Source organism: Paramormyrops kingsleyae, chromosome 23, assembly GCF_048594095.1.
Source record: "Paramormyrops kingsleyae isolate MSU_618 chromosome 23, PKINGS_0.4, whole genome shotgun sequence".
Classification (NCBI taxonomy): domain Eukaryota; kingdom Metazoa; phylum Chordata; class Actinopteri; order Osteoglossiformes; family Mormyridae; genus Paramormyrops; species Paramormyrops kingsleyae.
The window spans coordinates 5,165,291-5,284,164 of NC_132819.1; the positions used below are offsets into that span (position 1 = coordinate 5,165,291).

Sequence of the window (118,874 nt, forward strand, 5' to 3'; positions counted from 1 at the left end):
AGTTTGGCTTCTCAAGTGCATGTTTGTTATTGTCACAGTTGAGTTCATCTGTCTTGTTTTTGGTCATCTTATTCATTTTTACCATCCAACCGGGTTTTAAATAAGAATTACTATTAATGAATGCCCAGTGCTGTTTGTTCTGAGAAATTGTACAACAGTGCAGCCGTGTTTGTAACACCATCATGCAAGCACAGGTAAAATGTAGTCTTAAGAAATTGGTGCAGGCATGTCTGCTATGCTGGTGACATACTTTATGAGGCGATACCCTAAAATCCAGCAAAGTTTAACGGAAATATAAACTTTCTGTAGATGAAACACGATAGTATCTTTCTACAGGAAACCTGTATGCACTTTGAAGCAGGTTTTTCCCTGGTGCAAACATTGCAAAGAAACTCTTGCAAATCTTTGCCTTCATTGTTTGCCAAAGACATGGAAAGACTGTGAATTGGTCATGAAAAGGAAAATGAAAGAATGGTAGATTGGCTTTTATATCCAAAACAATAGAGGCACTTAACGTGAAACAGGCTGTGGGCTTAAGTTTCTGTTTCATTCTGAGGTGCTGTTTAATGCAGTAAACATCAAGGACTTTATAATAGTGGATAATTTCGTACTAGCACGCAAACACACGATTGCATCACTGGCTGCCTTGTCAAAGGACCATAACGTAGTTCTGTTAACACTGACACCTTTCTTGGAGAAACATTGGCAGTCACATGGATTTAAAAGCCCAGGGGGCTATTACACATTGCAGGATTCCCTGTCAGATTTAAGGTAGTCTGGGCTAAATGGACTTTACCTTCATTCCCTTGCATTTAGCTCTGACTGCAGAAATCCGTCAAGTTATTCGTCTCAGTAAGAAATCCTGCTTCATGGAACACCACCCCCCAGGTTTAATGTAGCCTGAGTTTGTGTTTCCTCTCCACCATTGTCTTCTGACTTTGTTCCACTGAGATTTTTCAACACCGCTGAAAGTTCAAGGCTGTAAAAGAACATCTGTGATGCTGCATTTTTGTTAAGGTGCCATGGGGAGAACATCATATAAAATTTCCTATTAGTGATGGCTTTGATCATGTTTTCAGAGCAACCTTGGGGGAAAAGTTTTAAAACTCCACCGGGATCTTTGTCCAGGTATAACCGTCATGGCGCACACCTGCATATAGGACCCTTCCTATCACTTTCTGTTTAAGTGATGTTTCTGGGGGTTTACCATGGAGTTCCGGTGACTGTAATGGGGGGGGGGGGATTCCAACCCAAAGGTATCCTGAAAAGTTCATGCACTTTAATGCCCTAATGCAGGGGAACCCTGGACAGTCTACGTTTTTGCTCCCTCCCTGCTCCCAGCCAATCAGGAACACCGAATACCTGGTACAGGTGCTCTGGGAGCTGAGAGGAAGCAAAAACGTGGACTGGGTTGGGAAACACTGCCCTAATGCATCCTACCCTAGCAAAACTTAGATTAATATGGATAACAATGTAAATTCTGGGCACTGAAAGATGTCTGTGTTTGTGGGGAGATTGTCACTTTTTTATTTTATATTATTTGTTATATATTTATATTCTATTGTCAAGTTTCATTTTGTTCCTGCAAAGACAGTAAACACGGTACATAACTGTTTGTACATAAAAACACACGTATTTAAAGGACAGCCAGTAGGATTTTTCCTGGAATTTCAATCAATCCATTAACCACTATTCCACCTAGTGGCAGCCACAGTTATCGGTCAAATTATGCCTTTGAGACTCTGCTGGTCAGACAGAGGTTGCAGAGTATCATAATCCCTCCCATCCTTGCTGTTCAAATCACTCATAGACAGGCCTGTGAGAAATTAACTTACTTTGAACTCATTTTTTGCTTAATAAATATCGCAATATTTATCACAAAAATTCACATCGCGATATCTTAAACTTACCAATACCCCAATAAGCCCTAGCACGAATGGCTGCAAACATGTTTTTTTTTTAAACAGCGCGAACAGCTAGATCAGTGGCAAAAACAGCAGGCTAGCAACCAGCTAAACGCAACTTGTCCGACACTAAAATCCCCCCAGCTGGAAACAAACAGCAAAACATTTGTGCAGGAGGAAGTGCAATGCTACCAAGCGGACCAGTTGTTGCAGTCTTCGTCGGCCCCACGCGTAGTTACATTTCTGGGGTGGTGTGTGTCAGGCTTCAGCATAAGCTACGGTGTAGGGTGCATGGCTATGCCGTACCTACGGCGATGATTCAATGCAGAACTATATATCAGCCTTAAAGCATCAGGGTTTCCATGCAGTTACAGAAGCTATTGGTATAACCGGCTTCAGCTTCACCCTACTGCACATAACTGCACTTTGAATGCACTAGTCTCCTCGAGAGCATAGCAGAAGTTCCTCTGATGAAGTTTCAAACCAGGATTTACGGGGAACACCCTGGAAATGAAAAATCCTGGCCAAAGTGTGACTGGACAGCAGGAGTTCAAGGAATGCCGGACTGCTTGTTCTTCGAAAACACTCAGTCAAGCGTGCAACTAGGTTCCTGTCAACTGGCCCTGAAGTTTTAAGACCGCAAAAAGACTCTTCTCTTTGCATCTGCAAACACAATCCTCACCCTCTTCCTCTTCAGCATGTTCTGCGTCATAGATGAGAGCAGAAATTCTTATATGCGCAACCTTGGCCGCCCCAAACTACTGTCAGCTGTTATGCAACCTGCAGTTTTTTTCTGCCTTCCTCTCTTATCATTTGTGTTTTTTAAACGTTTGTGCGATCTCACAAATTGTAGAGATCTTTAAAAGGCACAGTAGAGGTCTTGAGAGGATTAATTGTCTGAAAATGTTCAACTTTTGGTACACTGCTTTCAAAAAAGTTCAATTTCTGTTCAAAATCGGTACACTGCTTCCAAAAAACAAGCATAAAATAAATAACCAAAATTCTGAATGCTCGACTTGTTGTCCAATGCACTTCTGGTTTCGAACTGGAAGGGGTTATGGAGAATTACAGGACCGCAGAGTTTCCATGGCGCACACAAAGACAGCACGGGAAATGCCTCCAAAATAAAGTGATTCTTTGTGCAGTATAGCTTCCTCATGGGGTTTATTTAGTTCCCTGACAAACAAAACGGGGAGTTTCTTCCATATCAATACTTCTTTTGTTGTTCTTTGGTGAACTGAAAAAGATATGAATAGCTTGTCCGGTTTTCCCATTAATAAAATGGGTCCTGGTCTGGCATGAAAATGTCTTAAATGCTGCCATTTAAATCCTGTGTTATCAGAAGTCAGATGTCAGTGTGTTTCTCAGTGGTTATAATGCAGAATGGCCCTTTGCCACTATAAGAGTGTAACATGACACTACAGCAAGGATGTAGATTTGGGTGTGGATGGTAGGGACATGTCCCTAACAGTACTATGGGGGTATTGTGTGTGTATACGGGGTGGGGGGGGGTCAGGGCTGATTTGGTCCTTATTAATCTTGAAACCAAACCTATGATAAATTCCCCTCAATATTCATTAATGTATTAACTTTGGTCATTTTCACTATTCCCTCCAAGGCTTCTGCTCCATCCATTTTCTGAAGCGGCTTCTCCTATTCAGGGTTGCAGGGGATCCGGAACCTATGGGCACAAAGCAGGGAACAACCCTGGATGGGGAACCAACCCACTGCATGACACACTCACACCAGTCACTCACACCTATGGGCAATTCAGTAATTCCAGTCAGCCTCAGCATGTTTTTGGACCGTGGGGGGAACCCCCACGACAACATGGGGAGAACATGCAAACTCCCCACACATGGAATCCTGGTGGAGATGCAAACGCAGGTCCCAAAGGTGTCAGGTGACAATGCTAACTACTGCACAGCCCCGCTTTTTGTTCCTTTTGGTATTTATACTTGATGTGCTCAGAAAATATTCTACAATATGGCGGACATTGCATTATAACACTTACATAGCCAGTGGGTCCAGTGGGTGCGGGTCCGTATGAGCAGAACAACAGACACAGTCACCGTCCTTATGCTCAAGACACGGAAAACAGATGCTGTCACGGAATCACGTGTGTCTGAAATGCTGAAGCAAGACGTGTTTTCAACAGCAACCCCAGGTTAAGACATCATGGCCTTCCTGATCATATGGTCATTTCGCAATCGAACATTTGAGCCTTAACAAAATATTCAGGCCAAAATGGATAAAATACTTTTCTGTAAAACCACCCAGCAATTGAAATGAATTATTGTTATACAGTGTGAGAAAAAAAATAACATTTAATACCTTTTAGGGTACAATTGTCATTGGGCCTGTACTCTCAAAGGTCTGTGAGTTGTAGGTAAATGCACCTTTTAAGGTACAGAAATAGACTCTGATCATTGACACTTTGTTGATTTCCATGGGGGAATTGTTTTTACACCTCCCTCAACTTGCTCTTTGTGGAGTAAGTTGTCCACGAAGGGCAGCCACCCATAGTGGTGCCCAGGGAGTTAGGGATTAAGGGTCTTCCTCAAGGACCCACAGACATGCTGAAGCTGGGTTCAAACTGGCGACCTCGTGATTACAGGCACACAGGCTTAGCCCACTGAGCCACATGCTGCCCAAAAATGAACATTTTTGTAGCATCGGGGGTACAGAAATCCTTACCTGAGCAGTACCCTTTTTTCTGACAATGTATAGGGACCAAAAGAGCGGGTTGTTTGTGCTAATCACCAAAAAGTTGCCTCTAGTCAAATGACCAACTTATACAGACAGCAGTACCAGATAAAATATATCACTCATTCTGTGACTCAGAGCAGAAGCCTTCCAGAGACAAGGCCTTGCCCTTTATCAGCCTGCCACTTGCTGTGCTGATGGCATCAGCTGAGAGAATGACTAGGGTGTCACAATGCTGCAATATGTCACTGTGAGAATCCACGCGAGACTCTTGTGAAACAGCTGATGAGTTCAAAACAAGGCAGAACAAACAGATGATTCATTTCCATGGTTACATAACTATTAACTGGAAAACAACAAAATTTAAAATAAATTGAAACCTTATTGATCCTTCTGGGGGAAATTCTCATTACATGCACTGCCCCCTCTCTGGCCAGTCTTGAATTTGCTACTCAGATATGGGTGGGGAATTAAAGGGACCCTGTAACAAGTTTCTTGGTTAAAATATACTAGAATGAAAAGATTCAAATACGGACGACAATTTTGTAAATATTGCAATATGATAAATATGCAATTAACAAAAAAAGGCCAATCTATCAGGTCTTTTTTGAATGACAAAGAAAAAGGAATCTATTTATGGGTGGAAACCCAGAAGGATTCAGTGCTGCAAAAATATTGACTTCAGACATTATGTCATGTGAATTTTTTTTACCATTATGAGAGGCCTGGCACAGTCTTCAAACGTGCTTTAAACACAGTGTCTAAATCCAGGTCTGCAGTTACGGGAGTTACCCGTAACATTACCACATAAGTAGATATTAGCCTGCAGGATTTAGTTCAGACAGAGTCTGGACAGAAGTATATGTTTAATTCAAAGGAGGCTGGTTCATGGAGGTAGAAGGGTTAGGACCTCCCGCTGCTTTTGAGATTAAATGATGAAATAAGTAACTTTGAAGTGACTCATTACTACAGTTTTTTTTTGTCATTTAAAAACATATTTTTGCTCTTCTTTGGATGCATCCACTATTGTCAATTTTGTACAATGTATTGTCTTCTTACCTCCTCAATTGTTTTAGCTACCAGCCAGCAGCAGCTTATTTCAAGTTCTGGTTTCATTGGTGATGTCATTTTCTAAAAGCAAGGCGCACAATGATATCATCCTTAGGTGTAACTCCACTTTTGCAAACGTGCATGTCCTGCTAGTGTTTAGTCGGGGATGGGTACAGGCCTGTGTGAGCCTGTACTGGATAAACTGCTGGAAGATAGATGACTAAAATGGTTAAACCTTGACCTTGACATGCCCTTACAAAAAGAGCTTGACTGATTGAAGAACCTGGGCTTTGTTGAATATGCATGGCGAACATCTTGTGATGGCAACTTGCATATGCAGTGCTGGTTGAAACCTATATGTTGCCCTGAGCAGGAGTCATTGCTGGCGCCCCCCCCCACCCCACCGCGGCTGACTTTCTAAGTCAGCGTTCCCTCAGAAGATCGTGCCATAGGCGGCCGCATATTTTGCCTGATGCGATGGATGACACTGTGCATGTGCAGGGCCCTCGGCCCTCACTCAACCGATATCGGGGGCCCCAAGTTTACTGCAAATGTGGTCAAGGAAGTAGGTCTGTTGACCTACAGAATATCGTGCAAGAGTCTTGGGTCGGAATGTTGGTATTACTGACAAAAATCAAAAAGATATGGTTTGGATAATTTGCCTTTCAATACTGTAACTGCTAACTTGTTCAGACCTGAACACAAGGTATGTGGCAGTTACACCCACCTCCTATCTCAGGATGTGTTTGCGTGTTTTTTTTTATTGCTAAAAATGTAGCCTCCTCGCTACCTGCGCAGAATACAACATAACCTCAAGCCATTTGGACACTGGAAACATTAATGTTTTGCTTTCGTTCTTGAACATTGCTAGAAGCCTTTAAGATATTTAAGGATGTTTAAGAATGTCTGTCATTCTCTGAAAAAGTCACAAGCAAACACAGTTTGGCTTTTTAGCTGTACTTGTGTACTTCCTCCACTGACACTGCGAGAACACAAAGAATGCACAGCAGTTAATTCCATAGAACGAAACGAGTCAACCTGCATGTGTGGTTCTGTCTGTGATAGACGTGTTGGGGCAAAGGAGAGATTGCGAATTTCAGCCCACATCTGCGTTCACAATGGAAAAAATGATAATGTAACGCTGATATCTAGCTAACTCACATCATTGTAAATACTGTTGCATCTGGCAGACCGTGAAATCACATTGGGGTAAGAGAACATTGACAACACCCTTTTACTAATGCTTTAAAAAAAACTAACGCAAGCACCGTATAACCACCTAGCCACATGTAACCCGAAAACACAGCGAGGTTAGACTGTAAAGTATACACACAGTGGGTAATTTATACAACAACTAATGACAAAAGAGGGTGGGACACGGTTCACATATGATACAGGCAACAATAAGGAACACAACAAGTATTTACAACATTCCCAGCATGCACAGCGCAATTACTGGGCGCTGCTATGTTGAGCCATCTGTACATCTGCTACACTGTAATGCGAGAATTGTTTGTATCTTGTTGACAATGACATGTGCCTCACTGAGATCAATCCAGTTGAGCCCATTTACAGTAAAACAATAAACCGGTTCACTGACAGCTGTGTCAAGATTTCTGCTTGTGGTGCAAAGGAAGTCTCATTGCGTTGTTTTAGGTTAATTTTGTAAAATAGTTTCTGACAAAATGTGCTTCTTCACACTCCTGAAATAATGGATTTTTGGAGATACATGTTTCTCAATATGCAGCAACAATTTAAGAGTAAAATCCCCGGGAATAAGGCTTTGCCTTTGCCTTCCTGTAGTGTGATTATTTCTGTTATGATCAATAGCACCATGAAAACAAGCTAACAGGTTCCAAACTGGCACATCCAACTAAACGGTCAGAAGTTCTATCCCAGCTCCTATTGTCATAACTTTCATCTTAGTGAGAAGGAACTTAAAGGTTAGCTGTCATGTCATTCGTTAAGGGACTAAGTGAGGTAATATCATGGTAGTGATCAGGCATGTGCAGGGGGGGTGAGACTGGGGCTGCCTGAAAGTCCCCCCTCCTTTGGATTTTCATGAAAAATCTCTTGACTGTGAAAATGTATCGAAAGCCCTACTCCCCAGTCCCTGATCGTAAAAATTTACCGAGTGCACGGTTGGCCACGCCCCCCCCCCCCCATTGCAGCACCCGCTCTTCCAAATGTCTACGCACGTCACTGGTGATGATTGGCATGCCGCTGAACCGCGACGTGTCATGATTCACAGTTTCTGTCACACCTGAGCACGCCCGGATACCTACACAGCCCAACAGGAGGAGTCATCTCAATGGTCACTGAATTTATCCACCCAAGTGTCTGCTTGCATCCATTCTCAGTCCAATCCAGACTAAAACGATTAAAATTCCCATATGATGTATTTCGTCATTTTAGAAAACCAAAAGTGCCAAAAGTATTTATTACTAATGAATTTGGTAACACTTTACACAAGGCCACGTTTTAAGTTATTTATAAACCCCTCTCATAATGTATTATAATGCATGTATAAAGCACTATATATAAACTCCATAGATCAGATGGGTCTTGTGTGGATGTTTGAACTGTCTGCTTGTTCAATCGCAATTAGCTGTACTGAAAAACTTTCGTGATTAGAATGAAACTTTGCGCTACCAGAAAAACGGAACATAGGGACATTTCACAGAAGCCGGGGAACGTGTCGTAAAGTGGCTGTTTTTTGGTCAGCTTGCACTCTCGCAACCGACCCCGTTGCACGTCTCAGTTATCGTTTCTAGGCACGCAGGGCCAGGTGTTTCTCAAACAGCTAGCTAGTTTCACGTCAGCTTCATTTTTTTGGGAAGCGATTCTTCCTTTGATTCGAAAGGCTAACGGTTAGCCTTTGAGCTGTGGGTTTGTCTTCAACTGCGTCTTGGATGATGGTCAGTGTTTTTTTTTATTTTTTGAAAAGAAGTTTTTGTGCGAAAAAAGCAGAAGGCTTTGTGGGGAACATCCAGGGTGAAGGCGCATCGCCAAACACAAGATCAGACTGCAGACCAATGTCAAAATGACCCATATAGAGAAATGCTGAAAGCTTCAGGTAACATTTCAGTCACCGTCTGACAGGTAAATCCAAGCCCAAGTAACAACACGTCCAACTATTGCTCAAAAGAATTAAAAGCTCGATTTGAGTGAAAACCTCACAGTGCTATGTGTCTAGCCATAAGGTATTCCAGATAACTCCTAGGGATGATGGCTGCCATTCAGATAAGGCAAGCAGACATCAACAATCCGCATATCACAGATACCTTTATGGAATCTCAGCTGAGTAAGAACAAAGTACCGATGTATCTTGATTTTCTTCATCAGTGTCAGGGACTGAGCATGATGTCTCATTGTGTAGACTCATATAATTCTACAGTAAATTGCTTCAGTCTTACTTCCATTGTTTGCATAGAATAGAATGTCTTCATTGTTGTTGTACAAACTCCAAGCCCCTCAGTAACCTAGCACTGGATAAGTGGTTAGAAGACAGATTCAAGCCAAAAATGGGCTTGAAAATTATTTTAGATAAAGTAATTTCAACAAAACACAAACTCCAATCTTATATATTAGGTAAGGCAACATGTAGGCTAAAGATCCTGACAATGACTTAAAAAATTTGGGGGGAATCAGTCATAAGGTCCGGATCAAATTGTATTTTGTCCCAAACACAAAAATATAGGACAAATAACATCTAGTATTGGTTCAAAATGGGACACGATATTTTGTTTTTCAATTTGGGACAATCCTGTAAAATTTGAGATGGGTGGCAGCTCTTGGATAGGGATGCAAAATCATGACTGAAGCAAGATGAGTGTGAGGGAACACATGACGAAACTATTGCTTTTCAACAACATCTCTGGGGGGGGGGGGGGGGGGGGGGACCGCTCTCAGCTACCTGCTCTATTTTCGAAGTGGTGGGTTTGTGTGGGTTTATGGTGTGACGTGTCATAGCTGTGAAAACCCAAGATGGGGCCATGTAGGAATGCGTGGGTGTCCTTTGTGATATGATGTGACGAAAGGGGACATTCGCAGGTTCTGCAGGAAGAGGATTTCACTCTTCATAACCTGGAAATTGCCTATGTGAAGATAGAGAGCGAAATCGGGCATTGTTTCAGCCGGCTGTGGAAATGTTGGAGATGTGCTCCATTTGGTGCAAGCTGATAAGGGAAAGAGGAAGTGAAGGCAGACGACACAGTGATGACATTAGACTTCGGAAATACGTTTTGGGGAAGAGTATAAGTAGGTCATTTATGACAGTAACCTCAGCTGGTGGGCTTTCAGCGGTGGATCCTAATCGCCTGGGTGCGGAACAAAGGGAAATTTGCTGAGGGGTTCATTAATTTCCAAAAATAGTATTTAATATACAGCTAATTCTAACAATGTAACACTGATAACATATAATATAATGTAACACTGATAATATATAAAATAGTATTTAATATATCTATTTTCAGATTTTTATGGCTCCTAATAAACGTATCCTTATGAAATCACTGGCATGCCTCTCAGTTGTTTTACTGGTCCATGAAATTTTGTATGGATGCAAATTAGCACTGCTGGTTTTTTACAGAATGGACTTTTATATTGGTAGCACAATGCTCGACTTGATGAGCTACCAAAGAGCAGCCTATTACAGTCAACTGATCCACATTGTGGGGGTTAGGGGTACAGCATGGTCGTTAAAACACCTGAGCTAAACACATGATCTGGGGCTCGTGTGGATTCACTTGGGGCTTCGGTCCCCGACGCTCCAACCCCGTGACGCGGCTGCTGCAGATGATGAGTCGGGTGGCACGTGCTCTGGTGCCGGAGAGGCCTTGTGGTCTCAGGAGGCTTGGAGCTTGGAAACAGGAAGCTCTGGGATGCATTTAGTCGGGCACTGATATGCACCACTATGGAAATTTGCAAATAGGCCTCTCTTGTTCCGTTCCGGAAGACGGAGACAGAGATGTTTCGACGGCTGGTGGCAGCTGCTCACATCTGATTAGCTTTAGCTGGATGCTCCTGCAGCCACATGCAGACATTATTCCTTCCTTCTGCAATTTATCAGACTCTCAGACAAGGACACGGATGCCTCACAGCACCGCAAATGGGTGCACAGTACAAATATTTGATGTCTGCCAGCATAAATACGGCCGGTTAGCTCATTAGCATCATTGGTCTTGGCGCTTATTAACTCACACAAGACATATTGCAATAATACATTTCCAATATTTTCCAAGCAAGACATATTTGCTCACTGAATTCAGGTTTAATATAATGTGGAGGTCACACAGATGTGGCCAACTGCAGCAAAACAAACAAATGTTTGGAGGTGCAAAACAAACTGCTTTGCGTATGTAAATGTGTATAATATGAACATTGTTCTTTCTTAATCTGCTATGGCAGCTAATTCAAAAATAAGGATCTGCCAGAATTAGTTCTGTTTTACACCGGGTTTGCAGTTTTGCCATCACCTGCCACTTCCGTGGAAAGGTAATCCTGGACAGAATCACGCAATACATGTGGCAAGTGCACTGAACTGCAGCCACATCAATGGGAGCTGCAGAATGTTAGCACAAGACATCCGGGATATGGGTATAAACTGGGCAAACATGGTAAAGAAAGGGAAACATCCGCTAAGGTTTTGTTTGGTGACAAGCACCATCGCAAAGCAGATATGCGGAAGCCATGTGGAACAGGTTCGTGATCGTAAGCCACACACACACACACACACACACACACACACGTCGGATATACCTATCCTTATGGGGCCCACTCATTCCCATCTATGGGAAAGATGCTAACGCTAATTATGACAACCTTAACTCCCACCCTGCTCTAACCATAACCATAATTAACCAAGCAAAATACAAGAGTTTTTGTATTTTTAGTTTTTTCATAGTAGTCAACGATTTTTATAAAATAGAGTTTTCCCTTATGGGGACCAGGAAACTGGTCCCTATAAGGGAAAAAAATGGATATTTATTATGTTATTTTATTAGGTATACCCACTCACACACACACACACACACAGGCAGTAAAGAGAGAGTAAACAGGAGCAGGCCCCAGAGCAAATCACATGTTTCCTTCACAATAAAGATGAAACATGACTGAGGATATTTAATATTGAAACAATAGTCAGAACATCGTGTCTCTAGCCTGTCACCATGACATGTTCGCCACACCCTGATTGGAGGGAGGTGTCTATGACATCATATCCTGCAGAGGAATACTGGTTGGGGATAGTATTTATTTCTGTCATGTGTGAATGCTGTTTGCTATGATCCATGAGGTATGAATGGTCTATCACCAGGACAGTTATAATTGGCCGGACAGCCTGAACTAGGGAGGACAATGCTGCTGGAACAGCTGGCAGCTCTCTGATTATGTAACTCATTTCAGACATGTTCAGAATGTCTTTATTTTGGTCTCAAGTCGAAAATTCTTACTCTTAACTCAGTTGAGTCAGGATTGACTACCTTGATTTCCTCAGACCTGAAACACGTTTGTTCATTGTTAAGCAGGCTACTCAATCCTCTGAGCTGGACGCCAAAGCTAGGGTGGGGCTCAGTTAAATAATTGTCACCCCGTGAGGCTATAGGATGAGGCATGTGACCTGACAGGCTGCAGTGAGACTTCTCAGTATAGCTCCCAAGTGACCCACGGGATTCGTTTCACACTCATTTCCTCATTAATCGCCGGCCTTTCGGTTCCGGCTTCGTGTGAATGAATGGGATACCGGACACAGATCTTGTTTCTGGTCTAGATTTGGGCCCAGGATTCTCCATCTGAGTGAGAATGAGGGACACGGGGTGCGTCAGCAGCGTTTAATAATTAAAGGTATTGGATATCCTTCATACAATAGTCAGTTACGGTAAACGGGCAGGATCTTTAAAAATGAAAAATATGCCACGGGCTGATTTTTTAGCTGCGTACCTAATAAATATAATTAAACAATAAATATAATTGTTTTTTCTCCCTTAGTGTAAATGCTTAAATGATAGAGCACAGTTACGGGATTTTAAGATGATATTTTGGTCATGCGCTAAATAACATACGTAGCAAGTCATTTCTTGTTGTTCCATTTTATCCAGAGTTACTAATGATTTTTAAGCAGTGACATAACTGTACGCTTTACAGGAGTTCAGCTTTCAGTTATTGAGCGTGTGTTTTGTTTTGGTGAAATTCTGCATATATCTCATTTAAATTGTGCTCCTGATGAACATTTTGGTATTAGGAAAATAAAGGAGTTTATATGATTGTCTTCTGTAAAAATTGTGCTATTGTGCTTCTGTCTATATTTACAGAGCTTTTGCGTATGAGCTTCCATGTTTTACAAAAAAAGTCTGTACAGCAAATTCAGTTAGAAGCTAAAAAATGTTTTTCATCCAGGGGGTTAAGGGATTGAATAGCAGTTTCCATGCAGATTACTTCATGGAATAGGAGCAGATTGCTAAAACTGTCCAAGCGCTGGCCTGCACAGCTGCCTTCGCAACCGTCCAGCCTTACATGCACACGGCCCTGTCCCTCATCCCCCAGGGGACCTCAGCCTGTGCTATCGGTGCTTTTTATGTGAAGAAAGTGGTATGATTCACCAAAGCTGCTTGAGGGACGCACAATATGATCACAGGTACAGCCCCCCAGTCGCCGACTTTGATGGTTGGCTGGGAATGTGTGGAAAATGGATGCAAAGGAAAAGAAGCAGCTGCATACCAGGCTTTTAAAAACGGGTCACAGGTCACAGATGTGTGCGTGTGAAGCTGAGTCTCGTGCCAGTATAGAATGTATACTTAGTGGCCATTTTATTGCATGCTCCTAGCAAGTATCATGTAGGACCCATTTGGTTTGAGGGTAGTTCTGTGTTTAGAGAAGCCTCTCTGCACGCACTGATGTGCTGAGCTGTTATTTTTGCGCTGGGCCTTCCTGTAAGCTCGAATGACTTCCTCTCATTAATAATGTATTTTCAGCCACAGAAATTCCATTGATTGGGCGCTCATTATTCATTGCACCATTGGCCTGTAAACTCCAGACTCTGCAGTCTGTGAAAATGTCAGGAGGTTGGCTGCTTGTGAGGTGCTTGAACCTCATGATCATCATGTTGCACCGCGTCCAAAAGGCATCTTAGGCGTCCCAATGCTTATCCACACAGTAACTGAAGCTCCTGAATGTGTCTGCGTGTAGAATGTATTTAGTTACAGCCACATGATTCCCTGTTTGGTGAAACAGGCTGTTTGCATTAGCGAGCACGTGTATCTAACAAACCGGCCATTGAGGTTATGTGTACACATCAAGTGCACTGTTCTCCAGTACATTCTCACATTCTCTCATTTCAGTACAATATGTGAAGATTTATTTTTTTTGGTGTCTGAGGAAGAAACACTGTGCCACAGGAATGCAAAAAGTTACATTAGGTCACTCACAGACATTCCTCTGTAGTTGCAAGATTCAGTTTGACCTGCAGCTCTGATCGGAGCCTCTGTTTTTCCAGTTAACATTTTGAGGAAAAAATCTGCGTATATGAGAAGCTTTGCATGCTCCTAAGAGACAATCTGTGGCGGTAAATTCTGCTTTCAGTTTGAAATGACAGAATCGTCAGATCCCAGGACTGTCAGCTAGTTTAAAAAAGCAAAGTAACATTAAATGACAAAAACTAAGAACAAATATTGTTTTTTTATGTCCTTTATTCTTTCCACATTTATTTGAACAAGACCAGCAATGAAAATGGCGTTCCTTTTGCATTGCTGCAAAACACGGACGCACAGGATCACAGAAGGTTGCCGCTCATTGGTCAGACTCATCGAGCTTCCTCAGCAACAGCCGCCCCTGGAGCTTTAAAAAGCAACAAAACAGAAACTTTCCCAGAAGTCAGCTGACACAAAGTTTTAAAGAGGGAGGGGCTGGTTTCTGCATGGGGCTTTGAGTCAATGAATGTTTTATTGTGTGTTTAAAACTACAGTCAATGAAATATGCAGGTCTTCGTTTGAGCAAATAATATCAATGAATGGGTCTGTCGTATCCATTTTTACCATATTTTTTTAATACTGGATTTAAGAATCACTTATTATAAAAACTACAATAATATTCATTATAATAACTTTTACAATAAAGCAAGCAAACTAATAAAATGCAAGCATATGCTATCCTGTTATTAATGTCACTATGTACATACATATGTACAATACTGCAATAAATGCATGATAATTTCTTGTCATATCGGCGCAAATGCACATAAAATACGTACGCATTCACTTTGTTACAACAATCGATAGCCGGGCGTATCGCTTTTAAAGGTGAATGTGTACTTGTGTACCAGTCATATAACATTCTGCATGCAGCCCTTGTTTCTGTGCTGTTGTGTGTTTGCATTTGCTGTTGAAAAAAAAAACAAAGGTAACAATACATGTGCGTAAATAATATATAGACGAGAAGTAAATTTAGCTGCTTAGTGCCTTTGGCACTTAGAATCAATGCAGTTGCCTGCAGCCAGAGTGTAATTTTAACTAATATGCTACGTCTTTTTAAACAACTAAGGTAGCAAAACAGAGCAGTTAGCCTTCGCATGTACTGTAGTTTATATAGCGCGCGTGTATAATTGCTAAATAACATCACCGTGCTACAATTAGCTGCCGCCATAGCAGGGCGCCATCTGCGGCTGTTTTCCCGTCAGCTTAAGCTATCCTGTCGTAATTCACCCCGTGCTGCCAGGCTGGAAATAAAAGGCCGCCAGTACCCCGTGGTGTCACATAGTTTGAAATGTGCCTCGGAAACATTGCGTGGGAAACCAGATACTGTTGGGCAGCCTTCAGAAGGCTGGGAGGAACTCTTTGATACCTATTTATCTATTATTCAGATTGGAAGGGCCCCTTGGTCTGTCAGGAGATCTCGTCTTAACGTGCAGTGGTTGAAAGACAAAAGAAACACCCCAACGACGTGATGTATTTTCTACATCTTGATGTGGTCATGAGATCTCAGTGACCGTTGGTTTTTAATCACTTGGTCCTTCGCCTGAGTTCATTTAGCATGAGCGGGAAATGAGACCCGATTCAGTGCAAGTGTCATCATGCTATCGGATATATATCGTCATTATGTTTCAATGGCGCCCTTCAAACAAACGCACGCAGGAGTGCTGAGCTGCTGGGAATGGAGTGATGGCTGCTGGGAATGGACTGATGGAGCAAAGCAGATTAACAGAATGACAGCGGAGATCAGAGGAAACACAGAACATTAACTACATCGTTAGTTACATGTGGGCAAATCAATTGAAGTCAGTTGCACTTTGAAATGTCTGCTTGTTCAAAGGGACTGATTATACATTATTTAATAAGCAAACACTGCTGCTCTTACTGCATAATTCCTCTACTAGCCTGATGCCTCTATGTTCCCGGAATGTCCTTCTGATACATTTCTGGCTCTTGAATAATCTTATTACATTCTTGCCTTGTTGTGTTGTTGTTGTGTTGTTCCCGCTCCAATACTCAGCCTAGCCACACTTATGCCTGGTTGACTCCTTGACCGCATGTACACTCACCTAAAGGATTATTAGGAACACCATACTAATACGGTGTTTGACCCCCTTTCGCCTTCAGAACTGCCTTAATTCTACGTGGCATTGCTTCAACAAGGTGCTGAAAGCATTCTTTAGAAATGTTGGCCCATATTGATAGGATAGCATCTTGCAGTTGATGGAGATTTGTGGGATGCACATCCAGGGCACGAAGCTCCCGTTCCACCACATCCCAAAGATGCTCTATTGGGTTGAGATCTGGTGACTGTGGGGGCCATTTTAGTACAGTGAACTCATTGTCATGTTCATGAAACCAATTTGAAATGATTGCTTTGTGACATGGTGCATTATCCTGCTGGAAGTAGCCATCAGAGGATGGGTACATGGTGGTCATAAAGGGATGGACATGGTCAGAAACAATGCTCAGGTAGTCCGTGGCATTTAAACGATGCCCAGTTGGCACTAAGGGGCCTAAAGTGTGCCAAGAAAACATCCCCCACACCATTACACCACCACCAGCAGCCTGCACAGTGGTAACAAGGCATGATGGATCCATGTTCTCATTCTGTTTATGCCAAATTCTGACTCTACCATTTGAATGTCTCAACAGAAATCGAGACTCATCAGACCAGGCAACATTTTTCCAGTCTTCAACTGTCCAATTTTGGTGAGCTTGTGCAAATTGTAGCCTCTTTTTCCTATTTGTAGTGGAGATGAGTGGTACCCGGTGGGGTCTTCTGCTGTTGTAGCCCATCCGCCTCAAGGTTGTGCATGTTGTGGCTTCACAAATGCTTTGCTGCATACCTCGGTTGTAACGAGTGGTTATTTCAGTCAAAGTTGCTCTTCTATCAGCTTGAATCAGTCGGCCTATTCTCCTCTGACCTCTAGCATCAACAAGGCATTTTCGCCCACAGGACTGCTGCATACTGGATGTTTTTCCCTTTGCACACCATTCTTTGTAAACCCTAGAAATGGTTGTGCATGAAAATCCCAGTAACTGAGCAGATTGTGAAATACTCAGACCGGCCCGTCTGACACCAACAACCATGCCACGCTCAAAATTGCTTAAATCACCTTTCTTTCCCATTCTGACATTCAGTTTGGAGTTCAGGAGATTGTCTTGACCAGGACCACACCCCTAAATGCATCGAAGCAACTGCCATGTGATTGGTTGATTAGATAATCGCATTAATGAGAAATTGAACAGGTGTTCCTAATAATCCTTTAGGTGAGTGTATATTTACAATAGACTATTTGCCTGACTTGTATGTCACTTTGGACAAAAGCTGAATATGTAAAATGAATAAGGAACCATATTAAGAAAACACATCACATGACTTAAAATGCGACGAGGCATAGAGACAAAGTTTATTGTATTTATGTGGGAAATACTTTTCCCCTTCTGAAGCTGCAGGCAAGATGAACTTCATTAACCTTCAGCCTTGTTTGGGGGTTTCTGTCAAAAATGAAATTTGAATGGTTTCATTTATCAACCGGTCCAACTAGCAGCCTTGAGACAAAACGGTCATATAACAGCATGTTATGCCGATTCTTTTGTCTTTTGAAGGCTCTGAGGAAGGTGACCCCCAAATCTCTGCCCACATATTTCCCATAATGCTTTATCAGCCCCTACCCCCCATTTTTCCCCTGTAAGAGTAGTTCACAGTATACCTGGGATAACGCAATGGGGAATGTGACTAAGAATACATTCAGAGCAGCCATATCACTGTACTCCTGCTGCACCCGCCTAGGTTTTCCCATGACTCACAGTGTGGGGGCGGGGGGGGGTCCTTCAGACCAACCTGATTGAAAGAACAGCCATGAAGCTTTATGATATGGTCTGTTATGTTTCCCGTGATCTGCATGACAGAAAAGTGTCCGGGTATAACCTATAAATGTCTAATGAATTTTTCTTTCCATTATTGATTTACTGTCATTTAATCTTATCATTTCAGCCCTTAGGGTGGTAAAACCTTCGAATAGATCAGATACAACATTAGTTTTCCCACCTGAGAAGGTCACCCTGGCAAATTATACAGCTAGGACTGTTTGCATATAAAATATCGGTCCTTTACCCTGTTATTAGATTGGATTAGACTTCCTGTTTGGCATTAGATACTAGTTATTTTGAAGGTAGAGCTTCTAACAGGGACTGGAGCCTCGAGTCCTGTTTCCCAATCCGGTCCTCGGGGACCCACAGTCGGTCTGTGTTTTTGCTACTGCTGAGCTCCCTGCCAGACAGTCCACATTTTTCCTCCCTCAGGAAGCTGGCAGGGAGCAAAAACGTGGACTGTCTGTGGATCCCTGAGGACCAGATTGGGAAACATTGCTCTAGTTTATGAAATAGTGTTGCTTAATTTCCCTTTATTTAAACTGAAATATTCCTATCTTTCGATTAGGCATACCTTTGGAAAGCATCAGCCTGTTTGTGATTAATGGCAGTATTGTTTAGCCTGTGACTGAATAGGCTGAGTCAGGAAGTGACTGGATCACGCTGTTCAGATTGTCCACACACATCTTTTTCATTGATGAAGTTGGTCATTTGAACTTGATGTGACACATTGCTGACGCCTCAGCCTCCATTGTCCCTGCTTCCACAGATCAGAACAATGCCTTGTCTGGGGAGGTCTATGTACTCACGAGCATGTGACCATGGAGAGTGGCTCACGGCAGGCCTGGGCTTGCTCTAAGGAATGTGCACTGCCACCTGTGTTTGTTTATTCTGCAAAAACTGTCAGGGGAAGTCCCCCCCCCCCCATACCTCCCACACCTCCCACGTTCATCTAAATTCCCGTCAGGATCAATAATATCTTTCTATCTATCTATGCACCAGCAACAACAAAGGATGCAGGTTGGCCTGCTACTTGCCTGATCAAATTCGGACAGCTGAAGGGTCACTGTCCCGTAACACCACTTTCTAGAATAATGATACTTCATTGATCCCTATGGGGAAATTCTATTTTCCCCTCCCCCATATCCTGGCTCTCCATGAAACACCGTAGGTAAGAGCAAGCACAGCAGATGGCAGCCACCTGTAGCAGCACTCAAGGAGCTGGGGGTTAAGGGCCTTGCTCAAGGGCCTTGCTGAACTCGAACCAGCAACCTTCTGCTGAGGGGCACAGGGGTGCAGCACACATGCTATATGGAACTGACAGAATGTGACCAAAGTTGCATCCAAGTTAAATGCTTGACACTAGACAAAATCTGAAGGCTTGTAGCCAGAAATTAACTTCATGGGGGGGGGAAGCAAATTTTGATGGGTATTCACACTCATAATTTTACTACCGGGCTACATCCCTGCCCTACCTACAGTGAAAAGAAATTTCTGAATCTATTGCTTATTAGGAAATTTACCGTCTAACATGGAGTAAGTGACAGATTAATATAATATTCTGAGGAACATATAATATTCATTTATTAGATGAGGATATCCACAGCAAGAGCTGGCGGATACATTAACCTCGTTGCTGATACAGGCACCCAGGTGGTGTATCTCCTGGAATTAGTGTGGGCAGAATAATTACTGGAGGTGGAGAGCGACTTACAGCTAAAAGGGTTTGTGTGTTTGGAATAAAGCTGAAGAACCTTCTGGACTACAGTTTGGGTCACAAGCCTAAATTTTGTTGTGGAATTCAGGGTTAAACACCAACTTGATGTTAACCATTGCAGGAAAATGGTTAAATTAAAGTACAACAGAGGTGTTTACAGGTTAGCATAATCATTCTAGGGGCTCTGTTTTACCATATATCACCCTGTACTTTCTAGTTATGTTGGTGCGGTGGTAAAGCCTCTTCAGCTGGTCCTGTATTGACGGGGTAGTGAGTCAACACTAACAATGGCAACATTTATTATCTTTTTCATTTCTTCTGTTTAAAACGACATTTCGCTAAGCAATTTTCACCTTTTTGGTGGAAAATTTCTGCTCGGATTTGAGAGTGCTTATTGTGCAGAATAATACGTCAATATTCAAACTCAATACCAAGTCAGTGTTTTCAGAACTTGCGGTATATCAGCTGAGCAAAACCCACAAGAAAAACAGTCATCTGTAAAATGAAAATAGCTTGATTGCTTTTATTGTTTCAAGGACAATGAACCATGCAATAAAATATTTGTATGTCCACCATGAAAATGCTGTTGTATAACAGAAAGGCATTCTATTCTATTCTATTCTATTCTATTCTATTCTATTCTAGTTTACCAAAATGCAGAGGTAAAGTTCAGTTTTATCTGCATTGTTATACATAGTTAAAACTACAATACTGCATGTAAAGCAATAATTTATCAGCAGGATAACCTACAACCAAGGTGTGTATTTCATAAAGTTTGGCAAGGTCTGGAGTGCGTGGGTGGGGGAGTAGTGTTATCATATTGGATCATACAAAACTCGTTGCTCTCATTGTTGCCTTTCTGATTTTTTGATAAAAGGACATGTGCTGCCTATCATGCCATATCCCTGTAATTTGAGTTGATTGTGCTAAGGGCTTGAGAGAGTCCCTTTCTGGCTGACGCCATATTTTTTTTCAGCCAACCAGTTGAGTTCTCTGTGACTGTGACTCTTTATACCCATCTGCTTGGTTGAAACAAAATCTTGGTCTGGACTTTGACTCCCTGAACCTGAACTACTCACCTAGCTGTAACTGATGTAACTTGGATCCTTAGTCTTAACATGCTCCTCTTTTTATTAAACAGTTTTTTAAAAGTAAGTTCCTGGTTCTCTGATTAATGTTGTTTGTGAGATTACATATATGAGAAAATAAAAAACAGAGGCACAGTTACATTTATCCATAATCTTTACATATAGTTGAATGCAATTTTTCTTCTGGGGAAAAAACAAGCTGTTCACCTGTTACTTATTGCTTTCACTGTTGGATATTAAAGGAAATGCTGCAGGCTACAAAATGTTCAAATTTAATGAAATTCAATTAGTTTCTTTTACTTATGTACAGCAGTTGCTCGATTATTTATTATTTTCTGCGAGTTAATGCAATTAATCGTCGAAACACTCTGACGGTTGTGCATCGAAGCCAGCAGCTGTTCACACGTGACCGAGGGAAATTCCAGAAACGCAAAACAAAGTTAAACTCAAAATATTGACAGAAAACTGACATATTCCCTTCTACAGTGCATTTGCAGGAAGCAACATGGGAAAATGTTTTAAATCAAAACAAGAAAAAGGCGGGACGATCACCAAAGCAAACACAGGCTGGGAGAGGGAAGGGTTTGCACACATAAGAATGCTGAGAAAAGCACAAAAATGCAAAAGTTGCTTACGGGTACACGACACAGCAACCGCAGGAACCAGTTTATTACTGCCTTTTGGGATAATGAATCTTACATTTTGTGTGAGAAGGTTTCTGCATGTTAAAAAATAACAAATGATGATTTGGTCCAGACCAAGGATCTCCCTGATCATATGTAACCATTCAGAATTTAAAGGTTTTAACATTAACCATTATCCAGGGTCAGTCACAGAAAACGTATACAAGAACTACAGAAAGCTGACCTGGCTGGTTCTGATACTATATGTTTATGCAAAATTGTAACATTTTTGCATGTTTAATCTTCTTATTCTAAAATACTCATGTCTCACAACTGGAAAGTGATGCCTAATGTATCATATTCCCTTTTATTAGTAACTTACTGACTTATCATTAATAGATAAGAAGGGTAGTTAGTGAGGACCAGAATGCTTTGTAAAGACTGGATATTTTGAGGAAATTAACTTGGAGTGACTTGCAGTTTCTCAGCCGTGGTGCAACATTTTAAGCTCGACCTTTGATCTTGAGCTTGTGACCCTTCTACAGCAATGACAACTGTGGAATTGTGGAACTGGATCACACACACATCCACCCATACCCACAGATGTGTAATATTTGTGGGGACTCTCCATTCATGGAACTTTTACTGTTCTGATTACATTTACAGATCTCTGTGGGGACCTGAAGAAAGGTCCCCACAATGTAATATAAACCTAATCCACACACACACAGGCAGTGAAGAGATTAATGCAAACAGCACACGAAAAAGGACTTTTATTTTGAAGTCATTTAGAAATGCGGCAACAAAGGTGAGCATTATTAGCATGATTTCCAATTAGCAGAATGAAAGACATCTGACAATCACTGTGCTAATATGTGGGTTTGCCAAACAATGAATGGTATAAATGCCAATGATGTCAAAGCTTTATTTTCGATACAGGAATAGATGGACACTTCACAGGATAGTCACAAAGAGGGTACAGCCTCAAAAGTGACCGAAGGTCAGCGCTAAGTGACCCAGTGTCAATTAAAACAGTAACACTAATTGAAGGGGCACGATACTGTAGTAGTAAATGTACTAATTAACCAGAAACGATGTGATAGATTAATCCCACATTCTTTCATCGTTAATCAGTTCATATATTTCATGCAGTTACTGTATTTTTCGATGATTTGTACTTGAGTACAAATCAGCTACTAAGGTACTTGTGCTTCCTCAAGTACAACAGAGTGGGTTTACATTTGGAGGAAGTCACAGGAGGGCAAAGGTAGCTGTAATAAATATGGGCAGCGATGAAGTGCAAGACTTTAGGACTGTGATTGTCCTGCGTGGTCATATATCAGCCTAAGACAATGAAGGCAATTTTACAGCAGCAGCTGCAAACGCTGCTCCCTGTTCACGGTGTTCCCATAGCGCCCTGAGGATTCAGCCAAAGCAACAAGGTGAAGGAATCATTTCCCTGTGGAATACATGCAGCGCCATATTTGGCAAGCAATTATAGAGGCATAAGTTGCATTGTTACTTCGCCAGTTCGCTGCCATCCACGCTACACCCAGAGATATTTCTAAAACACGAGTGAAGATAATACGCCAAAGGCGGAACTGAGCTGCATATAACTTTGGAACAATTAAATATTGTTTTGGTCAATGTTTGCTCATTGTCACGTTTTATGGAGTGTGACTGCCTTGGTGTCATTTTTAAACTGATGAGTAATGGAGACCCAGAGGCCATGAACTTGCCCACCAGTTGATCAGATCACCAGACTGTAGCTCCCTAAGGATTGTTCCATTGTTCCTCAGAAAAATAACCTCATCGCGTAGATAATTCCCACCAAAAGTTATTAAAAAACACACAATAGAGGCTTGACATATTGGACTTCAGTGCAGCCAAATTGGACTTGAATGAATGCTTTTTTGTTTTGATGTCAATGACCAGATCTATGAAGTAATCTACTTCTTTCAGCATATTTATAGCCTCATTGCAATTAATTTAATCCATCACAAAAGCCCTGATTTAATCTGGTAACTCCTTTGCTATGAGATTCACTGTCCATTGCCCAGTACGACTGCCAGTCATAAATGTTAAGCTACTTCTGGACATAGATGGCAGAATACCTTACAGCACACTTTGGGCTATAACTTCACCGGCTAAGGATGATAAATTATTCTATATGGTATGTATTATACTATATTAATCATAGTCATTTCACTACGTGCTTCATCTCTCACTGTCTGGCATCAATCCATAAACATTAGCTTTCGGAAAAGCTTACATCTTTAGGTTAAAAACCACCCTCAGAAGCCAGAGTTAATACTGACTGCCTTGTCATTGTGATGTCATTCAAAGGGACACCTTTGGGTCCCAAACAAATGGTTTTAATGTATCAGATGCACATTTTCTATAGCCACAGAATATGTTAGTGCTTAAGCTCAAATCATTGTAAAAAGAATTGCTATTAAACGTGTACTAAAGTGTTGTTGGAGATTTTCTGCCGATTTTGTCTGCGTAAACAGGATGTCAAATCTGCCTGCTTTTACCCAGAAGTGTGCGGACCCTCTGTAGTCCTCTCCACAAAAATAAACACGCAGCCACATTGCACAGAAATCCAGGAAAGCATTACGTTGGATGTGCCATTTTATGCTTTACAATATCTTACAAAGTGCTGTGTGCCATAAATGCCAAGTTAATATTAATCAGTACATTACAGCATATTGCTTTTTACCGAGTCCTGCAGATGAGTTTTATAAAAACCACATGCTGCCATAAAATTAACAGATGTTTTATAATACACCTCCATGTTATAAATGTTTAGAATGTGAAAAACATTGTGTTAAACCACTCCCTTGTTCACTATATGCTGGTATTTCCTGGCAGTAAAGGAAATGAAGCTTGACTCTTTGAAGGCCGACGGTTTGTGCTGTTGTCAGCCGAATGTGTTTATAAGTGAAGATCCAGGCCCCCCAGATACACTGTACTGGGTAAAAAGTAGAAATATGGATGGATTGATGCAGTTTAATTTAGCTTTCAAAGTAGTAACAAACTTTCTGTTTTGTTTGAACTTATATTAACATTTTGTGGTCAGATGGGAGGGTTTAGGGCCTTTCTGGAGTCTGTGGAGATAATGAACAGCAACGGCGTGGTTCACATCCTTCAAGGGCGTGTTCTGCGTGATTAAAAACAGGAGGGTGGCCCCCACAGACTTCAAAGACGAGGCTGTTGGCTCTGCGATCGAACGTGATCGGGGGGAATCCGAGGAGGAGCAGAGGCCCAGAGAGCTGGGAAGCGAGGTGGATTGCAGCCAGTTTTCCACAGTCTGCATTGACGTGACGGTTTAAGTATGCCAACTCTGCTCTGTTAGAGCTCCATGGAGACTGGGGTGGGGGGGCGGGGAGTAATAGATTTGCTGCATAACATGGGAGGATAAAAACACAATGTGACCGAGAGACTTCAAAAAGCCAAAGGAAGTTGACTTTTATGATTATTTTACTTATCTGCTGCTCTTATACAAACAGAACCCTTTCACTTAACATTTTAACCCATTATGCAGCTGGACAGTTTTCGAATGCATGGTAACGTGGATTATATTCCTTGGATTTGGTCGCACTGTGGATCCGTTGCAGGGATTGGTGAATGCCAGGGACAGTCCCTAAACCGTCATGCAAATCTCACTGCATAATGATGTACTTATGCAAAGCATGTTGACCGGAACTTCAATCTCACAGACAGAATCCCACCATTTGTTACCACCATGAAGGGGCTTTTATTTTGAATTTTCTGCTTGGTATTTTATTATATTCATAATGCTGCAGTTTGCAGTATCTTGATGCAAGAGGTGAGCCATCTGCTATGATGACTTTATTAAAGGTCACTTTATTGTAAGGATCAGCCAATCAGTGTGCAGAATGAGCACATTACTTACAAACACATTCTTGTCCTGACGATAAGACCTGCTGAAAACACCAAGGAAAACCCTGTTATCTTGGCTTTTCCCAGTGGATCCATATCAACATGCCTCATCTATAAGTGTTCGGCACATTAAAAGTAGCTCAGTGCTTATTCTCATTAAACGCTAAATTGTACTCTTGAGTGGATTAGTCTCATGATCTGCTGGCAGATCTGCAAAACACTGGAGGAGAGCCCCTCCCTCCTCACCAGCGACCAGGCCTGTTTGTAGGGCTGGTATGTACACAAACAAGATCATGTCATTATTACAAGTCGAATACAAACTGATGGATACCCAGGAATGCCTGATCTCTCAAATCAGAAATGCTTTCCTGAAAAGTGGCCTGAAGGAGATAAATGTTTTCGGGAGATTTCCAAGACATGGATTTCCTAGCATAGTCAGGGGCCCAAAATCTAACCTTGGGGGATTTTTCCCCTCAGCAAATTCTAATGACGTTTATGAGAACTTATGGATCCGCCCCTGATTGTTTGTGGTCTCATCTTTTTCGAAAGATGAACCATAGTGACATCATGCTCATGAAGGTAGAGGTTTGCTGTGTTCTAAGGTCTTTGTGTTTCATAACCCAGGGTGCATATGTCACAAGCATTGCAGGGTTTTGTTGAACATTGAATATTATATCATCATAGCAATATGATGCTTCTGGGAAATGCACCTCTGTTCGGTTTTAAAGTGATAGCAAGCATTTGGCGGAGCATAAAAGGAAAAGCTGAGACTTTCTGACTGCAACTCTCTTATAAATGTTAAAGGAGCTGCCAAGGAGACTGCAGAGGACAAGGTCTCGCTTTGCACAGGCCCATGTCCCATTTAGTCCGGTTTTTGGCCAGAGGAGGTGTGGCGAGGAGGTGGAACATGAGCTAATGAGTCCCTGACACTAGACACTTTCCCACGCGTTTTTTTTATTAAGCTAAGCCTGTGACTGTGTGGGTTGTGTTATGGGAACAAGGCTCATACTTTGGCTCAAAATTAGACGTGGATAAACACAAGGAAGTGGTGGGACGTATCCAATTGCCCAAAGGTCCAGCCGTTTATCCAAAATTCCCACAAAAAGCAGTCTGCATCGTGTGACGTTCATATGTCTGAGTCCGCATGTGAATCATAAGACTTTTGTGTCTGGGTGTCTATGTTTAGACTATTACTAATGTGTTTCAACGAAAGAAAAACACCCAACATATAGAATCACTTTGTAAGTGTAATGTTATCTGGGCATGATTGGAATTCTATATCTCCCATTCCATCATCATTCATGAGAACAATGGCTGAATGTCAACATTTTTGAGCAAAGACCAAATACACTCAGAGTCTAGCTGCAGGCTAAGCTTCAAATTAGCATCAGTACAGAAATGTTATTTTCAAGAAATCAAACTTCTATCTACTTCGTTGACACATTTAGTGTTCGTGTCGGCATAAGGAATGATCAAGTGGAAAATCTGCAAGAAGCCAGGTTAAACGGGTAATGATTGACTGGGCCGTGGGAATGGTAGAGCATTTATTGTGAAGACTGTGGAAGCGCTGCTGAGAAAATATTCCTGCTGAACTCAGCCTGCTAGCTCTTTGTCCAGCTCAAATGTCTAAATCATAATGATTTTCCTCACTCTGCACAAGCGCACTGGTGTGTTGACTGTAGTTTGTCTACATTGGGCCACATCTACAGTGGTGTCAGCTACTTTCTTGGAGATGATTCATCTTTCTTTAAAGATCTACGTGCTGTTAGCAGGACCAGATAAGTATCATATGTAATAAAATGCCACAGGTATCAGTGGACTCTGAACTTTGGCGTTGGCCACATAATGTCAATGCCAAGCTGGTACACATTTCTCAGGAATCATGGTGGTGCAGTTGCAACTCACCAATAAGGATTCCGCTCCCAGAATGTTTACCTTTGAGTTTTTGTGTTTCTCACAACAAACGCCCACGTTCAGTTTTATCTATACCTCTTTCCCTCTAATGCCACACAAGTTTGAATGCCTATAATCACACATGCAATTGGCAGCTGGAGAATGTCATTGTAAAAAAACCAAAGGTCCCTCAATGAGAAGACCCAGTTGAAAGAGAAAGTGAAATGAGAAATAAACACTACAACTGGCTGCATACTGAAGAGCGATTCCCCGTCGGCCGTCGATTTCCCTGGGAAAGTACCACATGTGCCATCATTGCTAGATAGCTACAGATTCACTCATTTTATTTTACTTTCATGTCATTACCGCAAGTCGAACACAAACTGATGGAGATACCCAGGAATACCTGATCTCTCAAACTACTGGAGTGGTGTCCGGCAGCTATTAAGATTCACCTCCTGGTTGCTGTCACACGATAGGATTGGCACTATCCTGCCCAGGGGTGGCTCGATGGGGCAGCTACACAAGCCTGCAAACTCAAGACGCCTTCGTACAGGAAATCTTCTTGGTTCCTAATTTTAATTCCAATCCATTCCGCTGGTCTAACCGGAGCAGTCTCTATTACATGTATTATTTATTTTGATACACACGTTTTAAAAACATCGCCAAATACAGTGTTTATTGCATACTGGATCAAAATGCAATTATCACACGTACTTAAACATAAATGAAATAAGACAAAGATTTTAAAAAATCAAGAATTTGAAACTCATAAAGCAATTAAGATAAGATGTTGGAGCCAGTTCCTACTTGCATCATTGAGACGCTGGTTTAGCATAAGGAATTTAGCATAAGGAATTTAGCATAAGGAATATCATAGTCACTGTCATGATCTTTTATCTTTCGACTGTAATGTTTTCACCTCAACAGGGCCTCATTTTGCTCCTCCCACCTCCGGTTTTATTTTGCCTCAAATTTAGTTGTTCCTCTCTATCCCAACACAGGGCACAAGGCCTTCTTTGTCCATTTCAGGAAGCACTCTCGCAAAGCATGGCCCCACTGGCTCTTATAAACTTCGCGCTAAAACAGGATGAACCCTTTTAGCAGCGTGTGACTCAGTGGGCTAAGCATGTGTGCCTGTAATCAGAAGGTTGCCGGTTCAAAACTCAGCACGTCTGCGGGTCCTTGAGCAAGGCCCTTAACCCCCAGCTGCCTGGCCAGTGCTACGGGTGGCTGCCCTTCGCGGACAGCTTACTCTACAAAGAGCAAGTTGAGGGAGGCGTAAAGACAATTTCCCCACGGGGATTAATAAAGAATCAGTTATTATTATTATTACTATTATTAATCCCCCATCGGTTTTTCCAAAGACCAGCCGAGGGTGAACGGGGACCTGGTCCAAAGGCAGCGTCTGTGTGCGCCGTTCCGCAGTAGACGGGTGCCTTCTGCCTGCCCCTTCCAGCTGGCAGCTGCTCCGTTCTCGGTCTCCCCCATCCCTCTGCCTGTCCAGCTGGCCCTCATCTCGAGGGCAATCTCAGCAGCGGGGGCACGATTGTCACATGCTCAGACTTTTGGGCGCCCCCCAAATCATCCGCCCTACACATCTCCTTTAATGGGGGGGCTTTCACGTCGCGTCTGACCTTTACAGATGAAATGAAATATGAGATCCAATGACAAGAGGGCATGAAATATCAAAGTGTGAACCACGCTGGCTCCTACATTACCTTTCTGTATGGTAGCTGTCTTGCTGGCTTTGTATAACAGCAGCGGACGTGACTCATACTGTATAAAATTTTTATGGGTAGGCCTATGTCTTTTTTGTAGATACATAATTATCCGAACATTGCCTTTGCAAGGTGATATGACAGAATATAAACATACTTCACTTTATAGAGAAGGTGATTTTTCTGTGAATAATTTTTTCCCATCTGCTGGTTTTTGATAGACACTTTTTCAAACATTTCTGCTGAGAGCAAACTCAAAAAAACTGGAACTCAGCTTAACATAAGGGTTGTTTTCTTGGCTCTTTGTTCCCACTGTGCACACACACAAATACTTTCCAGAGAAAACTGAGACGCTTCCTTCCGGAGCTCGAGGGCTAACAGTAATCAGGCGGGCACCGGGCATCTCACTGGCTCGGAGGGTATGGGATCATCCAGGATTTATGAGCCTGCAACTGACGCTGGAAACTGATCTGATAATCCGTCGCGAAATGCTACAAACGGAAACACATCAAAGACAACGAAAAAGGCTTTGCAGGCTACCTGTGTTATAACCATCTGCGGAACACGTTGGCCAGCTTTTCAGGACTCGTCGCAGGTATTTGTGCTATGAAATATCCTGGATCGTAGCAAATACAGAAAAAAGCCTGCAGTTTACAGTAGGTGAGCTGGTCGGACGCCAAAAGGGGCTTGTTGAACGATCTGAGCATCAGGAATGGGAGCTGGCTGAAGTTAAATATAAATGAGGATGGAGACAGGGAAGCAGCATAAACACAGGGAGTCTCGTCGCCGCTCCCGTCGTTAGGCAGACCGGGTTACACCCGGTCAGCGGGACCCACCAACACCGCGAGCCAAACCGGAGAGTCCGCTGCAGCGTACGGGAAGTGCAGATCTGAATGTCACAGAGCCTGTTTATCTGTACTGGGAGGGTCCGGCCACATAGCTCACACACCCAGTCCCTTCCTTCCTGTCATCCTCTGAACGAGGAACTGGATTTCAGATTTAACAAATAAAAAATGACTTACTGAATTCCCAAAGCATATTCCCATTCCGCTTCAGCTGATGTTGCCGGGAAATTTTCAGGAAATTATCTTTTGTAAAATTCGGCATGACGATCTATTAAACAAGATGAGTATTTTTTTACAGCACGTCACTCTCATATTATAACATTTCCCATGATGGAACAAGACAAAAACGAAAGTTCAGTTTCATTTTTGATTCTTGATCTCTAGACCACCTTTTGTGCTTTGACTGAAGTGTTAATAGAATTAATTAATATAAATTATCCAAGAATTAATTCTATTGAACTTTAAGTAATGCTGTGAATTGTTTAATCATCTGTTCAGTCAGGGTGTCAGAAGCAGGGGGAAATAAATAAAATAAATAAATAAGTGCGTTCCTTACCTTTTACTATAAATCTGCAAATTACTGAGGCCAATTCGCTGCGCATGCAGAGCCATGGACAAAACATATAGGCCTGCCTAATGAAAACTGTATCCTGTATGAGACAATCCAATTTCATCATATGGATCAGTTTTTAGCTACTTAGTTGTAAACTATACTCTAAACAGTGTTAGTCTTGTTTTAAATCATGAAATCTTTTAAAAATATATATTTTTAACACTCTCCTACATCACATCCTTTCATGATGTGTCACAAATTCGGTCCCCTCCAATGTCAAACTCCTTCTGACACTGCATTCAAAGGGAAATGGGAAACTGGTGAGTAGTGGTCAGGTTGAAATGAGTATAATATACTCAGAGCTATATTTGACATTTATAATTATGAGATTAAGTCTTATTACCCGCATTTTTTGTTCCCTGTGGTAAGACGCACAGAGGAGGTAGTCACCTGGCGGCTAATCGCGGCATTGCTGTATCCTCATCCGGAACATTCCGTTCACTGGCTGATGAGCCCTGAAGGTGAAGCTGCTTCTTGCGTGAGAATTCACTTTAATCCCAAACTGGGGCCATGGCAGGCTCTGCATGCGCCCTTCTCACGTATCACTTGAGCTCCAGGATCTCACTCAGATACTGGTTTTACTCATTTACTGCAGCTTGTTGTTATGGAGACTGGATGAACACTAAAGAACTGTGATGCTTCTTTTCATATATTCCATCATGCTCTGCTTTGAGACATACACAGACACATATATACAGCTGAGGGCAAAGCCTGGACTCCAAGCGCAGGGTGAATCATTTATCCGGCAACCCTGTAGGATATCGGGGGGGGGGGGGGGGGGGGGGGGGTCAAGGGCCCTTTGCTCTGCAAAGGATGGAACTCAAACCAGCGACCTTCCGATTCCAGGCACTGAGCTACACGCTGCCCCCTAATGGATTACCCTGCCACATGAGTGTAGATGCTCATTTTCATGTCTTCTCTGAAAGTGTTCAAATGTGTGCCTCACAGAGCCAAAATATAGCCTGCTGCCCGACAACAGAGCTGACAGCCCAAGGCTAACTCACATCCACACCCAGAAGTCATCTACCAGCATGTCACATAGTTTGGTGTGTCGTCTCACTGACGGCTTGTGGCTAGTAGGGGGCCCATACACAAATGTGTAGTTTGAGTGGTAGTTATGACCACCACTGTTGATTAACTGAAATCTTTGCTGCAGCCAAACAAGTCTAATTACTCCCCTTTCCGTCCTACACATTACTGTCATATTTTGGGTCTCTCTATGTAACAACTTTTGTGTTTAGGGCTACCTACATTGTTTCAGGTACTCGCTCAGTAATCACTTTTGTTTTCAGAGTCATTTTCCTTTCTAGTTCAAACAAAAGGCCAGACTGTAAACTCACGGGATGTTCGCGTTCCCCCTTTCTGAGCCCATGTGTACGTGCGTTCGTGAACCGAAGCAGGATGTTACATAAGCTTGGAATGTGCATCATTAGCTGGTATTACATCATCAGCCGGCTTGACCCTCAGTGCCAGAGGACACGGCGTCCTAGAACACAGGGCGCAATGTGAGCCGGGGCCTGGACATGATTGGACATGTACTGGAGGATCACCTATGCATGGGATGCAAACCACAGCAGCATCAGAAGCCCAGCTGATGCTGAATAACAGTGCCTGAACCTCTGCTAGTCACGTCATGGAGCTGCGGGGGACGTGCCAGCCAGCCTCCATTAAAGGGGATCCCCAACTGAAAATTAAACACACACTAAATCGAAACTGCTTACTGGAAATCTATATTAAAAGCACCAGTGCGAAACTCACTTCATTGGCACAAATGACAGCTTTACTTTCCGCCTAAAAAAAACCAAACAAAACGGTGTTGCCCTTATTGTTTATGCTGTAGTGACAAAGTACCCTATTAATATCAAACAGGACACAGGTGGGGGGGGGCATATATGTCAAATAATTCCCTACAAAAAAATGATGTAAGGGACGACAAAAACTGAACGGAGAGTGACACATAAATGTATGGCGATTTGTAATTCCCCAGCTGTGCTGCCTCATCGTGAGACCCACAGCTGTGCTGGGGGGGGGGGGGGGGGGGGCATGGGTCCAGCTTACAGGAAGCCACTCAGACAGGAATGTGAAGAGGAGAATTCCTCCGGAATTCCTCATTCCCTCCTGCCTACCCAGGTCCTGGCTCCTCTCATCGCATGATTTCCTTTCTCATCTGCCGATCCGGATGCTACCCGTCCATGTGCCTGGTGTCTTTGCATCTCGCCATGATGCAACGTTTTCTCCATAGATGCAGACGTGCAGTAGCATGGTCAGAGGCCCCTGTGCTATTTTCTACGATGGTGTACTTGTCAACCCGGGGGTGGGGGGGTTCAAAATTATTAGGGGGGCGGGGGGGGGGGGGTTGGTCATGCAATGCAGATTAAATTATATTTCATTCCTGACATGAAAATACGGGTTGTATTGGTTCAAAATGGGATGCAATATGGGACAATCCCATAATACAATTTAAAGTGTTATTAGTTTGGGCCCCATTTTAGCAGAGGCCCCTGGGCTTCAGACTGGGTAACCCCATGCATCGCAGCCTCCCTTCTTATAGACCTTGACTTCTCATATCCTCCTGAGACCCAAGGAAAAAAGTGTCCTTCAATTTTAGGTTATTTGTCTTTGGAGGAAATAAGACATCTTACAATTGAGATTTTTTCAAATTTATTTTTATTTTTAATTTCACAGCATGTCCTCTTTGGTGTACAACAGGAATAAATACATTTCCTTACATGAGTGAAATGATAGATGCAAAAACAAAATGTCCACTACAATGGACATAAATGAATGGGTGGGGTCTCAGGAGGATATGACTTTGCCTTATGGGGTTTGTTTAATGTCTCTGCATCAGTTCACCCCGTTATCTGTGTTTCTTTTACCTGACATTCCATCCCTGCTTTGATGGCTTATCTTATTTTCACCCCAAACTCCATTTATATGGCCAGACTGTTATGGCTGCACATGTTGGGAGTCTCTCTGATTAAAGTCTTCGTCATACTCTCTTGGGTCTTTTTTCCCCTCATTTTTCTCCTCCTGTTTTTCCCAAAGTCTTCTTTCTCAGCCTAACATCTCACACACACCCTTGTTCTGAGGGGCTTCGGCGTGCCGTGCAGCTTAGCTGGTGAGGAGTCAGCGCCTGTCATCAGAAGGTCACTGGCTCGCGTCCCAGTGTTGAAGGAGTGATGTCACCATTGGGTCCGAGTCAGGCTTTTACCCCCCAGTTGTTTCTGGAACTGTCCCTGACCCTGCTTTCTCTAAAATAACACATATCTTTCAGTATGACTGTCTGCTGGATAAATAAAACACAAATGTAGAGCTCCGTTATGGGACATCTTCTTGCCTCTTCTCTTTGTCCCAGTCTTCATGCTCTTGTGGTCTGGACACACTCCCTGTGTGCTCCATCTCCCCCCGCCGGTCCCAGAGCCTCCAGTGTTTACGCATTCCTGCACCATGAGGTCAGCTCAGAGTGGGAACGAGCTGTCCTGTCCTGTGCTTTCGCTCAATGGCGCCTCTGTGAGACTCTAGCCCCATGTGAACGGGGTCTGGGGGGGTTGGCACCTACAGAGAGGCTGAAATGGCCATGACTGATGGGGGGGGTGGGTAACATTGTTGATGTAGTAAGTGAGCACCCCCTGATGTCTGATGCGTAAGAATGTCAAGCTTCAAATGCCTCCCAAAACTGAAGGCTACACTTTATCAGTCATGGTTGAAACTTAAATCCAGTCACTGGACTTGAATCCAAATGGCTGATATCCATATACAAACAGATGATATTATGTCTGTCTGCTAAACTGCAACCAAAAAATGCTACCATTTATCTTAGCTTCTTCTACCCAATGTCACCTCTAAGCAAATCACAGCAGTGTGTTCCTGACCATTCCCAGAGTCCTGTTTATTCTTGCTTATAATTAAACGTCTTAACTTTTCCTTGCCGTCAAGGCAGAATCCGGCCTTTGTCTCCTGGTCGTTGCTATGGATTACTATGTTTTGTGACCCAGCCATGACATGAAGCCCAGAAGGCACCAGACTGGACAGCAGACGCAGCCACTCTGATAAATGATCTCTTTGGGGCAGCGGGAAGTGAAAATATGACAAAGATGAACTACAAGAAGACATATTTCGAGGAGGTGGAGGAACAGGGCCACGTGGTAGAATGTATGAGAAAGATGTCCTTCAGCACTTACGGATTAATGTGGTTTCTGAGGTGGGGATTCCTACAGTAGGCTGACTGGAGGAGCAGTCAGAGCTGTCGGCAGATTCTGAGTCAGTCTAATGCCTCATGTCTCCCTTTGAAATAAAAATTAGTTCCAGTCAACTGCTTTTACATGACTGCTCTTGCAGCACTGTTGCACTATTATGGTCATATCAAGGGAGACTGTGTGACAAACATCTATTAGTGTACACTCCTACTGTGTCCATTCAAGGACCATGGAACTTGTGGGGGGGGGGGGGGCAATCATTAAGAACGCAGACAAATAATTTAATGTAAACTCATGAACCTGTATTTATCGAAGCCTAAATTATATCCATTTTTTATTTTTAAACAGAAGGTGATATCTGCACTTTTCAACAAATAAACAGATAAGAAGCCATGACTTCATTCCCCCGTGACCCTACTCTTGTTTTGAGGCGTTCCGTGATCCAGACACACGGTCATGTGACCATAACACACGCGATCTGTGATGGACCCTGTGCTATTGCACACCCCACAAATTGGTGTGCTCTGAGTTTCTTTTTTAACTGGATGTGACATCACATTCATAGTCAGATGTTGCTCAAGTTCCAACCGGCCAGAACAAGTGACGCTCTACCCATTTCCTTGCAGAGGCAGGGTGGGCTGATGTGCGGGCAAGATGCAGATAGTAAGATGTGCAAGTCCTTCCTTTGAAGAGACCGCTCCTCTGTTTGGTCTGTGACGTGAGAAGTGGGAGGATGTCTGTCTAACTGCTGCCCTGGAGGGGGTCCATTGGAGACCTCCACTCACCTCTGCTGACTCATGTTTCATGACCGCCCTGCCCTGTCTGTGAGTCAGGCACCCGGATCCAGCCCAGGATATAGGTGACTAGCATCGTATAAATGATTTTCATTTGATTTTTAACACCCCCTCCCCCCCAATCTTGTGTTTGTGGGGGGATTTTATGACCTATTGGATTGGAGGGTGACCCGTTGGAGTACATCCAGAACACTAACCCATTAATATATACCCAGTTGCTCGCATTTAAAACACTTCTTTTATAAGAACCCCTTCTGATGATGCAAAAGGCAATTACAATAATACTTGAATCCAACATACTTACCAGATAAGTGGATTATAAATGATACATACTGGCAATCATGTATTGGGGGGCACTGGCCTCAGCTGATTGGCTCCCGGGGTATGCCAGCAGTGTCACAGGTCGCTGTTTAAGTGATGAAATGGGATACCGCTTGGGAGCCGTTAAGTGCGATTCACACGCGTGGCCATTGTCATGGCAATAGGGAACAGCCCATGTTTGCTGTAAACACAAAAGAAAATGTATTCCCTGCTTCCATTGTGTCACCTGCTGCTCCCAGATGACTGGCGCTGTTCCTTCTAACCCATTGTTCATTGTGAGGCAAATCCTTCACTGTTACATCCGGTCAACCAGATGTTCAAGAAAAAGACTATAACCTCAAAAGTATAATGGTAATTTTAATTGCTAACTTTCGGCTAAAGTCACAGTGGATAAAAACTCCTTATTTTTTCCCTTAATCTATAAGAGTTAATATTTACTTTGTTGTGCCACGATATATTTACTGGAGAATTAGAGGAGATTGGTGGGCAAGTTCCATCTAGTGGAAAATCCAGTAACTGCAAGTAGCGATAATGCGATAACGACCTTCTATGTTTTGGGTGCGTTCGTTTCACTTTCGACTTTACATTATTATGCCATGTCATCTCATTTCAAATTTATATGCGATTACTTTTTATGCACACCATATAAGGTGTGTCCAGAAAGTTATTTATTATCTACGGTCTGATGGTGGTTATGTTGTGTGTGGCATGCACAGCACAGACAAAAATATAAGCAAAATATGCAAAGCCAAAACATAACATTGTAATAACTGCCTCAATATTAACATAAGGAAGGTCTGGCGACAGGGCAGTGTGCAACATGGAAATTATTCCTCTTTGTTGATCAGTTGAATTGAATTGAAACAAAACTTTATTTTCCATTTGGACAGGTGCATTAGTACATTGGAATTCTTGCATGGTTCTCTCGGTCAAGATTTAAACCAATATACAAACACAAAATTACAGGCGAAGAAAGATGGATGGGTTCAGTTTTTTTTACAATAAAATTAAATAGATTAAAAGATCAGGCGAGTGAGTGATAAGATAGACAGGTGGCTTTTGTGTCGGATCTAGGGTAGTTGATAGTGTCTGAGTCCAGTTTGACGTGACATTGAGTTGGGGGGGGGGCATCCTGAATGCCCATAGTAACCAGCTGTTGTGAAAACATGTTCTGTGCCTGATAATATGATCACGTTTCGATGTCTTTATTTACACCCAGACTTCCTCAAGCTGAACAGTGAGTATCCTGGATGACAGTGGTCTCTGAGAATCTTTTCTAGGAAACATGCACATTGAGATATTTTACGTAGTGTTTTTCCACAAATTTTTCCAGGGTGCAGGCTCTGCCGACCTGCAGTAGTCAAATAGTTTTCTTCCTGAAGCTCATGCAAAAGTATTTTCCGTCCATCTCCCAACCATTAACCCTAAAGCTCGAAATGGAAGTTAATTTGCATTTTAGGAAAAAAACGGCCGTGGTTTCAGTGAAATTCAGTGATGGTGATATGGATTACTAGCAAATACATGATAATATTATGTATTTTGCAAACTGAGGTGAAATGAAGAGTCTATTGTGAGGAGAGTAGTTCTGTACATTGATGGTCTAGCAGGTAAGCACCATATTAAAATTGCACATGCTTATGATTGTTCTTTGATATGCCATTTTCCTGTAGTGCCTGGCTAAGGTCCAGAGCTAAATATACTGCTCTGCCCCAGGGTTTTCGGGAAAAATAAAACATTTCCTGTGTAAGGAAAAGTAGTAAAGATGCCCCAAGGTTCTTGGTTGATCATTTGGATACAGACAGTGTTAGCAATTAATGATCAAGGGGGAAGCCAGGGAGAGAATGGGGGTTCCAGTCGGCACCACTAGGGTGATAAGGAAGATGATTGAATTACAATGATCAGAAAGTCTCCCTCCTGTCCTGCCCCATCCCTGCCCCAGGCTCCTCACAGGCCAGGGGCATTCACTGTTCATTTGTAAATTCACTCACAACACCTACACACAGCACCTTGTTGGGGAGGGTCTTTTGGGGTATAAAGGGGGGTGAAGGACTGTCCTTAATTGGTATTTGAGCTGCCTTTCAGTACCCAGTGTATGTCTACACTGTATTACATTATATTATTTTTTACTGTTCAATAAAAACACCTGGGGTGGCATGGTGGTGCAGTGGTTAGCACTGTTGCCTCGCACCTCTTGGACCTGGGTTCGAGTCTCCGCTTGGGTCACATGTGTGTGGAGTTTGCATGTCGTCGTCGTGGGGTTTCCTCCGGGTACTCCGGTTTCCCCCCCACAGTCCAAAGACATGCTGCGGCTAATTGGCATTGCTGAAATTGCCCTTAGATGTACATGTGCGCGTGAATGGTGTGTGTGTGCCCTGTGATGTGCCCTGCCTTGTGCCCGTTGCTTCCAGGATAGGCTCTGGATCCCCCCACAACCCAGTAGGATAAGCAGGTTGGACAATGGATGGATGGATGAAATAAAAACACCATTTGCTGAAACTGCGGAGACTCTGCAAGTGGATTCCTTACACCTGTGTACATCAGTATGTCTGAGGACTTGTGCCTTAGTTTAATTCACCGTAAAAGAAGCCATTTAGAAAGTGAAAGTGGATCTGGCACCTTGACATCTAGGTGGGCAGCCTGGTGGCCTCACATCTCCATGGTTGAGGTTTTAGTTTTTGCCCCAACTCTATGTTGGGTTCTCTTCAGATGCTCCTCCCACAACTCCAAGATATGCAGTTCTGACTGGTTAGTTACTTTAAATTCTGCCATTCCTACCATGGTTGTCCCCTGTCTTGTTTCAGAAAGTGGCGGTACACCAAACAAAGTATTTCTTTCCGTTTCTACTTTTGTCACTGTGCATTCACATGGAATCTCTAAACCGCCAAGAATGAAGAGACTGACGTGAGCTGGCAACAGGTCAAGTATTGTGTATGGTTAATTATAGAAAATCCTAGATAACTCATACTGTAGGTTCATCTGCAAGATCAAAGAAGAAAATGCTTTCAAGAAGAATGCCATTCATAGAGAACATAGCCGCTGTGTGTATGGCATGTTCTTAAATTTCTTTAGCATTCTTAAACCATTAGTTTAGGAAAACAGCAACAGATAATATATACAGAGACCATTTACGTAAATGTTACAGACCTGAAGACCTATCCTGACTGATAAATAACAAATTCATCAAAATTTCAGCCAAAATGTCCACACCATTTTTGGCTAGGGTAGACTATCACCTTCCCAGATTAAGATATTGCTCCTGGAGCTCAATTAAAATTAAACATTGTGTGCCCCCATTTCCCCAGTCACACATGAATTAGAGGGACTTTTGTGATTATTTAAGTCTAAGGTTGCAAAATTCAGGGAATATTCCAAGTTGGAAACAACCAGATTTAATGCAAATTCAGCTGAATTTCTACCCTGCACTGGGCATTCCTCCATCACATGCACAGATGATTTCTAGAATCCTGCATACTATAGCAGGACTGTTCACACTACACTACTGCATTTGAGCCCAGGACTATATCCAATTAAATAAGTTTTGATGATACTGCTAGATTAAATATACTTGATCTACGGTATTAAAAGTTAACTAGCAAATACTAAAGAAAATGTGTTTATATGGTAGCTAGCTAGCTGGCAATTCAGATATATTAAATGGAAGCTAGCTAACACCATTTCATTGACAATTTAACCTTTGGGACCCAATCGCCACACAATGTGTTGACTGAGTTTAAAAACAATAATCATGTGATGCACAGAAATCATACACGTACCTTCAGAATTCAAGACGCCGAACTTTGTGGCACAAACGGTGATATCATTGTGTAACCAAATGCTTGTGAGTAATTATGTGTGCCTAAGACACCCCAAAATAAGCATCTGTATCAAACCGCAATGCTTATAATTCATATTCTATGTTGCATTATTCACAGTTTGCTTTCTTTGCCATATCTGACAGCTCACGCAGAGTTCCGCAACTCGCTGAAACATCTAACCGAGCTCCATTATTATAGACAAAACACTGCTATAGCCTTGAAATAGCGATAAAACACAGCATTCTATTCATCAGGAAGTCATTTACATGATACTTTCACAGTATGCATTCACAGAATTCTGCATATGCCTGATTGAGGTTGAGCTCTGTCAAAATGGTTGAAATGGAACGCGCCCATCAGTATAATTGGGATGATTTATCCATTTATCTACTGCTATAACACTCAAAATGGATAGGTTCCAAAGGCTAGCTATGATGGAGCTAGCTAGCTCAACTGTTTCTTTTGCTAGCCATTGTTTGTTATGATACAAGAATGTAGGTTATGATTTGATTTAGCAAGCTGATTGAGGAATCCATTCATCTATCCTATTTCTGTTCATTTATCCAGCATCAATTGTAAAATATTTTTAAAGACCATTTCAATTGTTTAGGTAACGATTTACATATGTGAATGCCATTGCATTAGTGTTTTTATACAAACTTTTCCCCCCACATCTTATTGTACAGAACAATGCCTCGTGTATGCATCATGTAGCCAAATGCCCAAAGTTTCCCCAGGGCTCAAAACAAACAACCCCAGACAAGAGTTCCACTGCCTCCATTCGAAGTGAAAATGATTCAGCCGCATCATTTTCAGACACCCTCTCACCAGCTCCTGCTCACTCTGGAATCAAAGAATTTTTTGACTCAGTGGATGAATGTAGCCAGAGAAATGTTGATGAATGTTTTGCTCGGGCAGTGTATGCAAATGGCTCACCGCTAAGGCTCACAGCCAGTATCTACTGGAAGAGATTTCTCAATGTTCTTCGCCCAACATACACACCTCCCACCAGACATGCTATATCTACTCATCTGCTGGATGGAGAGTTCGACAGAGTGCTAGCAAAGGTCGAGCAAACCACCGACAAAGCAGACTGCATTTCAGTCATTTCTGATGGGTGGTCGAACCTCAGGAGACAAGGAATTATCAACTACATCGTTACCACCCCTCCACCAGTATTCTATAAGAGCACAGACACAGGGGACAACAGACACACAGGCCCCTACATTGCTGATGAGCTGAAAGCAGTCATCAAAGACCTTGGACCGGAGAATGTTATCGCACTTGTAACTGACAATGCTGCGAACATGACGGTTGCTTGGGCACAAGTGCTGGAGACCTATCCTCACACATCAACGATTGGTTGTGTTGCCCATACTTCTTAAGGACATCATGGCACTGAAGACAATGGACACACTGTACAAGAGAGTGAAACAAGTAGTGAAATGTGTGAAGGGCAAACAAGCAGCTTCAGCAATCTACTTCTCAAAGCAAAAAGAAAAGAATAAGAGCACCACACTGAAGCTCCCCAGCGTCACTTGATGGGGAGGGGTTGCCATCATGTATGAGAGTCTACTGGAAGGGAAGGAGTCTCTGCAAGAGATGGTCAGATCCCAGACTGCAGCCATCGAACGTTCCATCAAGAGAATCCTGCAGGAAGATGGGTTCTGGGAAAGAGTGAATAGCAGCCTGAAAATCCTCAAACCAATAGCAGCAGCTGTTGCCAAGATAGAAAGTGGATGATGCCATCTTGTCAGATGTTCAATGTCTGTTTGCTGAGATCATACAAGAAATCCAAACTGTTCTGCCCACTTCCCTGCTGCTCCAAGTAGAGGAAGCCACGGTGATCAAATCAATGGAGAAGTGCCAAAAGTTCTGCATGAAGCCAGTACACGCAACAGCATACATGCTAGACCCAAAGTATGAGAAAAGCATCCTCTCTAGTGAAGAGATCAACAGAGCTTACACTGTTACTACCGTGTCTCACCACCTGGGTTTTGATGAAGGTAAAGTTCTCGGAAGTCTGGCAAAGTACCGTACTAAGCAAGGCCTTTGGGAAGGGGATGGGATATGGCAGTCGTGCCAGCACATATCTGCATCCATCTGGTGGAAAGGACTTTGGAGCTGAAGCCCTTGCACCTGTAGCCTCCATCATTCTCCAAATCCCACCAACATCAGCCGCCTGTGAGCACAATCGTTCACTGTTCGGGAACACGCACAAAAAGGATTGCAACAGGCTCACAAATGCAAGTGTCGAAAAACTGGTATTCATCCAGGCAAACCTAAGGTTCTTTAAGCCTGACACAGAGCCATCCTCAACAAGATTGGACTCAGAAAACTCAGATACACATTTATGAACAATGCTCATATTTTCTGTGCTCTCTCAAGATCTGAATCTTGTGGTTTCAAAATTTTTATACCCAGTAAATATAGATTTGAATACACCATCATTTGGAAGTATAGACCATACTGCAAACTGTTGGGAAACATGCTTAACCTTGCAGATGTGTGGTAGTTGCAGATTGGTCAATTTCAGAAAAGTGAAATAAAATTGTAAATATTCTGAACTGTCATGCACATATTTAAGGTTAATTAATATATAAGCCTACTTGAAGAGCAATCGTTTTTCGTGAGGGATTCAACTTTATAATCTGTTACACAGTGGCGGCTGGTGAAAAAAATTCTTGGTGGGGCTGATGTACCAATAGATTTCCCTTCCTAGTCCAGTATAAGCATTCAAATGAACAGTCAGAAAATGACAACAATTTCACAATCATGTCCTGTTGTAGGCTTTAACTTTCTCCTTAGTTGGCTGGGTGAAATTTATTTCGGGATTGTCGGGTCCCAGCTCCTTAACGTGGATTTTTTTCCACCATCATCCTTCTCGCAAAAGGGTAATTCAATAACGATCTGACCGAATTTGGTGGAAGCTGCCCCTCAACCGCAGTCGTCGACATCATCTCTCTGACTGATTGACCTGAGAGCAATCCAAAACTTTCCCGCATTTTCTGTAGCAGGGGCGAAATTTCCAGCGCCCCAAAACTATTTAATTCGGCGATGCTGATAGGCCAAATCTTTATTATTTTCGCCTAGCAACCATACACGATTGGCTATTTTGCTGCACTTCTGGGGCGCTTTGATGAGCGCCCAAGAAGAGAAATGACTGGTGGAAATCTGTCGGTGGAAATTCACTGTTGAATGAGAATCAGTTGGTGGAAATGTTGTTTAAATAATTCAGATTGCATATAGACACACACTATTAAGTAAAACTGACATTGATTTAAAAAAAAAAAAAATATATATATATATATATTTTATATTCCCCCCCACATCTGGGAGGACGGCGCCCGAGCGCCCCCTATGGGCCAGCCGCCACTGCTGCTACATCACCTTTACAAGTGCATGTACACTCACCTAAAGGATTATTAGGAACACCATACTAATACGGTGTTTGACCCCCTTTCGCCTTCAGAACTGCCTTAATTCTTCGTGCCATTGATTCAACATGGTGCTGAAAGCATTCTTTAGAAATGTTGGCCCATATTGATAGGATAGCATCTTGCAGTTGATGGAGATTTGTGGGATGCACATGCAGGGCACGAAGCTCCCGTTCCACCACATCCCAAAGATGCTCTATTGGGTTGAGATCTGGTGACTGTGGGGGCCATTTTAGTACAGTGAACTCATTGTCATGTTCAAGAAACCATTTTGAAATGATTCGAGCTTTGTGACATGGTGCATTATCCTACTGGAAGTAGCCATCAGAGGATGGGTACATGGTGGTCATAAAGGGATGGACATGGTCAGAAACAATGCTCAGGTAGTCCGTGGCATTTAAACGATGCCCAATTGGCACTAAGGGGCCTAAAGTGTGCCAAGAAAACATCCCCACACCATTACACCACCACCAGCAGCCTGCACAGTGGTAACAAGGCATGATGGATCCATGTTCTCATTCTGTTTATGCCAAATTCTGACTCTACCATTTGAATGTCTCAACAGAAATCGAGACTCATCAGACCAGGCAACATTTTTCCAGTCTTCAACTGTCCAATTTTGGTGAGCTTGTGCAAATTGTAGCCTCTTTTTCCTATTTGTAGTGGAGATGAGTGGTACCCGGTGGGGTCTTCTGCTGTTGTAGCCCATCCGCCTCAAGGTTGTGCATGTTGTGGCTTCACAAATGCTTTGCTGCATACCTCGGTTGTAACGAGTGGTTATTTCAGTCAAAGTTGCTCTTCTATCAGCTTGAATCAGTCGGCCCATTCTCCTCGGACCTCTAGCATCAACAAGGCATTTTCGCCCACAGGACTGCCGCATACTGGATGTTTTTCCCTTTGCACACCATTCTTTGTAAATCCTAGAAATGGTTGTGCGTGAAAATCCCAGTAACTGAGCAAATTGTGAAATACTCAGACCGGCCCGTCTGGCACCAACAACCATGCCACGCTCAAAATTGCTTAAATCACCTTTCTTTCCCATTCTGACATTCAGTTTGGAGTTCAGGAGATTGTCTTGACCAGGACCACACCCCTAAATGCATTGAAGCAACTGCCATGTGATTGGTTGATTAGATAATTGCATTAATGAGAAATTGAACAGGTGTTCCTAATAATCCTTTAGGTGAGTGTATGTTTTACAAACGTGCCGGACAAGTCTTCTTCATTTCTGTACGTCTTTTATTTGATTTACTTGGCTCTCTGAACTTGACGAATCTGCTTCCATATGTTGAATTTACAAATTGAATGCAAGTTGTTGGTTAACTGGATTACTCCTTAAACCTTTCGGTTTTGCCAAATACAGCGTATGATTTGCAGGCAAAAACGGTTCAGTAACTGCCCAAAATATTTCGTCAATAATTGAGTAATTTAATTGTCACGATTACTTACTGTACCATACTTAGGGTTACCATACGCCCGGGCTTCCCCGGACACATCCTCTTTTTGGGCTCCTGTCCGGGCGCTTTTTCAGAAATCGGCGGTTTGTCCAGCGCTGCAAACCCGTATGACGCAATGTTGCAAGTTACAGTGCAGTACCAAGTGAAAGAAAGGGCACTAAGTATGGGCGTAATTTCCAGGGGGGTTATGACCCCCCCCCCCCCAATAATCAGATCCAGCCAATATAACCCCCCAATGTTTCCCCTGTAATGAGTGGAGAACTCGACCCCCCCAAAGTTCCAGCCAAAGTTACGCCCTTGGCACTAAGTATCACTATACAGCGTCTGCAAGGCTCGTGCACACGTTTATTTTAAAAAATAAACAATATGCACATCCTGACGTGTCACGCTGTTCACGAGGGACGTCAACTTCCGGAAACCATTTCCACTTTTACACTGTTTTCGTGTAAACAGTGAATCGCGTTGCTTTTAGTTTAACGAACTTTAGCTTCGCGTTTTGTGGCTTCTGTTGAAAAAGACTTGCATAGCCGTATATTGTGTCAATCGTGTGTATATTGAAAAACGACAGTTAACTGTAAGGGTACCACACGCCTGGGTTTCCCTAACGCGAATCTCCAATTTACAGGGTGGATAGTGAAATATAAATATTCACTAGAGAAGTGCTACCTAATTGCCCAGTGAACTCGAAATATTATTAATGTTCAGGAGTTACGCGCTTCCTGATTGGTCGGTGAATTTGAAAACTTATTAATATTATGTTACCTGGCAACGTCCTCTTTTTCCGCCAGACCAAATATGGTAACCCTACCGTAAGATATCTTGCGTGAGCGTGAGTCTGTCACGCCAGATGCGTCAAAGTTGTCAACCCTGTTATTTGAACAATACGATCCGTACACATCTATGCTCTTCTTTACACAAACATACTCAGAGTGCATTCATTGTGCTCTCACAATGCACCTTTACAGTGTGAATTTAAATTATTTTAAAGATTTAAGGCATTTACATGCACAATGATTAATCAATGATTGTTATAATTATTACTGATGAGACTTCTAAGCATTTATGTAAGTCACTCTAGCTAAGGGCGTCTGCCAAATGCGGTAAATGTATTACATTTTACTATGTACAGTGTGTACATGAGATCTTACCTTTCGATTGTCGGTTGTAAATTGCATGCCTAAAAAACGACATAGAGGGGGACGCATCAAATGTCACTAGCTGACATAAGCCCGGCTGTCTTATACGTCGTGATGACTAACAGGATGGCATATATGCACTCTTAGGCTCCTATACAATGCATGAAAACTACCAAACTCATCCTAAACCAGCCACTATTATGTTCACGCACCCAAAGTAACTATGACCCGCAAAACCAAATTCAAAACCACCCGGCTTGGCAACATGAACCACTACTGCCATCTAATGGGTAATCAGTAAATTACTCTGCAGATCTGCCCGCCTATATTCAATCGGCTAAAATGACTGGCGCAGTTTTGTGACGTCAAACGTGGCGACGAAGTGAATCAAAAACTTGAAATGTATTTCTTGACATAGAAATATAGTAATATCATATATCAGGACTTGGTTTACTATATTGCTAACACTTAACTGTTAATCTGAGTCTAGGAAGAAATTCATATGCGTGTTTTTTTTGTTAATGATAGCTCGTTTCTTTGTATGAAGTGTCACACGAGTGCGTCGATTTCATAGTACCACCAGCTGCTTTTGTTTTTTATTTTTCACAACTGTAAAATAATCCAGGTCACAATGAGTTTAGCTTTCAGCAGAGAACCCCGCATGACAGCGGGGAATCGAATGTCGAAATTATTGGATGCCGAGGAAGAAGATGAATTTTACAAAACCACCTACGGTGGATTCAACGATGTGAGTATATTAAAACTTGTGCCCTTAAAAAGATTATGGGCCTAATTATCCAACGTATTTTATGCAAATGGGAACATTACACTTTAAGCATTCCGGTGTTGACGTTTTTGCTTCTTCTGAGGTAATTTAGCGAATTCACTAAACGGGTTTTCTGTGTTTTCGGTGGAAATAAAACTTTTCCCCCCCACTTTTATTAACCTCGTAGAATGATACTTAGAGATTCACATGACGGATATCGACGCAGAAACGTGTAATTTCTAAGGGTTTTATTAAACATGAATGTTTTTTTTCTGGCCAGGAATCTGGAGATGACGAGTACAAGGGCGATCAGTCCGACACGGAGGATGAGGTGGACAGTGATTTCGACATTGACGAGGGTGACGAGCCGGACAGCGACCAGGAGGATGACGAGCCCCGCAGGAAAAGGCGTGTTGTCACCAAGGCTTACAGGGTAAGGGGTCTGGCTGGTCCTCCGCCCAGCCTGACTTCACTTACCTTTGGGGGAGTCTATCTCTTCATATTACATTATGCTTACCCTGAGCTTTTTGCGATGCACGTTCATGCCTCTGTGAATACAGGAGCCCATGAACATAGTGAAGCCCAGACCCAAGAAGACATCAGAACTGCCCAGAAGGGTTGAGAAGGTCAAGGTGGACACACTTGTCCCACTGGATTCGCTTGAGGACATTGGCGAGAGTATGTCTCCTGCTCGGGTTTTGTTATGCATTGAATTTTAAGGCAGTTTAGGTGTTTCCTGAAATGCAAAGTGTCTAACACTCTGCTTTAGCTCCTCCCAGCTTTATACTGGGATTTGCAGTCAGGTGAACCAAGACCAGCACATTTGTAAATTAGTTTAAATTTCAGAGAGAGCCAGGATAACTGATAATGAGGTTCTCTTACAAAAGATAATGCAGGTACTCCTGTTTGGACCGCCTGGACTTACGACCAACTCCCTGACCAGTCAGTATGTAGGAGAACTTTGGTAATGGAAACGGCAGCTTGGCATGTCAGCCTCAAGCATCTCATCTTGCATCATTTATAAATATACAAAATGATATAAATGGTGCAAAGGTGATATTAAAACAATATCTAAAGATGGTTAACACAAACCCACTACCAATGCAGTATGCTTGAAATATTAGTAAGGGGCGGCTCCTCGATTATCGACCGATTCGCTTAACGACGTAGCCTTAGGAACGAACTTGTCCATGTCGGTAAAATATAAAATAAAACAAAATCAAAAGGTGTCCTGTGCTGGTTTGGTTCTCTGTTTTATAACAATATTAATCAAAATGTTATTTATAGTTCTTATAACCTGCCCGGGCACATAACGATGGGGCTGGTTTTCCCAGATCGGAAGTCTGTCCGCCAGTCGACCACGGAGCACACCCGGATGACGTATCTGCGGCTGCAGGAGAGACAGGTGGCCCCTCGCCGTCGCAAGGGGGCCCATCACGACCGGCCGCTCACGCAGGAGGAGCTGCTAGCTGAGGCCAAGGTCACCGCCGAGATTAACCTCCGATCTCTAGGTGAGGAAGGGTGGGTATGTGGGGGTGGCCAGTGAGTTAAGTGGAGGGGTGTGGTTTTGCCTTGCATCCCCGCCCCAATTCACTACGTATAGGAAGCCTTACCGCCTCCCATGCTAGGTAGCTGCTGTCGTCCTGATCGATGTCCTGATCGATGCTGTCTCCCGGGTTCACTCAGAGAACTACGAGCGCCTGGTGGCGGACAAGAAGAAGCAGGTGCACAAACGGCGGCCGTTTGAGGGCCCCACCATCCGCTACCACTCAGTGCTCATGCCCCTGGTGTCAGACGCCAGCCTGAAGGAGGAAAACGTGGACGTGGAAGGGTAAGACCACGTGGCACGTCATACAGCATACCTCAGTGTTTTTCAACCCAGTCCACGGGGACCCCTGTACAGTCCACATTTTTGCTACCTCCCTGCTCCTAGCCAATCAAGAATGCTGAATTCCTGGAACTGGTACTGGCTTACAACTTGGTCCTCGGGGACCTGCAGACAGTCCACGTTTTTGCTGGGAGGGGACCAAAACGCAGACTGTCTGTGGTTCCTCAAAGAGTGGATTGGGAAGCACTGGGTTACAGGATTAGTTTGGCTGTTTTTCTGAGATCTTTTACCCCGTCTCTCTATTAAAAGGGGGTGAAAATTTGTGATCAAAGGGATTCTTTTGTCCTTTTTTTCCCCAAATCTTTGCTACCAAGTGCAAATGGTGAAATTCATTTTAAAATTTGTGTTGCATTTGATTAATATTATTAAGGGTGTTTCTTAATCTCTGTTTCAGAAGGAATCCTATGTAGTCTGCTCTTCATAGTGAGACGTGTCTGTAAAATGTTTCCGTTTTCTATACTTAGGTTGGACCAAGACACCCCCCAGCCCCCGGCTGCTTTGACTCAGACTCCTTGTGAAGGGACAGTTTCAACCTCCCAGCAGCCACCAGGGGGCCAGTGCGCACGCACCTTCATCACCTTCAGCGATGACGAGGCCTTCGAGTCGGTGTTCCCGAGGTCGCGGGGGCCCCGTCCTCCAGTACGAGAGATCTGCCCCGTCACCCACAAGCCCGCGCTCTACCGGGACCCCATCACCGACATCCCCTACGCCAACACCCGCGCCTTCAAGATCATCCGCGAGGCCTACAAGAAATATGTGGCGGCTCACGGCCTGCCGAATACCTCGGGGGGCTTTTCGGGGGATTCAGCGTCCCGGGGCGCCCGGCAGAAGATAGTCATCAAGCAGACCATGTCGGCCACATAAGCCAGACCTCGGGCTACACTCCTTATACCTCAGGACTCACGGTTTTACTTTTCCTGGCTGTTTGGAAACAGGTCTTTTGTTGTCTAGCCAATAAGAACAGACATTTAAATGAAGTGGCTTGCGATTGGTGTAATGTCATTAGCCACAATGGGGCGGCGTTTCACTCCTGGTTCACTCTGATACCTTCAGAGTAAGGCCCTCTCAGTTGTTTTTTTTTCCCTCGTTCATTTTTTCCTGTCCCCGAAGATGCGGGTTGATGCATGTCAGCCTGTTTTTCGATGCTTTTGCAAAGTTTTTGTTCTAGTTTCTTTGCTACATTAATTTTTTTATCTGGTTTCTGTGATTAAGAATTGTGCTTTAAGATGTAATGAAAGTTTGCTGCAATGAAAGGCTAAGATTTTGTAACCTGACCTGACTATTAAATAGTTGATAAAATAAAAATGGCTTTTAAATTAGTTTTTGTATCGGTTTCAAACATACTGAATGATGCAGTGACACATCTGACAGTCACGCACAGCGAACCAGTACAAAGGTTTACATGCACAGCGAAGTCGAGGTGCGGTTATAGCTCGACTACGCCATTTAATTCCACTACTGTCCTTGTCCCAGTATACATGTACATGGGAATCGATTTACTGACCGAAGTATGTCCGACTCTGCTACAATAGGTGGCAATATGGCTCCGTTCAGCTTGATATTGGGCTTTTTCGCGTGTGCAGAGTGCCTAGGCCAGTCCGACTCAGTGGATACAACAGGAATAAATCGACTTCCAAATGCATTATCTGTGTGTCTTAGTCTGAGACTAACACAATAATTCGATGTTCTTAGCGTAAATGTACCGAAAGATTTAAGGTAAAAGGTCATTATCATCCTATCAAAACACAGGCCTCTAAGTGTGACCTGCAAAGCAACAAGGGAGTTGCTGTCTTGTACTGAGACTCCATTTTCATAATAATTTTTTTTACTGGCAGTTAATACATGAAGACCTCAGTTGGACTAGGTGCCAGCATTCAGCTGAGGTCTCAAGGAACATGGCTAATAAAACCCTTTAAATCAAGGAAGTTGAACAGTGGGTTGGATGACAGTAGCCAAAAAAATACCCAGTGCTACCAGTAGATGGCACTGTACCCCTGGCACTTTTCATTTGTTGTCTAGAGTTACTGATAAGCACATGGACACCGGCCCGCACCCATCAGCGTGTGCCCCCCCCCACCCCCGTCTCTCTCTCCTCAGCCTCTCCAAGAGCCAAAATAATAAACTGCTGACCTCACAAAGTGCTCCCAGTAGTTCTGCCTCAGCAGAGCCCCCAACAGTGAGGGGGAGGGAGGATAGAACGGGAAAACTAGGTGGTAGTGGTAGTGCTGGGGGGGGGGGGTGGTTGGTGGAGAAGAAGGAGAAAAGAAATCGACAGTCACACAGCCAGAGTCGCAGGCCTGCAGCAGCTGTCACCGTGAGAAGGGACAGTGCTCGTACAGTGTGTGAAGGGACACTGCTCGTACAGTGTGTGAAGGTAGGTTCAGTGACTTCATTTTGGTGGGCTTTGCTTTGTGCACAACGGTCGGGGCAGCACTGTATGAGCCTCTTAGGAGCATGATTCCCCTTGGCTACGGCTGTGGTGACATAATGCGACTCCCAGCCTCTGTTTAATGGGGGTAGGAGTCCCTCTTGGGGTCACTGCCACGCATTTGCATCTGCAACCACAAGGTACGACTGAGTGTTCGTCTCTGGTGACGTCTGTGGCTCTGCACGAGTGACGGTACGGTGACACTGGCCATAGGCTGCTCCGAGTGTCCCCATGCCGCTACCCATGCTGTAGTTGATGTTGAGTAGTTTGTCCGTAATTTTTGTGCCGCGATCCTCATCATTCGACTTGGTCTGCCTCTTGTTCACTGCTAGTGGTAGCATCTGCAGAATGACTTAGAGCTATCCTGGCTGCCTGACGTATCTGTGATACCTGATATTTCTATATTTGTGTGACCTGGGCCTTCTTGCGTGGCCTTCACCCAAAGGCTACCCGCTGGCTATCGATTCCGGCTCCGTGCTCTTGCTGTCTGACTGGCTGCACCTCTTGTTGGCTTCAGCTAGCGCCAGCTCCATATCTCCTTTCTCTGTTCTTGTGCATTAGAGAGTCTGAGCTTCCTGGGGACATTAATATGACTGTTTCCAGACTGCGTTGCACTAGCGTGCATTACAGGGAGAGTCATTTCCAGGCTGGGAAGCTTAGAGTCCAACTGAAGTGACTGTGGGAGTTGAATCCGGGCTTCAAATTTTGCACCACAGACTAAAATTACTCTAGAGTTGATCTGGTATTTGCACTCAGGCAGGAAGATTCAAAATAGATCTACTCTAAGTAGTGTGAAATAATTTAATTTAATTTCAAGCATGGATGTGACATTGTCACTGTAGGAGTGCCCTGTGTATCGTGTGTGTGCAGCTACAATACACATTCCAGTGCTGTGCATTTAAGTGCAAATTTGCTGCCTCTAGAATAAACAAACTCTTTCATCTAGTGTAAAAGTGCTTGCCTGCCTTGCCTGGATGATCTGGTTTTTATGGTTGAATTTGGGGGGGATGCAGCAGGCTTACAATGCAACACATTCCAGCTGGTTCCAGCACTCAGAGCCGGAGGCGTCCATTGTATTCCAAGTCCCCCTTTTGTTCGGGCTGCCATTTGTTCTGCAGTGACAGCTGTTGTTACAGATGGTGATTCTGTCAACAGCGAAGCCATCACTGTTGAAATGTCATTGGCTCAGGACCCTCAAGGTGGAACTCACAGGATACTTCCAAAGCAATTAATTAAATGCAAAATTGGAAGAGCTTATTTGTTGACAGATTTCAGTATAGCTGGATATTTTTTGCCCGCGGTTCAGTCAGAAAGTGCTTTACCACTATTGGCCAATGAGCCACCGATTAATGAATGGACCAAGATTTTGAGCATGTAGGGTAAAGCATTGCAATTTTGGACATTTTACTGATCTATGGGCCCTTAGCTCCTGGATTAATATATTTTCTTCACCCTGTAGAGCAGAGTTTCCCAACTTGGGCCTCGGGGACCCACAGACAGTCCACATTTTTGCTCCCTCCTAGAGCCCAGGAGGGAGCAAAAACTTGGACTGAAAAGCTAAGCTCCCAGCCTTTGCACAGTATTTGAATTTTTATATGGCAAAAGGTGATATCTGTCATGCATTCTTAGCCTATAATCATATTTGCTGATTAAAATTTGAAGTAATCGCCAAGAATAGTATTAGCTTCAAAAACTAATGTAAAAAACACCTGTTTTGCTTTCAGTCTGTTTCTTTAACCCCTTGTATTCTCCGTACTTGTTTCATTCTACAATGCATGACCTTATATTTGGTGTGCCCAAAAGAGAAGCTGTATATTTCAGACACTCAATACAAATGAAATTTTGTGTGCTGGCTGTGCAGCCTTCATGCAGATCTAGGAGCCAAATGCCTCCGGTTTCGCTATCCCAGGAAGGAAGAGGCGGAGTCAGAGGTCTGATGCGCTAGTTCCCCATTCTAGGAGACATTTATACACCCTGTGTTTAGCCAGGGTATGGCAGCAATGCTCACTGAGAGTGATGCTACTGCTAAATTGCCTGGAAATAGCTTCCCTCGGCCAGCTGGCTGTGACAGGTGACTGACGCTGTCTGATTTCTTCACACCCTGTCGCCTTGTGGGTTCGCCGTGGCCTCCAAAGGTTGCCCTGTGGGACTGTGGGAACAGGTGCACATGGGGGGGGGGGGGGGGGGGGGTGAAGGGGGGTGATATCTGCGCTGCTGGGGAACATCACACCGAATCAGGGTGAATAGCAAAAAGCTGACAGTGATTTGGGAGACTGCATGATCTCAATGCTCTCGGCCCATATTTGGACAAAACACCATCTGATATTTGAAACATCTTGGAGCTGTTCACTGTTTTCTTTTGACTTTGTTTGGGTTATTATTAATGCTCAAACTGCAGGGGTTGATTTAAGGGCTGGGCAGGAACATAAATGAATAAAGAATGATAATGAAGAGAGGATGTTCCTTACAGCTGCCATCTTATCCAGGGTGTCTTCTGCCATGTTCCTTTGCATAGGATCCAGACTTGCACTGTCCACTGGAAAATGGATGGATGGAGGGATAGATGTATGTATGGATGGAGGGATGGATGTATGTATGGATGGATGGAGGGATATATGTATGTATGGATGGAGGGATGGATGTATGGATGGATGGATGGAGGGATAGATGTATGTATGGATGGAGGGATGGATGTATGGATGGATGGAGGGATGGATGTATGGATGGATGGATGGAGGGATATATGTATGTATGGATGGAGGGATGGATGTATGGATGGATGGATGGAGGGATAGATGTATGTATGGATGGAGGGATGGATGGATGGATGGAGGGATGGATGTATGGATATTCTCCATGCATCCACCAAATCCAATCGTTGCTGGTTATATGCAATTGTTCTTTTTAACTAGTGGGCAACTAAAAATGTAATGAAGATAAAAACTTCACAAATGACCTGTAGAGTTCCTCATGTTCTTCAATATCACGAAATTGTTCTTACCTGGTTAGAGAAGTTGAGAACAGCTACCAGAGCAGGTGCATACAGTTCAGTCTGGTAATATACATAGATGTGAAACTCAGATGTGAAATTCTATACCTGAAAGGAGCTCAGGTCAGGTGGTGGCCCAACCACTGGGCAGGATCTGCAGAGCTCCTGCTCTGTTTGCGTTCTCTGCTTCCGTCATTGGCTTCAGTGGGATTTACACATTAGAGATGTTTGGTGCCCATCCACGTCCGCCACCAATGTTGGCATCCGATTGGTCTGCCCGTCAACACCTACCTGGCACCATGCAGTGTCCTGGTCTGATTAGCCCTGGGTGGCTCCACGGCCACCAAATAAGCTTCATGTTAAACCATCACAAAGTAATTTACCAGCAATGATTCTCCGGAATGGTTTTCTGTAGCTCATAAATGTTTAGGTGGAATATGGCGGTTTCAGGCTGTACTGTGTCGCCCTGAATCACACAGCCTGTGCGGTGTAATTAAAATAGGTTTCCCTCCCTGGTCGTTCATCTAAAGTTTCACATTGTCTACATGGGCGCCCTTTGTAGGACCTGCTCTATCCTCTCTATCTGTGCCACCATCCCAGTGCGTCTCTGGGTGTGCCAGTGCTCTGCATGCAGGCTGATAAGTAAAGAAGCAACTGTAAACCACCCTGTCAACTGTGGGTGGCACCGAGACCAGTGGAAAACCCTTTCATTTAAATCTCTTTACCCGTGTCTTACTCTCCTTTATCGTAAAACCAGGTGAACGAGGAAAGCTGTTTTAGAACAACAAACAACAACAACAATAATAATAACAATAATAATAATAATAAAAATAATTGTTATTACTATTTAAAAATGAAGGAAAATCAGGTTTATTTCTATTCAGTCATCTAGCCATAGGGTCATTATATCAGTGTAAATTATTATTTGATTATTCAATTGGTTATTTATCAGATAAAAATGAACATGTTGATATATTGTATATGTGAAATAGGTTATTTATATTTATTTAAGTAATTGTTTAACTAGTCCTGTGGCTTGTACTACGAAGCGGGGTTACTGACTTGTCGGATTTAAGGTACCACAGTTTAATAATATTCCTTCACTTACATTTTGCCCAGACTACCTTAAATCCGACAAGTTACCCCGATTAGCCCCTAACCCTGCTTCGTAGTGCAGGCCCCGGCAGTCAGCCATATGTTTTTAGTGTTAGTGTTTATCGGACCTCACAGTAAAATGATCGGCTGTTGTGTGTCCCATTGTCTCTATTGTCCTCTATTGTCTCTTGTGCTGTTTATTAACTTATCAGATGGCCTGAAGCTGGTCGACATACACAGGAGCATAATGCTGTGGCAATTTGGCTTATCTTAGGTCTCTGTTGTCCAAGTGGCTGAATATCTCTGCTTTGATCCATCTCTGGCCTCACATTTAGGTGGCTTTTTTCTCCGAACATCTCCAATGTATTCAGAGTAAAATAGGGAATTACATCATGTAACCTCTTGTTCATGTCAGCAAACAGTTTCTGTGACCGTAACCATCCTCTTCAGTATTTACAGTTTTTTCAGTACAATCGTCTCCCTTTGCCACAGTAAGAGTCTAGGTTGATAGTCATTCCTCGTAAATCACGTGCGACGGAGACTTAAAGTGCTTTTCAAAGTGCGGCAATCAAAGCAAACATAGAACCTAACCCAAACCAGAGCTTAGTGTCACTTAGTCGTGAGACAGGCCACAGCATTTATGCTGCTGGATAAAAGCTAATTAAAAAAAGCAACGTTACGCATTTTTATCAAAGCTTGAATTATAGATTTGGATTTCAGGTTGCAGACCCAGCTGTTTAATCACTTTGTAAATGAATGGTCTGTATTCTTCAGCGTTAGTCAATGAAATCTGCTCATTTGGTGCCTCTTAGGAAAAGAGAATGACAGTACCGCTTTGCTGGGTATATTAACGTGCGTCACGGATGGTGGAGTGCAGTGGGGAGCCATTCTTAATGCACCTCCTGAGGGGTGTTTGTGTCTCCCAGGAGTGCGGGCCGCCAGGATGTCCCACAAGAGCGACCCCAGGGACATTGACGAGGATGCCATCCTCAAGGGCCTCAGTGCCGAGGAGCTGGACCAGCTGGATTATGAGCTCCAGGAGATGGACCCAGAGGTAGGAGAAGCAGGTGTGACCTAGGATTTCCTGGCCCAAGGCGCAAGTGGCTATATTTTAGCTGTTATTCACTTAGTAGTAAACGGCCTTAAGACAAAGAAGGCAATACATATCAAATATTGCAACAACCAAGAAAAGTTTCCAATATTTCATTATTTCTTCATAGTTTATACTCTTCAACCAACTTCCAGATGTAGCCACCTGCAATGCTTCTCCAACAGTCCTGAAGGAGTTCTCACAAGTTCTGGACACATGTTGGCTACCTTGCTCTTACTCTTCGATCCAACTCATCCCAAACCAGCTCTGTAGATAGGGTTTAGGTGGGGGGGATTGTGGGGGCCAGGTCATCTGTCACAGATCTCTTTCCTTGTTCACAAGATAATAGTTACTGCATAACCTTGAGGTGAGCTTAGGGTCATTATCTTGTTGAAAAACAAATGATTTTCAGTAGGTGTGTCCAGACTCTTGACTGGGACGGTAGGTATAGGTAGATGATAACTCTGAATTCAGGGCACTAAGGACTTACACTTTATGGAAACATCTATATGAAGTCAATGAAGAGAGACTAAAGGGGTGTGTCATGTGTGCCAGTGATTGAATACCACACATGCTGTTGCATTTTGGACTGTTTGCAGTGGTTTTGAGCTCCGCATTATTTTTCAAAAGTGGACAGTATCTGGAGGCGTGGACCTGAGATACCTGCTGACCCATCTTGTCTCACCTCCCTTCCATGTCCCAGAATGCCATCCTCCCGGCTGGGTTCCGCCAGCGTGACCAGACAAAGAAAAGCCCAACTGGAACCTTTGACCGAGACGCGCTGCAGGAATACCTAGAGAAGCAGGCCTTGGAGCATGAGGACCGGGAAGATCTGGTGCCCTTTACCGGGGAGAAAAAGGGTATGCAGGCTGCTTCTGGAGCTCCACTGTTATTAATGTGGAAGGAGTCTGCTTGGGCATCTTACAGAAGATGGGCTTTGTGGTGTTTGTTACTTAAAGATATATGAAGTCTGGGACAAATTCTGTAGGGGAGGGGGGATTTATATGAAATTGCACTGAAAGGGAAGAATCCAATTATAAATCATGCATCTAGCTGAAAGACTGGTGGGAATTCTTAATAAAAATTCCTCTCCATCCTTATTCAAGATTATACTTTCATCTCAGTTGCTGCCTTGATTTGCTCAGGGAATTGATGTTGCCGGTGAAGCACTTTCAGGAAAAAAAAAAACCTGAAATTATATAAAGTAGCTGATTGTCCCCAGTTCGGAGTTTGGACGACCACCAAACACCAACTGTTGGTTTATGGTTTCACACTTCCAACTGAAGCTTCTCCTGGACAGATATGAACGGGTCCATCAAGACTGTGTCCTAAGACATTTTTATGGTGAGAAGGAGGTACTAACAATCACTGTCCATTCCCGTAGAAAGGAGGCAATGGTCTACATTTAGGCCTCTTTCTTTCTGTCTCCTTGGCGATGAGTTGGTATGGTGTTGCCATGGTGACAGATGGGGCAACACAGACCCCGCCATTTTGGTTTCTGTTGTTCTAGAGCAGTGGTTCTCAATGCTCTTCCTGGCACCCCCCTGCCAGAATGTTTTCATTTGAACCCCACCTTAATCAGGCTCATATGGTATATTAATAAGCTAATAATGAATGTGGCAGGTTGCAAGCAGTGTGGGTTGGAATGAAAACATTGTGGCGTGGTGGGGCGTGGGGGGGGGGGGGAGGGGGAGCGCCAGGAACAGGATTGAGAACCACTGTGCTAGAGGATCTCTGACAGCAGAGAATATGGCCAGAGCGGCATTTTTCAGGGCCAGCTGTCATTTCTGTACCTCTGCATGTTGTATTTCTCTGGTGAAGCTGGTGCCGAGGTCAAAAGTCTGCACCATCAAGATCAGATGAAAGATGAATGATTTGGTGGATGGATGGATGAATAGCCATATCTGATGGCTGGAGGGCACATATTTAGGTCTTTAAGAATAAAAACATTATTTTTAAATCACTATGGTATGCAAGGGTGATTGTTGATTTGACTTAGTTTGGATGCCACTTTCAATCTGAAGAAATTATAGGATGCCACCCCCACCATCACCTCTGGAATCCTGATGATCTGCGTAGCCTGGGGGGTCCCCGACGATATAAAATGTGTATGGAAATATGGGACAAATCAATAAATGGATTTTTAAAAATGTTTTTCACAATAAATGGGCTGAGAACTGGGACTAGATGAGCCTGAGGGTGAAACCTAAATTTGTCAAATATTTTTACTCTATGCCTATCTGGTGCTGGTGTCTGTCTGGCTGTATGCATGCTTAATGTTACTGAGTGTGTGTGTGTGTGTCTTTTTCCCAGGAAAAGCCTTTGTCCCCAAACCTGGCTCAGGGCAAATCCCCATATCAGAGCAGATCACCCTGGAGCCGGAGTTGGAGGAGGCCCTGAAGAACGCTACGGATGCAGAGATGTGTGACATTGCAGGTGTGGCTCTCCATACGCTCTCCATAGGGTCACACGTACCTCTCCTCCAGGGAAATCTGCATCTGCTGGCCTGCTTAGAACAGTGTTTCCTAAATCTGGTCCTTGGGGACCCACAGACAGTCCATGTTTTTGCTCCCTTTGAGCTCCCTGCCAGACAGTCCATGTTTTTGCTTCCTCTGAGCTCCCTGTCAGACAGTCCATGTTTTTGCTACCTTTGAGCTCCCTGCCAGACAGTCCACGTTTTTGCTCCCTTTGAGCTCCCTGCCAGACAGTCCACGTCTTTGCTCCCTTTGAGCTCCCTGTCAGACAGTCCACATTTTTGCTCCCTTTGAACTCCCTGTCAGACAGTCCACGTTTTTGGTCCCTTTGAGCTCCCTATCAGACAGTCCATGTTTTTGCTTCCTCTGTGCTCCCTGTCAGACAGTCCACGTTTTTGCTCCCTCTGAGCTCCCTGTCAGACAGTCCACATTTTTGCTCCCTCTGAGCTCCCTGACAGACAGTCCATGTTTTTGCTCCTTTTGAGCTCCCTGTCAGACAGTCCATGTTTTTGCTCCCTCTGAGCTCCCTGTCAGACAGTCCACATTTTTGCTCTCTCCCAGCTCCCTTAAAAACGTGGGCTTTCTGCAGCTCCCTGAGGACTGGATTGGAAAACACTGGCTTAGAATAAAATATAAAACCCACCTTTTCTCCGTGATGTTACAGGTGAAACTGCCCCAATGGTGTTACGTCTATGTGATTATAATGCTCCCATCTGCTCCAAATCTACCTCAGTCTCCTCCTTCTGACTCCCCCTGGTCTTTGGCCACACCCCCTGCCTCCTTCATTTCTATCAACATGTCTGTCACTCAGTTGACCTGAAGTGTGTGACTTCTGACCCCCCACAGCTGAGAATGCCCACTGAATATCACACCAAGGCTGAATATGCAATACCTAAATGAATGCATGTGGGGAATCTGCAGCGACTGGCTTTCCACAGCAAAGCTGGGCTTATGCTGCCAAGCTCTATTACTGTCATTGTTTCCTTTACCAGCAAATATCTCCGATTTTAACTGTTTAGCTGCTGTTTTTTGCCCATAGTTCAAGTTTTCTTACTTTCTTAAGGGTGCATGCTTTATCATCTGCTATCTTGGCCATTATTTCTTATTACTGCCGCTCTGTTATTGGGCTATGTAAAGCCTTTATTGATGTTCAGATTTCATGTAAAAAAGAATCAGAATTAGAATTACACTTCACCCACAAATGCCAAGTCAGTTTTGACCAGATAGTTCTCTTTAACCCGTGATGTATTTAATAATCTAGTCTTATTCCTTTCAATTCACTCAAATAAAATGAACGTCCACAGACGGTAGCCTCTTATTCATTGAAGATATGAAATATTAATCAAAATGAATCAAAATCAGTCTAACCTTTTATACTGCTTGATTTTTGTACACTGTATATTTTAATTATGGTTGATGCAAAAGATTATTAATTGCTTCTCAGCATTATTTGTTTCTCACATTTACACTCTCTGTGCTCAGTACATTATTAGTTTAGCATGTCGCTACAACCTTGTAGACTTAGCACTTGATAGCGACGAAAATGTGCCACACTGTTCCTGTGATCCCCTCAGGCTGTACGCACAGATGCTGACTTCTAAGTTGCAAAAACTAAAGAGCTTCTGTCAAAATTAAACGCTGCATTGAGAACTCTACTTAACTCCTGTAGTCTAGGCAAGAGTGGACTAAGTTAGATTTCTGCTGCATCGCTGCAGCTTATAAGCGACAATCTAAATGGAAAGCAGAACAGCCCCTGAGGAGATCAGATCCCTGAAGAACAGGACTGCTGCCAAGGAGGTGACATCATGCTCCTCTTTCATCATCTGCAGTGGGCCGTATCCTGGCTGGGGCGGGTTCATGGCAGGTTGCATTTTCAGTTTCCCTGACACTTGGGACGGGGAGTTTCTCAGGTCTCCTCAATTGACCATTAGCCATCTGCTCTGGAAGGAGACCAGATTAGGATTTGGACTATGCTGGGATGCTAGATTCTCTTGTCCGCCTTTTTGACTGTGGTTGAAAGCACAGGCCTGGGAGGATCTGGTCTGCATGTGTTTTTAGCGTAAAATGAGCCGCCCTCTTAGCCGTCTATAAATAGAACCTTGATGTATCTTTTACGGATACGTGACGTAGCTCGGGCGGAGTGTTTTTGGGCAGCTGCCAACATTTCCTTTGTTTTCCCCTCTCTCTTTCTCTCTGTGTCTCCTTGCCATTTTTTCTTGCTTGAGGGGAGTGGCTATGTATGTAGCTAGTTTATAGTTTATGTCTTTAGATGGGAGGGTTTGCTGCCCTCTTCTGTTGAATGTTTGCTACTATAGTGTCAATATGCTGGAATTTTTAGGGTGATGTTTTGTAAGGGCAGCATGGTGACCATACAGCCCATAGAGCAGTGTTTCCTCACTTGGTCCTTTGGGACCCACAGACAGCCCCAGTAGGGAGCTGGGAGGGAAGAAATACGTGGACCACCTAGGGTTTCCTGAGAACCAGCCTGAGAAACACTGTATTTCACAAGTTCTCCTGCAGTCCTCACTAAATTGTCTCTGTGTGCAGGTGGCCCCAACGTGTACCTGTGTTTTATGGCCCTCTGTGACTCTATCCAGGATAATTGATTGGAAGTTGCATGACTTTTTCATAGAAAATTTAAGACCTAATTTGGCAACTGTGGTTTTATATGCACTCTGTTCTTGTTCCATGTGGACAAAAAAAACATGTGACACCTGTCCCCTTCTGCCTGCAGCCATCTTGGGAATGTACACACTGATGAGCAACAAGCAGTATTACGACGCTCTCGGCCTTGAAGGGAGAATTGCTAACACAGAAGGCATAAACAGTAAGTACAGCGTATATGCATATCTAAAACGAATAACCAAAATGGAGTTCTCGCCCAATTAGCAAAGTCTGTTGTGTAGTACAGTACTCAAAGGAACATGGACATGGGGATATGGGGGTAATTCCTGTCCCCCTTATTGTTGAACCTCTTCATCTCATTAAGTAGATGGACAAATCGGTCATGGCACGTTTGGACTGACATGCATAGTCTGCAGTGTCATGAGTGTAGCAACAAGACTTCCATTAGCTTCCACATGCTGAGATGTTGATCAAGCTAATTCTCCAAACCACCAGGTGTGGTGAAGCCGGACACGTACAAAATCTTTCCGGATGAGCCACCTAACCCAACTAACGTTGAGGAAACCCTTCGCAAGATCAGCAAAAATGAAAGCAGCTTGAGTGACGTCAACTTGAACAACATCAAGGTAACCAATTATGGACCCTTATTTTTGTTTGACACCTGGCAGATATAACTTTCCAGTCCTTTGAGTAACATTATTGGGGTTCTAGGTTTATAATGTAATAAATGAGCCAATCAGTTGGTCACCTTAGGCAAATGACTTGAGGTGCATTATCATAAAGATGGTACCCACCATCAAAAACAATTTTTGCTTAGGTTGCCATGGGTACAAAGTAACTTATTGGGTCACACTACATCTCCACAAATAGTCAAACATAAGGATATGAGACCACTGTGTTTCCCAGGTTGCATGGGTCATTCCAAAGAGTTCATTCATGGCCTTTCATCACCTACCCTGAACAAGAACAGAGAGGCATGCAGTTTACAAGCCCTTGACCATTCAAAACACAGGAATGCTGACCTAGCCTTATACCTTTCATCAGCTATTATATTCATGAAACTGTCCTTCTGGGACATATGTAAGTTTGGTTGTAAAAGAAATTACTCTGATATTCCTTATTCTCCCTGCAGGACATTCCCATCCCCAAGCTAAAGGAAATTTTTCATGCCATGAAATCCAATACCAAGGTGAAATCACTGAGCATCGCCGCCACCCGTAGCAACGACCCTGTTGCTGTGGTGAGTGGAGCACTGCCCTTCTGTGGTGACGCGTGCCTGTTGTGTCCGTGGAAACCATCTGATTCTGTTCTGGATTCTGACCCATCTGACTGGTTGTGATGTTCTCTGCAGGCCATCGCTGAGATGCTGGCATCCAACAAAACCCTTCAAAGTCTTAACATTGAGTCCAACTTCATTACCGCAGAAGGCATGATGGCTATCATCAAAGCCCTGGGCCAGAACACCACGCTGAAGGAGATTAAGATTGACAACCAGGTCAGAACTATAAATGGATTCCCATGAAAAACAGAGCACTATCATAAAAGCATATTTACTGACAAAATCAAAGTTCTTTATTACTACAAATAAATATAACCAGAAAAAAGGACCAAAGACCTAAGAAAACAGCAAAGAATTCAATTCCAGTATGATGATGATGAAGGTGATTTACTATTGAACATAGTACATGATATAAGCTAAACAAAGAACCAGCTATGGAAAGTCTGTCCAGGTATATAATAGTTTGTTGTGGTTGCTTACTTGTTGGAATCTTCTTTAACATCCCCTACTTTGGCTTTCTTCTGGACTATTACTGTAAGGTCACATGAGACATCAGAATTGCTCAGGAACCCTCAAGCTGTTGTGGATCAGTTGTCCTTGAAATATCTGCCCCCCCCATTCTCAGTGAGAAGCCGTGAAATTCAGAGGGCTTATAGACAGTCATATGAGCAGTCATAAATACAAAGCTATGTCCTGCAGTTTTGCTCAGCCAATATAAGTTGCCCAGAACACAGTGCCATAATGCCTTTTATGCGACGATAAATCAGAGATGCTGCTAACACTTGACACAAAGTGGTCTCTAAAAACAGATGACCTCTTCACAATGTCACCATTGTTTATTTCCCAGGGGTAGCCTGATGCTAACTCTACAGTCATGCACGGACACTCTAGGGCTCCCCAAATCCCTGTTTTACCTACGTATCCCAGGTCCAGTCCTCCAAACATCTACCACAGTGAAGAACGGGAGCTAGTTATGGCCAAAGGAAGCTTCATGAGGCATTTTCTATATTTTCTGACCTCACTAGATGAGGCTCTTGGTTTGCTATGGGGCATGAATTGAGCTGTTTTTTTTTTAATAGATAGCACCATCTAGTGGTGTCAGAAAATACAGCAGTTGGTTCATGAAGCTTCATTTGGCCATCACTAATGGGAGCTAATGTTGCTCTCTTCTCTGTCCACAGAGACAGCAGCTGGGAGACTCAGTGGAGATGGAGATTGCCAAAATGCTGGAGAAAAACCCTTCCATCCTCAAAATTGGGTACCATTTCAATCAGCAGGGTCCACGCGCCCGCGCTTCCATGGCGATCACCCGAAACAACGACGTCTGTAAGTGCACATCCTCTCAAGGCTTCTTATGCCAATATGACTCTGCACGGAGATGTATTTTAATATGGTCCTTGGCAAGAATCTCTGTTATTGGCAATTAGGTGTTAATGTGTAAAAGTTTCTAGGGCTTAAGACTGTATTCCTTGTAATAGTATATGCTTTTATATTGGAAATCATTCTTTTACTGAAAGAATTTCACAGGCTGGTGTCAAACACTTCTCCTTCAAGGTAGCTAATACCATGGTCCTTGTTCTTTAGCTTATAACAGTCATGGTTTTATTTCTTACAGTCCGCAAGAAGAGAGTAAAATGAGAAGATGTGTCCAAGGCTGATAGGTTTGCCCGCTCACTTACAGAAGCCACCCTGTCCAACTACTGCAACAAAAGCCCCGTAACCCCCCAGCGCTGGATTATATGTATTGTGCCGTAATGCCTTAAAGCCCCTCCCCCTTCCGTGTTACTCTGTCTCCACCCTGTCAGCCATTCGTCGAAAAATGTGCAAAGTCCACCATCCTGTCGTCTGAGTTCTGCAACCCCTCTGCAGCTACGTGTGAGTGAGTCATTCATCTGGGTGTTCCTGTGCGGCTCGTGTCGTAACGCTTACAGAGCGGCCATGCCTAAAGAAAGGGCAGAGCCGCGTGACGGCGACGCCGTCCATGTGTGATCGGCATGAAAGCTATGAGACCAGCGCTCGACCTCAGACTGGTGCTATGGGGCAAAACGACGAAATATCCTATTCTGTAAATAATATGAATAAAGGTTAAATTCTCCACGCTGTTTGTGTCATTTTGTCGTGGGTTTTACATGCAGCAATATAGACATATAGAAAAGTATAGAACATGCAAATGATTTTTTTTTTAATTGGCAAATCAAAATCAGCAATGATATTTTGGTGTTCAGCAAATGACTTGTTCTATATATATATTAGCAGAAAAAATGTATATAATTAGTTTGAGTGGAATCCTCTCAGTTAACAAGGTTGTTATTAACTTGTTCATGATGAAGGATCTCAAACTAGGTATTTTGGTCAATGCAACTGAAGGATTAGCTGAACTGAGGTGATATATACTGTACGCTGTAGATGACATGGTCACTGACAACCTCCAACACAGCAATAGATCTGAACAAACCAAGCCTCGGCCATGTAGGGGAAGCCATTAGATTTCACTTCTTCTATTCCAAATGTTAAATACATTTAGATTTTATTAACTCCTGCTGAGGGTATTTTAAGTTGTGTAATATATAAAATTCAGCTAAGCAGAACTGCAGATAATACATATTTGACATGGAGCCAGATGTATGAAATTCAATAAGCAAACTCACTTGGCCTCGTTCAGCTGCTGTTCGTAAAGGTGGCGAAATAAAAAGCATCTAGATATATGAATTAGTGAAATATATAACTGTAATAAGAATGTTGCACCAACCCGAGGGTTGTAAGTTTAGTCCTGGGCCCCTAACCCCCAACCCCAGGGGGGGGCCACACGCTGTAAGATCCTGTGCTGTGACCCCCCAAGCTATGGAGAGCAAGATGGGGCAGGCAAAGAGACGAATTCCAGTGCACCTGTACTTGTGCAAATGGCAAGTAAAGAATAGAACATTAAAGGTAAAAGAGGCAACGGATTATAGAAAATAGTCATCGATTTAGGAACATGATAATCATTCACAAAGGGTGTGTGACTGTGCCCTGCCATTGGTTGGCGCCCCATCCTGGGTTGTTCCCGGCCTTGCGCCTGTAGCCTCCAGGATAGGCTATGGACCCCCCACCACCCTGAACAGGGTCAGCGGTTACAGAAAATGGAATCGTTCACAAGGATAATTGTCTCAACAGCTGCATGAATGACTAGGACAGGCGAAAGGCGATGGCGATTACAGGATGGTGCTCGTGGTGAAGGTCTGACTTGGCGATCATGATGACCTATTGCCCACCTGAAGAAAGGGCCACCCAGAAAGGACCCAGCAGAATCCTTGTGCACCTAAACCTATGTATTCCTGAGGCAGGTCCGGCCCGTGGCATAGGCAATATAGGCCAATGCTAAGGGCGCCATCCATCCAGGGGGGGCCACAAACGGAGGAAGAAAAGGAAGAAAAAAAGTGTAAGATTCCACTATTCTTAACACTAGATGCTATTAATGTGTCTTAATATGAAAAGAACAAGCCCACATGAATTTACCTGCTTAGCAAAGCCTATTAAGTAGTAGTAGTAATAATAGTAATGATACGTAACTTTCCTATGAAGTCACCACGGTGCCCCCCCACCCCCACGCCGCCCCCTCCTCTGTCTAATTAGCCTTTACCTGCTACTTGGGGGGGATGGTCATTTTTTGATCTGTCGACAGGCTCAACATGTCAAAACGCCCTAAATTATCTGGTGCCCAGGGGAGCAAAAAAAGAAAAGAAGAGGAGGAAAAACGTTACAGTAAAGATGATGTCATCAGGGCCGGTCAATCCTATAGGCGACACAGGCGACTGCCTAGGGCGGCAACTTCTGAGGGGGGCGCCGAACTGCCAGAAAATTTCACTTTGCCTCAAGTGGGGGGCGCTGGCGGTGATGCTCGCCTAGGGCGCCACACTGGCTAGGACCAGTACTGACCCACCAGGACTGACCCACCAGGACTGACCCACCAGGACTGACCCACCAGTGCTGACCCACCAGGACTGACCCACCAGGACTGACCCACCAGTGCTGACCCACCAGGACTGACCCACCAGTGCTGACCCACCAGTACTGACCCACCAGGACTGACCCACCAGGACTGACCCACCAGTGCTGACCCACCAGGACTGACCCACCAGGACTGACCCACCAGTGCTGACCCACCAGGACTGACCCACCAGTGCTGACCCACCAGGACTGACCCACCAGGACTGACCCACCAGTGCTGACCCACCAGGACTGACCCACCAGGACTGACCCACCAGTGCTGACCCACCAGGACTGACCCACCAGGACTGACCCACCAGTGCTGACCCACCAGGACTGACCCACCAGGACTGACCCACCAGGACTGACCCACCAGTGCTGACCCAAGGCCTACAAGGCTGTAGGAGGGCTCTATTAAGGCAATGAAAAAACCCTCTGTGTCAAGTTACAAAGTGCTTAAAATAAAATATCTTTTTATGGGGCTGAAGGCAGCTCCCATGAAGACGAAGTCAGATTTATTTCCTGCGCAAACGAACAGCTGCTAACCTCTTGAGAATTTCTTGATCTAGAGGAAAGCTTGACGCTGTAGCTGCCTGCAGACCTTTTCACTTCGACATTTTGTTCCTTTTTTTTTCCACCCCATAATATCATGGTTGAGTTGCTCATCAGGCTGGGCTGGCTTGTTCTACTCAGTGTCACTGTTTTGCTGTGATTTGCGTGTGGTAGAATACTGTCACATTTGCAACACATGGGTTAAATCTGGGTGATCGGATATAGGAGCTGGACTTGAACATGATATGCGGTGGGTGTGAACGTGTGTGTATGTGTGTGTGGGGGGTTGCTGAGGTTCTGCAAAAACATGTCATCTTTCTGCTGCTGCAAAGCACTAAGCAGACTTTTCTTACCCATGATCCATGGTAATATCTGTAGATATTCAGTTCACGTTTTCTGTCGAATTTAGCTGAAGTGCGCGTTTAGTTTTTCTTTTTTTCTTTTTTTATGAGAAACGAAACTCCGTTTCTCTACTGCAGTTAAACCACAAGGAAATGAGTACAGCTTGAGTGTACAATGGAGGATCACAGGAAGATTACTCTGAGGCCCTTGGCTGAAGTCTGCCAGGTGGCGCCCAGATTTGTGAAATTATTTGCCTACCTGTTGCTGATTTGGAGCATTCCACTTGGGGCTTAATCGTAATAAATCAGATCAAACCAACTCACCGTGAAAAGGGGGACTGACACTGCATTTGCCACACCTTTCCTGTCTAGATGGTGAATCATCCTTCGTTGCGTTAATTCTTTGGTTTTGGCTGTCAAACACAGGGACGGGCTTGGGGGGGGATTAGCATTTGAAAGGTTTGCCAAATGTCTCTTAATGTTTGTTACAGTGACACCAAGTGGGGAAATGTATTTTTTTTCAGTGTCTGAGGACATCAATCCCAAAAAGATAAGGATATGAGGAAGACAACATGAAATTACCTTTTGGTGTGACACTGGCATGTAGGGAATGGGCTCCGGGCAGAGAGCCTTCCACCCATCTGACGAAGCGCCACACCTGAGCTGCTCAAGCTGAATCAGCACTGGAACGTGGCAATTAAATGCTGGGTGGCAAAGCAGATCCGAGAACACTTACGTAGTCCTGCCTGGAAGCTGAAAGTGCTTTGAGCTGGTGTTTATTTTTGGTTATGGTTTTGGTAGATGGAAAAGAATGTTCTTTTGGGCATTTTGGTGACTTTTACATGAAACATTTGTTTCAATCTAGCAGTGACCCATGTGTGTACATCCACTAAACAGAGCACGCTCGAATGGGCACACTTATCCTTATATAACCCCATATATTAATATATAATTTTATATAAAACGTAAACAAATGACACATTGTTGTGACAGGAGCATTCTTTATTAAAAAATCATACAAACAGGAAAATATGTTGTTGCAATAGTAAGGAACAGTCAAGATTATATTCAGTATTCAGTTCCCATTTGGTAAATGGATTCACAGCAAATTTCAAGTTGTCATGGTGTGTCACCGTGCTAATATTTGGATGATGAATTTTACGTTTGGAGTGGAAAAGAAATGAGTGACGTTCATCCTGTGTTACTCAATTTGAACACTAGATGGAGCACCTGAATTTACGGTCCCTAATATCTCCATGTGGTAAACCCAAGGTACAATTCACAGCTCTGGAAAAAATTAAGAGAATACCATATTTTTAAGCAAATCTGTATTTTAAAATTCTGGTTTAATCCTGGTTCTGCTGGCAGAAGGCTATACTGAGCAGTGGGTGGCTTCCAAGCTCAAAGAACAACGTGAAGCTACAGACACTGGGAACAACAAGAAACCGGCCGGATAGAGGGTGGAAGCGACTTTCTAATGGCAGAGATGACCGTTAACTTATCTGACAGTTTCTCATGAATTGAAGGATGACATCAAGTGACTTTCAAAGGGAATGGGAAACATTAAGTGCAGGTGTGAAGTGCACTGCTAGGACAGTATCAGGCTCCTAGTAACAGGACTGAAGTACTATGAAGCAAGAAAGAAGCCCTTCATTAATGAGAAGCAGGATAAGAACCAGGCTATATATATAATTCACAGACACACACCCATAAATTGAGATATGAGTGAAACAAAAAATTGTGCTGCGGCCTCTTAATGTTTTCCAGAGCTGTACATTTGCTTTCTGCCCTGTCTTTTCCTCCTCATGTTAAAGCACTCTTCCCCAATCACTGATGTACACAGATAAAACACATAGGGACATATAGAGTATTTAAAATAGGACAAAGACTCAGTGCTTGCTTGTAACACTTTTGGCAATTGGAAAATACATATCTATACAGTGAACAAATAAATTAAAATGCTCCTCAAACTATTATATATATATATAAAAAAAACAGTGGTCAACAATATTGCTACATCAGTGGGAATCACCTAACAATGACCACCCAGGATGAGCGATATTCTCATTTATGGTTAAAGGTTCAATGCAATGCAGCCTGGTTATTAAATATTCGATGGACGGGATAACATTGTTGCCTGAATGTACAGATGTAGTCTCTTGTTTGTTAACAAAACCACTCACCAAACTGTACGACTCTTTTTGTATGCCATTGGGCCCTTCTATCCAAGGCTTACAATTATATACTTCGATTCATTATTAAGGCCATATATTTTCCAAGGAATTTATATTTAAGTACCTTTTTGAAAGTACAACAGCGATTCCTTTCCTGGAATTGATATTTAAATGACACATTCAGTTCTTTATCCGCAGCGCCACCGACTGTCCACAGATAAAGACTAGATTGCAGTCCCTCCTTTGTGTGATGACTCAGCCAGGTCTTTGCACCTCCCCTGTTGAGGTCTAACCCAGTCCCTCCCCAAGTTCTTCAACCTCATAGTTTCCCATCCTCCACCAACTTATCCAGACCAGCACAAATTTTGGTCAGATGGGGCCAGAGTTTCCCTTTGGGATTGTAGAGATTTTCCAGCAGATCCTGGTCTGCATAATGGTTGAAGACATTGGTGATGCGCCCATGCGACTTTGGGGTGAGGTGCTTATCTACCAGCTTGAGTAGCATGTCCCGGGACTCTGTTAAGATGCCAGCCATCACTGCTTTGTCGAAGGAAAACTCCACCTGAAGGGTAAATGGCAAGAGAACAGATATGTAGCAACTATTTAGCTTTTTAATTACTCGTTGGCTTGACAGATCCATCAGTCTTCCATATCTGCTTCTTCCGCACATGGCATCAATGACAGATAATAATTGTTGTGATTTATTTCTTGTATTTGAACTGAAACCAAAATGATCACATAATAAACAATAATTTATTGGTGTTTACAAGAGAATGGGAGAGAATTTAATATTGGGAGGGACACAACAATTTAAAAGCAAAGGTCTGTTTTTTTGGGGGGGACAAATTAAACATTAGAGTCACACGTCCCACACGTTCTGCCTGGTCCTTATACCCGTGGGTATTTACATCATCTATGCTTCGTTACATCTATATCTGAATCTTGGATTTTAGGAAAGTTATAATTTGAAACATTACCTCATGGAAGCTTATGGCTGTCATAGCTCCTGTGTGAAGCTTCTTCTTAAACTCCTCCGCCAGTCCAAGCTCCTCTGGACTGAACTGATTGTGGCGAAAGAGCACGCCGATCTTCACCGCCACCTTGATGAGGTCCTTCACAACCTTCTGGGCCTTCGTACGGTTGCCGGAGTGTTCCTTAGACACCCGGTAGAGCTCATCCAAGATCTCGCTGCTAGTGTCGTCAATGAACATATTCACCATCGTCTTGCTGGCCATGTGGCTGAGGATTTTCTTCTGGGCCTTCATGGCCATGTCTTTGGAACTGAAGGTCTCCATCGTGGCTTTTGGAAGACTGTAAGAAAATGGATGCTTATCAGTAACAGAATCAAAAAAATAAATAAATCGGTGCTTGCATTAACTATTCAAGAAATTGTTGAAGCATTCAGCACTAGTATTTTTTACAATAACACAAACACTTGCAAATAATTAAATGTAAACCTGGGGGGTGCTCCACAAAGCAGGATTTCTCAGTTAGCTGGGTTAACTTAAGCTAGAAGTCATGCTCATCCAATAAGCGTTTAGGTAAAGAGTATTCCTATTGGGCAATCATGACTTAAGTTAAGCTTAATTTTAGCCCGGCTGAGAAATCCTGCTTTGTGGAACACCCTCCTGGCTAACTGGGTATTAGTGACTAAGTGAAGGAGAAACAGCACAAAAATGTATCAAAGCTCCTCTAACTCAACAAGTAGGACATCGTGCTAACAACACAAAGGTCTTGGAATCACAGGGAGCGCTCCAAAGCTGTAAACCTTTGAAATATTTTAGGTCACTTAGGATGAAAGTGTTGAACCAATGATATGAATAAAAAAATCCATCTGACTTCAGTCCAGATTCATGGGGAGCTGGTTCATCACAGAACACATACAAACACAATCTATGGGAAACTTAAAAACACCAATTGAACTACCTGCATGTCTTTGAAGCACGGGAGGAAAGCCAGAGGGGACGCACAGAACAAAGGCGGGACTCAAACGCCAAACCTACTGAGCCACCCTGCTGCGTCACAAAGACGCACAAATAAAAGAACACAAAACCAAGCCCACATATTCACTTCTATACGCACTACAGAGGTCATAATAATATTTCTGGTTACGCAGATTTCCCATGCCAATATTAAACACCACATCATATTTTATATTTGCCGTTTAACGTTTGCTCTATATGATTACCTTCAATTTAATTGAGAAAATTGCTTTGCAAAAAAGCCATTTTTATTTCTAGGGATTCTGAATAACTGAGGACAGGACTTAGATTCATTTGTGACTTGTGCCCTGCAATTGTACGTTAATAAAAACACTGTTCGATTATCTCTCCTGAGAGTCACCTAATTCTGGCAGTCAGCCCAACCACCCATTTTTACAAAGACTTGATATGTTGTTGTTTGGCATTTAATAATCACTCAGCAGATGTAGCAAACCATCCGACTCGCCGTGCCAGACAGCAAAGTTAGCCAAGTTCACGCCTGAAAACTCTCATCATTATGTAAAAACTACCAGTGGGCAACTTCGTCATTCCCAAGGTGTGTCGTGTTTTAAATGGCTTTTGAGGAGCAAAATCCGCATGCATTAAAATACAGATGCCATGGAGCATCATTAGTCATTATGGGCATTGAAGGGCTTGTAGACAGACTCACAGATTTGGTAATGAAAGGCTGTAACATGGCAACACACACACACGCACACACAAACACACACACACACACACACACAGGTTTGTAATTATATCTTTGTGGGGACTCTCCATTGATTTCTATGGGGAGAACTTTAATCCCAACATGACAACCTTGATCCCCACCCAGCCCAAACCTTAACCATAAGTAACCAAACAAAATATGAGACTTTTGGCATTTTTAGTTTTTTGACTGCATTCACAGATCTTTGTGGGGACCTGAAAAATGGTCCCCACAATGTCAAAATAACAGGTTTTTATTACATTGTGGAGGACATTTGGTCCCAAAAATCTAAAATAAACATAATCCCCCCCCCCCACACACACACACACACATATACACATGCGTGCGCGCACACACACACACACACATATGAGAGTTGTTGTGCGCGGATGAGCAAGGTTTACGTCGGACAGTACATCCCTGTTAGCTACCTTGTCAGCACCTCCTACGAGTTTAACAACCTCTGGTGAGGTTGTTGGCTCACTGCTTTGATAGTGATGATCCATTAGTCAGCAGCCCTCCTTTGTTACAATGATTTGTCATTCACAATAGGCAATGTGATGTCAACATGAGCGTATTGAATTGGCCATACGTATTGGATGCTGTGAATGATATTGAGACAGAACCCAATGAAAGTTAGATTAGTGCTTGTTGTACAATGGTTATTCCTAAATCTTCTGTTAAAGGGGACATTATTAGTAGAAGATGACGCTACGTTGACACATTCACAATCATCTACTTGCAATAACAGATGATAATGCAAATTATATCAATTAGCCCGGCTGCACATTCACACCTATCACCTTGGTCATGCACTGCTGCACCTTTTCCAGGTTTTAATTGTTAGGCTTAAGTTGAGCTTGTAAATCTGCAGTTTTCATTATAGATTTTTCGTTTGCTTTTAGTTTATGATACAGCAACAGTGACTGAGATAATAACTGTTTTTTTTGCTTGTTTAACAATGCTGTTGTATAAAAGGAATACATTAAGTCATTGTGGTAATTAACCAGTTATTATTCATACTGCTTATTTTTTAAAATTGTGATTATTGGTGGTATTTTCAGATTAAAGCACCAAGAGTCTAGCACTTATGTGATGTGTCTGCTCTCGTTAAGCCATCTCACTTCCTGTCTGTTAAGGAAGTCCATGTGGTATGCTAGGTATCTCTGCAGTGAATTGAGCATCCGTTCTCAGGTAACCCCTGTGTTTTTCTTATGAAAGAAACCTGTCTTGTTATTGTCCTTCTAGTCTACACGTGTCTGCACATAACCACTACAGGTGAATTCGGCATTGCTGTCAAAATCAGCAGGGAGGAGCTATTCTGTGTATTACGGTCACTTGGCACCACTTCCATTGTTCACACCGTCTGTGCTTTTATTCGGTCACAGAGCAGATTCACAAACAAATAAGGTCATAAATCAGTGGGGGGAAGTCTCTGCGTATGTTTGTGTGGACCGGACAATGAGCTGCCTTATTGGGTGTGTCTGGCCATCTGCGACTTCCTGTGGACAAATGCATAAGGGGGGGAGGGTCAAAATGGGGAAAATGTGCCTGCACACACGAGGTTACCACTGGCCTTTTTTCCCTGCTACATGGCTTTATGACCTTGCTTAGAAGTCTTTGTACAGATGACTTACAAATTCACAGAATTTAAAATTTCCCAGTTTTGGATTGATTGACTTTGACGGTCGACGTCAAGTCCAGAAGCTGCGGAAACAGCATCGTCTGTTCAGGGCCCTGAAATGAGGGCTGTACGCCTGTCAGTACTGCGATTCTGCTCTTGCTATGACCATTTCTTGGAAAAAAAATGCATAAATAAAAAGAATTATGTAAGCAACTTTAAAAAAGAATTATGCAGGCAATAATAAATCAATTTGCAATTTTAGTTTTGTTTAAGCTGACATAATTAAAACTCATTAAAGAAATGAACTGTCGGCCCCGTGAGTCACATCCTGGTGTTTCCATAGACACCATTGCCAAGCCAGTATCTGTGAATCAATCTTAAGTGTGTTTAGATAAAGGAAACACAGTGTGCCGCTCCTTCTGTGTGGGCCCTCTTTATGCAAACATGCTGCCACAATGATGTTTGAACAACCATTGCATATTTGCATTGATTTTTATCAACAAATAAAATCTTTGCAAAGGTTATTGTCACAATATCAACACATGCTAAGTGGAACTACTTCAAATTCTATGGAGTCACATCAAAAAGTTTACACTGGTAGGTTGAATGAAGTAATCTTCATATAAAATATTATTCATCCAACAGTTTCTGCATATATGCCATTTACTGCTATGATTTGAATCCAATTTTCTCTACATGGTGGGTCACTGTGGTACCTGGGGTTAATAATTGGTTTTTCACCATCTGCCAAAAATGACTTAATCGTGTATCTACCTGTACCTAGTCGGACACATTACGGACATATAATTAAAGACACGTTCTGGGAAAAGTCAAAGAGTTAATATCCGGTGAATGTTATTTAATACTCAGCCAAAAACCCAAGAGAATGGACAGAGAGATAGATCACATTGTATGCCAACGTGTCTCGCTTTTGACCTTGGGAGAATTCATGCCAAGGGCTGAAATGTGGCACTGGTGTTACCAACAGGGCATGGTGGCATTGCCAAGGGTGAGGTACTTAGCCCTGAGCTCGTTCACTTGCCCCAAGAGCAATCTGGCTCATCGTATGGTGCCCTGTGGGTCTCTTGGCCTCTAATGGCAGAATCGCATCTTGAGGTGACCTTCTCCCGTGGTTTAAGATACTCTGATGGAATAAAACGAAAAGGCTGCAGACGGAGTATTCCAAAGGATTTTTCTAAGATTAAGGTTCCATCATCATAAAATGGAGATACATCTTGCTTTGAGAATCCTGGAAGCTGACGAATGAAATTCTTGATACAGGGAAGCAAGTATATCATCAAGGTTAGCGAAACTAGATATTTAAACTGAAATTTATATTCTTATAAACATTTAATTCACTCTGGAGCTGTGCATTTTAAGAACAAAAACAGGCAGCGTCTATAGTGTTCCGTTCTCTTATTAGCATTGTGCAATTGCGGTTATTTACTTTTTTTGTTTTATGCTGATAAGTCCGTATTCCAGACAGCCGTGACACAGCTGGGATTTCGGGGTGTTTCGTGCCAAACCCTGGCTGTGGTGGAGGTAGCACAGTGCGTGAAGTGTTACGGAAGGACAGCGTCCACGGCGCGTGAGTCACTGACTCGTGCCGCACCCCAGCGTGTTCTGCGCTCATACAAGGGCGACGCCCGAATCCTACGTTTCATTTCCATTGTATGGCTGGATTCACCCCTGCGTGATTTAATGAAAATATAAACTTGAATTATGCCGTCTTAGTCGCTTCGTCCACAGAATTTATTCCACTTTCTTCCATAAGACTAGTAGATGGGGGGGGGGGGGTTAGTGTTCAAATAATCAGGCAAAAATCTTTCAGGGCGCAGTTAGCTGATGTCTGCTGCAGTTTGTGTCCTCAGATAAACTCATGAACAGGGACAAACCCAGTAACCAGAGTCACATACTACACCCAATGTAGAGAGATCTTCATCAGGCCCCTAATATGTGAGAGATTTTTAAAAGGGATGCTTTATTAACATGCACTGAAAATTTTACAGCACCAAACTGAATATCTTTTTTTATATAGCTTTTTTTCTCTTTCAACTTAAAAAAAAACTAGTGGTCTAAATTTTGAAGAAGTATTCTTCAAAATATTTAGAATTTAAATGATATTAAACACTTGATCTTTCAAGTATTACAACCAATGAGTTTACCCCTAAAAATTACAATTATTGAATATATACATATTTTTTTTAACCTGGCCACAAATATACCTGAATTTCCGCTCGGTATATTTTTCTCTCTCTTGATCTCTGTGCTCAGCATATTTAGCCATGCGGGCGCGGATACAGCCTAGCAATTTCAAAAAATTGTTTTGCTTCAAAAAGATGTAGAAACTTGTTTACCCTTTCATCGGCGTTCTTTTGAGGAAGTGCCTGACTTCCTGTGTGCAGCAGTGGAGAGGGAGGGGGGGGGAGAGAGAGAGAGAGAGAGAGAGAGAGAAGGAAGGGGAAAAAAACCAAATCTACTGCAAGCTTAGACATGCACAAGGGTGTGTTTCAGTTCTCTTACAACACCGACTGACTAGAGAGCCGGCCTCTAGGCCCAAGGCATGGCTCTGCATTTACGCCAGACAGCCCAGCTGACGCGTTTTACTGGGACTCCTGACCTGACCTGCCGTCATGGAGCCTTGGAGTTGCTGCATACTCCACACCTGCCAGCTGCGGTCGGTCCATTTTATGCACCTGATGCTTGTACTGAGAGGCCTGTTATAGACAAACCCGTCGGCGGCTGGAACATACAGGCTGGGCTCCCCCCCCCCCCTTCAGCAGAATAATAAGTGGCAGGGGGGGGGGGGGCAATGGGTACAGCTTTTCCAAGACCAAATTTAGGGGGGCAGGGGTCCCTGGCCTACAGCCAGTAAAGTAAATGTTGGGGGCTGTACCTACAGAGAAAAATACTGCTGTAACGGCTAGAAAAAAATGCTGGGCTGCAGAGGTAAGCTTGTGCATAAGTCTGGCCTTAAGTGTTTCAAAAATACCCCAGTTAAAAAACAGCCCATTAAATATGCTGTCTGATTTCAGCAGACAGTCTGCCTGGATGGATCTATAAGCAAATATTTACGTGAATATTTAAGTGAAAGCCTGCAGACTATATCACAGATTGAATAGTTTCTAATCGGTGTTAGAAGCTCCTTTCATCATTAAAATGTCACTTTGATTATGCCGTAAATCAAGACGGAGACTTCTGCCTGCTGGCGTTGTAAAAGATTCAGAAATCATTCATTTTCTTAGTAAGAGCGACACTTGGTGAGTACTTCCCCAAAATGTAACATTGTGACTTAGGAATTTACCTTAAATATAACCCCCCCACCCCCACCCACATAACACACACGGTCATCTGAAATAAACTGATTCAGTTTTGTTTGTGTGCACTTGATGTGGCCTTGACCAAAACAGCTATTGGCCTCGATTTCCCCTCGTCAACTTGCGCTGCTGCCTCTTCATTCTCGTACCTGGTTTGCGTTGCTCTGGTGAAAAAGTGAAGCTATATACATAAAAACTGTAGGTTTCGGGAAATGACTCATGAGAATGTTTTGACTGTGAGTTGCGACGGCCACCTGGCCTGGCCCTGGTTTGTAGCTTTCGGGACGGGCAGCCTGAGCCTGTTGTTTACCTTCACCCGGTCTCCGAGCTGTGCGGTGCCTCCTTGGCTGCCCTGCGGACAGTGTTTTGAGCCCCATGTCGGATCTGTCCTTTGTGGAAGTGCATCAGCTTCCCCACACGAGTCATATGAATTTCTTAAAACATAATTAATACATAAGTGCGCATATTTTCAGGTCTGGGCATGATGACACAGGTTTTGAGGGCTTTTTAAGCAGTCCCTAATCCCACCCCCGGGGGCTCTTGTTTCAGTTTATTGTCAAGATGGACACCTTTGAAATCGCTGTTCCTTTTTCAGTCTGGTTTCACTGCTGTTACTTATAAACTACCATAAAGACACCAAGGCTGTTCACACATTTACACATACTGTATAATTGTCTCATCATTTGGAGCGGAAAAAACAGAAGACCCAGACCAGAAATAGAAAAAAAAAATTATCAGTAGATAAAAGCAAGTTTCATTTGTAACATAAACAAGGTGTTAAAGAACCAACAGGTATCGGTCTGAATGATGCCAGTACTTAGTATGCAGACGACGCATGCAATGTTTGAAAACTGTCGATCCAGTCACTCCGCTCGATCTAAAATGAGCAGAAAGCTGGTATTGGGTTTCACACATACTATATCTGCATGGCATTTCAAGAAAAAAAAAGTGATCCCCCTTGCTTGTCACAGCAGGAAAAAGTCATGATGCAATCCTGTAAATTCTCAGAACCTGAGGACAAGTACAGGCGTATAAAAAGGGGCAGACACGCACAGAAATACATCGTAGAAATGAGTGAGCCGCTTCTCACGAAGAAACACGGCGATTTTGTTTTTATAAATGATGCCCATAAAAAAAAACAAAAAAAAAAACTTGTGGGTGAGAATAGTTTCCTGACAACGGGTGCGAGGAGAAGCCGGCTGCCCTGGCAGTTTGTAATGACGGTGTCTTTGGTGACCTTAGGAAGGACAAAAGCATGTCTAATTGTGAACCAGGGGAAAAACCGTGACTGTGTATTAGCCGGGAGGCCGTGCTGCTGGGAAGATGGGGGGCGTTTCTGCGTATGCATGAGCACATGAGCAGTGCATCAGTCCACGAGGGAGGCGGGGTGTCCCGGTCTGAGGTGACAGGGGAACAACGCCGTCTTTGAAAAGCTGCTTGCGGCTGATAGGTCTGACAGATAGAATCAGTAGTGATGAAGTTTGGGGTGTCCTATGCAGCCCCAAGCTGGACCATGTGACCCTGGCGATGGATGGCCTGGGGACACCACTCTCAAAGTTTGACCCGAGATCACAAACTCAAATAACCCTATGGGGGGGGTAGGCAGAGACTTGAGAGGGCCGCAGCTGAAGCGGGCTACTTCAGTTTGAGGTTAAGTTGAGAGATTAAAATAAAACTGTATAAAAAATGATATTGAGCTTGGTGCTAGCAAATTTTTTCGCCACTGTTTCGTGTTGGGCATTTCAGGTCCAGCAAGTACAAATTCAGACCAGGAATTTGCGTTCTACCAACCAGTTGAGTTTCTCTGTGACTGTGACTCTATATACTCAACTAAGTGGTAGAAATAAAATCTTGGTCCACATTTGTACTTGCTGGACCTGAAATGCCCAACACTACTGTTTAGCAAACCGATGTTATGTTGTCTTTCAATTGATTAGCCAGTCACATTTAACAATGATTAATAAACAGGCTGCAGGTTGGACGGAACCATCTCGCGGGTCGGATCTGGTCCATGGGCCGGTACTTGAGATCCCTGATCAGACTTTCATCTACACAGTAACAGTTCAATTCTCTCTGTAACCGGCATTATAATGCATCACGTCACATGTTCTAACGTTATCCTTAGAACCTGGAATAAGAATTTGATTGCCAATTGATTGCTCTACCAAATAAATAAAAAGCTAGGTCAAATCTCAAGTTAATGGACTGAGCTAATTCTTTATGCAAAAACTGTCCGGCGACTGTCAGAGCACATGACCCTCGTGATGACTATGAAACGGATTGTTGAAGGCCGTCAAGCAGATGATCTGAACGTTACAGCGGGCTGCGAGCTGTTGTGGTCATCAGCTGGCAAGTTTTGCAAAACTGGGGAAAAAAATGCCATGTGTGTTTGCTGAGAGAGGAAGTCACACTATGGGCAAGTTTGGCGAATTCGCTGATGCTGAAAATGGCTGTCACAGAAAAGCGCTCCGAGGTACAGCAGGCCGCAAGAAGCATTCTGCAGGAGCCTGTCTTCAGGCAAATTCACCTCAGGTTCTGAGTTCCAAACATTTCCAATCAATTGGGCATCAGCAAAAAAATCTCTCTCTTTATTAATTATCCTTCCTGACAGTGACATGCCCATTATTACACGCCACCAAGTAACAGTCTGAATGGGGACACATGCTTCAGGATGTGTTGCAAAACCTGCAACTTACAGCATGCCTCTCCATGTTTCCATTGTGCTCCCACATGCCTATTTACTCAAACCTCTTTAATCCAAATCGACATACATACTCCACTCACAAATGAGCTGTTTATACAGATGAACAGTTACCACAGAGGTATGATGCTAAACAACGATTTCCTTCCTGGAAAAGAGACCCAGTATCACCAAAAGAAATGGTTCCCTCACTGTCCGCCGCTCCGAAACAGCCAGTGCCGGCAGCACTGGCAGCAAACAGCATGGAAAAAGTGGAGGGTCGACTAAACAAACGTTGGTCGAAAGAACTGAATCCTTGCATCGTTACAAAAGTGATCTTGCAACATACCACAAGTGAGAGAGGAAGTGAGGCCAAGAAGATTGTGCAGCAGCAGACAGAGAGACCCACCATGTCCCCTGACTCACAAGCACATGCACACCGAAGTTCAGGTGGAACGCACTTACCAATGCCTTCTTGGCGGCTTCTTCCTCCGCCTGCAAATCCCCACAACAATGCTGTGTTCTCCACTCAGTTCTGAAGAGTTTTCGGTTTACAAGCCCCGCCCCCCTCCGCTATGATGACAGAAATGGCCCCTGAGCCCCTGTGCTGCTACTCTTCTGCTCCGTCTGCCAGCAAACGCTCTTGCTCAAGACTATTTGAGCTAGACTTCCTTGAGGAACTAATTGTAGAAGACACACCCCTAGAACGTCTCTCTCTCTCTCTCTCCCTCTCTCTCTCTCATGTTCTTGCTTGACTTTTCTCTTGTCTACTCTGTGACGTTGTTTGCTACATCTGCCCATCCCGATGGCTACACCTTTCCAGGAGGAAATGGCCCAGGTCCTCCTGTAAGCCTCTTAGCGCAGGAATGCACTCTGTCTTCTGGCCCTCTGCTCTCCATCTGCTAACACTGTGCCCAAATCCAGTCACTGAATTATAGGCAGGAAATGAACCTGTAATCACTCACTTTGGATACAATAATAATAACAGCACCACTGGACAGTGATATCCAGGGTTGACTTTGAGAGTCATTTCCTCAGTGACTATAGCACCAAGTTTCCACAATGGCTGTTTGATCAAAGAGTTCCTACAATCGTTCAGTGTCATTTTTACACAATATGGACAACTTTTTGACACAGCCGGACAGCCTTGCCCCTTGTTGCCAAGGAAACGGCCTTTTGACTTGTTCCCTTTTTTTGATATAATTGGACTGGGTCTTCGCCAGAGCAGTGCACCATGCAAGGGCATGGGGGTTTTGGTGTTGAGGAAGTGTCACAGATCACATGACCAAGTCAATGTAAGGGATCTCAAAAGTATTGTTCCATGGAGGCTAAACAATACAACATAGGTTGTAGGATGTATAACCTTGTGAATGTTGAACAATACAGAGTCTACATGTCTTGCATTATTGATCACCCAGGCTGTGAAATTGGGCTTCTATGATATGGGAACTGCGGGCTGCGATTTCGCAATACAAGGCTGCAGAAGCTGCTCTTGTGGCACTAGGAACTGCCTTAGAAGTTATGTGAGCCATGGCAAGATGGTCCCTTCAGTAAAACTGCCAGTGAAGAAACAAATAAGGGGAGCTGAAAAGTGTACCCCAGGGTGTACCTCAGAGTATACCCCAGGGCGTATCCCAGGGTGTACCTCAGAGTATACCCCAGGGTGTACCTCAGAGTGTACCTCAGGGTGTACCCCAGGGTGTACCTCAGAGTGTACCCCAGAGTGTACCTGAGGGTGTACCCCAGGGTGTACCTCAGAGTATACCCCAGGGTGTACCTCAGGGTGTACCTCAGTGTATACCCCAGGGTGTACCTGAGGGTGTACCCCAAGGGTGTACCTCAGAGTGTACCTCAGGGTGTACCTCAGAGTATACCCCAGGGCGTACCTCAGGGTGTACCCCAGGGTGTACCTCAAAGTGTACCCCAGGGTGTACCTCAGGGTATACCTCAGAGTGTACCTCAGGGTGTACCTCAGGGTGTACCCCAGGGTGTACCTCAGGGTGTACCCCAGGGTGTACCTCAGGGTGTATCTCAGAGTATACCCCAGGGTGTACCTCAAAGTGTACCCCAGGGTGTACCTCAGGGTATACCTCAGAGTGTACCTCAGAGTGTACCCCAGGGTGTACCTCAGAGTGTACCCCAAAGTCAAGATGAAACAACTGTCAGGAGAATGAGGCAAAAGAGCTATGCAAAGAGTCAGTGAGGCGGTGGAGTGAGGCTGGGCCCCTGTATGCCAACCATCAGTAAACCTGGCCAATGCATCTGCAGTCCCAGCAACATGGATACGTAGAATGATGCTATGGGCTCATCATGATGCTGCTGAAGAGGTTCATGTCTGGATTCACTGTCACTCAGTCTCTGTCACTCTTGTTCTCTCACTCATTGGTTCTCTTGCCTCTGCTGTGATGCTGTCTGCTTTCAGGGGTGGGAGCCACTATTGGATAAGGTGCCACGCAGACAGACTGCTTCCTCTCTACTCGGGGAGGTCTCTTTGATATCTCCCAGATGGGAAACCAAAAACAAGAGAGGAAACTGGCACATTGGCCTGACCGTTTGCTTTCTGGGCAGCTCCCAGTATCCCCGAGAGGCTTGCTGGGATGCCTGTTCCATCCCAGTGGCAGAGGATCTGCAATTCAGGAGCCAGGATTGGAGCTTGAAGGGGAACCAGAGACACATTAATATGGTCAGAGGTTATATCCAGGGGAAGGGGGGTGACGACGGTAAAAATTGTAGACTAGAGTGTATCAAGGGTAATATGTGATTGGGTGGGGGGGGGGGTTGAGGCCCTTTTTTCCCATGGAGGCCCCTGATTTAACTTCTTCCTATTGATTTGCCACTGAAAAACGTATTAGTACAATAATAACCTTGTTATGATTATCATAGACATCTCCATACAAGGATACAAGGCACAGGTCTATGAAAGGGTATTAAAAAGTTGTTTTATTAGTCAAATTTAATGCCAAGTAATGATATTAATGTGGAAGAACCAAGATTTGAGAGAAGCTCATTTTCTCAAAACTGACCAACACTATAAGAAGGTAGTTCAAACTGAGTTGTGTACGAGGATCTAGAAATTACCCTGACAGAGCAACTGTGTTGCATAATTGAGATGGCAGAACTTATTTAAGAGAGAAGAATCTCTTCAGAGCCGCAGAGGTGTCGCCTTTCTACCTTGCAAAGCAGTCCTGGGGACTAGATGAAAGACTGCAGTCCGGCGGAGCTTGTGATGATTTGGCGAAAGATTCTTTGGTTTGATAAGGATAACAATCTCTTTAGCTGTAGGCAAGGAGCGCCTGAGATGAACTAACAGTGTTTTTGGGATGTTTCTCAGCAGTAAGGACCAGGGGCACTTCTTGTGGTAGAGGGAATAAAGTAGGAGAAGTGACTTACTTAACTAGTCAACTGAAAATCTATGCAAGGTTGCATATATTGCAGTTCGGCAACCTTCCCCATCCAAAAACGCAAGGCAGAAATTCCAGAATCTCTGCATCTCAGGGGCTTATGTAGATGTACTAAAGAATATGGTGGCAAATGCATAGTGAGTCAATACAATTTTGATTAAAGAGGGTTAAATTAAAATATGATATTGTGCAGGGCACAAGGCTGGGGTTCCCCCGGGATGGGATGCCATTTCATCAATTGGTACACTAGGGGTAAAAAAGAGAGCTTTCACACCTACAGCATTTGGTGCGCACCAAACGTGTTTGGTCCACTTCCTGTTGACTCCATTAAATTTTTCAAGCTATCGACTCGCGATGAAATCAAACCGCGGAGAAACGTGGAGTGCCGAAGAAATTAAGTGCCTCATAGATATATGGTCGGATGAGCATATCCAAAAGCAACTGTCCACGACACATAAAAATAGCTGCATTTATGCGCTGTTCAGTAAGCAGCTAAGGGAGAAAGGCTATCCTCGGACAGTTGAACAATGCCGTATTAAGACAAAAAAACTTCGGGCGAAGTACATAGAAGTGCGTGATGCACTTAGCAAGACGGGAAGTTCTGGAAAAGAGAAAGACTAGCTTCCCTGGTATGACGCTTTGGATGGAATACTCGGGACAAAACCTATCGTTGAGCCGGTGGATGTTGTGGAGAATGACAGCTCAACTCTTTCGCCACTTGAATCCATCGACGCTGTGTCTGACCTGACAGACCAACGTGACACTGATGTAGACGGTAAGCAACCTATTTTTTCACTGACACTATTTTGGTTCGTTTAGAACTCTGCATATGTGAAAGCAAACCGTACCCACGTCTGTTTACTACATTGTAACATTTTTCTGACTGGTGCGGACTAAAGCAATCGTACTATAGGTGTGAAAGCACCCTAAGAGTCAGCGGCTGTTTACACAGGCTAAATTCATATCTTTGTGGGGACTGCCCATTCATTTCTATGGGAAAACCCTAATACCAAAATAATAACCTTTGCCCTTACCCAGCCCTAACTGTAACCGTGAATAACTAAATAATATACAAGTGTTTCGGCATTTTTAGTTTTTTTGATTGCAGTCGAAGACTTTTATAAAATTGACTTAACTAGTCAACTGAAAATTCCCCTTGTGGGGAACACGTACACGTACACGTACACATACACACACACACATACATACACGCACACTCACACACTGGGGGCACAATTTTAAGCAGCAACCCTGGGGGCTCTGTGCCACTGCACCAGTCCTTCTAAATGAGTGCATTGCATAAAAAAGTGTAAAATATTGCACTGCATTTTAAAATCACGTATAGAACATAACAACGTTTCTGGTCCGAGTGTATGTCAACGGAATGGGTTGTCTCGTGGACTTCCCATAAGCATGTGACCAAATTCAAGTATCACAATGCAGTGAGGTCTGTTGTCACGGTAACAGACAGGAAGTGCAGTGTGACTGGTTTCCTGGTTGTCTTATCATCTAATGGCATCGCAAATGGAAATTGCTATATGGACAGATGGGGTGTGGGGCTGGCTGCCTTAAGCAAAGCTGCATATTGATGTGACACTGCAGGCCGCGTGTGCCATCATTACTGGGGAATTTTTTGTAGCTCCATGTGCCATACCAGTGACTAAGTACTCATATGATTTCGCGTTGTCTATTTCCCAACAGTCACTGCACTGTGACCCACCCCAAAGGGAAGTTTTATACTGGAAAATCGCTGGAGGGAAGACTGGAAATCTGATTTTTTACTTAGCAAAGACTATTTTCTCTTTTTCTAAGTTTAACCAAAAATGGAGGAATAAACAGTCTGAAACTAAATAAGATAATCAGCTACATAAGCAAGAGCTGAGATTTTTCACTGAGATATGCCGTTACTGACAATTTGAAGAAGAGCTTCTGAGGTCGTGTAGCTGTTCAGGAAGTGGCCTCAATGACTTGCTCTTTTTTACCTTAAAATTTTCATGAGTTTTTTTCCCTCGACTGCTTATCTCCGTGAGAGCTTCCTCTGCCGTTACCTTATTTCATCTGAAAGCATTCACTCCAGTGTGACTTACCTCTTACTCAGCATTCAAATTTCAAGCATTTGCACACTGGACTAAACAGACTGAGGCTGTGCAGGACGTTTAGTCAGTTTCAGGCTACTGCATTCTTCCGTAATTTGAAAATTTTCCACAAGTTCAAATTAGGAAGTTTTGGATGGTTGATTCTTCTCTTACCACACCACTGATGATGGTCCAATCTACCTCCTTTTTAGCAGACTTGGTGGTGCCCACTGAATTTACTGCAGACCTGGCCTGCAAATTTAAGTTCACCAGCAGGGGGAGCATGGTCCTTTCTTTTACAAATATTTCTCCCTTTCTCAGTATAAATCAGGGGTGGAGAACCTGCTCCATGAAGGGCCGGTGTCGGTGCGGGTTTTTGGGATGACCTCTCAGTCAGCCAATAATAAAGCAGTGGTTCTCAACTCCAGTCCAGGGGACCCACTGTTATTGGCTGATTGAGAGGCCATCCCAAAAACCCGCACCCACACCGGCCCTCCATGGAACAGGTTCCCCACCCCTGGTATAAATCATCAGCTTCCAAATTAATGTTAACAGGCTTTCCTTCTGGCAGCTTTCATTTAGGATGCATTACATCAGTTCTCACATTGATCCAGGGTAGTATACAAATTTATGAAAATGCTTCTTCAATGAAGGGGTATTGACTCTTGGACTTCTAAAAAACTCATTTATGGGGTTTTAATTGCTAATTCATTTAATCGTTTAGTCTGTTTACCTAGAACTTACGCGAGCAGCATGCTTTCCTTATAATCTTCAATAAATCTCCGGGATATCTGCAGCCAAGTAGACTCCTTGGAAAAACCAGCTCTGCTCACAAGACCATAAAAAAAGGCTTTGACATCGTGCTGTCTAACGGTGGGGAACAGTGCCATTGTTGAGGAATCGTCCACATAATTTGTGTCAAGAAGGAGGGAATGAGTCTGCTGTCCACAGTCATTCAAGCATGCAGGCACAGTGCAGCTGTGCACAGCTTGAATAGACATTGGGAGGAAAAGGCCCACTGAGATTCCAACACACACCTGCAGGGGGCAACGCTTGCCTTTCAGGTGGACAGTAGCAATTGCTTCCTCATGCTGGGCACAGAAACTACCAGTAAGGAATGGTAACTGGGTATGACTGGCAGGTGTGAATTGCCCCAGCTAGTGGGTGGGATGGTTAACCCCAACACAGCTTGAAGTCCATACTGGGGAGAAGGCCAAATAGGACAAATAGGAGTGGGAGAGCTGGTAAATAGGTGGGAGGAAGGCTGGCTTGAGGGGGCTGCCACCTTCTGATAGTCCCCGTGGCCGGTGAAGGTCCTCTGTTGGCCTGTTTGGAGGTAAAGGAGCTGGCAACTCAGTACCTTGAGGAGTCTGTGGTGCGGAGTGGGTACTTACAGGAGATGTACAAGTACTGTGTGGGTACTTACAGGAGATGTACAGGCACTGAGTGGGTACTTACAGGAGATGTACAAGTACTGTGTGGGTACTTACAGGAGATGTACAGGCACTGAGTGGGTACTTACAGGAGATGCACAGGTACTAAGTGGTTACTTACAGGAGATGTACAGGTACTGAGTGGGTACTTACAGGAGATGTACAGGTACTGAGTGGGTACTTACAGGAGATGCACAGGTACTGAGTGGGTACTTACAGGAGATGCACGGGTACTGAGTGGGTACTTACAGGAAATCCACAGGTACTGAGTGGGTACTTACAGGAGATCCACAGGTACTGAGTGGGTACTTACAGGAGATGCACAGGTACTAAGTGGTTACTTACAGGAGATGTACAGGTACTGAGTGGGTACTTACAGGAGATGCACAGGTACTGAGTGGGTACTTACAGGAGATGCACAGGTACTAAGTGGTTACTTACAGGAGATGTACAGGTACTAAGTGGGTACTTACAGGAGATGCACAGGTACTAAGTGGTTACTTACAGGAGATGTACAGGTACTGAGTGGGTACTTACAGGAGATATACAGGCACTGAGTGGGTACTTACAGGAAATCCACAGGTACTGAGTGGGTACTTACAGGAAATCCACAGGTACTGAGTGGGTACTTACAGGAGATGCACAGGTGCTAAGTGGGTACTTACAGGAGATGCACAGGTACTGAGTGGGTACTTACAGGAGATCCAAAGGTACTGAGTGGGTACTTACAGGAGATGCACGGGTACTGAGTGGGTACTTACAGGAGATCCACAGGTACTGAGTGGGTACTTACAGGAGATGCACGGGTACTGAGTGGGTACTTACAGGAGATGCACAAGTATTGAGTGAATATGGTGTTATCCAAATGGCAAGTGGCATCAGGTGTGTTGTTACAAGAACAAAAATCAAACATTGACGAAAGATTAGTTTTCAGAATTTTAATGTAACCAGCATATGTCTCTTAAAAAGAACATTGGATTCACACACCAGCCTGTGACAATAATTACAAAAGCAAAGCACATTTCAAGTGAAAAACCAAATAACCACAAATGCTGGATAATGAGTTGACAGTGCTGTTGAAAGGAGTGTGACGCCATGTTAATGCAGCCTAGTGCTTTTTAATTATAATTTGCTCAAAAGAATGACAACATCTGTGATTCTGTTTTGTTCCTGTGTTCCAGATTGGAACTGTGAACCCAGTTTAACATTTAACCAAACTGCAAATCCAGTCCGTCTGTTCTTTCGCCTGTCCTTCTTCTTTTACCGTTTGGCGTGTTGCACCTTTGGTCCTGAAGGTAGATAGACTAGCTAACTGTAATGACTATAGACCTAGAAATTTTCGGCCCCCTGAGCAAATATGATCTCCCTCCTAGCCCAATTTTACGTTTTCAAGGGCTCCTGTCAAATGCAGTCCCCTGAATCACTCAGGGTATCCATACTCCTCCAACACCCCCAGAGTCTACAGACCACTAGCATACGATACAGAGGATGAAATCCTGACCTGTCTCCCTAATAATGATGTCATCAGAAGTGGGTGGGGGGTGCTTGTGCATTGACTACAGCTTACCATTAATTAGCTCAAGATCTGTGTGCTCAAACAGCTTGTGAGAGTTTTACTTATACAAAAAATTTTTTGATGGCAGAATGAAAAACGATTGGTCTCTGAACTTATCAGATTGTAAAGGAGGTGGGTCCAAGCAAATAGAGGGGCAGGACCAAGACATCTGATTGGTTGGTCCTGCCTCCTCTGGTTGCTTGGACCCATCTCCTCTACAATTGGATTGGTTATCTCTCTGAACCAGTCATTTTCCATTCTGCACTCAGAACATTCTTGTGTAAGTAAAGCTCCCAATAGCTCATTGCCCAGCTCCAATGCTCAATAAACCAGGCATAATGAAAATAATACTTAAATTCCTACGGGGTCATTTCAGACCCTGTTGCTGAAAAGGATTACATCAAATCATATATGCCGTACTCCAAATGCCCCTTCCAGCCAGCTCACTGTCAGCTGTGCCTTCACATATCACCTACACATATCACCTACTCATTTTCTAAAGCAGGTCATGCTAGCTGTGCTCCTATGTGATTAGACATGTTTACAGCTTTCTTTAAAAGTGTGAAGGTTAATCAGCAGTCCATAGATGCTTTAGCTCAGTGACATGTGCAGGGGAAGGTGCTGGAACTGGGGGGGGGGGGGGCGGGTGACCGACCAGGGACCCCCTCGATAAATTTACATGATTAGAGGGGGTGTGGTGGTCTCATAGATTTTTTTGCATTCGACCCTCCCTTTGTTGAATTCTAGATTTTGTGCGAACAGTGAAATTCGGACATCAAAAATAGGCACTTGGAGTTTCAAAGGGGGGAATTTTCTATCTATTCGGCCACCCCTCCCCTACATGTGCCTGTTATAGTTTATAGAGGTGCTCAGACACTTCATCCAGCTTGTTGGTTAGGTCTCCCATCTGTATGGCAATTATACGCAAATACATTCAGACACAAAGACACACACACACATACACACACACATACCATTACTTTCTATCAGAAAAACCCTAATCCAAACTATGACAGCCTTAACCACTACCCAGTCCAAACTGTAACCATAAGTAGACAAACAAAATACAGCTTTTTTGCATTTTTTTGATGGCAGTCAGATTTTTTATAAAACTTAGATTCCCTTTGTGGGAACAGAAAAAATATCCCCACAAAGTCAAATTAAAGTGACAGGTTTTTATCACATTGTGGGGACATTTGATCCCCACAATGGCCACAATGTAATATAAACCTACAGTAATCTACACACACACACATACTAAGGGGCACACTCAATAAACACAACAGACCCACAGACGAGTTAAAATACATAAATCCACACAAGTTCCACCAACCACAATGTTGACAGAAATCTAATCTGATCTTATTTAAAAAATAAAAAAGTGAAACACACCAGCCCAGATACTGAAAGTAAATCCAGGGCTAAGATAGAGGTCGGCCAGCACCTGATCACCTTTACGACATCCTTTAAGTCAACACAGACACAAAGAGACACTTTCACAGACACTCTTTAGACTGGAACATCTATACTGAAGGGCAGGCCCAAGGCTGAGAAAGTGTTTCACAGCACATGTGGAAAAAACAACCGCAATTCATGTGTCAAAACACCTTCGAAACATGGTTATACATAGGAAGGAACAAAACGTTGAACCAGCTTGACCCCAACGCTCCTATGTTATTATTTCTAGCACAATGTTACCGCACTAACCCTGCAAATGTGAGCCATTTCGTTCAAGTTCATATCCGGTATATACTATGATGCATCATGCCCATTTTTGCAGTGGGGTAATTAATGACCTTTTGCTATATTATATTAATCATGGCACAATCAATATTGTACTTCTGTTACGCGTCTCTGCACGTAAGTCTAACCGTACCAATATCCAGAAAGGTAAAGATTCAAGGCATTTCAGTGGGTCTGTGTGCGTCATTACTCATATTTGTGCAATGAGACTGAGAAATTGGCATTTTTTTCAGGCACAGCATCAATGCAGGTCATTTTCTGCTTGATTGCACCCCCCCCCCCCCACCATGTGACTGTGCTGTTGACATGCCCGCAGCACCCAGGTCCATCTCCAAGGCAACAGCCATCGAACACAGTCGCATTGGGACAGACAAGCGGAAGCCTGTACGGCACAGTGCTCTCGGTGGATGTGAAGAATATGGCGTCAGTGACTGACAGAAGTTACTGTGTCGTTGTCCTGGATTCATAGTCTGCATTGTCTAATTGCAGCAAAGTTTATACCTAATTGGTTTATTGATTAAATTAATATGGCTATTAGGGTACTGTTTGACAAGTCCTAAAATAAGTAATTTAGATTGATATTGAGGGGCATTTATAATGGCAATAACATTTTCTCATGTACAATTCATGCTCATTTAACCAGTCATTTTATTTTTAAATGCCGCACATTCCTTTCTCTATCTGTTTAAATGTATATTTTGTATACTGATTACTTTATTTGCTATTTAATTTTCTTCACTGTTATTTTCTATGTGTGGTAGATATGCACATTTTACATGCATCTACTGTGCTACGGCTTTCCTTTATTTTTGCAGCATCTCAAGTAAACAAATTAATTTCTCTGTACGTGTCCCGCTCCCCTGGTGGGAATGCCTGCTTATCTGCACCTATCCGCTCCTTTTAAAACCCAGATCGCCTTCGCACTCACTGTGAGATATTATTCTCACCTGATGCAGCTTACTTAGACAACCACGCGTTTTTGTCTGGCCCAGATCCATCGGTCCTGCCCGCATGCTTCCTCTCCTGCCCTGATCCCTTCGGACCTTCACGTTGAACCTGCCCCTTGGCTCTTGTAGGACTGCCCACCCTCAGCTTCCGAACCTTCCGCTCCGTGACTCAAACCTAGACCCCGCTTGTCAAGCTGGGTCAGAATAAACACCCCGTGCTCTGCATTTGGGTCCCCTTTGCCTTCATAACAGCAGAGATTTTATATATTCAGATGACACTGTCACTCCCTGGCCTTCTGCACCAAGGTGGATATGTGGTTAGTCCATGTCAGGTCCTCAGAGGTACCTGTACCCTGATCCTCTCCACCAGAGATGGGATCTGTACTTCCTCTCCTGCTCCTTCCTGAAATCTATGACAATCTCCTAGGTCTTACAGGCTTTCGGATATAAATTGTTAGCCTGATGCCACACAGACAGCTCCTCCACTTCATCCGGGCATGCGTCTAATCCACGCTGGAGATCAGACTTAACACCACCGGCTCATCCGCAAATTTCTGTGGTGCTGGAGCTGTTTTTCAGTAGCATGACCAGAGGAAACTCCTTTTAGGACTTCCACTGCCACATTTTTACGGGACAGAAGGGAGATGAGTGTTGGATGCCTTGTGATAGCACTGGGAAACAAAACAAAGAAATACATGATAGATAGATAGATAGATAGATAGATACATAGATAGATAGATAGATAGATAGATAGATAGATAGATAGATAGATAGATAGATAGATAGATAGAGTGCTTAATGGAATGTTAGTGAGTACATTTCTTAGAGTTTGGCAGGTTCGTAAGAATCACATCACATCACATCAAACGGCTCAAGAGTTGTTTCTGTCCCTGAAACCTGGAAAATTTCTGTTCTCTTTCTTTGCTGGTTCAGAATGTGATTCTCTTTATGACTATGTTTTGAGTGCCCTACCCCGAATCACTGTAATGCCTTTTCTGCACCTGACTCACTTGGTTTGCTTCTCAGTTATGCTCATTCAGCTGTATGTTTACTGAAGCGAATTAGGTTAAGTATCAGACTATTACCGCTCCTCATTTGTGACATGTAGCCACGTCCCTTGTCCTCCATAATGTTTTCTAATTGTTCACTAAAACATAAGCTATCTAACAGAGAGAAACTAGACGCTCCTCTACTTACGAATGAGATATGTTTCGAACTGCCGTTCGTAACTTTGAAATGTTCGGAAGTCGTTATTCAACACCATTTTATGGATATACCCAAGTAGAAAGAGAGAACTAGAATGCTGGGAGTCCGCACGCTACGCTGCTGCGCGGCGGGAGTAGCGGCCAGAAGTCATACTAGGCGGAATTGGCGTGCAAAAAAAAAATAAAAAAATTGATGTTCCGGACTGGAAATGAGAGCCCAAGGAAAACAATTTGAACTTACAGTCCTCTTCGTTTGTATGTCTGAAAGTTCGGAAGATGAAAGTTCGTAAGTAGAGAAGTGTTTGTATTTTATTTATGTTCATATATAGGATAGAACGTTTTGTTATCCTTTGTCATTTTCTTAATTAGAAGACTAAAACTAATGAAAACAGTCTGTCGATTTCTGGCACATGACAACATCACATCCAGTGCCAATGTAATATATAATTATGATTTATGTCGGCTTTATTTTATTTTTATTTAATTTTAATTTGATTTTAAAAAACTTTCATAAGTTAATTAAAAGTTCAGCCGTTTTTCAGAGTTGATTACATTTCCGCCGGTACTGGGAAACTTTTTACGTTTCATGACAAGCGCAATGCTTCCACCAGGTGGCACTAGTTAGCCTAGTACCTGAGTTTGCTCAACCTTTTTTTATTATTGAGTATAAGTTTGTTATATCTACAAACGCCAAGGGCATGGCCTTAAGTTTTGATTTTACTATAGGAGAGTGTTGTTATTTTAGCTTTTTATTGTATTTAGTTTTGTATTTTATATAATATTGGAAGCAGAATTCTGTGACGTAACTTGTATCACTAGAGGGCACTGTTGTTCTATTTCTACTGAATGCCAATTCAAGCAGAGAGGACCTTTCTAAGCAAATGGTACATCCGCATCAATATTTTTTGCTAATGATTCGTTGGTATACATTTTGTAGCTTCTTTGTCTGTTTGGTTATCAAATCACTGGTGTAGTGCATAATGATGCTTGGAAAAACTTTTGAATAGAGAATAATTTCAGAACGGCAGTTTGTATGTAAAAATGGAACATACCAGGCAGGACATCTGCATGCGCTGTGCACAAAAAAAGGCTATGAAAGGGCTCTTAATTTGTCAATAAAATGTCCAAGCTCCAAAATGGGTGTGACTTTGGAGACCTAATTATTTGAATAAATATCGGGCTGCATAAAACGCAAAGCTGTGCAAACCTCTTTGGACAGGAGTATCTGCAATTGTAATGATAATAACGATAATAATTGCTGTTTTGCAAACAGCGGTGACAGGCTGCGCCACGTGAAGGTGCGCATGCAGCCAGAAGCCCGTGGCGGCCAAACCATGTGCGCTGGGCGACGCAGAAGCTGCCACGTACAACAGTTTTGGTTCAAAAATAAGAAACAGCTGATCCATGTAGCGGCTTGGGGACTTGGGGTGGGGCCGGGAGCCCAGTTTTTGGAGGGGGGGTGGTGCATAAGGGGATGCAGCTGAGATACAGATGTGCGCTCGTCTGACAGCTGGCATTGGGGTTTCTTGGGAAGAATGCCTGAAGAGAGCAGAGCCAAATGAGAACTGAGCGAGGGAGTGGAGTGTGTGCATTTGTCTTTCTCTCTTTTTGTGCCTGTGTATGTGATTGTCTCTTTCTCCAGTTGCCTCTGTGTATATGGGTAATCACCTCTCTCTCTTTGTCTCAGTGCATGTACATGTGTTATTGTCTCTAGCCCTGTCTCACTTTGTGTGACTGTCACTCTCTCCCCATCTCACTTTGTGTGTGTCACTGTCACTCTCTCCCCATCTCACTTTGTGTGTCACTGTCACTCTCTCCCCGTCTCACTTTGTGTGTGTGACTGTCAATCTCTCCTCATCTCACTTTGCGTGTGTGACTGTCACCCTCTCCCTGTCTCACTTTGTGTGTGTCACTGTCACTCTCTCCTCATCTCACTTTGTGTGTGTGACTGTCATTCTCTCCCTGTCTCACTTTGTGTGTGTGACTGTCATTCTCTCCCTGTCTCACTTTGTGTGTGTGACTGTCATTCTCTCCCTGTCTCACTTTGTGTGTGTGATTGTCACCCTCTTCCTGTCTCACTTTGTGTGTCACTGTCACTCTCTCCCTATCTCACTTTGTGCATGTGACTGTCACTCTCTCCCTGTCTCACTTTGTGTGTGTTACTGTCACTCTATTCTGATCTCACTTTGTGTGTTACTGTCACTTGCTCCCTCGCTCATTTTGTGTGTGGGTCCCTCTCTCTCTGTCCCCCAGAAGCCCATCTTGTGTGTGTCCATGTTTTTCTGCCCTCGTTTGTGTGTATACTTTTGTGTGTTACGTGTTGGTGTCTCCGTGCGCATCCAATGGCTGTCGGTTCGCATGTGTGACAGTGTGTATGAGCGTTGTCCATGTGAGCCCCTCTCCCATCGCTTGGGCAGTGGGTGTCATGTGTGTTTTATTTATATGTGTTTACCCACACAAGGGTGGCCCGGGTGATGTGGCATGGAGACAGGAGGCTGTCCGCTCTTATCTGCGTAGGATGTTGCCGCTGTTGTGGCCTACGGTGGGTTCTGGGGCTACAGTTAGTGCTCCCCCCAGCCCCCCCGGTTCTCCTGAGCAGTTGAAAACAGAACCTGAGACGCCAGGAGGCTTTTTTATAGGTCTCTGGAGTTCCGCTGGGCTGTGAGCTAAAGGCTCAGCCCAGCTCGCTTTAATGAAACCTCTGCTTGATTACCACCCTGGACTCCTGCTGTTCGGGGAAACCAAGGCTGCAGATGAGGTTGCGTCTGCATCTTCAGGTGCAGGTGCCCAGACTGAAATAGAGCCCGATCTCGCCTTGACTTGCAGATCACGTATTAGCTCTGAAAAAGATCCGTAGTTATATTAAACCCAAGTTCTCCCCCATGTTTTCCAAAATGCGGCGACACGGGCGACAGAATGTACTAGAATGTCCCGCGCCTCTCTCAGGAGTGTATATCATCTCTATCCCTGATATACCAGTGAGGGCCATTTCCTGAGGAAGAGGTGGCCCGTTCTAATATCATGTGAATGCAGCTGAATCCTAGAATCGGTGACCTTCAAGTACCCCCCTCCCACCACCACCCATTTCCCCTTGGATTTCAGAAGGCCTTCTGGTGGTGCAGGGTGTGTCGGACCTCTGAAAAGGCTGGCTGGACCTAGCTTATCCAGCCGAGGAGCTTATCTGTCCACAAAACCTCCTAGTAGAAAGTGGCATAGCAAAATCCCGGGCAGTATGTCAGACATCGCACATAATGCCTGTTTCAGAGGAGAAAAAATCTGTTGTTTTGACATAAACCTTTTGTTTTTATTGTCAAATTCTGGCAGATTCCTGGAGCCCAGTTTTCTTAGAGGTAAGGGATGCAGTCTCACACATCTGAGTGTTGAAAATTCCCTTCATTAAACCACCTATAAGAATATTGTTTGGCATGCAACCTGATCTCGGTGCTCCTGGATTGTTTGGGAATTGGGCCAACTTGGGTTCATCAAGGACGACAGGAATAATTAATGAATGACGAGACAAATGAGTCCATCAGTTGACTGCAGGGGAGTCTCGCGTTAACAGAGCCAAGGGAGATTGAGGGAGGGGCCATTTCAGCACTGCCAGGCGGGGGGCAGGGTGATGTAAGGCCTTTCTCTGCTTTCTTCTCAGCCCACCTGTCTCGGGGCCGAGGGACTGGGGCTGCCTCCTCTGCGTTTCCCTTCACTCTACATCCACGGACAGACTACGGCGGAGCCTCCTCACGGCACCTACAGGAACTGTTTGGAAAGCTGTGAGACAGTCATGTCGCGAAGGCCTGAGACTTATGTTTCGAAAACACTGCATAAATAATCGGGAAAATACACAAATGTTAATGTGTTTATATGCAGGGTGGCTTGGTGGCTATCACTGCTGTCTCAGTGTATCACTGAGGGTTCGAAATCTGGCTGTGAGTGTGGTGTTTCCATCATCTCCCGTTGTACCAGTCAGCTGAAGGTTGCTGGTTCAAGTCCCATGGCTGGCAGAGTGATGTCACTATTGGCCCTTGAGCATGGCCCTTAACCCCAAGTTGCTCTAGGGACTGTCTGACCTTGCTTTCTCACTTGTAAATATATGGGCTCCTTTAGATACTTTGCCTTCCTCCTAAGATATACAGTCAGGTGAATTCATGACTCTAAATTGACTATGGCGTGTTTCTCTGTGTCCTCTGACGAACTGGAACCCAGTCCAGCATGTCTCCTGTCCCACATCATGTCCTGACTGGGATAAGCTCCAGAACTGCTGCATCCCTGAACTGGATAACGGAAAGGAACACAGATGGATCATTACATGGAGAAATGCGTGATATGTGTCTCATTATTATGGCACCTCTTCCTTCACTGCAGCTGGTTATAATTGTCTGACTCTTATCTGCGTCTATATTGATCACAGAGATGTTTGTTAACATTGGAAGATGCAGGAAAAGCGTTGTGAGGAACCTCTCCTTTCTCAGCCTCTGCGTGTCGCACGTCAGAAATGAGATTACGCTCGGCACGGCGGCCCTTTGATGAGACATAATCACTGCAGCCGGGATTTCTGGGCTGTGCTCGGAACAGGAGGCGGCGGAGACGAGGCCCGAGCGGGACTCTGCTGAAGATCACGAAGGATGTCATTTTTCGGATGTTTTTTTTAACATCTGAAAGACTAGTTGCCAAATTTTTTGTTTGTGTGTGTGAGCGTGTGTGAGTATGTGTGTGTGTGTACCCTGCGATGGGTTGGTGCCCCGTTCAAGGTCCTACCATGTGCCTGTAACTTTTGAAATAGGCTCTGGATCTCAGCAACCTTACATAGGACAAGCAGGTATGAAAAATGGATGGATGGATGGATGGATGGGGGCCCAACAGGCCCATTGCTGTATTATCTTTTGGGGGAGTCACAGCTGTAACTATACAAATAGGGAATTTGCCCATCGGGTTATTTTGGCTTTTGGGCAAAACGCCGGCCCGTCGGTGGAGATCCTCAGCCCTGGCCGTGCCCAGACTTGCCCAGCAGAACAGAAATCAGAATCAGTCTCTGCAGACGTCCCTGGAACTGTGAGGCGGTCCTTAGCCCAACATGGCAAGCAATCCTGTCGCCATGCCGACCCAGTTCAAGTGGGAGAGACACAGAGAGGGACAGAGAGGGAGAAAGAGCGGTACAGTTTCTGTTGACTGCAGCGTCAAAGCGTCGGAGCCGGGGGCTGCAGGAGGCCAGGGGGCTGTCGCCGTGGGGACGATTCATGGCTCCTTAGAGCCTTTCATACTGGGCCAATCCACCCCCCCTCTGCCGCCATAACCTGTTATTCCACATGGACAGTTGGTTTGGGTGATGGGCCTTTTCAAAAACTGCCTCCTTTGATGGAAATGGTTGAGGGCAGCTGATTTGTCTCCCGCTCAGCTTGCCTGTTTCCTATTCACAGGTCACTCTTCCCTTCCGCCTCGCTCCCTCACTCTTGTCCTGTCATTTATTTATTTGTTTTCATTCAGGGGGCGCCCCGAGGGAAGGACCTGGAAGGCGTGTGTCACATCCTCCCATTATTTTCCCAGCATCCTCTGTCCTGTTTGCTTTCCTCTCTTGTTTTTCTTCAGCAGGACCTGCACCGTTATATATGTGAGCCTCAAATAGGTACTAACTATCCCCCCCCCCCCACCCCAGGAAAGCGGAAACCATGTGTATCTTGTAATAAAAAATTGATAGTATTTTCACATCTGAGAGAACTAATAAGCTACCAAAACATACAGTCTCACACACACACAGGTTTGTGATTATATCTTTGTGGGGACTCTCCATTCATTTCTATGGGGAAAACTTTAATCCCAACATGACGACCTTAACCCCGACCCAGCCCAAACCTTAACAACAAGTAGCCATAAAAAATATGATACTTTTGGTATTTTTTACTTTTTTGATTGCATTCACAGATCTTTGTGGGGACCTGAAAAATGACCAGGAAGTAACTCCAGGCAGACACATATTATGTAGGCGTCTTCACGACTTGAAGTGCTTGTTTGTGTTTAGTGGGTCGGACCAAAGGACAGGAGCGAAATTCTGGAAAACAAGCGAGGTTTCTGCCTCACGCATGTCGCCTGCGGCTTGCAGATCTGGCTCCCTCCTTCCCGTCTCTCTCTCCCAGTCTGGGACGCTGGTCCTCTTTTCCGTCCTGGTGATAACACCCTTCCTGGGAAAGCCACAGCACAGGTGCTACATGCTAACAGTGGCGTGATGTCTCACCTGTCATGTGACATGAAGGGGGGGGGGGGGCAATGTTTTTTTCCCTCTCCCCCCTGGCTCCGCTGTGCTGTGTAACATGATTCATTTTGCATTTCCCCTCAATTTGTAAGCAGCACAGCGCAGCGACGTTAATGGTCCCGGGGGAGAGCCAGCTTACTCGTCACCCACATACCTCCGTCTGTACTGGGGGCCCCCCCGACGCGGGAAGACCGGCCAATCCCGGGCCAGACTGAAGCAACACCGCAGGCCTGCCGAGTCACGCTACAGAAAACTGAGCTGCGGAAGAGCAGTCTGCCACAGCAGGACACTCAACCCAGCAAACGTCGTATAAATATTCAATAAACGTCGCGCTACACAGAGGATGCGTCTGCTGAGTCATTTTCAGACGTAAAATTACAGCGAGGGGAAAAATATTGCGTTTTGCGCTCTTCTCATTTGCCTTCTACATTTTCAGCCATTTCTCTTATCATGGCAGACACTAATCCCCTTCTGGAGCTGCTTATGACAGCTCTAATATTGTCCCACATACTGACGCCCCCCCCAAACCCCTTCCCCCACCCCCCCCAGGCTCTCTCGCCCACCACCCTGGCTACATAACACATCAGCAACTCTTGCCAGAGGGGGCAATTTCACACCTTCCTTCCTGCGTCTGTCCGCCAGCCCTGCGGCGGTCCCATTGCCCCCAGCTGCCCTTCGCTTCCCCCAGTGCGGGGGCCTGGGGGCGTTGGTGGGGGTCCTGTTTGCACTTCTGCCTTGCTTGCATTTATGACGTGGGTTGGCTCTGACACCGAGGTGTCTTGCTGCCTCACTTGCACAGTTCCAGAGCTGTGAAGTGTCCATGACTCTAAATCCCTTGTATAATGAATGATCTTTAATATTCAGTAGTTATGGGTGAAAATACACCAGTATGATGTGCAGAGTTCAATGTAAGGTAACTAGAGGCAAATTAGCCGTATGTTCACGAATAGTGTCCGGAAATGTAAAAATGTTGCTTGCAGAGTGAATATTAAAATAAACACTTTCAGTGCCTCACCAAATTATACTATATGGACAAAAGAATTATTTGCTCTTAGATAGTTAAACATTGCAATCAAGCCAAAGCAGAACTGTACAAACTAATCCGTAGCACTGAATGCTGAATACATAACATACACTATATGGACAAACGTATCGGGAGTCTTGGCCATTATACCCACAGTAACTTTTAGAATTGTCCAAAATGTGTGCCAAGACATTTTGGACAATTATATGCTTCCAGCATTGTGGGATCAGTTTGAGGAAGGCTGTTTTCAGTTCCAGCATGACTATGCCCTGGTGCACAAAGCAAGGTCCATAAAGACAAGGTTGGGTGAGTTTGGTGTTTTTAGAACTTGACTGGCCCACAAAGATCCCTGACCTCAACCCCATCTATCACCTTTGGGATGAACTAGAACGGAGATAGTGAGCCAGGCCTTCACGTCCTCACAAATGCTCTTCTGGATGAATGGGCAAAATTTCTCAGACACACTCCAAAATCTTATGGAAATCCTTCCAAGACGTGGGCCGCAGTTATAGCTGCCAACAGGGGGAACAACTCCATATTGATGCCTATGGATTTAGAATGGGATGTTATAAAATTTCCTGTAAATGTAATGGCCAGGTGTCCCAATACTTTTGTCCATATAGTGTACATTATGTACTCAGCAGTCAGTGCTAGCGAGGAGTTTGTATAGCTCTGCTTGTACCTTGATTGTAATATTAAACTATTTAAATGCTAATTAAGTTACATGTGCACGGACACCTGTTTCAGGTCAACGATACAATAATAACAGTAATTGGACTATGTTAAAGTGCTTTTGTTTCTCAGTCATGCCCAGCAGAGGTCAGAGCAGCTGGTCCTCCCTCTCTCCATCAAAATATTTGTTTTTTTTTTGTTTGGTTATGCCAGGCACGTCTTTAAAATGACAATCAGGGGAAACGGGACAAAAGTCATAGATCAAATTGTAGCCAGATAAGAGGAAAAACAGGGAAGCAAAAAATAATGACCCCCTTGCTCTCTCAGCTGAATTGAATTATGTTTGTGTGCTTTTGTCTTCTCACGTGATGTCCCTAAATGTAAGCTCCATTACTGTCAAGAATTTCAGTAATAACCAGGCTTTGCTGACAAGGATTCACCAACGATCACGAAGGGACTATTCCGATTGCTTGATTCTTTCCAGCGATGCCATTATGCTAGCTAGGGTATTGCAGAGTTTCATTTCTCAACTCGAGTTTCACTCTGACTGCTATAGCTAGGTTTATAGTTACTTTGTGTATTATTCTTTCTTGTCTTGCTGGACTATAATTCTGGATCACCTATGTGATTTTGCAGTAACTGATTGACCTATTTCCATTTTAGACTTTGATTTGATTTGAAATTCTTACTTTGACAGTAAACTCTTTGGATGTCCACCATGGAGTTTCCCTCAATCATTGCAAAAGACTTGGTAAAGGACACAGCGGAGCTTCTTTGCGAAGCTACACAGCATTTGCAAAAGCCTTAAGAATGTACCTTAGATGGGGCATACAAGTACCCTGACCACCACCTCACAATCTCTTTAGGTGGCCCCAGACACATCACTATTACCGAGAAGTAAACAAGGACTATGGTGAAGCGACGGAATTCACTAATCGGCCGGCTGATTTTTGTGTTGATTTGGGCGAGGATCGTATTTATGATTTCACAGCTCACAGACAGGGATTTACTGTGGGCGACAGCTGTCTGGTCTAAAAAAGGTCCTGTAATCGGGCCTTTATCTCCATTCATCAAACATTTTTCAGTAGTTCAGCATGCCACAGAGAGCATAAGTGCTGAGGAGTGTCTGCTAAATTTGCGGCAGTGGATTAAATCAACTATGGACTACGCTTTATAGTTTTGGACTCCAGCACCTAGAATGATAGTGCCTTCATTGCCTAATCCCTACCACTACTCCAAGCTAGTCTGCAGAAATGACTCATTGGGACTAGAGGCTATTTGCCTTGATCTGGATCTTAAAAATCAGAAGAGTGTCCCCCTCTTCCATATGTATCTTGCCTGGAACCCTCTCCTATCTACAAAAAGTAATTCTGATGGAGATGGACCTTCACCCATGCAGGTTGGTGACAAGCATCTATCTATGGATAAGTTCCACTCTAGAGTGGAACAACATTTGTGGCTATACATGTGGCCACTTGGGGCACAATATTGCTAGCTGTAACCTCCAAGACAACACACTTTACTAAATCCAGGGTATGTAGTATATGTCCTGTCACATTGACATTGAAAATACATATCTAAGTTCAATTATTATGGTGCAATCACTCTCTGCTGCAGCAGTGATTGACTTGGCTAGTAATTTTGCAAGTGAGATCATAGTGAAACACTTGAGCATCCCGTTCTATCCTTGTCAGTCATCTATAGCTGTGAGAGCCATTAACGGTGGATTGGATCTGGTTATGCTTCCCATAATGTTACAGGTGGGTTTTCTCCATAGTGAATCCATCACACGGTTATTGATACTCCTAATTTTGAGGTAGAGCTCAGCCTCCCACAATCCTGTTATCTGCTGGTCCAACAAGGAATTGGTTGGTTGGGGAATGGACCGTTTCCTACAGTGTCTTACCCTACCTGTGCAGTGTGGAGAATCTGATTGTCTTTGGTTTAGAAATCTTCATCTTACCTATAGTGTTAAAAGAGATGAGGGATATTATTTGCCGACCCTTAACTTTACTGTTTCAAAAATCCTTATCTGAAGGTGTGGTACCTTCTGATTGGAAGCATGCCAACATAACACCCATTTTCAAAAAAGGGGATAGAAGTAATTTGTCAAACTATAGGCCAATCAGTCTAACTTGTATAACTGGTAAAGTTATGGAGGCTATAATCAAAGAGAAAATGGTAGATTACCTGGACTCAAATAACATTTTGAGGGATAGCCAGCATGGATTTAGGAGAGGTAGATCCTGTTTAACAAATCTATTTGAGTTTTTTGAGAAAGCTACTCAGGAAGTTGATGATAAGAAGGCATATGATGTCATCTACTTAGATTTCCAAAAGGCTTTTGATGTTGTCCCCCACAAGAAGCTCTTACTTAAACTCAAAGCGACAGGTACTTTAGGAACTCTAGCGACCTGGATTGATAACTGGTTAACATATAGGAAGCAGCGAGTAGTTATGAGGCACAATGTCACAGTGGGCCTGCGTTCATAGTGGGGTACCGCAGGGTTCAATTTTAGGACCACTATTGTTCCTAATTTGCATAAATGATATAGACACCAATATATACAGTAAACTAGTGAAATTTGCAGATGACACCAAGGTGGGTGGTGAATTAGCGGCTCAGCAGCTACAGCGGGATCTTAATTTAATTAGTGACTGGGCCGATACCTGGCAGATGAAATTTAACATAGACAAATGTAAGGTACTCCATGTAGGGAGCAGAAATATAAAGTACAGGTATTTTATGGGACCTACTGAAATAAAGGTAGCTGATTATGAGAAAGACCTTGGTGTGTATGTTGATGCTTCCATGTCTCATTCTCGCCAGTGCGGGGAAGCAATAAAAAAGGCCAATAGGATGTTGGGGTATATCTCCAGGTATGTGGAGTTTAAGTCAAGGGAGGTAATGCTAAGATTATACAATTCCTTGGTGAGACCTCACCTAGAATATTGTGTGCAGGTTTGGTCACCATATCTTAAAAAGGACATTGCGGCCTTAGAAAAGGTGCAGCGTAGGGCCACAAGAATGATTCCTGGTCATAGAGGAATGTCATACGAGGAAAGGTTAGTTGAGCTAAATCTGTTCAGCCTCAAGCAAAGGAGACTGAGGGGGGACATGATCCAGGTCTATAAGATTCTAACAGGTTTGGATGCTGTTCAACCGAATAGTTACTTCAGCATTAGTTCAAATACAAGAACTCGTGGCCATAGGTGGAAATTAGCGGGAGAACATTTCAAACTGGATTTAAGGAAGCACTTCTTTACACAGCGTGTAGTCAGAGTATGGAATAGTCTTCCTGATAACATAGTGCAAGCTGAATCTTTGGGTTCCTTTAAATCAGAGCTAGATAAGATTTTAACAACTCTGAGCTATTAGTTAAGTTCTCCCCAGGCGAGCTCGATGGGCCGAATGGCCTCCTCTCGTTTGTATAGTTCTTATGTTCTTATTAAACTGACAGCCATTTATTTACCATCCTGCTGACCATGGGACTGTGCTATCAATTGGTGACTTGTAGTCGCTCCCCCTCAGGGTCACGTCTATCCTTTGTCAAACCCTGAATCTAAAGCCACGGAACAATACATACAGAAAGTTTCAAGGGAAGTATTAACTTTACCCATTAACTTTACCCAAAGAAGCTGACACTTCAATAGGGAAGAAGGAGGTTAGTCTCTCACTATACATCGACTATCACCATCTGAATGAAGTCATTGTGAAGTACTATTACCCTATACCGCTGTGCCCTGCAGCTCTGGAGCAATTAAGGGAAGCTAATTATTCTACTAAGATGTACTTATAAAGTGCATACAGTTTAATTTGGATACGCAAAGGGGATGAATGCAAGACGACATTTCACACTCACGTTGGACACTATGAGTATTTGGTAATGCTATATGACCTGGTCAATGCACCCTCTGTGTTTCAGGTTTTTGTTAATGAAATTCCACCTGAGTACCTAAAACATTTGTTATTGTGTATATGGTAATACATTCCACTGATTACCAAAGCCACACAGAATATGTATAGCTTGTTTAGCAGAAGCTCTTAGTCGATAACCTTTTGGGAAAATTGGAGAAATGTCATAAAACTGAAAGCTGGTTACTTGGCAACGTGATCAGTGCCCAGGATGTACAAGAGCACCCGTGGAAGGCAAAAAACACAGAGAGGATGGCCTAACTCATAGACTATAAAGGATGTGCAGAGGTTTTTAGGATTCACCAATTTCTATTGTCATTATATAAGCTCTGCTGTGGAACCACTTACAACCATGTTTAAAGAAAGGGGTTCCCCCAAATTCAAGTGGACTAAAGAAGCTGACCTTATCTTTGAGGAATTGAGGACCCAAATTGCCACTGCTTGAATTTCAAAAGCTGCAGAGCCCTTCATCCCATTGATTTTAGAGATAAATGGTGTCAAAGCAGGCATAGGGGCAGTTCTATCCCAAGGACAAGGAGAACCACTTACAGTATGTTATTCCCCTGTACCTTCTTTTCAAGGAAGCTCTCAGTCGCACAAAGGAAATGCAACATCAGGAATCAGAAACTGTTAGCTATTTGGCTAAACTTTGAGAAGTGGAGACATTGGCTTGAAGGAGCACAACATTGTTTCCTCATACTTACCAATCATTACACCTAGAATACAACAGAACAGTTAAGAAACTGATCTGGCACCAGGCTCTCTGGTCCTTCTTCTTCAGCTCCGTTCTTTTTATTTTTACTCTGGTCTACCCTGCTTTGGAAGACAATATACAACATAGTGAGGAATTGTGATTAATGTATGATTGCAGCAAACTATTAAATGACAGAAATACTTCATGGATCAGCCACGATACCAGCCCAATTAAGAGGTCTCCCTTTCCATCCAGGGAATATGCCTCCAGATTGCTTTGAGAGAGTCCATAGTTCAATTATACTTTTCTGATCATTAAGCGAGTTAACTTGGAATCTTATTGGTTCTGTTACACCTAAAGGTCACTGGCTGGCTGTTTTATAATGCAGTGAACATCTAGAAAGCAATAAATATAGGTTTTTATTAAAAAGCCTGTACTGTATGGAAACTCAGAAGCATACCCAAAGCAGCAACAGTGTTCAAAAACAAAAAATAACAAACAAAATATTTTGAGTAGAAAAAATGGCTGTACCTAAAATAGCAATATGCTGTTACATTCACTGGGTGACCCATTTTAACACACTTCTAGCAAATGACCTCCCAAGCTGTTCATTTGTGCAGTATCTTGATTTGAGAATAGACTAGTTATTATCCAAATCATTATTCCACACCTTTCTGTATTCATTTAAACAATAGTATCTCCAGGAAATGTGAGAGAACAACTTTGCTTTCATCTTTGTGAAATATTTCTTCTTGAAAGTCCTTAACCTAGAATGTCTTTTTCATACAGACGGAAATGTTGCCATTGTGTCCTTCCTTTATAACATATTTGCTTTTTTGTAAGTCTTCCCCATGTACCAATAAGGGTTGCACTCGAGTATCTAAAGATAATATAGTGAGACACATTGATAGATTTTCACGGCTTAGAGCGCAGAAATGAGGCAGTTTTTTCAGTTAGTCAGACGTCTAATGTTCTGCCGAATGCCGAACACCTGCCACAGTCGATGTCCCGTGATTCCATACACATGGATAAGGCTCAGTCTGTTGTAAGGATTGCCTCAATAAATTCAGACAATGGGACGGAGTTCCGGACTAAATGGTCGTTTAGGCTAAATGGCAGGCTATGTGTTTGATTAGCAGCTAGATGGCCCTGTTCGTTACGTCTCAGTGTGCATGGGTCACTTATGGGCCTTTAAGCCTCATAAAGCTCTGTGCAAAAAAACACGTTCTCAAAATTCCCTTTTTTCTGTGCTGATGGATCCATCACGAGATGAAACCATGATGCCTTCAGACAATATTGGGCTTCACCATCTCCTGAATTTATTTATTGAGCCTCACAACCATTTAACAACCCAGCCTTATGATATATTAGACACGTCTAGCTAATGTAATTGACTTTTTTGCATGTTGTGTCCCAGAATAATGAGTCACCTGCCGATTAACGTTAACATTTAGTGATTCTTTGAAATCTTGGAGACGTCTCTGAACCGGTTGAAGGTGTAACGGTATACAAAAATCGTGGTTCGGTACGTACCTTGGTTTTTGAACTCACGGTTTGGTACATTTTCAGTACAACGGGAGTAAAAGACACAAAACATAAGTTGCTTCTTTTTTTCTTTATTAAACAGTGGTTTACTGAACAAAGTATGGCCGTCTTAAATAAAAAGTCTATTAATACTGCTGCAGCCTACTAATAAAAAAAACTAAAATTTACTTAAAAGTAAATCAAAATAAAGATTCTCTCAAGCAAATAAAAATGAAATAAATATCCATTACAGTGCAGCATTTTAAAAATGCCTGTGCTGTATTTGTATACACATTAACAGCTTCCAGCGTCGCATTAGGACGTTACACGCACATGCGTAGCAGCGCGGCTTCATCGCCCCTTCCGAATGCTGCTCGGGCGAAACACACAAAGGTTCCGCATTTGCTGCATTTGTTCGGTACATATGCATACCGAACCAAAAGAACCGTACCAAAAATTACATGTACCGTTATATAGGAAGTCCTCGGTTACGACACAGTTCCATTCCTACGACAGTGACGTAACCCGAAGTCGAAACACACCCTTTTTCTGGTCTCTGATTTCACTCCCGCCGTGATGGATTTCCTCACTCATACGTCGCGTTACTGCGTATTCTTCTGCCACGTGCAACCAAACTAGTTCGCCCACGTAGTCCGTAAGTATGACGCTAACAGCGTAAGCTGAAACACTCACTTCTCAATTTTTAAAAGTTTTTATGCGAGTGACCGTTGTAAACTCGAAACGTCGTTTGTCGAGAGGTCGTAACCTGAGTACCCCATGTATATATATCTATTGGGGAGCTTTGACTTGACAGGCAGGGGACAGCATGGGTGACAGGCAGAGGACAGCATCGGTGATAGACTGGGGACAGCATGGGTGACAGCATGGGTGACGGGCAGGGGACAGCATGGGTGACAGGCAGGGGACAGCATGGGTGACAGGCAGAGGACAGCATGGGTGACAGGGCAGGGGACAGCATGGGTGACAGGGTTGGGGACAGCATGGGTGACAGGCAGGGGACAGCATGGGTGACAGGGTTGGGGACAGCATGGGTGACGGGCAGGGGACAGCATGGGTGACAGGGTTGGGGACAGCATGGGTGAGAGGCAGAGGACAGCATGGGTGACAGGCAGGGGACAGCATGGGTGAGAGGCAGAGGACAGCATGGGTGACAGGCAGAGGACGGCATGGGTGACAGGCAGGGGACGGCATGGGTGAGATGGCAGGGGACAGCATGGGTGACAGGCAGGGGACAGCATGGGTGACGGGCAGGGGACAGCATGGGTGACAGGGTTGGGGACAGCATGGGTGAGAGGCAGAGGACAGCATGGGTGACAGGCAGGGGACGGCATGGGTGACAGGCAGGGGACAGCATGGGTGAGATGGCAGGGGACAGCATGGGTGACAGACAGGGGACAGCATGGGTGACAGACAGGGGACAGCATGGATGACAGGGTTGGGGACAGCATGGGTGAGAGGCAGAGGACAGCATGGGTGACAGGCAGGGGACAGCATGGATGACAGGGTTGGGGACAGCATGGGTGACAGGGTTGGGGACAGCATGGGTGACAGGCACGGGACAGCATGGATGACAGGGTTGGGGACAGCATGGGTGACAGGGTTGGGGACAGCATGGGTGACAGGGTTGGGGACAGCATGGGTGACAGGCAGGGGACAGCATGGGTGAGATGGCAGGGGACAGCATGGGTGACAGGCAGGGGACAGCATGGGTGACAGGGTTGGGGACAGCATGGATGACAGGGTTGGGGACAGCATGGGTGACAGGCAGGGGACAGCATGGGTGACAGGGTTGGGGACAGCATGGGTGACAGGCTGTCCCCAGCATGGATGACAGGGAGGGGAGGGGTCAGCATGGATGACAGGGTTGGGGACAGCATGGGTGACGGGCAGGGGACAGCATGGGTGACAGGCAGGGGACAGCATGGGTGAGAGGCAGAGGACAGCATGGGTGACAGGCAGGGGACAGCATGGGTGACAGGGTTGGGGACAGCATGGATGACAGGGTTGGGGACAGCATGGGTGACAGGCAGGGGACAGCATGGGTGAGAGGCAGAGGACAGCATGGGTGACAGGCAGGGGACAGCATGGGTGAGAGGCAGAGGACAGGCAGGGGACAGCATGGGTGACAGGCAGAGGACAGCATGGGTGAGAGACAGGGGACAGCATGGGTGACAGGCAGGGGACAGCATGGGTGACAGGGTTGGGGACAGCATGGGTGACAGGGTTGGGGACAGCATGGGTGACAGGCAGGGGACAGCATGGGTGACAGGGTTGGGGACAGCATGGGTGACAGGATTGGGGACAGCATGGGTGACAGGCAGGGGACCGCATGGGTGACAGGGCAGGGGACAGCATGGGTGACAGGGTTGGGGACAGCATGGGTGACAGGGCAGGGGACAGCATGGGTGACAGGCAGGGGACAGCATGGGTGAGAGACAGGGGACAGCATGGGTGACAGGGCAGGGGACAGCATGGGTGACAGGCAGGGGACAGCATGGGTGACAGGGTTGGGGACAGCATGGGTGACAGGATTGGGGACAGCATGGGTGACAGGCAGGGGACCGCATGGGTGACAGGGCAGGGGACAGCATGGGTGACAGGGTTGGGGACAGCATGGGTGACAGGGCAGGGGACAGCATGGGTGACAGGCAGGGTTTGAGGGGTAAGAACAACTACAAATCTGTCCTTCAACTGGCCTGGCTTTGGATCGTCTATTAGGTTTGGGTGAGAGCAGCAGACGACAGAGCTGTCAGTGGCTTTATGGTAGAACCCCGGAATCACAAAGACTTGGCAAAATCATCCAGGCACATCAACCCTCTATTTGATCTAATCTGACTTGAAATGTAGGGACTTGGAAAACGGAAGCATTGCTTGGCCATTCTTGGCTTGGAGAGACAAGTAGAAGCAAAGGCCCTCTGTTTTAAGGGCTTTTTTGAGACACAGTTTTTCACTCTTAGAAAAGTTTTGAGAGAGTAGATCCAGGCTTTGTTTGTATAAAGGAGATCATTGTGACAGACCGAAAACCAAGGGAAGACGCTGAAAGATTTTGACATCTATATTTTAGAATTCTATGCCGATTTCACTGACACAATAAAACTGAATCCCAATTTTCACTGCTTGTCAAAGTATTCGATTTCTGTAAATGTTTTTATTTACGAATCTGTTTATTTTGTATTTGTAAAAGGGGTGAAAACGCAGCGCTTTATGTCACTCAGATTAATGCGTTTATCTTGTCCTGACCTTTCGTATTTAGGCCAAGTTGCTGCCTGAATATTTTTGTTTGCTGCTGATGATCTTTTTGTGGAATTTGACACACTGTTGTTATGTGAAGCACCCGCTATCGGGGGAGCGTGCCGAGGTTCCCAGCCTCACTGACTCGTTCTTTCGTGTTAGGAAACAGCGTTGACAAAAATGAGGCAGAGTGGTATTTACATTTTTTTAAAAAAAGCGGTTGCTGGGCAGAATCTATGTGAAGTTTAAGTTACTTGATGTACAACAAAACTTTTTTTCCCCCTGGGAAAGAGGCACAGCACTTTATAGTGTACATTTTTCAAGCCCACAAGCAAAGCGTTCTCTTGAGTGATTTGACTTCGCATGAGGGGATCAAAAATGTAAGGGCATGGAATATTCAATCCAAAACAGTTCTCATCAATATTTAATAACCCCTCATAAGTGCATTTACATTAGCCCTTAACTCTTTCTCTTTGCCTCAGAAAAGCACTTAAAACTATATTATTTTCTTTGCTAAACCAGCCATAATCAGGGGTCTTCTTTGTGTTGCTAAATAATTGGCGACCCTTGCTGGAAAGATTCCTGATTACATCCCTGTCCTATTAATATGCTACATGGTTTGTTGTGATGATATTTATACATAGTTTCTCCCCAGCTACAAAGTCTCTTACCATTTGGTTTTTGTGCAAACGATATCGGTAAACCTCCTACTCAGTTTCTATGATGTTATAATTTAATGTTACTCAGAGCATCCTCTGCACCAAAACTATTTCTTGTGATGCCGTTTGTAGCTCAACAAATAGAGCACCGCGCTAATAATATAAGGGTTGAAGGTGTGAATCTCAGACTGTGTATCTGCATTGTAACCCAGCTGGATAAAAGCATCAGCTTGATAAATAAATGTAAATGAGACGTGTGTGTATTTTCAAGCCTTTAGAAAAGATGACTGGTAACTAAACAGTAATATTTGCATCTGTGGAAACTAAGCAGATAAAGAGACTGTGATGCTACTTTATGTTCAGAGTAACACTGTCTGCTTGAAAGTAGCTCCTGTGTATAAGTTCAAAGAGCAGTAATATGAGTGCGGGATTTGCTGACAGGCTAAGAGCTTTTCCCTTGTGCCAGTGATGGGCTTTATTGCTAAGCTAAATAAGGGAGTCCGTGTGCATGCGGCAGCCTCATTCAGGAGCGTTAGTCTCCACTGGAGGACTATTCTGTCCCTTTACACAGTGCTGTGCACAACTTTTTAAAAAATGCAAGAGAATATTGCAACCCAGTACAAGTCAGGTCCCCAGCAGTGATCAGTGATGTAATAGCGTTTATGTCATGGGGGCCTGTTCCTGCATGCTGAGCTGTGGGGGCTGGGGCCGCTCTGGGCAGCAACTCGTCTCCTGGACCCGCTTCTGGGCTTTCTCTCTCCTCACTGGGCTGATGACTCCATCCACTCCAGCTGTCGACTCTGCCTCCGGCTGCGGTTGCTCGCAGCCTATTCCTCTTTTGAGCCCAATTCCCTTAACCCCCCCCCCCCCCGGCCCTCTCCAGCTGCTGCTTTAATGACCTGCCTGGCTCAGTACACCTTCCCATATCGCCCTCCACCCCAACGCCAACAGTGTGACAGCCAATAATGGCTTTTAATCAGGATCCCAACTGCAAATGGCTGATCAGGCTTGCTCCTTAACACGATTTGTAGTCGTGTGATCCGACAACATCGCATTGTGTTCCGGTAAACCTTCCGATGGCTCCATGGCAAGCTACGAGTAGCTAATGATCCCCCAAGACGGCCTGACAGGGCGCCAAAACAAGCACATTTCGTTAAGAAAGAACGGAGTCGCACTGAGAGGTCAAAGAAGACTGAAAAAACACCGATCCCACCTTCCCCTGCCTCTGAGGAATGTCGAAATCCCAAGCTAAGGGCTTGGCAGGGACCTTCGCAGCAAGCGAAATTTCCGTATTGCCGCAGCTCTGTGCCGAATCAAACATATATTAGTATTAGCGGAACCATTTGTTTGTGAAAGTGTTAACATCAGAAAAATGTATATGCAGCAGGTACTATAACAAGCTGAAATGCTAGAATGCCAGAATTCTTTTGGGAAATAGGATTCTGTCTCATTCGTTTGGCGCATATTTATATATCAGTGCATGTACGCCTTGCTAATTGGGCTGGCATCAAAGCCAACCTTTTAAGGAGGGAGGAGGCGTGAGAGTGCGCTCCTCCAGATGTTTTCCTGCATGCGCATTACCTCGCCAGCGTCTGCGTTCTTGACCCTCAGAGAAGGTGGAATCGAGTTCATTAGCATGCCACTATAATGACTCGAACGAAAGCGCGTTTTCAGAACGGGCACTGCCGCTGTCCTAGATTTACATGAAAGAGACGGTACACAAAAATAGTCAGAACTCTTTTGAAAACGAAAACGAGGGGGAAAAAAAAGTAGGTTCACCGGTTGTGTGAAATTATCACCATTCGTCAAAGCTCAGATGTCGCTGCCTCTAAAATAATGTGATAATAACAATGTGAACGACTCTATGAATGAAGCGTGTCTCTGTTTAGGTAGGATTTCTAAGGCGAGGAAGGTGCATAAAACCTTCGCTTGAATAAAAGACGTCAGGAGGAGTTTGGAAGTGACACGGGCCCTTGAAGTTTGCATGAGGGCCCAGCATCAGCTTGCCTGTGATTGTGTGGTGTTGGGGGCATGCTGGTCTATAAAGAGATAGCCTGCCTGAGAAAGCGGAAGGGAGCTGCCAGCCAGCTCTGCGGAGGACAGAATGAGAGGGTGAAGGGGCCTATTTCAAGGGGCCATGCTGGGGAGACTTCCCACCGAGCCTCAGAACCCCCCTTAACACCCCCCCACCACCCTCCTCCACAGCTCATCTTGTGGTTCGATTTGAGCTTTCTTTTCCTCTCAGCCCAGCAGCTGAGGAGGTAAACAAGGAAGAAGGTACCGCTGGGACGCTGTAGGAGCTCTTCCCACTAACCTCCGCTGTACACTTCGGCTGTTCCCAGAAGCGGAGGGTGCAGATCCAGCTCAACACTTCTGGGGCGAAGCTAGAGTAGGGGGGGGCATTGCAACAGCGGGGCGTCACTAGAGATTTATGACAAGAGGGGCCAAGTCTTTAATAGGGGGGTCTAATTTTTCTGAAAATGTATTGGAACACACTATTTAAACTAATTAGTGGCCATTTATTTGTGGGCATTAAAGAGCTTATTAGGAGGGCTAAAGTCTCACTAAAACAGCCCTTGTGCTTTGGTCTGGGGGTCAAAGGTTCTATATTATGTGATGCTTATGGCAGTTTTACTTGCACAAAAATGTTCTTTTGACCAATGAGATTATAGAAGAGGTGGATCTGTGCAACCAAGGTGGGACTAAGACATCTCATTGATTAATCCTACCTCCTCTAGTTACTTGGACCCACCTCCTCTACAATTTGATTGGTTATGTCTCTGAACCAATCATTTTTCATTCTGCCCTCAACATATTTGTCTAAGTAAAACTCCCATGAGCTCATTTGATCCTATAAATGTGTAGTATTTAAATATTCTTGTGATTCAAGATGAACAATACAAACCAAATAAGAAGCAGTGTTTGGCCAGTATGACCGTGGGAAGAAAGATATAGATTACGGATGCTACAGGTTGTGGTGATGTGGCAGAAAATATCGACCAGCACCGATCTTTTCCTCAAAGAAGAAGCCGATTGATTGGAAGAGGATCACCATCGAAATGCACCTGGAAAAAACAAAACCTTCAGAGAGTTCAGCAGTAAGCAATTTAGTCAGGAAGCCCAATAAACTCAGGTTATAGATATAAACATGGCACCTGAAACAGGGCCAGAACCGAGCGATGATGTGTGACAGCACCACTGGAAATGATATGATATTGACTCTTTGTCCTTCATTAAATCATCGCTTTATTGCTGGAGTGACCTGGATAGAATTACTGGCTCACCGGAGTCAAAATATCAGAGTCCTCGCGGATCATTTGAGAGCGAGCACCGTTCACCGTTCACTAACGGCCCGTGCTTCACAGACTTGGATTTGCAATTCATAGCTGTCTATGAGCCGGAGAGCATTTCCTCATGCCTGTTTAATGCGCGTTCCGTGCCAAAACAACGGCAAAACGAGGATCACATAATCCTTCACAAATCACCACTGATTAATTCATTTGCACTTAATTCCCCAGTTAAATCCGCGGCAGGTTCCAGAAACGGAATCCAGCGACTGTGCGAGTGCGGGGCGGAGCAGAGCAGCTGTCAGCTGTGGGGCTGTGAACCTCCAGTGCTGACGTTTGTTCGAGGGTCAGGCGGGGCTCTTGGATCAAAGGGTGCAATTAAGACACCTCTGGTTCATCATCCCCGCAAAATGGAGTCATTCTGGACCGTGGGCTCAGTAGCTGAAGCCAAAAAACTCTTTCTCTGCTGGCAGCAATTCTAAGTCGTATTTAAATATTTACTTTTTTGGGGGGTGGAGAGTGACTCAGTGAGTTATGGCTCTGTGCCTCTGATCAGAAGGTTCAAGTCCCATCCTCGGCAGAATTGTCCCATGTCTGTTGGGCTCTTCAGCAAGGCCCTTAAACCACTGAATTGCCCCAGGGGCACCAAATAAATGGCTGACCCTGTGCTCATGCCTAGGCTTTTTCAGTGTCTCGAAACAGAGCATGATGGGATATGTGAAAAGAAGCAAACCTGTACTTGTGCTTGTGCAAAAGCCTCTTCTCAGTCATTCCCTCTCGTGGTCACTTGCCATCTGTCCACATCTCTGGATGCTTTAATCTACCAAGGGTGTGGAAAGGGGAGCTTCATCTTTCTTTCTGGGGGGGGTCCCACAAACCCCTGGCACTGCTGAGAGCATGGGGACACGTCTGATTCCCCCCTGCCTGATGTGATTTGGGTTTGGCAAAATACACAATGACTTTTGCCTGATTTTTTTTTTCCACAGGCTTATATTACACTTTCCCAGAGTTATTTCTCAATATGGTTATAAAGCAATTGTGAGATGAGAATAATGTGCTGCCTTTCAGAGCCATGTTATTGGAACTCTGAAATTTCTACAGCGCCACTTTCTGGCAAACCTCACATTTATCACTCACTGAAACACGCATCGCTAATATCCATGGTGCTGCTTTGAGAATTACATGGAATTTGTTTATCTAAGATTATTTTTGTGTTTTCTTTACCCCGCTGCTACTATCACCAGGGTCTTACTTTACATTGAGTCTGGCTTGAGTAGTGGGTCTGCACAGCCCCTTTCTTATGTGCCATTTAACCACCTACATATTACAAATGTTGCATCAAAACGTTTGTGTTTGGAGATCTTTTTTCCCTGGACATCGTGGGACCTCAGATGAATTAAGCTTCTGTGTTTTTTTGCTGCTTAGGCAGAACCTTATATAGACCTATGGGGTGGGGGGGGGGGTTGTTATTTGACATGTACCACCACGTACCACGGAACGAAATGTAGAACGGTGTTCTGCGCTTGAGAAAGCAGCCGTGCTGTATTCGGTTAGGTCTGCTTTTTGGGTGACGTGTAAAGCAGAGCTCTTGTTTTCGCGTACCACACTGGGGGCGGAGGGGGGGTTTTACAGTGCGCCCCCTGCCGTGATGTGCCTGGGGGCGGATGTGGCTCCATAACTGTACCATGCCATCTGGAGCGCAGTTATTCACCTGGAGTTCCACCGGGCCGGGTCCCTGGCAGGATCCTTCCCGGCCCTTCTGGTGCGGCCGATGACATCAGGCGAAGGCCGCTATTCCCCCGACGCCGCTGCCAGTTATGGGGGTGTGCGTTCTTCCTGAATGGAGAGGGCGGGGGACGGCAGAAACACCATCCGTGCCGAATAGCGGGGAGTTCCGAAGCGAATGTGAACGCGGCAATGGCGACGTGACCTCCTTTCCGGCAGCTCCGCGTGGGTCAGCGCTGGGGGGGGGGTCTCTGCATGGGGGGAGGGGGGGGGGGGAATTGCCACCAGATTTAGAGCCCTACTAGTAAAGCCACCTAACGAGGCAGAGGTAGCCTATTAAAAAGGCCACACAGAGGGCTTTGCTGTACCTCTGTCACCCTGCTCAGCTCATTAGATTTTACTACCAGGAAAAATATGGCAATGCCACTGCCATCGTCCTGCTGCAGACCCAGATAAACGATGCTTTTTTAACCCTTTAGGGTCAACCGAGCGGTTGGGCAAACAAAGACTTTTGTAAATGGGGAGCCCACACTGAGGTACGAGAAAGTCATTTTGGTCAGCTCTTTGTGTGAAGCGTGCAGTCTGTCAGATTTTAACAGGCTTATCTTACTGTGGGGGCTGTTTGCCTCTGTCAGTCTCCTCAGCTCGACACTATTGACTTTGACTAAAAATGCAAACCTGCTTCATGGTCGATCTCATTGTCACTAACCAATGAATTTCATTAACTGTTATTCTACCAGGACAGATTTTTAAGCTGTGTTGTTTCAGTTAGTGGCAGATACTGGCAAGGACAACATTGCAGCATCCTCTGAGGGGCATCAGCTTAGAGCCTGGGGGGGGGGGCAAACCATCCCCTGGTCAACTACTTTCACAGCTGGCGGAGGGAGGCGGTGGAGAAGCTTACCTAGGCCATCACATGGTCTTTAACCGCTGCTGGTCTGAATACCAGTGGCTGTGTTTAAATGTCAGACAGTCATGTTTTGTATTTCTGCATTAACCAGCTTTCTGACCCCAGGACGGCATGCTGGCATGTTTACATTCTGTCCGAAATGCCATCAATCCGCTTTTATTCAAATGTGGCCGCAGTTTAGACTGGTTACTGATGTTTAATACTGTTCTCAGATCCCCTCTGGAAGCCATCAGTGGAATGTGTTTGTGATGCATTGTTGATACTCAATTCTTAAATATCAAAACCTAATTATATGTCTGTTTCCGCTGAAGTTATCCGTCTGCTTTTCTGCTATAGGGAATATTTTGTCATTTTATTTCTTCCGCTCAGTGAAGTCTGTTCCTCCCTTTGAAGCCAATGTAAAATGATTATCCAGGTTGATTAGCTTAAGAAATACTTCAATTTAATCTCTTCAGGTAACTGTTTCTTCTGCAAATATCCCACGGTTTTCCTCATTTCTTTTAAAATGCGGTGCACGCTTTTAAAGAGCAGCAGAACCAAGCGTAAAAATTCAAACAGTTTGAAGGGCACAGTTGTTTTCCAGGCTAGAGCCTCAATGTCTATTTAAAAGCCCCCTTCTGTGGTGTAATTAGATTAGCATACAAAACTTCCATTATAGCGTCATATAATTCTGGGTATAAATCATATTCTGCCCTAGGAACTGGTAGCAGATTTGATAGCAGAAATTTACTGTAAATATATTTCTCTGTGTGGCATCTAGTCCCTCTCTGCCCTCTCTGGTGTGATTATTAGATTGCCGTGTTATTTCAGGCACATAATTGGTGCCTTTCGCTACGCCTGGGTGAGTCGGTGCCGTTTATTGGACAGTGGAGTGGAGAGTGGCTATGGTGCGTGGGGCGGGGGGTGTGGGTAGGGGGTGTTTGATGCACCAGGAGTCATGAGTCGCTCTCATTTGCATGTGAATCCTTAATTAAGTCGCACCAGTGCCGATTCTCCCCGTTTCCCGGCTAACCGCCTCGGTGAAAGGCTGCCTGATTCTTTTTAGAGCATTATTTGTAAAACGCTCATTAGTGAGGGCCAATTTGAGTCAGTCTGGAAAGGCTAAGAACGGGCGACTCAGTTATCTTTTGTGCAGAAAAATGATTTCTGTGTGTTTCTCTGCTCTTTTCTCCTTTTTGGCCGGCTGCCTTGATGCACGTAGCACATGACACTTAATTCTGGCAGAAGAGGGCAGAAATCAATGGCAGTTAAGAATGCAGCCTTTCAATTAAGGTCTATTCACAGCGCTTCCTGTTTCACTTCACTTTTTTTTCCCTCAATTTTTGTCACCAGTGGCCTGCTTGTCGTTCTGGAGATGCCGACCTTTTTTCCCTTAAACACTGCGCCGCCTGCTGGTGTTATCCAGTCATTCCGTTTTCTCACTTTGCATTCAGATTTAATGGGATTTATGATGAAATTCCCAGTCACAATATACATATTTTTTCTTGTTCAGTTGTTCAGAGCTAAAAACATAGCATTCCACATACGGGAGCATCATCGTTCGTTGTCATGTGGGACCCCATGAACCAAACAAAATGAAAAATATGATGAGAGCCATCGCTGGGCATGTTTATCTTGTCTGCCCGCGGCCTGCTATCGGGAAGGGGGAGATCGAGAGGCTCAGACAAAGGGGCCCATTTTTCTATGCACACTGAGTGGATTTTGCACGCTGCCTAACTTGTCACACAGCCGTTTCTCACCAGGCCTTATCCTGTCTGACGGCCCAAGACGTGAGCAGAGATAAAGGAAAAAAAAGATCTATTAAAGGGCCATCATCTCGTCCATCTCGATCCTTCCGGAAGGCGTGAAGTGACTCTAGTGTCATGTGCTAATCAGCCTCCGCACTGCTCACATGCACGAGCAGGACCCTCGCCCATCATCTCGGAAGCTGTCACTTCACCCCAGTGACCAGGGGTGGCGCTAGAGATTTCAGGCTCCATGAAAGCTTATCACATTTAAATATATTATATATTTAAATAATTACTGTAACTAAATACCACTAATTGAAAAGTAACAAATGAATACAAGTTTATTTGGTTAAACAGCATACGATACATTGTTAAACACTATATGTGATGTTTACGCTTGCGATTGCTACAAAGACTGGAAGCGTGGCTGGGTGGATGCGGACAGTTCAAGGTGTCGTACAGCATATCGCTAACCCGCCAGCAGATCATAAAGGTGACTACTGGGTGTGAATCGCAATCTCACCACCGTAAAGTCCGAATATTGTAAGCCGAGCCGTTGTGAAATGAGGACCATCTGTACAGTAAGATTCTGGAAGAGATTTAGCCCTGAGCCTCGATTGTGGAATGACTGGAATTAAGAACTGTCCTAACTTCCCCCCTTTACGGTGCCCCTACCTAAGATAATGCCCCCAACCCACCCCCTCCCCTGCACCCCCCACTAAGAACAAGCCAAAAAGGCCTATGAAGGCTGCCCTCCCTAATTATAATTAGATGCACACACAACAAAAGCTGTGGTTAGAGAACTGGAAGAGCCTGCAGGTATATAAACAAGGCCGGAACCTGAAGTAGCTGCATGTTTTCATGTGTAACAAAGGACGGAGCGTTCCGGGCCAGCCGGGTGTCGCGATTGTGCCTCTGCCTCAGTCCTTCAGGATGTTTGATAATGCTGTGGATTTTAAAACAAGAATAACCTGCACACTTTTCCTACCAAAATAGGAGCCTGCAATTCCTACCGAATAGGAAATGAGTTTGTAGGCTGCTAATGGCCTGTTGTCCCTGCGTTTGTCGGCCCCCACTGGGTACCATGGTTTCCTCCTGCAGTCCAAAGATATGCAGTTAGGCCAACTGATGTCTCTTAATTACCCGTAGTGTATGATGGGCTGCTGTCTTTTCTAGGTTGCTCCTCTGCCTCGTGTCCGATGCTTCATGTGATAAACTCCAGCCCAAACGTAACCCATTACTAGAAAAAAATCAAGGTGGGTTGTATTGAATTGGGCTTTTCATTTATAAAGGCTTTGATCTAATAACCAAGAATCTGAAAGATTGTTGCACACTCATTAGC

General features: G+C 44.1%; 3 protein-coding genes and 1 long non-coding RNA gene across 6 annotated transcripts; 3 read left to right on the plus strand and 1 right to left on the minus strand.

The window, feature by feature from the left end:
• Window positions 1–44,256: 44,256 nt before the first annotated feature.
• vps72b (vacuolar protein sorting 72 homolog b) lies at window positions 44,257–49,533 on the plus strand. Its single transcript, XM_023844582.2, has 6 exons — window positions 44,257–46,308; window positions 46,607–46,759; window positions 46,887–47,004; window positions 47,661–47,837; window positions 48,013–48,157; window positions 48,679–49,533. The coding sequence occupies exons 1-6, from the start codon at window positions 46,192–46,194 to the stop codon at window positions 49,076–49,078; spliced, it is 1,110 nt and encodes a 369-aa protein (XP_023700350.1). The 5' UTR covers window positions 44,257–46,191; the 3' UTR covers window positions 49,079–49,533.
• Window positions 49,534–50,370: 837 nt separating this feature from the next.
• Window positions 50,371–64,289, plus strand: tmod4 (tropomodulin 4 (muscle)). 2 transcript variants are annotated; one of them, XM_023844577.2, is made up of 10 exons: window positions 50,371–50,588; window positions 55,634–55,780; window positions 56,520–56,676; window positions 58,130–58,252; window positions 61,025–61,117; window positions 61,411–61,541; window positions 62,048–62,155; window positions 62,267–62,410; window positions 63,376–63,520; window positions 63,810–64,289. In XM_023844577.2, the coding sequence occupies exons 2-10, from the start codon at window positions 55,670–55,672 to the stop codon at window positions 63,830–63,832; spliced, it is 1,035 nt and encodes a 344-aa protein (XP_023700345.1). In that variant the 5' UTR covers window positions 50,371–50,588; window positions 55,634–55,669; the 3' UTR covers window positions 63,833–64,289. The 2 variants fall into 2 exon arrangements, with proteins under 2 accessions (XP_023700345.1, XP_023700344.1); XM_023844576.2 differs by having other exon boundaries at window positions 50,373–50,588; window positions 55,653–55,780.
• A 3,745-nt stretch (window positions 64,290–68,034) lies between these two features.
• On the minus strand, window positions 68,035–80,193 carry LOC111860678 (tumor necrosis factor alpha-induced protein 8-like protein 2). The gene is made up of 3 exons (XM_023844580.2): window positions 80,005–80,193; window positions 70,205–70,538; window positions 68,035–69,789 (listed from the first exon to the last, which is right to left on the minus strand). Exons 2-3 carry the CDS (start codon window positions 70,520–70,522, stop codon window positions 69,547–69,549), a joined length of 561 nt encoding a protein of 186 aa, XP_023700348.1. The 5' UTR covers window positions 70,523–70,538; window positions 80,005–80,193; the 3' UTR covers window positions 68,035–69,546.
• Window positions 80,194–91,788: 11,595 nt separating this feature from the next.
• LOC111860669 (uncharacterized) lies at window positions 91,789–98,481 on the plus strand. 2 transcript variants are annotated; one of them, XR_002842074.2, is made up of 3 exons: window positions 91,789–92,184; window positions 95,548–98,091; window positions 98,238–98,481. It is a non-coding gene; the product is annotated as an uncharacterized lncRNA (long non-coding RNA). The 2 variants fall into 2 exon arrangements; XR_002842073.2 differs by having other exon boundaries at window positions 95,548–98,481.
• The last annotated feature ends 20,393 nt before the right edge of the window (window positions 98,482–118,874 follow it).

Coding starts and splice junctions, on each gene's coding strand:
- LOC111860678 (XM_023844580.2), bottom strand. CDS start 70,522: ATGGAGACCTTCAGTTCCAAAGACATGGCCATGAAGGCCCAGAAGAAA. Junction 69,790..70,204: donor CAGCCATAAGCTTCCATGAG/GTAATGTTTCAA, acceptor TTTACCCTTCAG/GTGGAGTTTTCCTTCGACAA.
- vps72b (XM_023844582.2), top strand. CDS start 46,192: ATGAGTTTAGCTTTCAGCAGAGAACCCCGCATGACAGCGGGGAATCGA. Junction 46,309..46,606: donor CCTACGGTGGATTCAACGAT/GTGAGTATATTA, acceptor TTTTCTGGCCAG/GAATCTGGAGATGACGAGTA. Junction 47,005..47,660: donor GCTTGAGGACATTGGCGAGA/GTATGTCTCCTG, acceptor TGGTTTTCCCAG/ATCGGAAGTCTGTCCGCCAG.
- tmod4 (XM_023844577.2), top strand. CDS start 55,670: ATGTCCCACAAGAGCGACCCCAGGGACATTGACGAGGATGCCATCCTC. Junction 58,253..61,024: donor AGAGATGTGTGACATTGCAG/GTGTGGCTCTCC, acceptor TTCTGCCTGCAG/CCATCTTGGGAATGTACACA. Junction 62,156..62,266: donor GCAACGACCCTGTTGCTGTG/GTGAGTGGAGCA, acceptor TGTTCTCTGCAG/GCCATCGCTGAGATGCTGGC.